Genomic DNA, 144,179 nt, shown 5'->3' with positions numbered 1-144,179 from the left:
GCTGCCATGAGTCTAATTAATGGTCCCCATTCAGGCTGCGCTATCTCTGGAAATCGCTGTTGAAAGTAGGCTTCTGTCATCGTAGTCACCTGGGATCCCGTGTCAATCAGGCAGTGAACAGCTCGACCGTTTTTTTTCGGTCCAGACGAGCCGGTGGAAACTAGGTCCTTAAGATTTCCTCTTTTTCTTTCCCCTTCCTTAGGCTCCGGGCTGTGTCCCCCAATCACGAAGCCCACTAGTTTAACGGCTGCCGCGACAGGGCCGCCCTCGGCTTGCGCTGCCTCTGGTGTAATGTACTGCGCCTCCGCACTTCCAGCAAGTCGTGTCTCTGTCTGTGTAGGGCTGCCTCACTTCTCTACGGAACTCTTCTGCAGGGCGGGGCCTGAATTCAATTCTTTCCCTAACTGGGGCAATCGATCCGGGTATCTCTGGTGTCGGTGCAGGGGTCTTCTTGAGACTGGACCATTCACCCCGCATCTCCTGTATCTCCTTTCTCATCTCTCGAGCCCATTCCGGTTCAGCTGCAGGCGAGGTGGGTACCTCATTACTTCGGACCATCCCTGCCAGGGCCGTCACCTCCAACTCCTGCTCTCTCACACGTTCCTCTGCCCCCACTTCTAGAAAAGTCATATGTGGGTTAGCGCGCAGGCGCTCCCGCAAGGCCTGCTTCAGCTGCACATCCCGGAGGCCTGCCACAAATTGGTCCCTTCAGATCAGATCAGGGGGGCCCATTCCCAAATTCCCCATGTCGTCTTTTCTAGTGATATAGGTATGCACCCTCTGTAATGCATTATCATACTGCGTTACAGTCTCCCCCTCCTGCTGCACTTGGTGAAACAGCCGTATCTTCAGCTCTCCTACATTGGTGGGATCCCCATGCATCTCCTCCAATATCCGCACCACTTTTTCTACAGTATCCCTGTCATGAGGAGGGCGGTACATCACTGAGTGCCGGGCCTTGCCGTCCAGGGCCAGTAGGGCTATTTCGGCTTGCATAGCTGGGGTCATCGGATGCATATGTAACATACTCCTAACTCTCTCAACCAAGTCCCACAGCATAATATTGTCCCCGGTGAACTTTGGGAGATTGCTGAGCATGGCCCCCAGCGGCAAGCTAGATCTAGGGGCTCCCAGGATGGACTGATCTGCAGTGTCTGTCTAAAGACTGCATCCTGCCGACTACGCCAAATGTAACACAGGTACTTTAGATGCAGTGACACAGAAACACAGAGCAGCCAGTACAGGGTTATTAAACAGGGGGGATTTATTGTAACAGGGTCAATCTCCATGCAGGGAGTTACAGGGAAAATATGGGGACAACAAGGGGAGTAGAAGGTAACAGACTATAAACAACAATTCACACTTTGGCTAGATGTAGTAGAGTCGACACGGTTGTAATCGGCAGTTTTACACTTAGCTGACTCTTGTTCCCCACAAGGCAGTTTCCGGCTGATGTCGGTGTTGTTTTCTTCTGGCTTCCCCACCTAAACATTGCTCCATCTTCTGGCATCAGTGGGCGGTCTATGGTTTGACCCACTGAGCCCCTAGTCCATAACACTGCACCTCACTTGCTCGGCTCCACGGACCCTGCGTCTCTTCTCCCTCTAGTGGGGCTTGACCCCAACTGTCAACTCCATGCTTTCCAGTGCAAAACTCTCTTCCTAGACATGCTTCCAGCTCCCTGGTCACCTGACCCCTGAGCTCTGGCTCTAGATACTCCACCAGCTTCCTGGTCACCTGACTCCTGTCTTCGCAGTCTGTCTTCCCCCTGCAACCAGAGGCACAGCCCCGGCAGTTCCGGATCCGTTGTTCTGAAAGTACTTACACCCCGGTCTTCCCCCTTACACCCTCATCCCCCAATCCTGGTATGCATGGCACCTCCGATCCCCCAATCCCGGTATGCATGGCATCCCTCATCTCCCAATCCTGGTATGCATGGCCTCCTTATCCCCCAATCCTGGTATGCATGGCCCCATCATTCCCAATCCTGGTTTGTATGGCTCCATCATCCCCAATCCTGGTATGTATGGAACCCCTCATCCCCCAATCCTGGTATGTATGGCACCCCTCATCCCTCAATCCTGGTATGTATGGCACCCCTCATTAATTAATAAAGTTCGCTACTTATTGTACATTTGGGGTTTTATGCTTCCAGTGTGTTTTGGGGCATACAATCTTAGAAAAAGTCCAGCAATGCAGAGATAATCCCATAAGAATTAATGTTTATTCCATTATGGTTGAAACAAAGAATAAAAAAATACAAAAAATACAAGTGACCATGAACTAGCCTACATGTTTTGGGAGTTTATGCCTTATTCATGGTCACATCAACTTTCTGTCCCTCTCTGCAGTCATCTTATGGTCAGCTATGGGAGATCAGATGGCCCTCCCCTAGCTCACACCTGGCTATCACAAATAATTATGTTAGGAAGTTAGAGAAACAGTTAAAACATATATGCAAGCTAAATATAAAATGTATATATACACATTAGTATACTGTACATTAATGAGCCAAATGAATATAGCGCCCAAAGGGTATAAATGTGATAGTTCATGATAGGAACCTGTCCACACTACAATACTTCTGATGCTGAATTTTATGGTGAGGATGCAGGAGAGGTTTTCTTCTGATGACTCTTCCATGGAGGCCATATTTGTGCAAGTGTCTCTGAACAGTAGAGCAATGTACCACAACTCCAGAGTCTGCTAAATCTTTGTGAATGTATTTTTCAGTCAAGCGGGGGTTCTGATTTGCCTCTCTAGCAATCCTACAAGCAACTCTCACTGTCCTTTTTATTGGTCTTCAAGACCTTATCTTGACCTCCACAGTTCCTGTTAACTGCCATTTCTTAATTACATTTCAAACTGAGGAAAGGGCAACTTGAAAACACTTTGCTTTCTTCTAATAGCCTTCTCCTGTTTTGTGTCCTCCACCATTTTTATTTTCAGAGTGTTAGGCAGCTGCTTAGAAGTACTCATGGATGCTGTTTTATGGCACAAGGTTAGAGGAGGCTGGGTTTTTATAAAGCTGGGAAATTTGCATTACCTGGCCTGTCCTAATGATGATAGTTATCAAGCCATGACCCTGCCAGGCTAATTAAGGTCTGAAACCTTGGTCAAAGTTATCTGAGCACACAAATCTCCAAGGGTGCCCAAACTTTGCATCGACCCATTTTCCTATTTGTAATTTTTAAAATGTAATAAATGACAATTTTGCTTTGGCCTAAAATACAAAGGAAATGTGACATCTTTAATTTTAGGCTTTTTAGGGATTATTTTATCTTCAACTTTCTTAACTGTTTACAATAACAGTGATTCTACTGATCTACTGAACATATAGTGGGGAGAATAAATATTTGATGCACTCCTGATTTTACAAGTTTTCCCACCTTCAAAGAATGGAGAGGTCTGTAATTTTTATCGTAGGTGCACTTCAACTGTGAGAGACAGAATCTTTAAAAAAATCCAGAAAATCATATTGTATGATTTTTACATAATTAATTTGCATTTCATTACATGAAATAAGTATTTGATATAATAGAAAAACAGAGCTTAATATTTGGTAAAGAAACCTTTGTTTGCAATTAAAGAGGTCAGTCAATTCCTGTAGTTCTTGTCCAAGTTTGCACACACTGCAGCATGTATTTTGGCCCACTCCTCCATAAAGATCCTCTTCAGATCTTTCAGATTTCAGGGCTCTCACTGGGCAACATTGAGTTTTAGCTCCCTCCAAAGATTTTCTATTGGGTTCAAATCTGGAGACTGACTAGGCCACTCCAAGACCTTGAAATGCTTCATACGGAGCCACTCCTTAGTTGCCCTGGCTGTGTGTTTTGGGTCATTGTCATGCTTGAAGACCCAGCCACGACCCATCTTCAAAGCTCTTACTGAGAGAAAGAGGTTGTTGGCCAAAATTTTGTGATACATGACCCCATCCATCCTCCCTTCAATAAGGTGCAGTCATCCCGTCCCCTTTGCAGAAAAGCACCCTCAAAGTTTGATGTTTCACCCACCATGCTTCACGGTTGGGACGGTGTTCTTGGAGTTCTTCCTTCAAACACGGCTTTTTGGAGTTGATACCAAAAAGTTCCATTTTGGTCTAATCTGACCACATGACCTTCTCCCATGCCTCTTCTGGATCATCCAGATGGTCATTGGTGAACTTCAAATGGATCTGGACATGTGGTGGCATGAGCAGAGGGACTTTGTATGCCTTGCAGGATTTTAATCCATGACAGCGTAGTGTGTTACTAATGGTAATGTTTGACACTGTGGTCCCAGCTCTCTTCAGGTCATTGACTATGTCCTCCCATGTAGTTCTGGGCTAATTCCTGACCTTTCTCAGAATCATCCTTACCCTGCTTGATCTTTCATAGAACCCCAGATCAAGAAATATTGACAGTCATCTTGTGTTTCTTCCATTTTCTAATAATTGTGCCAACAGTTGTCGATTTCTCACCTAGCTGCTTGCCTATTGTCCTTTAGCCTATTCTAGCCTTGTGCAGGTCTACAATTTTGTCCCTGGTGTCCTTAGATAGATTTTTGGTCTTGGCCATAGTGGAGATATTGGAGTGTGTTTGATTAAGTGTGTGGACAAGTCTCATTTATACAGGTAACAAGTTCACACAGGTTCAATTAATACAGTTAATCAGTGCAGAGTACGAGGGCTTCTTAAAGAAAAACTAACAGGTCTGTGAGAGCCAGAATTCTTGCTGGTTGTTAGGTGATCAAATACTTATTTCATGCAATAAAATGCAATTTAAATACAGTGAAGGAAATAATTATTTTTTTCTCTTGCTTTTTTTGTAAGTTTGCCCACTGACAAAGACATGGACAGTCTATAATTTTAAGGATAGGTTAATTTTAACATTGAGAGATAGAATATCCACAAAAAAAATCAAGAAAATCACATTGTATAAACGAGATAAATTAATTTGTTTTTTGCAGTAAGAAATAAGTATTTGATCCCCTACAAACCATTATGAGTACTGGCTCCTACTGACCAGTTAGCCGTTCCTAATCAACTTGTTATCAGCATTAAATACAGCTCTCTTACATAGTCACCTGTATAAAAGACTCCAGTCCACAGACTCAATTAATCAGTCGGAATCTACCCTCTACAACATGGGCAAGATGAATGAGCTTTCTTAGGATGTCAGGGACAAGATCATAGACCTGCACAAAGCTGGAATGGGCTACAAAACCATAAGTAAAATGCTGGGTGAGAAGGAGACAACTGTTGGTGCAATAATAAGAAAATGGAAGAAATACAAAATGACTGTCAATCGACATTGATCTGGGGTACCATGCAAAATCTCACCTCATGGGGTATCCTTGATCATGAGGAAGGTGTGAGATCAGCCTAAAACTACACGGGGGTAACTTGTTAATTATCTAAAGGCAGTTGGGATCACAGTCACCAAAAACCATTGGTAACACATTACGCCTTGAAGGTTTAAAATCCTGCAGTACCCGCAAGGTCCCCCTGCTCAAGAAGGCACATGTGCAGACCCATCTGAAGTTTGCCAATGAACACCTGGATGATTCTGTGAGTTATTGAGTGAAGGTGCTATGGTCAGATGAGACAAAAATTGAGCTCTTTGGCATTAACTCAACTCGCCGTGTTTGGAGGAAGAGAAATGCTGCCTATGCCCAAAGAACACCGTCCCCACTGTCAAGCATGGAGGTGGAAACATTATGCTTTGGGGGTGTTTCTCTGCTAAGGGCACAGGACTACTTCACCGCATCAATGAGAGAATGGATGGAGCCATGTACCTTAAAATCCTGAGTGACAACCTCCTTCTTTCTTCCAGGACATTAAAAATAGGTCGTGGCTGGGTCTTCCAGCAAGACAATGACCCAAAACATACAGCCAAGGTAACAAAGGAGTGGCTCAAAAAGAAGTACATTAAGGTCATGGAGTGGTCTAGCCAGTCTCCATACCTTAATCCCATAGAAAACTTATGGAGGGAGTTAAAGCTCCGAGTTGCCAAGCGACAGCGTCAAAATCGTAAAGATTTAGAGATGATCTGCAAAGAGTAGTGGACCAAAATTCCTCCTGACATGTGCGCAACCCTCATCATCAACTACAAAAAACGTCTGACTGCTGTGCTTGCCATCAAGGGTTTTGCTACCAAGTATTAAGTGTTGTTTGCCAGAGGAATCAAATACTTATTTCTCACTGCAAAATGCAAATAAATTTATCTAATTTATACAATGTGATTTTCTTGATTTTTTTTGGGATATTCTATCTCTCAATGTTGAAATTAACCTACCCTTAACCCCTTTACAGCCCATGCCGTATTAGTACGCACATTTGCGTACCCCCCGTTCAGTGAGGGCTGCTGCGATCCACCCGCGGCTGTTAACATGTTAAATGCCGCTGTCAATCTCCGACAGCGGCATTTAACGAGCGCTTCCGGGTTGCACGTCATAAGCCCCGCCCATCGGTGACCCCGTCACGTGATCGCGGGTCACCGATGGGTGGGCATGACAACCCACAGTCTGCAGCAGACCCCTGTGGTTGTCATGATCTGGTCGCTATGAGCGCCACCTAGTGGTCGGCGCTCATAGTACAGGACCATTTCTGCTGCATGCAGGGGATCTGCTGGTCCCCTGTATGTAGCAGAGCCGATGAGACAACTGCTGCTTCTAGTCTCCTATGGAGACTATTGAAGCATGCAGTAAGTGAAAAAAAAAAGTTTTTAAAAATATAAAAAAATATATAAAAGTTTAAATCACCCCCCTTTCGCCCATTCAAAATAAAATATATGAAAAAAAAACCCTACATAGACATATTTTGTATCACCGCGTTCAGAATCGCCCCATCTATCAATATAAAAAAGAATTAATCCGATCGGTAAACGGTGTAGCGAGAAAAAAATTCTGAACGCCAGAATTACGTTTTTTGGTCGCCGCAAAATTGCAATAAAATGCAATAACGGGCGATCAAAACATCGGATCTACCCCAAAATGTTATCAATAAAAATGTCAGCCCGGCGCGCAAAAAATAAGCCCTAACCCAGTCCCAGATCACGAAAAATGGAGACGCTACAGGTCTCGGAAAATGGCGCTATTTTTTTTTTTTTTTACCAAATTTTGGAATTTTTTTTCACCACTTAAATATAAAAGAACCTATACATGTTTGGTGTCTGCGAACTCGTAATGACCTGGAGAATAAGAATGGTAGGTCAGTTTTAGCATTCAGTGAACGTGGTAAAAAAAAATAAAAAACAAATGTGGTATTGCACTTTTTTTGCAATTTTACAGCACTTGGAATTTTTTTACCGTTTTCCCGTACACGATATGGTAAAACTAGTAATGTTTTTGAAAAGTACAACTTGTCCCGCAAAAAATAAGCCCTAACACGGCCATATTGTCCAAAAAATAAAAACGCTATGGCTCTGGGAACAAGGGGAGCAAAAAACGAAAAAGCAAAAATGACAAAACCCAAGGTTGCGAAAGGGTTAAAATTATAGACTGTTCATGTCTTTGTCAGTGGGCAAACTTACAAAAACAGCAAGGGATCAAATAATTATTTCCTTTACTGTATTTAAAAATCATACAATGTGTTTTTTTGTTTTTTATTTTTAGATTCTGTCTCTCACAGTTGGAGTGTACATACAATAAAAAATTACAGACCTCTCCATTCTTTGTAGGTGGGAAAACTTGCAAAATCGGCAGTGTATCAAATACTTATTTTCCCCACTGTATGTCAGAATTGACAACCGACGCATGCTCAGTAGAGCAGAGACCAACCCAGGCCCTGAAAAGTCACTGATGATGCTTCTTTTCATGGAGGTCACAACTGCCACCTCTGCCCCCTGATTACATTTCATTTGAGTTTCCCTGCATGCACAGGGATTCTCAAATGAAGCGTCATCCAAGAGTAAGTAGTAAAAAAAATAAAGCTATTGGATAGTGTAGCTAGGAATTGATAGGGAATTTGTAGTTAAAATATGTTAGAAAATAGATCACTATATGTATTAGATAGGCATTTAGAATAAAAATTAATTTGTGTTTCGAACCACCCCTTTAATTTACTACATTACAATTTCCAGGGTGTTATGGTAGATAGGTTAGATAATATGAGACTTTTATGAAACCTGACTTTAGAAATTGTATTAGGCATGCATTATAAAGTAGTTGAGTTAGCTGTTCTTAATGAGGGGTGAAGCTTTCGATCAGTCCATTAGGATTCAATGTTTTTTTTACAGCAAAAATAAAAGGCAGGCATATTTTTCACTCCATTAAATGGTTTATATCTGGGCTGATAAAAATATCTTGTAATAACTGAATTTTATAGAAACCAAAAGAAAAAAAGCCCCTAAAAAATAACTTTTATTCTTATATAAAAACCTGTCAATAATAGACCCATTCTCAAAAACATCAAGATGAAAAGGTGTGTATAATGGTGGGTGTAACCAGGACAAAAAAGGGCTATGAATCTCTAATGAGCTCTACAAACCCGTTTTCCAACCTAACCGTGGAGGTTTGCACCCTAATATAGCGACATGGCGCCCCCGCTCAATGATGAGTGTCCCTGGACTCTGGAATATTATTAAATGCCATACTTAGCTCAGTCTAATGTCTCCATTCTTTATACTTATTCCATTTATTCCATGTTAGAGACATTGAATAAGTATAATCAATGAAGACTTTAGACTTTTTACCCACCATTTGTGCTTGCTAATATCTAGTGTAGTCGTATAATAGGATGTTCAGGGACCCTTATCATTTATATAATAGGATGTTCAGGGACCCTTATCATTTATCGGGGACATTATGTTGGCATATTAGGGTGCCAAGCTCCCTGGTTATTTATGAAAACAGGTTTGTAGCGCTCATTAAAGATTGATAGCCCTTTTTTGGTCCTGGTTACAACTATCATCATACACACCTTTTTATCTTGATGTTTTTGAGAGTGGGTCTATTACTGACAGATTTTTAGATATATAAGAATAAAAGTTATTTTTATGGGTTATTTTTCTTTTGGTTTTTCTTTATGTTTGGACCCACGTGACTAATATACTTTACTTAGTTTTTGGTTTTCTTCAAGAACTGAATTTTCCATGAAGAATGTTAGGGACCTAGTGGAAACCATTTAGTAATATCCACCTGTGGTAATAAAAGTTCAGATATGCAAAATGTTTATATGCAAAGACTGTGATTAAGAACTTTTTTGAATTGTTTTTATTTTAAAAGTCTTATATAAATATGTGAGTTATTGCTATTTAAGTAAACACTTCAAAATACCAAATTGAGCAATTTTACTGTCAAAACATGTTTTTATGTCATCTATTCTGATGCTTGTATAACCAGAATTTCAATCAATATTTCTTTTCGCTTAGTGAAAAAGATATGACAGACAAGTAGTATGACTAGAGATAAACAAATCTTGAAAAATAATTTTCTTCATTGATTCTACAAAATGCAAATCACTCCTATTCGCTAAGATCTGATAAATCTTAGACCTCAAGAATTGATTCAACCCTCTTGAGGTAAGACACTAATACACTAGTGCATAGTAAGCAGCAAAGTCAAGTATGTGGCAAGTGCTGAAACTCTTGTTATTAAGCAGTTTAGAACTTCATAAGATTGATAAGAAAGTTCTACAAAAAAATAAAAAATAAATGGAAGTGATTAACAAATTCTGCCTAGCCAAAAACTACTAAAAGAACAATTTTGCTTTGTGGGCAGGATCTGGTTTTGAGGAGTGTTTTTTCTTTTTTTTTCTTAGAAAGATTTGTAAAATACCCTATGGAAGGTAAATACATTTTATAATTTATATTTCTAAGATTATTTCTGTGCTATATAAAACATCTATGGGCATCCTTTATAAAAATTAACTGTAACTTTTTTGCTAGTGTAGATTGAAGATTTAGTTGTGTTTGTGGTCACTTCTGCTCATTTTGTCTGTGCTGGTGTGCTTTCCTGGAAATTTATTTCTGACCACATTTTTCTTTTTTTTTTTTATAGACTTTATTACTTTAGCCCTTTGGCCTCTACATCTGTGATCCTTGACTTAGGTTGTTCCTGACAATTCTCTGGTCTTGTTCTGATGATTGGTCTATTATCTTCTGTTGCCATAGTAACTACTTGCTCGGATCACTTTTACATTGCTATGGTTCCTATTTTTCAGGGAATTAAGCCCATGGGAAAACAGCTCACATTGGTCTTGAGGCAGTCAGAGTACCAGGACCTACATCAAAGTGATGGAAGAGGAGAGTCTTTAAGTGAATTGCTTTAAGCTTCTCTAGGTATATCTGTAACTGAGTGGATTAAATGCAGTAAAAATTAGATATTATAAGAATAAGGTGTTTGAACAAGACAATGTGTTAGCTCCTTGCTGTAAAAACAGCAATATTGTCTAACCAATATTTTGTCTTCTAACTTTATAGCAAACCATCCACTGGTGTGTCATTGGTATATCACAATGCACAAGTTATTACAAGTTAAGGGAATAATTAAAGAAGCACTCCCATCTAAGTATTTATACTCTTAATTAGTGTTGAGCCACCCCCGTAGTGTTCGAGTTCGGTTCGGTTCGTCGAACACCCGTGTGTTCGCCGAACTGTTCGTCGAACAGTTCGTCGAACACCTTCGAACACCGTTAAAACCAATGGCAGGCAAACAAAAACACATAGAAACACATAGAAAACACCTTCAAAGGTGTCCAAAAGCTGACAAACTGCTCAGAAGACATAACTAACACATGGAAAAGTGACAAGTACATATAGTCATGCGAAAATAAAAGAGGTGGAGGAGTAAAAGGAGGGGGAGACACAGATATAGGCATGTCATGCCCTTCTAAAATCCAAAAAGTGAGAAGCCGACACGGCCAGTCCGCTCCTGCCCGTGCCACCTCCGTGTCGCCGGGTTTGTGCCAGAGCCGCGGTGAACCCTGACGGCCAGCCCCCCTCTCCCAATACTGGTGCCTGTCCGCTGGTGGGTCGAGCGAGCCCCCTTGTGGTGGAGGCAGCTCTAAGCTTTTTAATTTAAATTGTCTCTCTAATTTGAATGAATACACTTTAAATCCATTTACAAGGATCTATTGGAGGGCAAGTCTCATGCCAGCAGCCGCGGTAATTCCAGCTCCAGTAGCGTCCACTAAAGCTGCTGCAGTTAAAAAGCTTTTATAAGGATCGAGCTCGGCTGTCCACCGCAAGGCATCCTACTGCCAGTCCCAGCCCCTATGCCTTGGGGTGCCTCCTGATGCTCTTCACTAAGTATCCCATGGTCCCGAAGCATTTCCTTTGAAAAAATTAAGTGTCTAAACTACAGGTGGTGCAGCTTGCTTAACAGCCGGGATAATCCGCTTACTAGCAGACACTGCTACTAGGCACAAAGTATTTCCTGGGCTAGATGCAGTTAAAAATTTGTAATTAGATACTCTCGTTGGATGCTGAGAAAGCATTCCATAGAGTCTCCTGGCACGCCATATATGATTCTCTTAAAAAGCTTGGGGTACGGGTCTAGGGGACCCTTTTATAGCCAAAATCACGGCCCTGTATCGCAATACGTCACCTAGGCTGAAGATAAATGGAACTGTAGCACCCTGAGGGCTCGGTTGCTAAAGACGTATTGCACCTCACCCAGAGGTGTGATATCTCACTCTCAGGTAAGGATGGAGTGTGGATCAGGACCCGACACCTGCATGCATTACACCACATTGCCGTGGGGCAGGGCGACCAATATGCCCCTGAGATGGGCACGACAGTCCCTGTCCCTGGCTGGAGTGGGGGGAGGGAACACTGAGGAAGGGGAACCCTGTAGTGCAGGAGCAGGGAGGAAGCAGTTCCTGGGTGCATTGAGAAGGGAGTATAAAAGGTGGGCACCATCTTAGTTCAGTGCAGAGAAGTCTGAGCAGAAGTTGCAGGGAGCAGGGGCTCTGCATGAGCTCTGCTCCGGAGGCGGGCCTAGTAACAGAGGCCCAGGCCTGGAAGAGGGAGAAGGAAGGAAGAGGAGCGGAGAAGGCTCCAGGAACGAGGAATGAAGGGATCCCAGGGGTGCGGACGGGCGAGTCGCCACCGCACGCCCGAATCCACCTGCGTGGAGGGGTCAGGCCAAAGGGGGAGACCGATCCCCGAACTAGTGGAGGCAGGAAACGACCCTCAGCTAGAAACCGGAGGCTCTGACATTTTATGTGGCGCAGCCCCTCGCTACACCCGCTAGGAAGGCACCACATAGGGTCAGGGAAACTGGTGCCAAGTTTACCAAGAGGAGGCCCGAGGCAGCCGGACAGAAGTGTTGGTAAGAAAGGCCAGACAAAGGACACACAAAGGGGGTCCTGTGAAGTGCTCCAAAGTTATCTGGGAGTTGTCTGAGCCCCTCACCTGGTGAGCACAGTACGACGTGGGCAGCCGTTACCTGCAGACGTGGTCTGGATAATAAGAACTGTGAGTAAAGGCCCTGAACTGCATCACTGACTCCGTGTCGTTACTGCTGCTGCCCTGCACCATCACCCCCATCCTCCGCATACACTGCCCTGAGGCTATACTCCTCCCGTGGGGAGTTATGCTACGCTCTGCTGCACCCACAACACCAGCCTCAGTGGTCTGCCCTGTAGCGGCGGTTCACTCTGACCGCAATCCACGGGTGGCGTAGTCGGACATTTAAACATCAAAACCACATAAATAGTTCCGCCACTGGTTTGACCGCCCTGAGCCACGGAACTGGGTCGCCGCCACGAAGACTACAACCACCAGCATCCACCAAAAGGGTCCGGCTCCGGGTGTCCCAAGGCCCAGGGGGCGCGTCAGAACATTTTCATCACCTTTCACAATCACCAATGGGACAAGGCAGTGATGTCCTCTGTCCCCTCTCTTATACATCCTAGTGACGGAGCACCTGCTCTCATCAATTCGCCATAACCCCAATATTAGGTGGATTGAGGTGGGAGGCACCGAGTACAAGTGCTCTCTATTTGCTGATGATGTCCTAGTATATATCACTCAATCACATATATCCATCCATGCTGTTATGGCTGAAATAGATCACTTTGTTACATGGTAAAATTTTAAAATCAATGCAGCGAAGTCTGAGGCCCTCGATGTCTCCCTCCCCAAATCCATATAGGATTCCATCCAGTCCAACTTTCCCTTTGCCTGGCCCTCACAGGGTATCAAATACTTAGGAATTCCTATTCATAGAGACCTCTCCCATCTATGTTATCTTAATTTTGGGCCCTTTATTGAACAACTCCATACAGACCACGGTTGGCAAGTTAGAACTGTAAGATTCACTACGTGAACCACTGGTGTTTTGTGGAAAAGCACATGTACACTGCGTTCCAAATTATTATACAAAAAGTGTTTAGGAGTGATAAGGGAAGAATTTGTTTGTCAGTTAAACTCATTGATGGTGATGTGTGTCAGGGCTCTTTATATCACTGTAAGCAATTGCAGACACCTGTGCTAATTAGTTTGGCAGGTGTGTCCAATGAAAGGCAAGACTACTTAAGAAGGCTCTCTCACATTATTAAGCAGCCTACATTTTCTGCCAAAATGGGAAAGAAAAAGGATGTGTCGGCTGCTGAGAAGCAACAAATTGTGGAGTGTTTAGGTCAAGGCATGACTACAATCAACATTGTGCGATGATCAGGATGAAGTGTCTTGGCAATCAAGAAGTATGTAGCTGATTCACAGTACACACGTGTGCGTGCTGATAAGGGCAAATTGAGGACTCTTTCCTACAGGCAATTACGTCAGGTTGAAAGAGCAGCGGCAAAAAAGCCTTGTCATAGCAGCAGACAAGTTTTTGAAGCTGCTTGTGCCTCCAACGTCCCCCGAACAACAAGATGCAGGGTCCTTCAGAGGTTTGCAGCTGTGCATGCGCCATCCTGTCGACCTCCTCTATCCACTTCACACAAGCAGAAACGGCTCCAGTGGGCCAAACATTACATGAAGACTGATTTCAAAACTGTTTTGTTCACGGATGAGTGCCGTGCAGCGCTCGATGGTCCAGATGGATGGAGTGGAGGATGGCTGGTTGATGGACACCCCACGCAAACACGGCTACAGCGCCAACAAGGAGGAGGTGGAGTAATGTTTTGGGCTGGAATCATGGGGAGAGAGATTGTCGGCCCCTTTAGGATCCCTGAAGGCGCTAAAGATGAACTCCATAATGTATGTGGATTTTCTCAAACAGCACTTCCTGCCATGGTTCAAGAAGAAGAACCGTGTATTTCACAGCAAGATCATTTTTCTGCATGATAATGCACCATCTCATGCTGCACATAAAACATCTGCATCTCTGGCTGATATGGGCATAAAAGGGGACAAACTTATGGTGTGACCCCCATGCTCCCCTGACCTCTACCCCATTCAGAACCTTTGGAGCATCATTAAAAGGAGTGTCTATGATGGCGGGAGGCAGTTCACATCTAAGCAACAGCTCTGGGAGGGTATTCTGTCCTCATGCAAAACAATTGAAGCAGAAACCATCCAAAACCTGACAAATTCAATGGACGAGAGAGTTCAGAAGCTCCTTTCGAACAAGGGGTCCTATGTGAAAATGTAACATCACCTAGAATAAAGTTTTGAGTTGAAAACTGTTTGATTTCAGTTTCTAACAACCTGCTAATGCTTATAATTTCAAAAATGACCATTTTTTTGGTCTTTATTAAAATGAAAAGGTTGATCGAAAAGTTTGGGGGATCTAAGAGTGTGGCAACCCAGTAGTCATGATTACTTCGAATTCTGACAATATGAGGGTCATGCTGCAGGTAGTGCAGCAAGAAGGCACTTATGTGCCTTGCGCATCTCGGAGCCCCAAAATTATTTTCCGGGCTAGATGCAGCTAAAAATTATTTTTAATTTTAAATCTGTTGAAGCTTTAGTATAGATGGCCTAATTGGGCTTTGTAGCAGTGTGCAGCACTGATCCTAATTATTTTCCAGTCAAGATACAGATAAACATGATTAGTAATTTGAAAGCTTAAAACGGTTGGTAGGGTGATTTTAACCAATCATCAAGCTTTTACTCTCCCCAGGATGACACAGGGGTAGAAAAGTCGTTTCGGATCCATGATTTGTTCATCTTTATGAACGTGAGTCTGTCTACATTATCAATGGAGAGCCGCGTGCGCTTATCTGTCAGCACACCACCAGCAGCGCTGAACACACGTTCAGACAGAACGCTGGCTGCGGGGCATGACAAGATCTCTAAGGCGTAAGTGGCTAGCTCCGGCCATTTATCCAGATTGGAAGCCCAAAAAGAGCAAGGGTCCAGTGACACAGTCGTGGCTTCAATGTTTACTTGGAGATACTCCTGTACCATCGTCTCTAGGCGTTGACTATGTGTCAGACTTCTTGTCTCCTGTGGCCTTGCAAAGGATGGGCTAAAAAAGTGGTGAAATGATTCCGCAAAATTGATGTTACCAGCAGATACTGTGGTTCTGTCACGGTTTGAGTGCTGAACACTTGACGGTCCCACGGTTGGCAAGTTGGAACTGTGAGATTCACTACGTGCACCACTGGTATTTTGTGGAAAAGCACATGTAAGATTCTGCAACAGTCTCTGCTGATACTCCTGCATGCATGCATCCCTTTCTATGGCAGGAATAATTTCTGCAAATTTACTTTTGTACCGGGGATCTAACAGTGTGGCAACCCAGTAGTCAGGATTATTTCTAATTCTCACAATTCGAGGGTCATGTTGCAGGTAGTGCAGCAAGAAGGCACTCATGTGTGTTGCGCATCCAGGAGCACCAAGTCCCTGTTGTGTTGGTGGCGAGGTAACAATCATGCTTCCTTCCTCTGTCCTCTCCCCCCAACCTCGCACAACAGAAATGTGATCAAGGTCTCCCTCATCTGATGAGTCTTCCATCAGTTCGTCCTCCACTTCTTCCTGGGCTCCTGCACCTTCCTCACTAGTTTGGCTGCTACCATGCGCCCTGGTAAAACCATCTCCCCCACCCTCACATGCCTGCCGCCTTGGTGCTGCCGACCGTCTGGACCTTGCAGATATTAGCCCTTCCGCATACAACTCCTCCTCCTCTACTTCCTCCACCTCCTCTTGTGCCACCACCTGACTCCGAATTCTGTTTAACATGTGCTCCAGCATGTAAATCACCGGAATAGTCATGCTGATAATGGCATCGTCAGCACTAAACATCTTCGTCGCCATTTCAAAACTGTGCAGAAGGGTGCATAGGTCCCTGATCTGAGACCACTCCTCCAGCGTGATTTGCCCCACCTCTGAATCTCGTTGGCCCAGGCTATACGTCAGAACGTATTGCACCAGGGCTTGTCGGTGCTGCCACAGTCGCTGCAACATGTGCAGAGTTGAATTCCACCGGGTAGGCACATCGCATTTTAGCCGGTGAAGTGGCAGGCCCAACGACTTCTGTAGAGATGTAAGTCGCTGAGCTGCGGGATGCGAACGGCGGAAGTGAGCACACAGCGACCGTGCCCTCTGCAGAAGGCCATCTAGTCTGGGATAGTGGGCTAAAAATTGCTGGACAACCAGGTTCAACACGTGAGCCATACAAGGCACGTGTGTGACATTGCCCCGGCGAAGGGCCGCACCCAGGTTTGCAGCATTGTCGCACACGGCCTTCCCTGGTTTCAGGTCCAGTGGAGACAACCATTCATGAAATTGGTTCTCCAGAGCTGACCACAACTCCTCAGCTGTGTGACTCACATTTCCCAGACATTTCAATGTAAAAACCGCCTGATGACGTTGAGCCCTACTGCCAGCATAGTAAGGAGGTGTGCAGGATCCCTTCTGCGCAGTTAGAAAGCTTGTGGCATGACCAGACAGGCTTTGGGTGCAGGTGGAAGACCGAGAGGAGGTTGAGGAGGCAGAAGCAGTGGTGGAAAAATGACATAAAGAGGATTGACGCACAACTCGTGGGGACGGCAAGACTTGAACAGCAGCCCCTTGTCCTGCTGTCACCATAGTTACCCAGTGCCCAGTCAGCGACATGTAACGCCCCTGTCCATGCCTACTCGTCCAAGTGTCTGTGGTGAAATGCACCCTGTCACACACAGAGTTTCTCAAAGAAGCGGTGATGTTGTGTGCGACATGCTGGTGGAGCGCAGGCACACCTTTCTTTGAGAAGTAGTGCCGACTGGGCATCTGGTACTGGGGCACTGCGACGGACATAAGGTCTCGAAAATCCTCTGTGTCCACCAGGCGGAAAGGCAGCATTTCTGTAGCCAAGAGCTTGCAGATGGTGAAATTCAACCTCTTAGCTTTCTCATGGCTAGGAGGAAATGGTCTTTTACTTGTCCACATCTGAGGGACCGAGGGCTGGCTATTGTGCTTAGACGGGGTTGATAAGGGTGTCCCCGGCAAACTGCCGGTCTGTGAGGAAGATGCAGGCGGACATGTTAGGTTGCCTTGATCCAAAGGTGGTGCTATCGATGTCGGACAGCGCTCAAGACCAGCTGGTGTTACCACCTCCAAAGAAAATGATGACCTGCCAATCACGCTGGCTGTTGCGGGTAAAGAGGTGGCAGGTCTGCGCCCCAAAACAGGTGTGACTGCTGTCCCCCCAGTCACAGAGGATGAAGAGGCCGCGGATGCACAAGATATGGCAGATGGTGGTTGGCCCGGCCGGCTAGACCGCATTGTAGCACACTGAGCTTCCCACTGCAACTTATGCTTCATGTCCATGTGCCGGTTCATGCATGAAGTACTCAAACTATGTATTTTTTGGCCTCTACTTAGCTTTTGCTGACAAATGTTACAGATAACAAGAGTTGGGTCATCTTTATCGATCTGAAAAAATGCCCAGGCTATGCAAGGCTTAGCACCCATGCGACCTGAAGAGCCACCACGACTTGTGGTGAGAGGCAGAGTTGTGTTTGAGGATGCAGTTGTTGACGTGCTTCCAGTACTACGTCTCTGTCCAGGAAGGCGCAACCTGACTTCGTCGTCACTAGCATCTTCCTCCACCTCCTCTGCTGACCTCATCTCTTGGCTGACTGTGGGTTGACAGTAAGTGGGATCTCCGACCTCATCATCATCACCCTGTGCGTTATCACACCCGTCGTCCTCAGAGCCAACCTGTTCCTGCCCTGACAAAAAACTAAAGTTGTCGCTCCAATCAGGTATTTGAGTCTTATCATCGTCTTCCTCATTGTCTCCACCAACAGGAGTTACAGTTTGGGAATGAGGGTCTACATTATGGTCAGAACCTTCTGCGTCTGGTCCTGGATCCGACTCATAAAGATTCTGGGCATCAGTGGAGATCATTTCCTCGTCTGGATTCACAGAAGCGCTGGAGTCGACCTCTGATTCCCAGGCTATAGTATGAGTAAACAGCTCTGCAGACTCAACCATCTGTTCTACCTCATACTCAGACGGGCAGCTGGAGATTTGGGAGCTGTGAGGAAGCAAGTGCGATTTGGGTGACACCTTTGAGGACTGGAGTATTTGTGATGTTGAAGTTGATGTGGAGGAGAGCCCACTTAAAGGAGCACTTGATATCCGTTGAAGCACCTGCTGTTTTTGTGCCTCATCTGGAATTTGTAGCGATTGGCGTGGCCGTAAGAAAGGGATCTTATCACATTGTCCGCTAAAAGAAGTAGACATTTTAGTTTGGCTGGAAGATGGTCTTTCTTCTGCACCTACCCCACGGACACAACCTTTTTTCCCCTTCCCAACACGCCTATTCCCCTTTCCACCAGCAGCAGGCCTTTTTCCACTCATTTTGGTGGTTAACTAATTCACAACTCTGGAGTTGTTTGCACGAAAAAAACAATGGATGGTAACCGAGCAGAGCTGAGTGGCCAAACTGTGGTATTAGGCCAAAACTATTGGCTGGGTTAGATGCAGAAAAAAATTATTTTTAATTTGCAACCTGATGGAGGTCAGTATAGATGGACTAATAGACCAAGTCCCACACACCGCTAGAAGCCCAAATATTTTTTCAGAGCTAGATGCAGAAAAAAATTATTTTTAATTTGCAACCTGATGGAGGTCAGTATAGATGGACTAATAGACCAAGTCCCACACACCGCTAGAAGCCCAAATATTTTTTCAGAGCTAGATGCAGAAAAAAATTATATTCAATTTGCAACCTGCTGGAGGTCAGTATAGAAGGACTAATAGAACAAGTCCCACACACTGCTAGAAGCCCAAATATTTTTTCAGAGCTAAATGAAGAAAAAAATTATTTTTAATTTGCAACCTGATGGAGGTCAGTATAGATGGACTAATAGACCAAGTCCCACACACCGCTAGAATCCCAAATATTTTTTCAGAGCTAGATGCAGAAAATTTTTTTATTCAATTTGCAACCTGATGGAGGTCAGTATAGATGGACTAATTGACCAAGTCCCACACACTGCTAGAAGCCCAAATATTTTTTCAGAGCTAGATGCAGAAAAAAATTATTTTTAATTTGCAACCTGATGGAGGTCAGTATAGATGGACTAATAGACCAAGTCCCACACACTGCTAGAAGCCCAAATATTTTTTCAGAGCTAGATGCAGAAAAAAATTATTTTTAATTTGCAACCTGATGGAGGTCAGTATAGATGGACTAATAGAACAAGTCCCACACGTTGCTAGAAGCCCAAATATTTTTTCAGAGATAAATGAAGAAAAAAATTATTTTTAATTTGCAACCTGATGGAGGTCAGTATAGATGGACTAATAGACCAAGTCCCACACACCGCTAGAAGCCCAAATATTTTTTCAGAGCTAGATGCAGAAAAAAATTATTTTTAATTTGCAACCTGATGGAGGTCAGTATAGATGGACTAATAGACCAAGTCCCACACACTGCTAGAAGCCCAAATATTTTTTCAGAGCTAGATGCAGAAAAAAATTATTTTTAATTTGCAACCTGATGGAGGTCAGTATAGATGGACTAATAGACCAAGTCCCACACACCGCTAGAAGCCCAATTATTTTTTCAGAGCTAGATGCAGAAAAAAATTATTTTTAATTTGCAACCTGATGGAGGTCAGTATAGATGGACTAATAGACCAAGTCCCACACACCGCTAGAAGCCCAAATATTTTTTCAGAGCTAGATGCAGAAAAAAATTATTTTTAATTTGCAACCTGATGGAGGTCAGTATAGATGGACTAATAGACCAAGTCCCACACACCGCTAGAAGCCCAAATATTTTTTCAGAGCTAGATGCAGAAAAAAATTATATTCAGTTTGCAACCTGATGGAGGTCAGTATAGATGGACTAATAGAATGATGCTATGCCCAAAAGATTTTACTTCACTAGATGCAGTAAAAAAATTGGTATTCTATACACAGATGTTATATCTTGCAACACAGATAGGCTACTCCACTGACTAACACACTCTGCAATAGGCCAAAAAGGATTAGCTTTGCTAGATTCAGCCAAATGCTGTGAAAAAAACTTGCACAGCACTGGCACAGACTTGCCTGGCAAAAACTGATAGGAACTCATGTAACCTAGTCCTGAAAAGGACTCCAATTACAATTAGTCTTTACTCCCACAACCTATCTATTTAAGAGCACAGACCTCCCTGATAAAAGTCGTAGGAAATGCTGTAACCTAGTCCTTAAAAGGACTGCAATCACAACTATTCCCTACTCCCAAGCTATCTGTAGATTTCAGAGAAAATTGGCTTGAAATTAACAAGGTATAGCACACACAGCAACAGCGGTGCCGTCTAACACGCAGCTGCAGCAGTGAGAAAATGGTGGCGACGGGGAAAATGGCTTGGTCTTATAGGGCAAGGACATGTGACATACACTGCCAATCACACATGCCCTTGCTTGTGTGAAAAAAAGCACTTCGCTCCGTGTGTGCGCTGCTGATAGGCTGACAGATTGCACCTCCCCACTGCAAATGCGGGAAAGAGAAAAAAAAATGGAGATCTTCATTGTTCCTGCAGAGATCCATCCCCTGCCCCTCCCCCCGCCCCGCTGTACACTCAAACTGCGTATTAACATTAATTTTCATCATTACTGAGAAAAAATCCAGTTATGATTTTGGTGCACGAACAGTTATCGAACATAACCTCGAACAGCCGAATTTTTCTCAAATTGTTCGTGTTCGCCGACCGGCTCGAACACCGCCCAAAACAGCTCGAATTTGAGATTGGCGAACAGTTCGAGTAGAACAACGCTCATCTCTACTCTTAATATATAGCAATCATCATATTATATAGAACTGTGTACTTATAATTGCTCACTTTGCTTTTCTACCCAGTAGAAAAAGGAAGTCTCTTTTCCCTGAATGAGTAATCCCTCAACTCCTGACCCAGCTGCTCCTCTCCTCCTCCCTTGCCAGGGTCTTTTGCAGTAATGACTCGTGCAGGAAATGGAGACCTCCTGTTTCTACATAGAGCTTAGGATTCAGCCAGTCTGTTTTTAATCATGTGATGTCATAGACCTAATGGAAAAGAGAAGAATTACCTGGGTAGAAAGGCAAAATAAGCAATTGTAAGTACACAGTGCTATATAACATGACTGCAATATATTAAGAGGATACATTTTTATTGGGGTGCTTCTTTAACACAGTTACTTGAAACATTATACTAAACAATGTGAGCAATGGCCATTTTTCTTTTAGCTGTGGCAGAACCATTGCTTATAGGGCTTCTATGCATCATTTGTATGGTATGTTCAAACCTAAAATAACTGAATGGTTTTCTAGTCACACATTTACCAATTAACCCAATCCATCAACTCTTACAATACACTAAGGAAATAGATTGGTCTATTAAACTTCACAGTTTTCCAAATCATACATCAAATGCCAAATCAATTCAGTGTATCTCAATAGCCCATGAACTGTGAAATGATTGACAAACTTGCAACTGTAATTGATTCTTTCATCTCTACATCTTCTTTCCCTAATAATATTAATAATAATATAGTAATTAAAATGAGGCAAAGTTTTCATTAGCCTATTTTTTCATTGAATTTTAGAAAACTAGTATCAATTGTCATTTTCAAAGCTGAAAGAGCAATTCTGCATTCTTAACCTAGCTTTATTATCATTGTTTTTTTTTACCTGCAATGTAATATCATTAATCACAAATGTGGCAGTTAATGCTTGAGTTGTAGCATAAAAAAGTAATTTATTAATAAATATGTTCCAGGTTGCTTTAGTAGTGCAATAAAATATGAATTACCGTTTTCTGTATTTTGTGAGTTAAAAAAGTGAATGCTACATTGCACACTAGGATTCATAAATAAAGAATTGTTCTGTAGACCATGTAGACCATGAGGATCATTTATCACAGAACGAGGGGTGGCAGAAATACAAAAATGATACAGATTGCAATTGACCCTACTATCATTAAATGACACATATAATCTATGTATCTAAACACTGTAATGCTATAAAAGTATTTTAGAGGATTCAATTAAATGCATGAGTTGTTTAAGGATCAATTTCCTTTTGTCTTAAGATTACAGTATATACTCTCAAATAGGAATCTGAAGAACTAAAATATATTTAGATCATATACCTTTTTACTTATAGGATTACATTTACTTAAAATGATAATTTCTTATGAATTTAAGGTCACTGTGGTTGATACATTACTGAAGAAGAGGCCATCAGAATAAAATGTTGCAGCACTGTTCACTGTCCTTCAGTTTTTAGCTATTTAAGGTAAATTCAGGAAAAAAAAATAATTCTACATTATATCTACCTTCATGAAGAGAAGCTCACTGTATATAAGTTTATCGTTAGTGAGAATCTGACACATCCATACATGCCATTTGCCTGCAAGCATTATAGAATGCTGCAGGTAAAATCATGGCTGGTTGGCTTAGACCACTAAATTAAGTTACATTCTCCCTGCAGCCTCTAGCTTCCAGTCATTGAAGCGGTGCAGGGAGCTGTTCCAGTCACTATATAATCATTATACAATGATTGCACTTTAATTACTTCTTGGCACATTGATTGGCAGCCTGCTCTGCATGTGTGCAGAGTTGGTTGCCAATCATTGTTACGGGGAGTAGAGATGAGCGGATCAATTGGCGGAAGATGGTTTCCATTTGAGTTTGGTCTGCGAGGATCATTGAAAAAAATGTTTTCCATTAAAAACACTGCTGAAAACTCACAGACTTTCTCATAATGACCTGCAGCAATCAGTGAACATGGTCTAGGCCAGCAAATCGGAGAGTGGGGGAAGGAAGGGTTATCACAGCCATGACAATTAATGCCACCATCAAGAAGGGATCAGAAAAGGCCTAATGAGACTATAGTTTACTACTTTAGAGCTGATGTACAAGATTAAAAATGAGGTTGGTAGTCTCAGTTTGTGAGTACTAATCCGAAGATTTAAGTGATATATAGGGAGCTACTGTAGCTGTGAAGTAACTCTGTGTGATTGTGAACTGATTGATCTGTGATATTGTGCAGTAATAGTGCCTTAAGAGCTGCCCTTTTTTTCACACAGTACAAACAAGGAGGGTCAGTATTAAACCTCTCTTTGCAAATTGTGCAAGTAAAACCAAATTTGGAATTCAAAGTGAGACAATTCTCCATAATCCTGACATTAAGGGTATGAGCACGATGCAGAAATGAAGCAGAAAATTTCTGCATCATTTCTGCATCTCCCTGGTAGAAAAAATACATGCGGATTGTACATGCGTTTTTCCTGCGGAATACATGCGGATTCACATGCGTTTCGGCATGCGGATTGACAAGCGCTTTCCAGGCGATTTTAGCATCACTTGGAAAGTGCTTGACAACTAGGTCACACTATATAAATCCATGCAAACAGCATGGATTTATACAGTGTGACCATATAAGAATGTTTAAAAATAAAAAAATAAAGCTATACTTACCCTCTGATGCCCCGGTGTGTGCTGTCGCGTTCGTTCCTGGCTTGTTCCTGTCTGCCGGGATATCGCGAGACACTGCGCTGAAAGGCCTGCGGTCACATGACTGTGACGTCACCGAAGGTCCTTCAGTCTTGCACGCGAGCAGAGGGAAGGAGACCGGGGGCCGTCGGAAGGTGAATATATCTTTATTTTTTATTTTATTCTTGTTTTACAGCTTTTTAAATGGTACCTGGGTGTGGAGGAGAGTCTCATCTTCTCCACACTCGGGTACCATCCGCACATTAGAACGCGCCAATAACGCAAGTACAAATGCAGTCTTGCGGAATTGGCGCGTTGTAATGCAAGTCAATGACGGCGAAAACGCCGCGTTTACGCAAAATTAATTGACATGCTGCGGACTTTTGAGCGCAGCGTTTACGCTGCGGAAAAATCTGCATCATGGGCACAGCACATGTGGATTTCAATTGGGGAACATTGCTTCCCTTCTACCATGCGTTTTTAATGCGTTTCCGCAGCTGCAAAAACGCCGCGGAAACGCATTAAAAACGCATCGTGTGAACTCAGCCTTAAACACAACCTACCAAATTTGTGCTTTGGTTAAAGTATTATTAACATGCTACCAGAGTACCGCAGCTAGTTGTGTTTGCTTTTGGGAAGTGATTATATCTAGATTCTCCGATTCCCTCCTATTTTGTGATGGCATATGGTGAATAGCTATGGTAGTGCGATAGGATAAAAAAAAAAAACAATATCACGGATAGAAAATAGCTGCAGCACCACCAGCACTGATGGCAGCATACATCCTGGCAGTTATAGTACCAAACACAAGTCACATTTGGCTTTCTTTGCCTCTGGCAAGTGTATAGGGCAAAACGGTGGCTCAGTGGTTAGCACTGCAGCCTTGCAGAGCTGGGGTCCTGGGTTCAAATCCACCAAGGACAACATCTGCAAGGAGTTTGTATGTTCTCCCTTTGTTTGCGTGGGTTTCCTCTTGGTTCTTCGGTTTCATCCCACACTCCAAAGACATACTGATAGGGAACTTAGATTGTGAGCCCCGATGGGCACAGTGCCAATAATGTCTGTAAATTGTCTGAATTGTAAAGTGCTGCGGAATATGTTGTCGCTATATAAATAAAAAGATTATTATTATTATTAGCGATGAGGAAGCAAAGGGTTTAATGGATATATGTCGTATTACTCACCTTATTTACAACAAGATGCTATCCTATCACAACAAGATCCTATCACAGTGACACTATCAACTGCAGTCATTGTTATGTTCAATCTACCTCGTCCCCCATCATAACAGGTAATGTTGTACATAGAGGAATTTCCAATCCATCAATGATACCTGTTTCTATTATTCCCATAGTACCCAAATCCACAGCACCTTGGGGACTAAGGAACACACTACATAAGAAAATTTTTCTAGTTTATCCCAGTTGAGAAGAGATGTTCATGAATAGTTTTTTGTTCTCAGTAGATGAAGTGGGAAAGAAAATTGAGAACGCCATTCTAATGCTAAACTCTGTTGAAGGCTCTGTAAGCCATGGTGGTAGGGACACAGTCAGTTGTAATAACACTCTAAGCCATGGCAAATATTGGGGTGGGAATCAGGTGGGGTGCGGGCAAGGAATACTGGTCATTTCCCACCTCGAGGCACCTGTCAGCCGAATCAGGGATGATGATCAAGATGGTGATTCTATGGTGGACGAAACCTAGGAAACAGACAGTGATGATGAAGAGGTAAAGTCATCAGAATAGGCGGTTGCTGGCATCTGTTATACACAGCTCAGTCTATGTGTATCAAAAAAATCCTGTGGGGCCAAATCACCTTTTTCTATGTCAGCTCTGGAGCAGGTCATGTCATATGTGCTGTTGGTGGAGGAGGCTCTACAGCACCTTAATGGTGTGGTCATGATGGTGGTGAGACATGTGTGTGGGCTTCTAATATGTTGGAGTTTTTTGCATATTTTCGCTAGACAACTGTTTGTCTTTGCAAGGGGAAAATAAACCATTGACATTCCTGGTTCATAAAGACTAGGTGTGACGCGAGTCACTACAAAAATAACAGTCTCAGAAGAGGAGAGAAGAGACTAAAATTGATGAAAGAAATATTATGTAAGTGTTACTTACTGGATAAATAGAGGGAGGTCAAAGAATCCAAAGTCAAGTCCAGGAAAATGGCGCAGTACAAAGGGAGCAGACAAAATAGTAGTCAGATAACAGGCAAATGGTCAAAATCCAGGAAAGGGAAAATAGTCAGGCTGGGTCAGGCACAGAGCACAGAGAGATCAGTCCTACACAGGCAACAGCAAGTGTACAATTGACACTGGGTGAAGGAGCTAGCATACTTAAGTAGAAGACTAATCAAGGGAAGTGAACACAGATGATTGCCGAAACGACCCAGCAAAACCAAAACAGACTGACTGCCTCCACACAATAGTAACATAGCAGACAAGGAAAGTGTGGAGACCGTGACACTAGGAACTACTACTCTCCTTCAGCCCATGACATGACCTCACCAGCATATTTAGTCAAGTAGGCTAGAAATCAGAGAAAGACTTAAGTTGTAATATTCCCCCTTTTCGCCACAATCGTCTTTCTGTCAGCCAAGCAACACATTTAAAGAGAATCTGTCATTAGCTACTGGGATTTATGTAAAGGTGATTTACTCACTGGTCACTGAAAAACGAGTGACCTGTCATTCAGACACTGGAGGCAAGCAGTTGGCTTGTAATAGGAAGAGAGGACAGGAGAGCTTACCGTGCTGTGTCCACCCACTGCACTTGCACTCATTAGCATATACTTCTCTAAAACTTGAAAACATATTTCTACAAGCAAGATAAGGATTTACTCAGCATTAACCCCTTCACGATCTTGGGATTTTCTGTTTTGCATTTCCGTCTTTTTCTCCCCTTCTTCCCAGAGCCATAACTTTTATACTTTCTGTCAATATGGCAGTGCGGGAGCTTGTTTTTTCGTGGGACGAGTTGCACTTTTGAACAATACCATTGGTTTTATCATATCATGTACTGGAAAATGGTAAAAAAAAATTCAAAGTGCGCTGAAATTGCAAAATAAGTGCAATTCCACAATTGTTTTCTGTGGTTTTTTTTTTACCATGTTCACTAAATTCTTCAGGTCATTTTGAGTTTGCAGATACCAAACATGTATAGGCTTTTTTAAGTGGTGAAAACAAAATTTGTAAAAATAAATAAATTAAAAAAATGGCGCCAGTGTCTAAGACCGATTTTTCAGGATCTGGGGCTGGGTGAGGGCTTAGTTTTTGCAAGCCAAGCTGATGTTTTTATTGATACCATTTTAGAGTAGATATGATGTTTTGATCGCCTGTAATTGCATTTTATTGCAATGTTGCGGTGACCAAAAATCCCCATAATTTTGGCTTTTTGATTTTTTTTCTCGTTACTCTGTTTATCGATCGGATTAATTATTTTTTTTATATTGATAGATTGGGAGTTTCTGAATGTAGCGATGCAAAATATGTGTATTTTTGATCATCATGTCTGACTGAGGAGTCCAGCTCACATCCAGATTCTGGCGAGCTTTGTGTAAGCCTCTAAATGTTCTGCTAGATTTCTCATCTGCATACCACCCTCAATCCAATGAACAGGTAGAGAAAATCAACCAGATTCTGGCCAGCTTCCTGCAGCACTTCACAAACACACAAGACGATTGGGTCAAGCTCTTATCGTGGGTAGAGTTCTCCTATAACAACCACGTAAGTGATTCTTCAGCAAGTTCTCCATTCCTTATTGTTTTTGGGCAACAGCCAGGAATTCCTTTTCTGGTATTGGCTGCTTCTGGCGCACCAGCAGCCAATACTCTTATTAAAGATTTCTCGAAGATATGGGAGGACACTAAAGCCACTCTAGAGAAGTCGTCTGAGCCTATTAAGAGGTATGTGGAAAAGAGACGCTTAGATCCACCTTGATATTCTCCAGGAGATAAGGTGTGGTTATCTTTAGTGTTGAGCCACCCCCGTAGTGTTCGGGTTCGGTTCGGTTCGTCGAACACCGGGATGTTCGAGGAACTGTTCGTCGAACACCTTAGAACACCGTCGAACACAGTCGAACACCGTTAAAACCAATGGCAGGCAAACAAAAACACATAGAAACACATAGAAAACACCTTCAAAGGTGTCCAAAAGCTGACAAACTGCTCAGAAGACACTCTCTTTAGAAAAGCCGGCCGGCAATTCAGCAGCGGCATACACCGGTACCCGACAATTTAGACAAGAAGAAATAGAGCATCACACATAGATTAGATAGATAGAAACATGTCAGTCACATATATAAGAAGCACAGTGACAGTGTTGGTTACTGTACTTGTATAAGATGTGCAAGCATGCCTGCGCTCTGCAGTGTCTATGAAGGATGGCATGCTGGATGGCAGCGCTCAGCAGCCATCCAGCCTGTCATCTCAATGCCATCCCAGCGTGGGAGAATTCTTCTGCTCAAGCGATGAGCGCTGAGAATTTTCCCACGCTGTCAGTGACGTGCATGAGGTGAGCTGAGTTCATTGGACATGAGCTCACCTCATGCACGTCACTGACAGCGTGGGAAAATTCTCCTGCTCAAGCACTGAGCGCTGAGAATTTTCCCACACTGTCAGTGACGTGCATGAGGTGAGCCGAGTTCATTGGACATGAGCTCACCTCATGCACGTCTCTGACAGCGTGAGAAAATTCTCCTGCACTCACCGCATGCGCAGGAGAATTCTCCCACGCTGTCAGTGTCGTGCATGAGGTGAGCTGAGTTCATTGGACATGAACTCGGCTCATCTGGATGCCGTCACAGCCAGACCCTGCAGAGCGCAAGCATGCCTGCGCTTCTCAGTGTCTGCTGCATGGCAAGCTGGATGGCAGCGTTCTGCTGCGGTCCAGCCTGTCATGTGAATGTAGCAGAGTTGAAGCTGTCGTGGGAACCATGGAAAGGTAAGGATGATGTTGCTTTATTATTTTACTTTTATTGCAGGAGATCGTTGGCTTCAGCTGGAATGGGCATGATGGTAAGTATGGTTTAATTTAGAACAATAAAGAATTGTGTCTTTATTTCAATTAAAGGACTTTATTCTGGGTGTTTGTGTTTTTTTGTAACTTTAACTATGGGGTTAGTAATGGGGGTATCTTATAGACGACTCTCCATTACTAACCTGGGCTTGATGTCAGCTGGCATTATAAGCTGACATCAACCCCAACCCTATTACCCCACTGCCACCGCTACAGGGCAGTGGGAAGAGCGAGGCTAAGTGCCAGAATTGGCGCATCCTATGGATGCGCCATTTCTGGGGCGGCTGACGGCTGGTGTTTCTAACCTGGGAGGGGGCCAATATTCATGGCACCCTTCCTGGGCTATTAATATCAGCCCCCAGCTGTCTGCCTAGCCTTTGCTAGCTATTAAACTAGGGGGGACCCCACGTCATTTTTTTGGGGGTCCCCCATTTTAATAGCTAGTAAAGGCTAGGTATTCAGCTGGGAGCTGATATTAGTAGCCTGGGAAGCTCCGTGGGTATTACCCCCTTCCCAGGCTTCAAACATCTGCCCCAGCCATCTGCCTAACCTCCGCTAGAGACTAAAATTACGGGGAACCCCACGCCAATTTTTTTTTTTAATAAATCCTTTATTTTAACACTAAATGACAAGTACAGTAATCAACACTATCACTGTACTTCTTATATATGTGACTGACATGTTTCTATCTATCTAATCTATGTGTGATGCTCTATTCTTTCTGTTATAAATTGTCGGGTACCGCTGCTGAATTGCCGGCCGGCTTTTTTAAAGAGACGGTGCATGAAAACACTAATATTTTTTTTAATAAATCCTTTACACTAAATGACAACTACAGTAACCAACACTGTCACTGTACTTCTTATATATGTGACTGACATGTTTCTATCTATCTAATCTATGTGTGATACTCTATTTTCCCGATTCTAAATTGTCGGGTACCGGTATATGCCGCTGATGAATTGCCGGCTTTTCATGTTTCACTGTGAGCACTGTTCCCATCGATTTGGGCAACCACTGTAATGCCACAACCACCATAGCTGTGGCATTACAGTGAGTGGCAGACAATCCCTGCATGATTGTTGCTCTAAATAGCGCCAGACATGCAGGACACGCATTTGGTGCACGAACAGTTATCGAACATAACCTCGAACAGCCGAATTTTTTGCAAATCGTTCGCGTTCGTCAAACGACTCGAACACCGCCCAAAACAGCTCGAATTTGAGATTGGTGAACAGTTCTAGTCGAACACCGCTCATCTCTAGTTATCTTCTAAGTACATCCATCTTAAAATAATGTCCTACAAGTTGGGTCCTCGTTTTCTCGGTCCCTTTGAAGTCATCAAGCAAATTAATGCCAAATACTATAAGTTGAAGCTGCCAGCCTCCTTACGAACACACAATTCTCTCCATGTGTCCCTCATGAATCTAGTCTTCTTGGGTCCTTTGTTCAAGGATCCTGGTGTCACGCCTGCTTTCATCAGCTCCGAGGATATCTTTGAAGTAAAATAATATCCTAGCCTTGAAGAGGGTGAAAGGAAAAACTTTTTTCTTAGTCGATTGGAAGAGATTTGGATCTTATGAAAGGTCATAGTAGCCCAAAGAAAATATTCTCTCTCTCTTTCATTATTCTGGCATTTGGCAAATATTAAAAATGATGGTAATCCTAATTGACCTAAAATTGGAAAGGTTTATTCTGATTTCATGTCAGATATTGAGAAAAACATGCAGATGTGTCTTTTATATAGTGTATGTAAACTTCTGGTTTCAACTGTATATATATATATATATATATATATTGCCATCATATCTATCTATCTATCTATCTATCTATATAGATATACATATATATATATATATAGATATATATATGGCGATATATATATCGCCATCAAGGATAATATGCTGGTAAAAATCTATATACAAAAACAGACAAGCCATAAGGTTTTATATAAAGATCCTTAGTATAGCTATAAGTGGAGAAGAAAAAAAGCTAATTTTCATCTTTAACTATTAGGTATTGTAAAGAGACAACCTACTAATTAACTGAACTCAATAGTCTGAAATGGAACATATTGGCTACTATTCTAATATCACCGCTATAGATGGTATATAGTTGAATTTCAGGAAGTACACTGGGGCAGTGTGATAAAAAACAAGATTCTGACAAGTAGAATTCTGAGCTATTAGGCATAACAAGAATCAATGTATATGGGAAGAACATAGCGGATAGAAAATATGGAAGGAGACAAGGAAAGAGACCGTGGTTCTAAAAGGTAAAACGTGTCTTACCAGATTGCTGTGAGAGAACATGTGCACTTAGCTATGCGCCTGATGAATAGTGGATACCCACTGTGTAAACGGCACCCAGGAAATGTCTGGATAGTTTAAATCTCCCATGATCACTACGTCATTTTTTGATAACTTAGCAATCTGATGCATAATGAGTTCATCCATATCTTCAGCTTGCCCAGGTGACCTATAGTAAGCGCTTACAATGGTGTCCTTTCCCTTCTGCCCTCCATGTATTCTTACCCAAACAGTTTCCACAGAACTCCCAGTCTCTGAAGCTTCAATCTCTGTGCAGATATACGCTCTTCTAACATACAATGTGACACCTCCTCCCCATTTATTAAGTCTGTTTCTTTCAAATAAGTTGTATCCTTCTAGCCTTGTATTTCAATTATGTGTATTGTCCCATCAAGTTTCAGTGATTCCAATGACATCATATTTCTTTTCCTGCATTAGTAGCTCCAATTCTCCTTGTTTGTTGCCCCTGCTCTGTGCATTTGTATAGAAACATATTAGTTTGTGATTGGTTTCTCTTTCTCCAATAGTATTACTCTGACTTTTTTTGTCTTTATAATTCCTTTCCACTTCTAATAGCAGAGATCTCAATAATATTTGTTCACTGTATGGCTTTCCCTGGCCTTTTGCTTCCCTTCCCACAATGTTCTAGTTTAAAACTCTCCTGATGAGTGGAGCAAGGCGACTTCCAAGTATGTATTTTCCAGTCTTGGTAAGGTGCAGCCCATCTCTAGCAAGTAGTCCATCATATAGGTAATTCACTCCATGATCCAGAAATCCAAATCCTTGCTGACGGCACCATCGACATAGCCAGTTATTTACCTGTAGAATCTTGTTCCACCTCCTTATTCCATGGCCATCCAGTGGGAGGATGGATGAGAAGATCACCAGCGCTCCCAGTTCTTTCACTTTTTTACCTAAGTCTTCAAAGTCACTGCAGATGGTTTCCAGGACCTTTCTTGTGATGGCATTTGTAACCATGTGTATTAACAGGAATGGGTAGTCATCTGTAGGTCTTAAAAGTCCTGATATTCTGTCAGACACATCTTTGATTTTTGTACCTATAAGACAGCACATTTCTCTTGAGGTTATATCCGGTCTGCAGACAGCGGCTCCGTTCCTCTCAACAGGGAATCCTCCATGACTACCACTCTCCATTTCTTCTTCACAACATTTTTCTTTCTCCATCCCAGAGGACTCTGAGTGCTTACAAGGTTGTTCTTTGTGGGAAAAGTCTTATCTTGATGTATTTTGATCAACGTTCTCCTGCGTGAGAGCCTGGTACTGGTTCCTGAGTAGTATGGGTGTTGACTGCCTCCCGATCCGCCTAGTTTTCTGGGTCACATGCTTCCATTCCTCTGTTTCTTTAAGTGCACTACAAATTTCTTCTCTTTCTGTATTCAGAAGAGATATTTCTTATCTGTTTAAGAATTCCTCACCTTCCTTAATAAGTTTCAGTGAAGCTATTCTCTCTTCTAGACTTTGTAACTTTTCCTTCAACAGTGATACAAGCTTGCATTTCTGGCAAGTGAAGTCTGGCTTTTCCAAGAGTAAGTCTGTGAACATGTCACATGCAATGCAGCTCACCAAATGGATACTGGCCTCTTCCATGTTCTTAATGTTTATATGATGTCAAAGTGTTGAAGATCGTGCCAAAATTCACACAGTTTTCCAATGTCCTCCTTTCCAACAGCCAAAATCCAGTGTTCCTTGAGCTTGTGGGGACTCCTCACATCTTGAAAAAAACTATTTCTGTGGATTTGTGTGCCATCAGACTTGAAGAGACTCTTCACTCTTCCCAGAATGCACCAGGAATATGCAAATTATCTCCCTCGAGCTTCAATTACTGGATTGACAATTACCATCAGGCAGCTCGATCCAGCTACGCTGAAAGATCTTCAGACTCATGGAAACTCTTCACTTTTCCCAGAATGTACCAGGAATATGCAAATTATCTCCTCCAAGCCTCAATTCCTGGTTTGACAATTCCCTTCAAGCAGCTTGATTCAGCTACACCCAAAGATCTTCAGACTCGCAGAGACTCTTTACCCTTCACAGAATGCAACAGGAAAATGCTAATTATCTCCCTCAAGCTTCAATTCCTCGTTTGACGATTCACTTCAAGCAGCTCAATCCCGCTACACCCAAAGATCTTCAGACTCATAGAGACTCTTCACTCTTCCCACAATGCACCAGGAATATGCTTCAATTCCTGGTTTGTGAGACCTTTCTGTTCCTGCAATGTTATCAATGTAATCATATACAAAAAGTGATAAACGATATCATCCTCAGACAGGGAAGGGCTACCTCATTAATGATTACTTTACCTGTAATTCATTAATTGTGGTGTACACAATTAAATGACCTTGCAGTCTCATGTATGTTGGGGAAATCACCCAACATATACAAGACTGAATCTCTAAACATAAGCCTAAAATTAAGTGTAAGAATTTGCTCCTTTCATTACCATATACAGTGGCATTTACAAGTTTGGGCACCCCTGTTCAATATTACTGTTATTGTGAAAAGTTAAGCAAGTTGAAGATGAAATGATCTCTAAAAGGCCTAAAGTTAAAGATGACATGTTTCTTTTGTATTTTAGGCAAAAAAAAATAATTAATCTTTTACATTTTAAAAATTACAAAAAGGAAAATGGGCCGAAGCAAAAGTTTGATCACCCTTCATAGTGCCCAAACTTTTACATGACTCTCTAATTTCTATAACAAAGAATACAATGTGTCACAGCTTACCTCTTAGATTTCAAACTAAAATCACTTTTATTGATTTTTCAGTTCTTTATTTATACTTTGATATTTATATTTGAATCTTATCTCCAAATATCAATTATCTAGTTAGTAATAGATGACACACAAGATGATCTACAGGGATTGGCTGCTTGCTGGTTAGAAACAGATGACACAAAAGGTGAACTAGAGGAATTGGCTGTCTACTGGTTAGTAACAAATGACGCATAAAATGCTCTACAAAGATTGGATGCCACAAGGTGCTCTACAGGAATTGGCCTGGGATAATTATCATGCCCAAGGTGGGTGTGGCCTCCGCATCCTTTTTTATAATGCCCACAATTTAGGTCGCCAATCTGTGGCTTTGGCTCAAAATTTTGAATAGTGAAGTCTTGTCGTTTTAATGACCAAATACATCTCTCCTTTCCCCTCAGTATAAAGGGACATATAGTGATGCCTAATATGAATGGTCGGAGCTAACTCATGGGCTGTGGCGACCATTGACTATTCACCTAAATATTTTCATACATATTTAGATATTATTTGATAATTAACCAGTCAGTGACACTGGATGGATATATATTTGCATTTTAATCCATGTTTTTAATTATATTAATATTTTTATTATTCCATGACAATGGAGATTGGACTTATAGGAGTATCTATGGGTTATAAGAAAACTAAATAAAGTCCGCTCACCATTGGGGTGTGGTGCAGTCTCAGCCTCGCTCGGATCCAGCCAGAGCAGCCAGGTTCATGAATCCGAAAATAGGAGGAATGATCCAGCGCATCAGGCTATAAACTTGAATAAAACATAGCTTTTATTGAGGCATTAAAAAATGCTGCTATCACCATAATAAGTGTTAGTGCACACAACGATCACAGCTGTCTCGACCTACGCATTTCAACGTGGAGTCTTAGTCTTAACTATGATTAATAATAGACAACCCCTCTAATTCTCTTAGGTCTTACTGTTTATCTCATGATGTTTGTGGCATTGGTAGTGTTTCTGAAAACACCGCATTGGAAGTTCTGGACTTTTGATTCTCTCTTTTGCTATCCATAAAATCATTTTAAGGACTTTCCATCTCTATCTGACTTTGGTATGGATTTTTATCAGGATTACTAGGTTGTTTCTGCCCCACCCAGCAATTTTTTGATCCAATCTACAATGTGTCCCTTCTAAGCATCCAGGAAACAACACACTGTTTGGCTGCCTCAGCAACTGATGACCTTGTCTGTCCACCTAATTATTGAATCTTCTATCACGAATAGATAGATGGATACATAGATTATCAATCCATATAAGTGTTTGTCTGTTCCATTATATGCTAGCCCATTTTCGAAGGATTTTCAGTCCAGTCATCAGTGAAAGATTCTCAGAGGTGATATAAACTTTAAATTACAGGCACACTTTTGAAACCAATGGATTTGAGAATGTGCAGAGGCGACCCCCATTTTTGCCTACTGCAAATGAATTGCTTTACAATCCATGAACCCAATCTTTATTGTAAAAATAATAATATATGGTACAGTCACAATATGTCCATATTATTATTATTATTATTATTATTATTATTATTATTATGATGTGGATTTTTGTATTGCTATTAAATTGCTTTTAAATACAACTTTTGTTTTCAGGTAATACAACAGCTTTAATTATCTCATAACAATTCCCCTATAATTTATAATAATGAAGAGAACCATTGTTTCTAAATTCATATTTCCAGCTGTATACAAAAACATTGAGTTGGGGACAATCAATGACTTTTCTGTTTTCTTATTACATTTGTATTTTGATTTTCTGGTATTGGGCTAGAGTGTTTTGAGCTGCATAAATTCATAGTAGAGATGATTGGATTTGCTGAGACTCGAATTTGCCAAATTTTGTGGATTCTGTTGGGAAATTTGATTGACAACATATTTATACTCCTCTAATTGAATGTCCCTTATGATGCACTGGATTCTGGAGAGACTTCAGGGCATAATAGATGTAGGAAAAAAGAACTAATACCTGAGCGCTCACATCTGCTGCTCACTGTCCCCTGTACAGTGCTTGGTGCATCTTCTTTCCGCCACTTCATGCTGCATCTTCATGCTATGCAGAAAGTACTTTGGCACTCAACATACAGTAGAAAGAAATGATTTTTATTCAGTCAATCCACATGAAAACAGATAAATTAAGACATCCAACGTTTTGGCCATACCACGCCTTTTTCAAGGAATATCTGTACAGAATAAATTAAACATACAGTGGTTAAAATGTGATATACAACAAATATCATCTTCAGATGATATTTGTTGTATATGACATTTGTAACTACTGTACCCTGTACATATTTGTTTTGGAATTATTATTATTATTCGTGTTTATCGTTTTCTTTTGGCCTGGTATGGCTGAAACATTGGATGTCTTAATTTATTTGTCATCATGTGGAATGACCGAATAAAAATAATTTCTTTATACTTCAGATTGAGTGCCGAAGTACTTTCTGTACATATGAAGACAATGTCTTACTGAGCACCACCAAGATGTTTTTGACAGTAGAGCAAACCTTTTTGCCCTGATTGGCATCTCCATACTAGTCAATGTTGCAAATCATGGCCTAGAGTGCGCGACTAGACCTGGGACTTCTCTGCACATGCATTTTAGAAGGTTATGGCGAAGGAATAATGTGCCATGACCATACAATGCTCACCGTAGACCAGGACTTTTGACTGCGAATAGTTCAGGACAATCCTGAGCATAGACAGGATTGGCCCATCCTAATTGTGGCCAGAAGTCCCAGCTTAGTGTGAAGGTGCAGCACACAGCAGCGATAAGAAGATACGCTGAGGATCGTATGGGTGATAGCAAACAGTTAAGATGGCCAAAAATTTGATCGGTGAAGCCATTTTGCTGAATTCGTGCTACAAAAAAATCTGTACTTTGCTATAAAGAGATAAATGGAAGAATAAGGCAGAATATTGGACTAGAGTGTTTTGAGGGAATTTGCTGGTAAATTCTATTGGCATCAAATGTATTTTCCAAAAAATGAATGTTCCTTATAATGCTCTTGACTAGAGATGAGCGGTGTTCGACTAGAACTGTTCGCCAATCTCAAATTCGAGCTGTTTTGGGCGGTGTTCGAGTTGTTCGACGAACCCGAACGATTTGCAAAAAATTCGGCTGTTCGAGGTTATGTTCGATAACTGTTCGTGCACCAAAAGCGTGTCCTGCATGTCTGGCGCTATTTAGAGCACCAATCATGCAGGGATTGTCTGCCACTCACTGTAATGCCACAGCCATGGTGGTTGTGGCATTACAGTGATTGCCCAAATCGATGGGAACAGTGCCAACAGTGAAACATGAAAAGCCGGCAATTCAGCAGCGGCATACACCTGTACCCGACAATTTAGAACCGAAAGAATAGAGCTTCACACATAGATTAGATAGATATAAACATGTCAGCCACATATATACGAAGTACAGTGAAAGTGCTGCTTACTGTACTTGTCATTTAGCGTAAAGGATTTATCAAAAAAAATAATAGTGTTTTCGTGCACCGTCTCTTTAAAAAAGCCGACCGGCAATTCAGCAGCGGTACCCGACAATTTAGAATAGAAAGAATAGAGAATCACACATAGATTAGATAGATAGAAACATGTCAGTCACATATATATGAAGTACAGTGACAGTGCTGCTTACTGTACTTGTCATTTAGCGTAAAGGATTTATCAAAAAAAATAATAGTGTTTTCATGCACCGTCTCTTTAAAAAAGCCGGCCGGCAATTCAGCAGCGGTACCCGACAATTTATAACAGACAGAATAGAGCTTCACACATAGATTAGATAGATAGAAACATGTCAGTCACATATATATGAAGTACAGTGATAGTGTTGGTTACTGTACTTGTCATTTAGTATTAAAATAAAGGATTTATTATTAAAAAAATTGGCGTGGGGTTCCCCTTAATTTTAGGCTCTAGCGGAGGTTAAGCAGACGGCTGGGGCAGATGTTTGAAGCCTGGGAAGGGGGTAATACCCACGGAGCTTCCCAGGCTACTAATATCAGCCCCCAGCTGAATACATAGCCTTTACTAGCTATTAAAATGGGGGACCCCCCAAAAAAAATGACGTGGGGTCCCCCCTAATTTAATAGCTAGCAAAGGCTAGGCAGACAGCTGGGGGCTGATATTAATAGCCCAGGAAGGGAGCCATGAATATTGGCCCCCTCCCAGGCTAGAAACACCAGCCGTCAGCCGCCCCAGAAATGGCGCATTCATAGGATGCGCCAATTCTGGCACTTAGCCTCGCTCTTCCACGCTGCCCTGGTGCGGTGGCAGGGGGTAATAGGGTTGGGGTTGATGTCAGCTTATAATGCCAGCTGACATCAAGCCCAGGTTAGTAATGGAGAGGCGTCTATAAGACACCCCCATTACTAACCCCATAGTCAAAGTTAAAAAAAACACAAACACCCAGAATAAAGTCCTTTAATTGAAATAAAGACACAATCCTTTATTGTTCTAAATTAAACCATACTTACCGTCACGCCCATTCCAGCTGAAGCCAACGATCTCCTGCAATAAAAGAAAAATAATAAAGCAACCTCATCCTTACCTTTCCATGGTTCCCACGACAGCTTCAGCTCTGCTACATCGAGATGACAGGCTGGACCGCAGCAGAACGCTGCCATCCAGCCTCTCATCCCGCAGACACTGAGAAGCGCAGGCTTGCTTGCGCTGCTCAGCGTCTCTCTGTGACGACATCCAGATGAGCCGAGTTCATGTCCAATGAACTCGGCTCACCTCATGCACGTCACTGACAGCGTGGGAAAATTCTCACGCTGAAGCGGTGAGTGCAGGAGAATTCTCCCACGCTGTCAGTGACGTGCATAAGGTGAGCTCATGTCCAATGAACTCAGCTCACCTCCTACACGTTACTGACAGCGTGGGAGAATTCTCCGGCACTCAGCGCTTCAGTGTGAGAATTCTCCCACGCTGAAGCGCTGAGTGCAGGAGAATTTTCCCACGCTGTCAGTGACGTGCATGAGGTGAGCCGAGTTCATTGGACAATAACTCGGCTCATCTGGATGCCCTCACAGAGAGACACTGTGGAGCGCAAGCAAGCCTGCGCTTCTCAGTGTCTGCGGGATGACAGGCTGGATGGCAGCGTTCTGCTGCGGTCCAGCCTGTCATCTCGATGTAGCAGAGCTGAAGCTGTCATGGGAACCATGGAAAGGTAAGGATGATGTTGCTTTATTATTTTTCTTTTATTTCAGGAGATCGTTGGCTTCAGCTGGAATGGGCGTGATGGTAAGTATGGTTTAATTTAGAACAATAAAGAATTGTGTGTTTATTTCAATTAAAGGACTTTTTTCTGGGTGTTGTGTTTTTTTTAAATACTTTACTAGAAATTCATGGTGGTCATGTCTAATATTGGCGTGACCCATGAATTTCGGGCTTAGGGCCAGCTGATAATGCCAAGCTGGCCCTAACCCCTTTATTACCCAGTGAGCCACCGCATCAGGGCCCTGGATGAGTTGGGTACAGCGCCAGAAGATGGCGCTTCTATGAACGCGCCATTTTCCGGGGTGGCTGCGGACTGCAATTTGCAGCGGGGGTGGCCCAGAAAGCTTGGGCCTCCCTGCGCTGCGGATTCCAGCCCCCAGCTGCCTAGTTGTACCTGGCTGGACACAAAAACAGGGCGAAGCCCCACGTCAATTTTCTTTAAATTATTTCATGAAATAATTAAGAAAAAAGGGCTTCCCTATATTGTTGTGTCCGGCCAGGTACAAATAGGCAGCTGGTGGTTGGGGGCAGCCCGTTCCTGCCTGCTGTACCTGGCTGGACACAAATATAGTGCGAAGCCCCACGTCAATTTTTTTTAAATTATTTCATGAATTTCCTGAAATAATTTAAAAAAATTGAAGTGGGGCTTCGCACTATATTAGTGTCCAGCCAGGTACAGCAGGCAGGAACGGGCTGCCCCCATCCACCAGCTGCCTATTTGTACCTGGCCGGACACAACAATATAGGGAAGCCCTTTTTTTCTTAATTATTTCATGAATTTCATGAAATAATTTAAAAAAATTAAAGTGGGGCTTCGCACTATATTTGTGTCCAGCCAGGTACAGCAGGCAGGAACGGGCTGCCCCCAACCACCACCTGCCTATTTGTACCTGGCCGGACACAACAATATAGGGAAGGCCTTTTTTTCTTAATTATTTCATGAATTTCATGAAATAATTAAAAAAAAAGTACGTGGGGCTTCGCCCTATTTTTGTGTCCAGCCAGGTACAACTAGGCAGCTGGGGGCTGGAATCTGCAGCGCAGGGAGGCCCAAGCTTTCTGGGCCCCCCCCCCCGCTACAAATTGCAGTCCGCAGCCACCCCGGAAAATGGCGCGTTCATAGAAGCGCCATCTTCTGGCGCTGTACCCAACTCATCCAGGGCCCTGGTGCGGTGGCTCACTGGGTAATAAAGGGGTTAGGGCCAGCTTGGTATTATCAGCTGGCCCCAAGCCCAAAATTCATGGGGTCACGCCAGTATTAGACATGACCGCCATGAATTTCTAGTAAAGTATTTAAAAAAAACACAACACCCAGAATAAAGTCCTTTAATTGAAATAAAGACACAATTCTTTATTGTTCTAAATTAAACCATACTTACCATCACACCCATTCCAGCTGAAGCCAACGATCTCCTGCAATAAAAGAAAAATAATAAACCAACCTCATCCTTACCTTTCCATGGTTCCCACGACAGCTTCAGCTCTGCTACATCGAGATGACTGGCTGGACCGCAGCAGAACGCTGCCATCCAGTCTGTCATCCCGCAGACACTGAGAAGCGCAGGCATGCTTGCGCTCCTCACTGTCTCGCTGTGACGGCATCCAGATGAGCCGAGGTCATGTCCAATGAACTCGGCTCACCTCATGCACGTCACTGACAGCGTGGGAAAATTCTCACGCTGAAGTGCTGAGTGCAGGAGAATTCTCCCACGCTGTCAGTGATGTGCATGAGGTGAGCTCATGTCCAATGAACTCAGCTCACCTCCTGCACGTCACTGACAGCGTGGGAAAATTCTCCTGCACTCAGCGCTTCAGCGTGGGAGAATTCTCACGCTGAAGCGCTAAGTGCAGGAGAATTCTCCCACGCTGTCAGTGACGTCCAGGAGGTGAGCTGAGTTCATTGGACATGAGCTCACCTTATGCACGTCACTGACAGCGTGGGAGAATTCTCCTGCACTCACCGCTTCAGCGTGAGAATTTTCCCACGCTGTCAGTGACGTGCATGAGGTGAGCCGAGTTCATTGGACATGAACTCGGCTCATCTGGATGTCGTCACAGAGAGACGCTGAGCAGCGCAAGCAAGCCTGCGCTTCTCAGTGTCTGCGGGATGAGAGGCTGGATGGCAGCGTTCTGCTGCGGTCCAGCCTGTCATCTCGATGTAGCAGAGCTGAAGCTGTCGTGGGAACCATGGAAAGGTAAGGATGAGGTTGCTTTATTATTTTTCTTTTATTGCAGGAGATCGTTGGCTTCAGCTGGAATGGGCGTGATGGTAAGTATGGTTTAATTTAGAACAATAAAGGATTGTGTCTTTATTTCAATTAAAGGACTTTATTCTGGGTGTTTGTGTTTTTTTTTAACTTTGACTATGGGGTTAGTAATGGGGGTGTCTTATAGACGCCTCTCCATTACTAACCTGGGCTTGATGTCAGCTGGCATTATAAGCTGACATCAACCCCAACCCTATTACCCCCTGCCACCGCACCAGGGCAGCGTGGAAGAGCGAGGCTAAGTGCCAGAATTGGCGCATCCTATGAATGCGCCATTTCTGGGGCGGCTGACGGCTGGTGTTTCTAGCCTGGGAGGGGGCCAATATTCATGGCTCCCTTCCTGGGCTATTAATATCAGCCCCCAGCTGTCTGCCTAGCCTTTGCTAGCTATTAAATTAGGGGGGACCCCACGTCATTTTTTTGGGGGGGTCCCCCATTTTAATAGCTAGTAAAGGCTATGTATTCAGCTGGGGGCTGATATTAGTAGCCTGGGAAGCTCCGTGGGTATTACCCCCTTCCCAGGCTTCAAACATCTGCCCCAGCCGTCTGCTTAACCTCCGCTAGAGCCTAAAATTAAGGGGAACCCCACGCCAATTTTTTTAATAATAAATCCTTTATTTTAATACTAAATGACAAGTACAGTAACCAACACTATCACTGTACTTCATATATATGTGACTGACCTGTTTCTATCTATCTAATCTATGTGTGATGCTCTATCTTTCTGTTCTAAATTGTCGGGTACCGCTGCTGAATTGCCGGCCGGCTTTTTTAAAGAGACAGTGCATGAAAACACTATTATTTTTTTAAATAAATCCTTTACACTAAATGACAAGTACAGTAAGCAACACTATCACTGTACTTCATATATATGTGACTGACATGTTTCTATCTATCTAATCTATGTGTGAAGCTCTATTCTTTCTGTTCTAAATTGTCGGGTACAGATGCTGAATTGCCGGCCGGCTTTTTTAAAGAGACGGTGCATGAAAACACTAATATTTTTTTTAATAAATCCTTTACACTAAATGACAAGTGCAGTAACCAACACTGTCACTGTGCTTCTTATATGTGTGACTGACATGTTTCTATCTATCTAATCTATGTGTGATGCTCTATTCCTTCTTGTCTAAATTGTCGGGTACCGGTGTATGCCGCTGCTGAATTTGCCGGCCGGCTTTTTTAAAGAGAGTGTCTTCTGAGCAGTTTGTCAGCTTTTGGACACCTTTGCAGGTGTTTTCTATGTGTTTCTATGTGTTTTTGTTTGCCTGCCATTGGTTTTAACGGTGTTCGACGGTGTTCTAAGGTGTTCGACGAACAGTTCGACGAACAGTTCCTCGAACATCCCGGTGTTCGACGAACCGAACCGAACCCGAACACTACGGGGGTGGCTCAACACTACTCTTGACTCTGAAGAGAATCCAGGGCATAATAAAGGTAAGATGTAGAAAAAAAAGAACCAATAATAACCTCACTATTCACCTCTGCCACTCCCTGTCTTCCATACAGTCCTCAGCGCATCTTCTTACTTACTGCATGCTTCATCTTCATCCCGAATGGTATGGCCTTGCCATGGTGGGATGGCTTTTATGCTATTTTTGATCAAAAACAATGTTACTAAGAACCCTATGTTATTTAATCCCTTAAGGACAGAGCGAATTATGTCCTTAATGACTGGGCCAAATTTTACAATTTTGACCAGTGTCACTTTATGTGGTAATAACTCTAGAACACTTCAACGGATCCCCCTGATTCTGAAAATTTTTTTCGTGACATATTGTACTTCATGATAGTGGTAAAATTTCTTTGATAAGACTTGCGTTTGCTTGTGAAAAAAATGGAAATTTGTCAAAAATTTTGAAAATTTTGCTATTTTCAAACTTTGAATTTTCATGCCTTTAAATAGAAGAGATATGTCACACAAAATAGTTAATAAATTACATTTCCCAATGTCTACTTTACATCAGAACAATTTTGGAACCAAAATTGTTTTTTGTTAGGAAGTTATAAAGGTTAATAGTTGACCAGCGATATCTCATTTTTAAAAAAAAAATTGACAAAAACATTTTTTTAGGGACCACATCACATTTGAAGTGACTTTGAGGGATCTATATGACTGAAAATAACCTAAAGTGACACCATTCTAAAAACTGCACCCCTCAAGGTGCTCAAAACCACATTTAAGAAGTTTATTAACCCTTCTTGTGCTTCACAGGAACTGAAGCCACGTGGAAGGAAAAAATGAACATTTAACTTTTTTCACAAAATGTTTACTTCAGTCCCATTTTTTTTATTTTCACAAGGGTAACGAGAGAAAATGGCCCACAAAATTTGTTGTGCAATTTCTCCTGAGCATGCCAATATCCCATATGTGGGGGAAAACCACTGTTTGGGCGCACGGCAGAGTTCAGAAGGGAAGGACCACCATTTGACTTTTTGAATGTAAAATTTGCTTGAATAATTAGCTGACGCCATGTTGGGTATGGGGAGCCCCTGATGTGCGTGAACAGTAGAAACCTCCCACAAGTGACACCATTTTGGAAACTAGACCCCTTAGGGAACTTATCTAGATGTGTGGTGAGCACCATGAACTGTCAGGTGCTTCACAGAAGTTTATAGCGTAGAGCCCTGAAATTAAGAAATCAAATTTTTTTCCACAAAAATGTACTTTTAGCCTCAATTTTTTAATTTTCACAAGAGTAGCAGGAAAAAAAAATAGACCCCAAAATTTGTTGTGCAATTGCTCTTAAGTATGAACATACCCTATATGTAGTGAAAAACCATTGTTTGGGCGCATGGCAGGGATTGGAAAGGAAGGAGTGACTTTTGGAGCGCAGACTTTGATGGAACGGTCTGCTGGTGTCATGTCGCGTTTGGATAGCCCCTGATGTGCCTAAACATTGGAAAATCCCCCAAGTGACCCCATTTTGGAAACTACACCCCTCAAGGATTTTATCCAGGGGTATGGTGAGCATTTTGAACCCACAGGTACTACACAGAATTTGATAACATTAGGTTGTCATATTGAAAATTTTCATTTTTTTCCCGAAAATGTAATTTTAGCCCCAAATTTATAATTTTTGCAATGGATAATAGAAGAAAATGGACTCCATAATTTGTTATGCTATTTCTCCTGAACACGATGATGCCCCATATGTCATCAGAAATTACTGAAGCACGATTTGGCTTTTGGAGCATAGATTTTGGTAGAATAGTTGGTGGGCGATATTTGGGGAGCCCCTAAGGTGCCAGAACAGCAGCAAACCTCCAAAAGTGACCCCATTGTAGAAATTACACATCTCAATGAATTCATCTACTGCTCCAGTGATTATTATGTAACATCCAAGCCAGGCTTTATTCTGGAGAATAGTGTTGGGCGAATCCGAACAGTAAAGTTCGGAGTCCGTACCGAACATCTTCTGTTCGGTCCCGGACCCAGAACACGGACTTCCTCTGGAAGTCTGTGTTATTGTTGGGGCTCGGGTTCGGGTTTGGGTGTTTCCCATGCTGTCACTTGCGTGACAGCGCAGAAAACACAGTCTCTGATTGGTGGTAATTGCATTACCCCAATCAAAGCACTGTGGCATCATGCTGACAGGTATCAGCATGATGCCACAACTGTGACAGTGACCCACCGTGAAAAGCTTATGTGGCGCGGGGTCCCCTGTAATTTTATTAACCAGTAGAGGGAAAGCAGACAGCTGGGGAGGATGTTTTTAGCCTGGGAAGAGGGTAATATCCATGGAACTTCCCAGGCTGCTAATATCCACCCCAGGTGTATACATAGCCTTTCCTGGCTATTAAAATGAGGGACCACCCCAAAAAAATGACGTGGGTTCCTCCTATTTTAACAGCTAGCAAAGGCTATGCAGACAGCTGGGTGATGATATTAATAGCCTAGGAAGGGGCCATGAATATTGGCCCCCCCTGAGGCTAGAAACAAGAGCCCTCAGCCGCCCCAGAAATGGAGCATCCACAGGATGCGCCAATTCTGCCACTTAGCCTTGCTCTACCCATTGCCCTGTTGCGGTGGCAGTGGGATTATAGGGTTGGGGTTGATGTCAGCTTATAATGCCGGCTGACATCAAGCCCAGGTTAGTAATGGAGAGGCATCTATAAGATGCCCACATTTCTAACCCCATAGTGTAAGTAAAATGTAAAATAAAAACATCCACACCGTGTATAAAATATTTTATTTGAAATAAAGACAGTATTCCTTTAATATTCTAAATTAAATCATACTTACCATCACGCTCATTCCAGCTGAAGCCAACATCCCCTGTAATAAAATAATAAACTAACCTCATCTTTACCTTTCCGCTGTCCAATTAACGAGTGTCCCACGAAGATCTCATGAACAGGGCAGCCACATTGTATGTGACGCCTCTGTTCATTTGCCGGCAATACACTGACTCAGTATATTGCCAGCAAAACAGGTCACCGCATGCGCAGTGAGTATTTTGACAAACATACAAATGAACAGAGCGGTCACATACAGTATGGCCGCTCTGTTTATGGAATCTTCGTGGGACACTCGTTATTTGGACTGTGTCGGAAAGGTAAGGATGAGGTTGGTTTATTATTTTACTTTTATTACAGGTCATTGGGTGCTTTGGGGATTAGGTGTAAGGTGAGTAAATGGTGTTTTTTTATTTTTTATTTTTTGCAGGGTCGGCGAACATCGGGAACAAGATGCAGGTGAGTATAATGTGTTTTATTTTTATTTTAACATTTTTTTATTAATTTAAACTCTTTTTTTTAACATTCAGCACATCACAGGTGCTGGCGAATGGGAGACTACCGCTCCCATTCAGAGGTGCCTGTGCTCGCTGTTTCCAATGGCAGGAGGTGCCGGCTGATGGTGGCAGTAGTACCAGCAGCGGGCGCCTATGACCCGCGGTAAGCTTTTTACCGCAGGTCACTGTCACGGCTGTGGTATCATAATGCTACAGCTCTCTGATTGCGGTAATACAATTACCGCTGATCAGAGGCTGCATTTCCTGTGCTTTTACGCAAGTGACAGTGTGGGAAACCAGGTGAATTCGGGTCCACCATTCAAATTAATGGGTCCTTGTTCGAGTTCGGGGTTCGGGTACTGTTCTGGTACCTGAACCCGTACTTTTAAAAAATTGTTCGGTTACATTAGCCGAACTCGAATAGTGATGGGTTCGCCCATCACTAGTAGAGAATTCCAAATATGTCAGTTTAATGCCCATACACTGTGCGCCCATGAAGTGTAGTGCCCCCATACATTTCTCTTGGTGACACACACCCCGTAAATTAAGTGCTCTCCCCACTACAATAATGCCAAACATGTTGCCTCTTACTGTGGTTTAGGCACAGTGCTGCTCAGAAGAAGGGGGCATTTGGATTCTGGAGCATAGAATTCACTGGATTTTATTTGAGGGGGCGGGAGCTGTTGCTTTTCCAGAGTCTTTGTTCTACCAGCAATGTGGGACACCCTTTAGTCCCAGTGACAGATGACAGACCTGAGACGTGGCTGGTTTTGTGTAGGATAAATTAGGGGTTTTATTGGTTACATTTTGGGTTATATAATTTTTGATTGCTTCCGGAATAAGACTGGATCACCAGTCTACGCTGAGCACTTACGATGCGGTTTTGGTGTAAATCCCACAAAAATGCGATTCAGATGAAACCCCCAATAGAACCACCCACCACAAAGAGGCAGATGGAGACACTTTGGAGCCTGTTTTATGTCTGCTCCGGTGGTCTCCATCTTTTTAGGCGCACACAGATCTTTGGTCGTCCCCACTTGTGTGATAAAAAAAGCCTAAAATGATATTATGCTGCTGGAACAGAAACCTGTCCAAAGGGACTCCATCAGCCTCATAAGTGAGTGGCCCCATCTAAGTTTTTGTCTGAATTGCGGTTTTGGTGAATTTACACGGAAACCCCAATGTAAGCGCTCAGCGGAGAGAGCAGGATGAACGTGAGCCGAGCCTTATTCTGATTTTTTTGGAGGCAGAATGAAGAAATAGACAACAGTACCAGAATAGTTCTTATTTTTAATTTTGCGTAGTTCACTGTGCGGTATAAGTGATAAGGCGGATTTATTCTTCGAGTCGGTGCGATTACAGCGATACCAGATTTATATGTTTTTTTTTTAAGGTTTTTTGCTAGCACACAGTAAAAATGCTTTTTTTTATAAAAAGTTGTTATTTTTGTTGCCATATTCTGAGAGCTGAAACTTTTTTATTTTTTGGTGAACATCGGTGTATGATGACTTATTTTTTGTGGGACGAGATTTTTTCTGTGCCATTCTGGGGCACATAGTAATTTTTGATTGCTTTTTATTGAGATTTTTCAGACACAGAATGAGCAAAAAACAGCAATTCAGTTATTGTTTTTATTTTTGCGCCATTTGCTGTGCGGTAAAAGTAATAAGACTGATTTGTCTGCTGGGTCGGTAGGAATACAGCGATACCAGATTTATGCATTAGTTTATGCTTTTACAGACTAAAAAAAGTATTTTACAAAAAAGAATTTGATTTTGCATTGTCGCATTCTGAGAGCTGTAATTTTTTTATTTTTTTGCCGAATGAGCCATATTATGGCTTGTTTTTTGCGGGACGGTTTGGCATTTTTATTGATATAATTTTTTTTTACATACAACTTTTTGATTGCTTTTTATTCATTTTTTGTGAGTCAGTATGATGAAAAAGCGTCATTTTTGTCTTGTTTTTTTTTTTTTTTTTTTTTTATGCCATTCGCCAAATGGACAAAATAACGTGACAGTTTTATAGAGCGGGTCGTTCCGGGAGTGAAGATACCATTTATGTGTACGTTTTTTCTTCTCTGTACTGTAGTGTATGAGACCTGTCAGTGAGTAATGTCTGACTCACTGACTCTGCCTGTGAGATCCAGCTTATTGCTAGATCTCACAGGCCACAGTATGCTGGGATCATCACATGATCTCAGGGTACCATGGTAACCTTTGAGACCCGCGATTCTCATTGGGGGGTCCATTGGTTAGTAAGGGGGTCGCAAGACACCCTGGTAATCACTTAAATCCCACTGTCACGATTAACAGGGATATTTAAGGGGTTAATCGGCCCAATCGGCATCGAGACCTGCCGTGGCTGATACTGCAGGGTGTCAGCTGTCACACACAGCTGACACCTGCATGAATCGCTGCCACCGGGCGGAACTATACCTTTATTCCACAATAACGCATTTTAATGGCGCTGTGGAATAAGTACCCTTAATGACCACCGCAAAAATGCCTTACTGCAGTCATTAAGGGGTTAAATGCACTTTTGCTTTTTATTTATTTATTTACATCAGGGCTTGTATTCATTTTGCTTCTTGTAGGTTTTTTCTTATTTATGGCCATTGTAAGCATGCATTTATGTGCTGCGTGTATACCAACTTAAGCCAAGCTCAATTTTTGTGTTTTTTTTTTGTATCTTTGCATTCTGTGCAAGCCAGGGTGTGGCCACCCTTCCTTGAGCTTGAAATCACATTTAAAAAACTTCCCAAGGCTGGTGTCCACAGTTCAGGACCCGGTCCTTTGTCTGCCCATTTTCACACTGAGGTCAAGTTTGACACATGGTAAGGTTTTTAATATTAGACAGAGTAGGACCATCCCAAATGGGCTTGCCTTGCCATGGTGGGATGACTTTTATGCTATTTTTGATCAAAAACAGTGTTACTAAGAACCCTGTTATTTACAGTGGGTACGGAAAGTATTCAGACCCCTTTAAATTTTTCACTCTGTGTTTCATTGCATCCATTTGGTAAATTCTAAAAAATTCATTTTTTTCTCATTAAAGTACATTCTGCACCCCATCTTGACTGAAAAAAGACAGAAATGTAGAAATTTTTGCAAATTTATTAAAAAAGAAAAACTGAAGTATCACATGGTCATAGGTATTCAGACCCTTTGCTCAGTATTGAGTAGAAGCACCCTTTTGAGCTAGTACAGCCATGAGTCTTCTTGGGAATGATACAAGTTTTTCACACCTAGATTTGAAGATCCTCTGCCATTCTTCCTTGCAGATCCTCTCCAGTTCCATCAGGTTGGATGGTGAACGATGGTGGACAGTCATTTTCAGGTCTCTCCAGAGATGCTCAATTGGGTTTAGGTCAGGTCTCTTGCTGGGCCAGTCAAGAATGGTCACAGAGTTGTTCTGAAGCTACTCCTTTGTTATTTTAGCTTCTTGCTTAGGGTCATTGTCTTGTTGGAAGGTGAACCTTCGGCCACGTCTGAGGTCCAGAGCACTCTGAAAGAGGTTTTCATCCAGGATATCTCTGTACTTGGCCACATTCATGTTTCCTTCAGTTGCAACCAATCGTCCTGTCCCTTCAGCTGAAAAACACCCCCATAGCATGATGCTGCCACCACCAATTCTCACTGTTGGGATTGTATTGGGCAGGTGATGAGCAGTGCCTGGTTTTCTCCACACATACCGCTTAGAATTATCACCAAAAAGTTCTTTCTTTGTCTCATAAGACCAGAGAATCTTATTTCTCATAGTCTGGGAGTCTTTCATGTGTTTTTGAGCAAACTCTATGCAAGCTTTCATATGTCTTGCACTGAGGAGAGGCTTCCGTCGAGCCACTCTGCCATATAGGCCCGACTGGTGGAGGGCTGCAGTGATAGTTGACTTTGTGGAACTTTCTTCCATCTCCTTACTGAATCTTTGGAGCACAGTGATCGTAGGGTTCTTCTTTACCTCTCTCACCAAGGCTCTTCTCCCACGATTGCTTAGTTTGGCTGGACGACCAGGTCTAGGAAGACTTCTGGTGGTCCCAAACTTCTTCCATTTATGGATTATGGAGGCCACTGTGCTCTTAGGAACCTTGAGTAATGTAGAAATTCTATTATAACCTTGGCCAGATCTGTGCCTTGCCACAATTCTGTCTTTGAGCTCCTTGGGCAGTTCCTTTGAGGTCATGATTCTCATTTGGTCAGACATGCACTGTGAGCTGTGAGGTCTTATATAGACAGGTGTGTGCCTTTACAAATCAAGTCCTATCAGTTTAATTAAACACAGCTGGACTCAAGTGAGGGAGTAGAACCATCTCAAGGAGGATCACAAGGAAATGGACAGCATGTGACTTAAATATAAGTGTCTGAGCAAAGGGTCTGAATACTTAAGACCATGTGATATTTCAGTTTTTCTTTTTTAATAAATTTGCCAAAATTTCTACATTTATGTTTTTTTTCAGTCAAGATGGGGTGCAAAGTGTACTTTAATGAGAAAAAAATGAACTTTTTAGAATTTACCAAATTGCTGCAATGAAACATAGAGTGAAAAATTTAAAGGGGTCTGAATACTTTCCATACCCACTGTAAATGCACTTTGACTTTTTACTTATTTATTTACAGCAGGGTTTATGTTCGTTTTGTTACTTATGGGTTTTACATCTTCCCACTAGTAGCGGCCGGAAGTCCTGTCCTAGAGTGCGCGACCTCAGTAGTCTTTGCGCATGGTGCACATTTAAGGTGCACCGTGACCTAGTGATGACCACTCTAGACCTGAATGTACAGGATTGTCCAGGACTTAGTCACTGCCAGAAGTCCTGGCCTAGTGTGAAGATGCAGCATGCAGCAGAGATAAGACGTTGCACAGAGGACTGTATGGAGGAGAGTGAGTATCAGAGTTGGCCAGAGCGTGAAATAATTTTGATGAATTTGCGTAGAGTAAATTCGCATTCTGGAGAATACGGATTTTTGTAAAAATCATTGGACATTAAACATGCAGGGTCCGACTCATTGAGACCAGCATTATTGACGCTGATCATGAAGAGGGGCGTACTGGAGTAACACTTCTGATTCATGAGATTTCTGGCATTGGAAACCCCACAGGATGACCTGTGGTGTCCCATGACCCCTTCCCTCTCCAGCTCTGCCCATTTCAGTGGCGCTGGGAGAAACTGGCATGATGACGCCAAAAGTTGCAAAATTTACCTGCAACTCAAAGTTCCGCCTACATTTTTCGACTTTCAAAGCATTCACATCCGAATTCTTGTGTGAAAACTTTCCAAAATCAGGCATATAATGTTAAAATGCAATTATGAGTACCAAATGAAAATGTTAATATTTGTTAATATAGTGAAGCAGTTATTGTCACTTGTTTATATGTTGCAGGTCAAACATCTTGCACAAGAAAGTAAAGTTGTAGATTGGTTTTATAAAACTGCTTTACCAGCCTCAGAAACATTAAGATCCTAGCAATATACCATTTATGAGATATGTTCAAATAAATTTGACACCCTTCCAATTATATCCAGCTTGTGTCTTTTTATGCTCAAAACGATTCTCAAATGCATTTTTACCAAGTCCGATGAGGATCACTGAGTCTCAAACTTTGCACATTTGTTTCTCTGATGCTCGAGCTCTAAATAAAATCTTCACTTTATTGCACAGTATGGATAGACTGCTGTTCAGACTTTTATCTTGGTAAAAAAAATGGAAAAGAAAGAAATTTATAAAATTTAAGAGGGCTATTTATTGGAATAGGTCTTTTATAAAACAGCTATAAAATACTATGCATAGCTCTATCCCCTCTTTAAATACATCCAGCAAACAAATAATTTTATATTACACATTATAATCTTGTTTTAAAATTGTAATGGTTGGACTGTAGTGTGAGATATAATTTTGGTTTATTTTTCAGAATTCAAAGTATTGGCATAACACAAAATAATTTCCTGAAACCTTTCAAAAAATTCTGTCTGTGCTCAGTGGCTTTACCAAAACACTATAAAAGAGCCTTGAGGAAGATGCCCCCTATATGCCCTGGCTACGTTTTCTTCTTTCCTTTTCTTAGCCTTTTTTTTACAATATGACATACCATCTGGCTTTCATTTCTTCTTTAGAGACACAGGCTATTCAGAGAATGCATGTACCCCTCTAAAATGACCTATTGCTTCGAACAGACAATAATAGTTGTCAGCTCTTCACCAATTTGTCTACCCATCAGAAATATCTCCATTTCCAGGAAAAAAAATATTATTCTGTGTAATATCCATATAATTATTGTTGACTTGGGGTAAAAATAAAATAGCAATATATATTATTTATTTATAAAATAATATATATAACATACAGATATGAAATTACAACATATACAGTGGTGTGAAAAAGTGTTTGCCCCTTTCTTGATTTCTTATTCTTTTGCATATTTGTCACACTTAAATGTTTCAGATCATAAAATAAATTTAACTATTAGACAAAGATAACAGAAGTAAACACAAAATGCAGGTTTTAAATGAAGGTCTTTATTATTAAGGGAAAAAGAAATCCAAACCTAGAGGGCCCAGTGTGAAAATGTGATTGCCCCCCTTAAAACATAAATTAACTGTGGTTTATCTCATCTTTGGGAAGCTGAGTTCAATTTCTCTAACTACACACAGGCCTGTTTACTGCCACACCTGTTCTCAATCAAGAAATCCCTTAAATAGGAACTGCCTGAAAAAGTAAAGTAGACCAAAAGACCCTCAAAAGCTAGACATCATTAAATGAAATTCAGGAACAAATGAGAAACAAAGTAATTGAGGTCTATCAGTGTCACGGGTGCGTCAGAAGTGACAGACAGTCCACCTGCAGTTGGTTGTAGGAAATCTCTACATTTGGCATTACAGACATCTTTTTAGAGGCTGTCTCTAGGACCCAGCAGCTACCTTCCTCTGGCTAATTAACCCCCTGGCCTGGGTGTATAAATACCTGATGTGTTCTAGAGGGAGGTGTAACATCCCTGGCGGCGTGCTTGCATAGTGCACCACCTCCCACTATGCAAGATCGCAATCTTACCTGTCAGTCCAGCCTGCAAACCGTGCTCCAGTTCATGCTGTGTGCATGTTTCTTGACTGACTGCTTAGGGCGGCGGCCTGGTTACTTCCTGATTCTTATAGCTGCTGTGGTCACACCCCTAATGCGTCTCCAGTCTATTGCTGTGAGTCACTGGATATTTAAACCCCCTCCACCCAGAAGGAGGGGCCTGAGCAACACCTTCACTCAGTTAGTCTTTGCTGCTGAATTGCCAGGTCCTGTCCTGTTTCAAGTCTGTTTCCGCCACTCTGGGGGCTGCATACCCAGACCTGTTACCTGTGACTTCTAGTTTGTTTCCGCCACTCTGGGGGCTGTATACCCAGGCCTGTTACCTGTGACTTCTAGTCTGTTTCCGCCACTCTGGGGGCTGTATACCCAGGCTCGTTCTTGTATCTCATTGCAGTAGCAGTTCCTGTCTGAACTGTATCCTAGCCTGTTACCTGTTTGTCTCTATGTCCATACCTTCCCTTTTCCTGCAGTATCTGAACCTGCACCTAACTCCAACTTGTTGTCTCTGTACTTCTGTTTGTGAGTTTTGTGTCCACTCGCTACTTCATAGGAAGTACCTTGCGTGTATCTGGTTCTGCTTGTCCCTTTTCCCTTCCTCCGTATCTTCCTCCTGTGTTCTAGCCATCCTCCTGTATTTTACAGTCTGTTCGATGTGAACAGAGCCCTGTCCTCACTGCCTGCACCTTCAGCCCTGTTCGGCTCTGCTTGCCCACCGCTCCGGCGGTTTCTCTCTGCTCTGCCTTACCCACCGCTCCGGCAGTTTCTCTCTACTCTGCCTGGCTCACCGCACTAGCGGTTTCTCTCTGCTCTGACTTACCCCCCACTCCGGCGGCTTCTCTCTGCTCTGCCTTGCCCACCGCTCCAACTGTTCCACTCTGCTCTGCCTTGTCCACTGCACCTGCGGTTTCTCTCTGCTCTGCCTTGCCCACCGCTCCGGCGGCTTCTCTCTGCTCTGCCTTGCCCACCGCTCCGGCGGTTCCGCTCTGCTCTGCCTTGTCCACCGCACATGCGGTTTCTCTCTGCTCTGCCTTGTCCACCGCTCCGGCGGTTCCGCTCTGCTCTGCCTTGCCGACCGCACCTGCGGTTTTTGCTCCGCTCTGCTTGCTCACCGCACCAGCAGCTCCTCTCTACTCTGCCTTGTCCTCTGCTCCGGCGGTTTTGCTTTACTCTGCTTGTCTACCGCATCTGCGTCTCTGTTCCTGTCTCCCAGTCTGTACTGGACCCTATCCAGCCTGCACTCCAACCTGCTAGTACCTCCCTGTCTGCACTCCAGCCGTGCTTGCCAGTATCTCCCTGTCTGCATGCCAGCCGTGCTTGGCAGTGCCCACCTGTCTGCATGCCAGCCGTGCTTGCCAGTGCCCACCTGTCTGTATACCAGCCGTGCTTGCCAGTACCCATCTGTCTGCATACCAGCCATGCTTGCCAATACCCACCAGCCTGTATGCCCGTCTAACCTGCCTGTTCCTGCATTCCCCGGTGTGGGTCAACAACTGTGACTGGGGTCTGACCTGGAGTCGCACCTGGTTCCTCTGCTCGGTTTCTCCTTGGTCCACGGAGTTGACTAAGCCACCGTGCGACCTTGGTCGGATCGGGTTGATACTTAGTTATGCCCCGCCAGGCACTCCTCGGTTCATGATACAGTGGGATCACTAATCACGCTCACGCCAGTCAGTCCGGGCGCGAGCGTAACAGGAGGTGTCGGCAATATTCTTTACTACTGGAGAGGGTTTTAGCTAGAGCAGTACTTTGTCGTCTCTGGAGCTTGAGGATGTGAGCGCATTTGTCTGGAGTCGCCTAAACAATTTCCCCATTTGTCCTTCCTTGCTGTCTATAGTGTTTAGTGGAGATCAACTAGTGATCATCTCCTCCCTTCCCTAGCATGAGCCAAATGCCAGGGAAAGACAAGGTAGGGACGCATGGGGCAATTGATGAAGAGCTAATACAGAGACGTTAGGAGAGACATGGTGTCACTAGATCAACCTAGGAGGTCTCCACTTCCCCCCCTTTTCCTAGAGTCTGGGCTCCCTTTCCCTCTTCCTTTGTGCTGCACTAAGTCTTTCCCATACCTTGCGTGACAATCAGTCTGTCATTTCTAAAGCTTTGGGACTCCAGAAAAGTCCAGTGAACCACAGTGAGAGCCATTATCCACAAATGACAAATGATGAAAACATGGAACTATGGTGAACCTTCCTAGGAGTGGCCGGCCAACCAAAATTAGCCCAAGAGTGTAGCAATGACTCATCGAAGAGGTCTCAAAAGACTCCACAACAACATCCAAAGAACTGCAGGCCTCACTTGCCTCAGTTAAAGTCATAATTCATGACTCCACTATAAAAAAGAGACTGTGGCAGGAATGGCATGCAAGGCAGAGTTTCAAGACAAAAACCACTGCTGAACAAAAAGAACATAAAGGCTTGTTTCAGTTTTGTCAGAAAATATTTTGATCATCACCAAGACTTTTTGGAGAATACTCTGTGGACTGACGAGACAAAATTTGAACTTTTTGGAAGGTGTATGTACCATTACATCTGGCGTAGAAGTATTGTAGCATTTCAGAAAAGGAACATCTTACCATCAGTAAAATATGGTGGGGGTAGCATGATGGTTTGGGGCTCTTTTGTTGCTTAAGGACCTGGAAGACTTGCTTTGGTGAATGGAACCATGAATTCTGCTGCCTACCAAAAAATCCTGAAGGAGAATGTCTGTTTGTGACCTCAAGCTGAAGGGCACTTTGGTTATGCAGCAGGACAATGATCCAAAACACACCAGCAAGTCCACCTCTGAATGGCTTAAGAAGAACAAAATTAAGACTTTGGAGTAGCCTAGTCAAAATCCTGACCTTAATCCAACAGAGATGCTGTGGCATGACCTTAAAAAGGTGGCTCATGCTTGGAAACCTTCTAATGTGGCTGAATTACAACAATTTTGTAAAGATGAGTGGGCCAAAATTCCTACAGAACGTTGCAAAAGACTCATTGCCAGTTATCGTAAATGCTCGATTCCAGTTGTTGCTTCCAAGGGTGGCCCAACCAGTTGTTGCTTCCAAGGGTGACCCAATCAGTTATTAAGTTTAAGGGGCAATCACTTTTTCACACATGGCCCTGTAGGTTTGGATTTATTTTTTCCTTAATAATAAAGACTTTCATTTAAAAACTTCATTTTGTGTTTACTTGTGTTATCTTTGTCATGTATTTAAATTTGTTTTGTGATCTGAAACATTTTTGTGTGACAAACATGTAAAAGAATAAGAAATCAGGAAGGGGGCAAATGCTTTTTCACACCACTGTACCATGCAGATATATGACATACTTATTGCAACATATAGAATAAAAGTAACAAATTATCACTAGAGATGAACAGATCTTTTCAAATTGGAATTCGCCAGCTTTTCCAAATTTTTCCTGAAAATTTGCTAATTAAAAAGCCTCTATTTGCCTGTCTGGAAAATATTTGTATATCGCTTTGAATTCCTCTTGGAGTCAATTAAACCCATTAGGAGCAAACACAGCCTTTTTAATTTCGAAGTGTCCTCAACTTATCTAGCTACAGTAAAACGAATGGTAATTGGTGGTTACCAGCAGCCTGTTTAATCACATACAGCAATTTCAGAATTTTTAGGCTACGCATATTGCATACACAGTCCAAATATTATCTGTTTCTGGGTGCAAATGAATGTCTTTCTATTGTTTATACACAGGTTTAGTGCAAACAGTATCCCTTTCTTGGGAGTATCAAGAACTTTGCACTTTTTAAACCAAGAAGCAATAGCTTTTTTGTACAAGCCGTTCAAAAATGATCCCATTACTTAGAGAAACAATACAGTTTTGAATGTGAAGCCATTATTTTTTCTTAATTATGATTGAAAAATTAACCTTTTTTTGGGTGTATTGTATTATTGGTTTGCTAATCAAAAATGATTAGGCAATTGCAAAGGATTTTTTTCAAGACATCCTAAAATTATCCTTTTTTGTGTCTGGAGACAAAAATGGTATACTCTTTGGAATACTAAGAAATGATTGTTTCTGAAATATGAGTGAAGAACTATCCCTTTTTGCCGTTCTCCAATCACAAAATGATTATGTTTGTGTACCCTCAAGAGAATACATTTACCAGTATCTTTAGTACTGTCTAGTACTAGGAAACACAGTGGGCAGCCAGATCAGACAATGTAAGTCTAGCGTGGCTATACAGTGCCTGCAGTCGTACTACAGAATAGACATGATGAACATAGAGTAGATGCTTGGCTGAGTGTGGTCCATTGGCACTAGAGGCAGCAGAACAGTGAAGAACATATTCGAAGGATAGTCAGGCAGGCACACAGATGGTGTGGCTGGTTTAATCACTGGCATCATCCATCGGTGGATAAAAGTCTGCTCTGATTCAAACCTGTTTCATTTTGACAAATGTTATATTTTGGATTATAACAGATAACCTTGTCCACCTGGATGTGACAAATCCAACGGCTGCACTGAATATCTTCTCTTACATGAAACTGGAGGATGGACATGACAATATGCCCAGAGCCCATTGAGCTAGTTCTTACCACTGGTCCAATTTAGTGACCCAGTGTATCTGTCTGAGAAAGGGCACAGTCTATGTACATCTGAAACTTTCTGTTCAATAGGCGCATCATTGTTTTTGAAGTGCACCTTAAACATGACCTGCAAAGCCTATACACAGTCAGATTATAGTAAAGAAATATTAAGTTACTGAACAAAATAATATAGTGGCCGTATATATAGTAGAGCAGATAATGATTTATAAAGTGCTAGGAGTGCTAAATAAGTAACATTAGTCTATTGTTTGTGAGACAATGTAATGTTTGCACAGACCTTATACTAGTTGGGACTTATATTAAACACCTATTTAGTGTGTAGAGTATATAGCACAATCACAGAACGGTAATATACAACTCATAAACTTAGTATAGAGGAATTATAATGGCAGAGTACTGCATATCTGTTAAGGGGTCAGATCCAGCAGGGAGTGTGGCTCTCATCCCGACGCACGTTTCAGAGCGTAACTTCGTCAGGGGGTGGTGACATACTCTGGAAAGGGCGTTTAAAAGGAAAGAGCAGCCAATGAGAGAGAGTCAGCTTGATGATGCATGGGGCTGCAGCATGTCCTGGAAGTTCGTCAGTGCACCACGTCATGTGGAAGAGAAACGTCCAATCACATGAGGGGTCACACTGACTGGCATTTCAGGCAACCATGGTCACGTGGCAAATGTATTATATCAAAAATATAAATCTAAAGATGTGTGATGTGGTGTGTTTTATAACAAAGGGTTCTGGTAGTAGATTATATCTATCACTATTTACACAGTGTATATACAGAAAATGTATACCGATAGCAGACAATAAATAATCACTGACATCAGTGTATAAATGTAAAAAAAAATCCAACTGATGATACAAAGAAAATGTGTCACAGTGAATAAAGTGACAATGGAAAGATCAGAATAGAAAACAGCGGCTGACAGCACCAGCTTGTGGAGGACGCCCATTTAGTGTTCCAAGAAACCCACTTGGAAAATACGAAAAGTAAAGGAGAAAAAGAACAGCGTCCAGTTCAGGGTGTTGAATCCAATTCTTTGGAAGTGCATTGAGGTGAAGGGTACATTGCTGGAAAAGGAAAAAAAAACAAAAAACTCTTTAAATCTCTTAGTTTGCGAGTGTGAACGAGCTGCGTGTGTCCGGAGCGTAAGTGCGAACGAAAGCAAGTGTGTGACTTGTTTTTCAGTGAAGAGGTATTGGGAATCCTGCAGAAAATACCTGTGTGAATTGCGGTGAGTGCTGCATTGTGACCTGCTGAGTGCTTTTCTACCTGTTTAGATTTATTGGGCTTTTTAAAACCTATTTTCTCACTACAGTTTTAGTTTCTTAGTTTACTACCTGTGTATTTAAGGGTTAACTACATTGCACTAAAATCCTGAGGTGTAGATTTACTCACAAGGGGTTAATTAAGGGGAAGGGGTCATAATTAAGGGTTTATAAGGGGCAGCTGGTTGAGCATCAAGTCCTTTGGAAGTGCATTGAGGTGAAGGGTACATTGCTGGAAAAGGAAAAAAAAAAAAACTCTTTAAATCTCTTAGTTTGCGAGTGTGAACGAGCTGCGTGTGTCCGGAGCGTAAGTGCGAACAAAAGTAAGTGTGTGACTTGTTTTTCAGTGACTTTGGATTCAGGGAGTTTGGAAGGGAGGACTTAGGACTGAATTGCTGACTGTATTTCATTCTTTCTTTACTTTACTTTTTACTTAATTAATCCACCTGACCTACTTATCTGATTCCCCCGTCCATACTTGATACTTAATTGATCCCCCGTCCATACTTAACTGATCCCCCGCCGATATCTAATTGATACACTTGCACATCCCTAATTGATCTCCGTCCATACACCTATATATAAATAATTGTGTTGTGTACTTGTATATATATACTGACTGTATCCCCATATTTAGAATGACGTCCATGTTGGCCGGAGCCGTGCAGTGTACATCTTGCGCAATGTATGCATTCCGTGAGCAACCGCTCGAGGATCCATACTGCTGCGAGAGATGTGAGCATATCGTGCACTTGGAAGCCCAAATTCTGGATCTAAGTGCTCAGATAGCGATACTGAGGAGCATCGACAACATGGAATGGAGTTTGCTGCTCATCGAGCAGACACTCAATGGGTCAATACTGGGGGTGGAGCATAGAGGGGAAGTGCAGGCTGAACAGGCAGGGAGCTGGATAACAGTTAGGAGGCATAGAGGGAAGAAGTATAGGAAGGCTGGTTCAGAACCGGCATTATTGGAGCACGACAGATCCTCTGACCGCCGGGGGAGTGTATGCTCCAGTAATGATGGGGAGGGGGGAATTGTAGGGCAGGCAAGACAGGTTCTGGTAGTGGGTGACTCTATTATTAAGGGGACAGACAGGGCAATCTGTCACAAAGACCGGGATCGCCGAACGGTGTGCTGCCTCCCTGGCGCTCGAGTCCGGCACATCGCGGATCGGGTTGACAGGTTACTGGGTGGGGCTGGCGAAGACCCAGCGGTCATGGTCCAAATCGGCACCAATGACAAAGTGAGTGGTAGATGGAGGGTCCTTAAAAATGATTTCAGGGACCTAGGTAGGAAGCTTAGGGCAAGGACCTCCAAGGTAGTTTTCTCAGAAATACTACCAATCCCGCGAGCCACACAGGAGCGCCAACGGGAAGTTAGGGAGGTGAATAAGTGGCTAAAGAGTTGGTGCAAGGCAGAAGGGTTTGGGTTCATGGAGAACTGGGTCGACTTCGCGGTCGGCTACAGGCTCTACCGTAGGGACGGGCTGCACCTCAATGGGGAGGGTGCAGCGGTGCTGGGGAAGAAGATGGCTAATAGGTTGGAGGAGTTTTCAAACTAGAGATGGGGGGGGGGAACCAAGGACATAGGTGGGATGTGAGGCAAGCAAGGGGGAAGGGGAGAAGTGAATATAATGAGGGTGGAGAGGGGGGTGGGGATAGTACAGTTAGATCGTTAGAGAAGAATAGGATGCTAAATAACCCCAAAGTTTTATCGTGCATGCTGACCAACGCAAGAAGCCTGACCAATAAGGCGGATGAGCTGCGGGCGCTTATATCGGAGGAGAGGTATGACATTGTAGGTATAACAGAGACTTGGCTAGACGATAGCTACGACTGGGCGGTAAATTTATTAGATTATAATTTATTTAGAAGGGACCGGAAACAGGGGAAAGGCGGAGGAGTCTGCTTATATGTAAAGTCATGTCAAAAACCCAGACTAAGGGAAGATATAGGAGAGGGAGAAGAAGGGGTCGAGTCCATGTGGGTAGAGATAGAGGGGGCAAAAAATAATAATAAAATATTACTGGGGGTCTGCTATAAGCCACCAAATATAACAGAGGAGAATGAGAATCTGCTATTAGGACAAATAGACAAAGTAGCAAAACATAATGAAGTGATTGTAATGGGGGATTTCAACTACCCGGATATTGACTGGGAAACAGAAACCTGTAGATCTCAGAAAGGAAAAAGGTTCTTGACAAATATTAAGGATAATTATCGCTCCCAACTAGTGCAGGAACCAACGAGAGGGAAGGCTGTGTTGGACTTAATATTGACTAATAGGCCTGATAGAATAACTGAGGTACAGATAGGGGGGCACCTAGGTAATAGCGATCATAATATTATCGACTTCAAAATGCCCTTCAGTAGGGTTATCAATAAGGGAACAACAAAAACATTAAACTTTAGGAGGGCGGAGTTTGATCAGCTGATAGAAAACCTTCAACTTATTGACTGGGACAAAGTACTTAATCAATGGAATACGAATAGTAAATGGGAAACCTTCAAAAGAATTCTGAATACTCAGTGCGAGAGGTATATACCGTATGGGAATAAAAGGGCCAGAAATAAGAGGAAACCAATATGGTTGAACAAGAACGTAAAAGGGGCGTTAAATAGCAAAAAAGAGGCATTCAAGAGATTAAAACAGGAAAACAGTAAGGAGGCACTAATGTGTTACAAGGAAAAAACGAGAACCTGTAAAAAACAAATAAAAATAGCGAAGGAGGAAACAGAGAAACGTATTGCTAGGGAAAGTAGATCAAATCCCAAACTGTTCTTTACGTATATAAATAGTAAAAGGATTAAATCGGATAATATTGGACCGATAAAAAGTGAGGAAGGCAAAATCATAGAGAAAGATGAGGATAAAGCTAATCTATTAAATAATTTTTTTCGACAACTTTCACAAAGGAAATAGAACTAACAGGAGAAATGAGAAGTGACAAGCTTAATCCTCAACTAAGTATGACTAATCTAACCCAAGTTGAGGTACAGAAACGCCTCAGTAACATTAAAATAAACAAATCACCAGGACCTGATGGCATAAACCCACGGGTACTAAGGGAACTAAGTAATGTGATAGACAGACCGTTATATCTTATATTTAAGGACTCTGTTGAGACTGGGTCTGTACCACTTGATTGGCGACAGGCGAATGTAGTGCCAATATTCAAAAAGGGAGCGAAAAGTGACGCCGGAAACTATCGGCCGGTGAGTCTGACGTCCGTTGTGGGCAAAATTTTTGAAAGCTTCATTAAAGAGGCAATTACGGAGCATCTTGATGCTAATAATCTTTTAATCCCAAACCAACATGGATTCATGAGGAATCGCTCCTGCCAAACAAACCTGATTGACTTCTACGAGGAGGTTAGCTCTCGATTAGATCAGGGGGAACCAGTGGATGTCGTGTATCTCGACTTCTCAAAAGCGTTTGATAGCGTGCCACATAATAGGTTGGTATACAAAATGAGAATGATGGGGCTGGGGGAAAATGTGTGCAAGTGGGTAGCTAACTGGCTAAAGGATAGAAGGCAGAGGGTGGTTATAAATGGAATATTCTCAGATTGGGTAAGCGTCACTAGTGGGGTACCACAGGGGTCTGTACTAGGCCCAATGTTATTTAATATCTTTATTAACGACATAGTCAATGGGATAAATAGTAAAATATCAATATTTGCAGATGACACAAAGTTATGTAAAACAATTAATACAAAAGAGGACAGTGCAGACCTACAGAGGGATTTGGATAAGCTGGGTAGGTGGAGCATTAAATGGCAAATGAGGTTTAACGAGGAGAAATGTAAGGTCATACATATGGGAAGGAAAAATGGAAGTCACCAGTACTCACTGAATGGGAAATCATTGGGGAATTCAGAGATGGAGAAGGACTTGGGCATCTTGATTGATAGCAAACTAAATTGGAGTGCCCAAAGTCAGGCCGCTGCTGTAAGGGCAAACAGGGTAATGGGATGTATCAGAAGAGGTATAGCTGCAAAGGATGAGAACATTGTTCTTCCACTGTACAAAGCACTGGTCAGACCACACTTGGAATACTGTGCTCAGTTATGGGCCCCAATATATAGAAAGGATATAAATGAGCTTGAAAAGGTACAAAGGAGGGCAACAAAATTAATAAAGGGAATGGAGGGACTGCAATACCCAGAGAGGTTGGCAAAACTAGGACTATTCAGCCCGGAAAAGAGAAGGTTGAGGGGGGACATAATAAATGTGTACAAATATGTTAGGGGACAGTATAGAGATCTTGCCCGGGATTTGTTCAAAAGGAGGGATATTACGGTAACAAGAGGGCATTCACTAAGACTGGAAGAGAAAAGGTTTCAGCACCAGCATAGGAAGGGGTTCTTTACGGTAAGAGCAGTGAGAATATGGAATTCACTGAGTGAGGAGACGGTAATGTCAGATTCACTACACCAGTTCAAGCGGGGACTGGATGCATTTCTAGATACCAGGCAGATTTCAGCATATACTTAAAAATAAAATAGTAGGTTGATACAGGGATTTATTCTGACTGCTGGTTTCAGACTCGGGAGGGAATTTTTCCTCAGGTGAAGATTGGCTAAATCATTTGAGGTTTTTGCCCTCCTCTGGATCAACTTTAGCAATTACAGAACTAACAGGTCGAACTTGATGGACGCAAGTCTTTATTCGGCTTTACAAACTATGTTACTATGTTACTATTTATTCCACCATCAAATACATACAACGTTTCAACCACATATTGGTCTTTATCAAGTATACCTATATATACAGTGGGGGAAATAGGTATTTGATCCATCTGGCAAACAACACTTAATACTTGGTGGCAAAACCCTTGTTGGCAAGCATAGCAGTCAGACGTTTTTGGTAGTTGATGATGAGGTTTGCGCACATGTCAGGAGGACTTTTGGTCCACTCCTCTTTGTAGATCATCTCTAAATCATTAAGATTTTGAGGCTGTCGCCTGGCAACTTCCTCCATAAGTTTTCTATGAGATTAAGGTCTGGAGACTGGCTAGGCTACTCCATGACCTTACTGTGCTTCTTTTTGAGACACTCTTTTGCTGCCTTGGCTGTATGTTTTGGGTCATTGTCTTGCTGGAAGACCCAGCCACGACCCATCTTCAATGCTCTTACTGAGGGAAGGAGGTTGTTGGCAAAAAATTTGCGATACATGACCCCATCCATCTTCCCTTCAGTATGGTGCAGTCGTAATGTCCCCTTTTCAGAAATGCATCCCCAGAGTATAATGTTTCCCCCACCATGTTTCACGGTTGGGAAGATGCTCTTAGGGTTGTGCTCATCCTTCTTTTTCCTCCAAACATGCCAAAGAGCTTAATTTCTGTCTCATCTGACCACCACCTTCTCCCAATAACTCACAGAATCATCCAGGTGTTCATTGGCAGACTTCACACGGGCCTGCACATGTGCCTTTTTGAGCAGGGGGACCTTGCGGGCACTGAAGGATTTTAAACCTTTAAGGCATAATGTGTCATCAATGTTTTTCTTGGTGACTGTGGTCCCAACTGCCTTGAGATCATTAACAAGTTCCCCCCGTGTAGTTTTAGGCTGATCTTTCACCTTCCTCATGATCAAGGATACCCCACGAGGTGAGCTTTTGCATGGTGCCCCAGATCAATGTCGATTGACAGTCATTTTGTATTTCTTCCATTTTCTTACTATTGCACCAACGGTTGTCTCCTTTCTCACCCAGTGTCTTACTTATGGTTTTGTAGCCCATTCCAGCTTTGTGCAGGTCTATGATCTTGTCCCTGACATCCTTAGAAAGCTCTTTGGTCTTGCCCATGTTCTAGAGGTTAGAGTCTGACTGATTAATTGAGTCTCTGGACAGGAGTCTTTTATACAGGTGACTATGTAAGACAGCTGTCTTTAATGCAGGTAATGAGTTGATTAGGAGCATATAACTGGTCTGTAGGAGCCAGAACTCATAAAGGTTTGTAGGGGATCAAATACTTATTTCTCACTGCAAAATGCAAAAAAAATCATCTAATTTATACAATGTGATTTTCTTGATTTTTTTTTGTGGATATTCTATCTCTCAATGTTAAACTTAACCTAGCCTTAAAATTATAGACTGTTCATGTGTTTGTCAGTGGGCAAACTTACAAAAATAGCAAGGGATCAAATACTTATTTCCCCCACTGTATACCTGCCCGGATAATATAGTGTGTCCTGGGCTCATGCACCAATCCACACCTACAACCCACCCATATGCAAACAAACTTAATCCATACATCATTCTCATTAAATATTCACGTAGGATTAATAACATTGATCCAAATACATAGACAAAGTATACCACAGTATACCACTGTGTAATAATCATCACATACAGTAAATATATTACAATTGTAATGTATTTACTGTATGTGATGATTATTACACAGTGGTATACTTTGTTAATAATATGTCTGTCTTCCCAAAAGCATTTCAGCATACAGCTTGCCATGCTCATCAGCTTGACTGAATGTCCCTTTGTTTTATTACATCACAGAAGGTGTCATTGTCAACATCGTCGTCATAATAATTTTCATTATGTTTGCTTCGTCAACTGCCTGCAACAAGCCTATGCCCCCCTCCACATCCACTGTTTGATGATTTTCCTCATCCTCCTCCTCCTTCTGGAAATCCTGCAGCATGTGGATTGTATCTTGAAGATCCCAAGAAGACACAGGATGGGAGTGAACAGGTTCAAATTGGTGTTCTTCTTGCATCCCCTCTTGCACGTTGGTGTTTTTTCCAGGATAAATATTATAAGGATTATATTGCTGATTCCACACATTTCTTCTGACAAATTTTGTCACGTCTTCAAAAGTCTTCAAAGAGCTTTAGTAGACGACATGCATCCCGCATCAGCTTCCAATATCCGATCAGAAAGTGTCAGAAAGTTACCCACGCTTGACTGTTGCATGATGTACTCCTTCACCACTTTATACTGTTCATACAAATGCTGCAACCTATACAGCATCAAATTCCAGCCGATTGCAATGGTGCTTTGGTAGAACATTTTTGATTTTTACAAAGCCAGGAAGGCGTGCTTTGCCACATGAGATCCACTGAAATGAGCTGATGCTTTTCTGGCTATAGCCACTGCTTTCCTAAAGCGTGTATATTTGTGAAATTAATTTTACACTATTAAATTTAGGATGACAGCCATGCATGGAGCATGAGTTACAGCAGCAACTCTTCCACACAGCAGCATCTTATACACCATATTTCTTTTCTCTCACAGGCTTTCTAATCTGTCAGACAGCTTGGCCATACTCTGCCTTGAATGTGCCAAAAGAAAACAGTTGGTGTGTGGAATTAACAATGTGCCCTGCTGTTGTTGAGAATGGGGTCATGTCATTTGAACAGGATCTAGAGGAGGTGTAGGAGACAGTTGAGAGAGGGTGAGGCCTAAGGATATTAACATCCTTTATCAAGGTGTGCACAATTATTGGGAAGATGGTTTTTCTCATGCAAAATGGACCAAAAAAAAAATTACTCACTCAAAAAGTGAAAAATTGTTACACAGTGTACAGATGGATGCAACACTTTTGAAATTGCTAAGATATTGGGGGTTCATAGAACCATCAAAAGTTTTGTTGCAAATAGTCAACTGGGTTGCTAAAAATGTATTGAGAAAAAAGGATGTTCATTAACTGCTAAAGATTTAAGAAGAATCAAATGTGAATTGATCATGAATCCATTATCATCCAGTGTAGTCATATTTCAAAACTGCAAGCTCCCTGGAGTGACTAGAAATACAAGGTGATTAATGAAGGACAATGCTCCATCGCATGCATCAAAGTACCTCCCTTCTAGTGATGAGCGAATTTGTTCGAAATCCGATCTTGTAACTTAAATTTGACACAAATATGGCACATTCGGATCTGTGATCGAAAAGGCGAGCAAATTTTCTTAAATTCGGGAAAAATCTGCAACATTCAGTGAATAAATGCGGGAATGTGATTGCGGGGCAACTACAGCGTTTTGAATAGATTGGCATGCATAGTGCCTGTTTATAATGAGCGGAGGGGCGTGTTAGATCAGTGGAGGGGCTGGGGAAAGCTCCAAACAGGTCAGATCAGCGGCGTGCTTGTAATCTTTTTTTTTTCCTTTAGGCTGTAACTTTAAGTCAGGAAAGCGTGGCTAGTCAATCAGAGTGCAGGGAGCATCCACAGTGTTCAGACACAAGAGGAGGAAAGCATCTGCTCCGATACCCAAATTTTTTTCACTTGGATTTGGGGCAGGACGAAGTAGGATCCGAGCAGGTTCCTGGCCATCGTCACAAGACATTAACCACTGGGAGGTGATCCTGATGAGACTTAGATACCAGAGTATCATGCGGACTGTACTGTGCTGTCAGGGTAAGAAGAGGAGAAGGGTGACTCTGAGGGTGAGGAATGGGATAACACATTGGATGATGACGAGGTTGAAGATCCTACTTGGTGTGAACCCAGAGTCATGCAGCTGAGTAGTTCATCTGAGGAAGTGGACGAGGAGGTTATGTTTCGCCCTACGGCGCAGACATGGATTGATGCAAGCATGAGGAGCACTGCATCCTAAAGCCACAACTGTGGCTGTGGACAGCAGCGGTCACAAGCAGCGGCAAGGGTTACCTAGCCTGGGCCTTTTTTGTCACCGCAAAGGGTGAGCCAACTCACGTTATCTGCAAACTTTACGATAAAAATCTTAGTAGAGGCAAAAACTGCAATAATTTGACTACTACATGCATGAAAGTTCACATGTGCAATCAACGTGCGCTACACTGGGAAACTCACTGCGCTGAAATGTGGACCAGTGGACCTCAATAACCATGAGCTGCCCCATTAACTGCATCTGCTGCTTCTTCCTCCTCCTCTGTTACCGTGCCAAGTATTGTCACGGAGGTCTCCCACTGCAGAATTTCCAGATCTCTACCTGCTCCATTCTGGCTGAGTGAGAGCCTATCAGCTGTAACAGAAGCGGACATGCCTGCTGTGTTTGTTTCACTGAGACCACCACATATTTCTCAATCCAACAAAACATCTGCGCCTGGACCTCACTCACAGTCTAGCAGTTTGTCCATTTCACCGTACTCCTTCCTCTCTCAGCACTGCAGCTAGCCCTCGGTCCCGCAGTTGTGGTCACGTAAAAGATTGTTTCATCCTACACATGACAAAGCTAAGAGGGCGAACTCCACATTCTCCAATCTGTTGGCCACTGAAATTGTGGTGTCAGGCCCTTATTTTTTGAACTGTGAACTCTCCTGTATGGCTGCTTTTTTACTGAGGAGGAAACCGGAAAAGCTGGGGGAAATCTCCGCAAACACGGGGAGAACATACAAACTACTTGCAGATATTGTCCTCTATCATCATAAAGGAGTTAGCTTGTTGTCTAGGAGACCGACAACAGCTGCTGTCTACATTGTAAACATTGTGTTGAAGGTTGCAAGGTATCATGGGTTTACCATGACAGAGAGGAGCCAGAAGACCACAGCATCTGATTCCTCCCACTCCTGCACTCATTAGAAACCTTTTGCCTTCATATTGTTAGAACTCTCCTGTTAGGTTTTTTCTATCTTGCTGGTCACATGACCTTTTTTGCCTATTTAATCCTGCTCCGCTCTCCTGGCCTTGCTGGACTTCATTGTAATTTCTACTCTTAAGCTAGCCTGGTGTTTAGTTACCTTTCTCAGTCAGTTTAGCTAGGTATTCGGACCTTTATGTTCTATGTTGTGTGTTTGTCTTTTACTGCTACAATTTCTGCTAGGAGGTGTCCAACTTTATCCCAGTCCCTAGTTCTTGTAGGGATCCCTCCCTTGCATCTGTAGGTCTTCGTACATACTAGCCGAGGACTTTAGCGGGTCTGATCGCAGGATCAGGTTCCCCGTTACATCGTAGGGATCTAGCTTAGTTATATTGTAGGGACAGATCTCCTTTCTTTCCTTAGTGCTTGTAGCAGATCATAACACATATTAATCAGTGCAGGAGTTAATCTGCTCAGTTGTGAGCTCCTAGAAGCTTTCCATGATTTGTCCTGTGCATCTCCCCTACTGTGATCACGCTGTACCTCAACACATCAGACTGTCACCTACCATGGAAGCCTTGCAAAGGAAGCTGAAGATCCACTTCTTCTGACAAGCATACAATCTGCGGTAACCCTTGCTCTACCATACCACTGCACAACTAGCTGTACCCTGACCTAATGTATCCTCACCAATCCCTTGTAGATTGTTTATGCACCCACACAGGCAGGGACCTCTCTCCTCTTGTACCAGTCGGTGACCCCTTTTCACATGTAAAGCGGCACAGAATAAATGTTGCTGTAATAGTAATAATAATTATAGTACTTGTACTCTGGGTCAATTGATGGCACTTTCTTGGTGTCTACCTCTAATTAGATGTGTTTTGGCAGCTTTTGAGCCCATTTGAAGGTGTTGCATATGCATTTTTTTGTTCCCCCATTGAATCCTATGGCGTTTGGAAAATGTTCGACGAACATTCGACGAATAAATTAGGCAAATGTCTAAATATTCAGTGAACATTTCCAAATTGAACATTGAAATGTTTGCTCATCTCTACTCTTAGCCAGTAAATGCCTTAAAGTTGAAAGAAAAATTACATGTCCCCATTCCTCACCTAACCTAAACCCTATTGAAAACATGTGAGCCCCTCTTTCAAGGGAGATTTACGGTGAAGGAAAACAGTACACCTCTCTGAACAGTGGCTGGCTGTGGTTGGTGCGGCCCAAAAAATTGATCGTCAACTGATTAAGAAACTGACAGACTCCATGGATGGAAGGCTTATGACTGTTATTGAAAAGAAGGGTGGCTATATTGGTCACTGATATATATTTTTCAAAATGTTTGAAATTTATTTTTGTACACAGGGCTGCCACCAGGAATTTCAGGGCCCCATACTGGCAACTTTTTTGGGCCCACTTGAGACTCCGCCCAGGCTCCACCCCAACTCTGGCTCCACCCCTCAAACCTTCCATAGTCCCACCGCCCACTCTTGAAAAGCTCCACTTCTGCACTACGTCCTCACCAGTCATAGATTAACAGTTCTCATCAAACACCACACCACATACATAGCCACAACGACAAGGTAGACTTTTCTGGCTTGGCCCTACTATACTCTAGCCTAATAAACATTTCTAGAAATACCCAATACTCTTTTTAGGTATACTTTTATATATTTTTCTTTAAGGGAATGAGTCATATACATGTTTTTAAAATGACCAATAAAACCACAACAAGGGATAAATACAGTCACACTATGGCCGGACATATCACCACGTAGTAACCAAATAATACTACATAAAAGGGACAAATATCGTCACACCATGACCAGACCACATATATCTCTATCACATTGTGACCGACTGATACCACATACAAGGAACAAATACCACCACACCATGAGCAGACCACATATTACCACCATATAGTGACCAAATAATACCACATACAAGGGACAAATACCCCCACCCCATGACCAGACCACACAATAACACCACATAGTGACTGAATATACTACTATACTGATCATTAATAAAAAAGCACAATACTAATGTTACCATAAGTGCCATTTTACACAGAAGCTCTGTACATTGTATTCAATGTATGTATAGTGCCAGTTTACAGGTAATAATGACTCACCAGTGACATTATGCACAGGTGCTCTGTATATAGCGTCAGTGTACCGGTAATACAATGATCACTGGCGAAAATATACAAAGGAGCTCAGAATATAGTGTATAGTGTACAGGTAATACAGGGATCACCAGTATACAGTAATACAGTATACAGTAAGTAAAAAAAGAAGGAAGGATTCCAGCTTCTAAAGTGCAGCAGACAGATCTTTAGTCCATTAAAACAGATTCCGCAGTCACAGTATTAACTAATCTTGTGACTGCGAAATCTGTTTTTATGGAATAAAAATCTGTCTGCTGCACTTTAGAATCTGGAATCCTTCCTTCTTTTTTTCTTGCAATTTGCCAGCGAGTCGTTCCTTGTCTATTCTGTGTTTCAGGACACCTGAGTCAGGGTGAGCTAGTGTTTGCTTTTTTCTTTTTGTATAGTATCCAGTGCATAATGTCAGTGTACAGGTAACAAACTGACTTACCAGTGACGTTTCTAGTTGAAGAAATTCATCTTCGCTTAGCTTCTTCATCCAGTGCAGACCGCCATAATTTCTTCCAGCCAGGTCTCGTCTCTGCAGAAAATAACACAGTTATCTAATATCTAGAGCACTGAGTCCAGAGCACATTCCCCAATTTTTCCCCACCTTCTACACTACGCCAGATAAAGAAAAAAAGCCACAGTAACAGGACCCCTCCCACACTGAAAACAGTTTTCTCAAAAATAAAATACATCACAGCAGTAATAATATCCCTTAATTAGCCTTTACAGTAATAATGTCCTACATCCTGAAACCTTCCTGTAATAATGTCTACCATCCTGGCACCCATGTGTCTCCATCCTGCCCCAAGTGTCTCATTCCTGGCCCCCATGTGTCTCCATCCTGCTCCCATATGTCCTTCCATCCTGGCCCATATGTCTTTATCCTGCCCCTGTATGTCCTCCCATTCTGGCCCCATATGTCTCCACCCTGCTCCCCCTATATATCTCGATCCTTCCCCCCATATATCTCCTTTCTGCCCCCCATATGTCTTCATCCTGCCCCCCATATGTCTCCATCCTAACCCCCATGTGTCCTCCTGTCCAGCCCCCATATGTCCTCCCATCATGCCACCCATATGTCTCCCATCCTGCCCCCATATGTGTCCATCCTGCCCCCATATACAGTTATATGAAAAAGTTTGGGCACCCCTATTAATTTTAAGCTTATTGTTTTATAAAAATTTGTGTTTTTGCAACAGCTACTTCAGTTTGATATATGTAATAACTGTTGGACACAGTAATGTTTCTGCCTTGAAATGAGGTTTATTGTACTAACAGAAAATGTGCAATCTGCATTCAAACAAAATTTGACAGGTGCATAAGTATGGGCACCTCACCAGAAAAGTGACATTAATATTTAGTAGATCCTCCTTTTGCAAAAATAACAGCCTCTAGTCACTTCCTATAGCTTTTAATGAGTTCCTGGATCCTGGATAAAGGTATTTTTGACCATTTCTCTTTACAAAACAATTCCACTTCAGTTAAGTTTGATGGTCGCCGAGCATGGACAGCCCTCTTCAAATGATCCCACATATGTTCAATGATATTCAGGTCTGGGGACTGGGATGGCCTTTCCAGAACATTGTAATTGTTCCTCTGCATGAATGCCTGAGTAGATTTGGAGCAGTGTTTTGGATCATTGTCTTGCTGAAAGATCCATCCCCTGCATAACTTCAACTTTATCACTGATTCTTGAACATTATTGTCAAGAATCTGCTGATACTGAGTGGAATCCATGCGTCCCTCAACTTTAACAAGATTCCCGGTGCCGGCATTGGCCACACAGCCCCAAAGCATAATGGAACCTCCACCAAATTTTACTGTGGGTAGCAAGTGTTTTTCTTGGAATGCTGTGTTTTTTTGACGCCATGCATAGCGCCTTTTTGTATGACCAAACAACTCAATCTTGGTTTCATCAGTCCACAGGACCTTCTTCCAAAAAGAAATTGGCTTCTCCAAATGTGCTTTTGCATACCTCAGCCGACTCTGTTTTTGGCGTGCTTGCAGAAACGGATTCTTTCGCATCACTCTCCCATACAGCTTCTCCCTGTGCAAAGTGCGTTGTATAGTTGACCGATGCACAGTGACACCATCTGCAGCAAGTTGATGCTGCAGCTCTCTGGAGGTGGTCTGAGGATTGTCCTTCACTGATCTCACCATTCTTCTTCTCTGCCTTTCTGATGTTTTTCTTGGCCTGCCACTTCTGGCCTTAACAAGAACTGTCCCTGTCTTCCATTTCCTTACTATGTTCCTCACAGTGGAAACTGACAGGTTAAATCTCTGAGACAGCTTTTTGTATCCTTCCCCTGAACAACTATGTTGAATAATCTTTGTTTTCAGAACATTTTACAGTTGTTTTGAGGAGCCCATGATGCCACTCTTCAGAGGAGATTCAAACAGGAGAACAACTTGCAAGTGGCCACTTTAAGTAGCTTTTCTCATGATTGCATACACCTGGCTGTGAATTTCAAAGCTCAATGAGGTTACAAAACCAAAAAAAAGTGCTTTAGTAAGTCAGTAAAAAGTAGGTAGGAGTATTTAAAACAAGAAAATGATAAGGGTGCCCATACTTATGCACCTGTCAAATTTTGTTTGAATGCAGATTGCACATGTTCTGTTAGTACAATAAACCTCATTTCAAGGCAGAAACATTACTGTGTCCAACAGTTATTACATATATCAAACTGAAATAGCTGTTGCAAAAACACCAATTTTTATAAAACATTTAGCTTAAGATTAATAGGGGTGCCCAAACTTTTTCATATAACTGTACAGGTGCTTCTCACAAAATTACAATATCATCAAAAAGTTAATTTATTTCAGTTCTTCAATGTAAAAAGTGAAACTCATATATTATATAGAGTCATTACAAACAGAGTGATCTATTTCAAGTGTTTATTCCTGTTAATGTTGAAGACTATGGCTTGCAGCCAATGAAAACACAAAAGTCATCATCTCAGTAAATTAGAAAACTTTATAACACCGGCTTGAAAAATGATTAAAAAATCTGATATGTTGGCCTACTGAAATGTATGTTCAGTAAACATCGGGGCTCCTTTTGCATCAATTACTGCATCAATGCGGCGTGGCATAAAGGCGATCAGCCTTTGGCACTGCTGAGGTGTTATGGAAATCCAGGTTGCTTTGATAGCAGCCTTCAGCTTGTCTGCATTGTTGGGTCAGGTGTCTCTCATCTTCCTCTTGACATCTTCCTCTGTGCTTAAGCACAGTGATATTGTTGTTTTTAAACCAAGTATTGGTACTTTTGGCAGTGTGGACAGGTGCCAAGTCCTACTGGAGAATAAAATTTCCATCTCCAAAAAGCGTGTCAGCAGAGGGAAGCATGAAGTGCTCTAAAATTTCCTGGTGGATGGATGCACTGACTTTGGTCTAGATAAAACACAGTGGACCTACACCAGCGGATGACATGGCTCCCCAAACCATCACTAATTGTGGAAACTTCACACTAGACCTCAAGCAGCTTGGATTATGTGCCTCTCCACTCTTCCTCCAGACTCTGGGACCTTGATTTCCAAATGAAATGCAAAATTTACTTTTATCTGAAAACAACACCTTGGACCACTGAGCAACAGTCCAGGTCTTTTTCTACTTGGCCCAGGTAAGACGCGTCTGGCTTTGTCTATTGTCATGAGTGGCTTGACACAAGGAATGCGACACTTGTAGCCCATGTCCAAAATACGTCTGTGTGTTGTGGCTCTTGAAGTAATGACTCCATCAGCAGTCCACTCCTTGTGAATCTCCCCCAAATTTTTGAATGACCTTTTCTTAACAATCCTTTCAAGCCTTCGGTTATCCCGGTTGCTTGTGCACCTTTTTCTACCACACTTTTTCCTTCCACTCAACTTTCCATTAATATGCTTGGATATAGCACTCTGTGAACAGCCAGCTTCTTTAGCAATGACCTTTTGTGGCTTACCCTCCTCGTGGAATGTGTCAATGATTGCCTTCTGGACATTTGTCAAGTCAGCAGTCTTCCCTATGACTATGGAGCCTACTGAAAGGAAGCTTTTGCAGGTGCTTTTTGTTAATTATTCTGATTTACTGAGATAATGACTTGTGTTTTGATTGGCTGTAAGCCATAATCATCAACAATAACAGAAATAAACACTTGAAATAGACCACTCAGTAATGACTCTATATAATATGAGTTTCTCTTTTTGTATTGAAGAACTGAAATAAATTAACTTTTCGATGATATTCTCGTTTTGTGAAAAGACCCTGTATCTCCATCCTGCCGCCATATGTCTCCATCCAGCCCCCCCATATGTTTCCATATTGAGGATTTCAGAACAAAAAAAGTTTCTCTTTACCTGGCCGAGGTCCAGCAGTGTCCTCTTCCTCAACCGTTTGATATGCGGACACAACGGCGCATGACAGTGACGTCATACACTGGCTACACGCACGCCGATGACAGCTACCAGCCACTGATTGGCTGGCAGATTCTATTACAGTGCAAGAAGCGAGTCCTGAACAGCAATAGATTTACTGAACTGGCAGAATCCTGCCCCTGGGGCCTGGTGAGCAGGCCCCCTTCCTTGCTTCTGTTCACTGGGACCCATATGCCACTAAGGTTAGTAATGCCCTGATGGCGGCCTTGTTTGTACACTTTGAGTTGCTTAGGTATTATTCTCACTTTATCAGATGAAAATAAGCAATTGAGATGGGAAAATTTACACATTCATGTAGTTGCATATTAATTCTACTCACTAACAGTTACCTTATAATTCTGCACACTAATAATTGCCCAATAATTCTGCACACATAAAATATTCTCCTATGGAAGACAAAACCTAATTTTCACTTACTTAAATATTCAGGTTTTATGGTTTATTAATCTTTTGGATTGAACGACAGAAATGAAGTCGTTCAATATTAAAATTAATCAACAAAAATATAAATTATTTAAAAATTGTGCACATAATGTACAGTTTGAACACAAAGATAATGTTTAATTTGCACTTCACAGTATTATATAATATAGATGTGCTCCAAATTAATTAGCAAAATCTTCACAGTCAGTTCCAATTGGAGTAATACATTTAAAAAGTTACTTTTATTCGATATGTCTTAAAATTTTTTTACAAAGCACATAACATATTCTAAAATCATTGTCCATATATTGGGACTATTAAATAGAATTTTTTCAGGTGTCTCTTTTGTTTGTATTAAAGTCTAAGATTACTTTAAAAACGTTTTTTCCACAGAGTCTCTTTTTATATATGTGACTCCGTCACTTTTCAGGGAGTATCATATCAAGCATATATTTATATAAAAGTAAAATCCCCCATTTAGTGTGAAATATATTGCTGGTTTCTACATTGATATGTCTCTCCAGACTGTTTCGTTAGAAATCTATAATCTGACTATTGTATTCACACTTCGTTTGCTATGTCTAATTCCTTTAGCACTGCCCTCTTCCACAGGTGCAGTGCCAATAGCTATGTTCTTAGACCTTTACGTTGAGATAGCCTGATAGATCAATTCTAATAGATCAATTGTAACGGTCCTATACGCTATCTGTGCTCTTGCTCAGCCCATAGTACGTGATGCAATTACGTACTGTCCGCCTGGCTTCGTGGACTCTGTGGACCTAGCCAATGGGGAAGTGGAGCTCAGTGAATGGCGTGCAAATGATCCTGCAATTGCAGGCCTTCAACCAGTGGGACATGGCAGAAACACCCATGATGCGAAGACCTGCCGCAACAACTACTGCCAGTATTTTAACGGTCCTGGTGCTGTTCCTTGGCAGCATCAGAACCTATAGTGGGCAACTACTCATGTTTCTACACTACTGACATTTCTGTACTGATGTGTCTAATAAACTGTGTGTTCTACTATGCAAAAGCTTTGTTTCTCATTCTTTCAGTAGTAGCAGTAGTCACCGCAGTAAGCAGTCCATATATATATATACATATGTATACACATGCGTATACAGATACATACATACATACATACACACATACATACACGCATATACATTCGTGTACTCGTATGTAAACAGATTCATCCATGTACTCATACATATTTTTAAGTACATAAATATATACACACACACTCATATACACATACGTATACAGATAACTATATATACACATACAAACATCTCAAACATACAGATATGCATACACATAAATGGCCATTTACATCTCTATATATATATTCATATAAATATATGGACATCCATACATCTGTACAGGAACAATGCACACACCAGTGTTCCCGTCTGACCGGAGACGCAGTAGCGATCACATCTGACCGGAGATGCAGTAGCGATGTTAAACCAAGGCCGCCCAATCAGAACGTAGAAGTGTCCACCAATCGGAGATGAGGGGGCGCGGAAAAGTGATTTTATGCACGCCTTATTGACACAGTACAGTCCCTATCAAGGTGTGGATCGTTGAAATAGCTGCTGTGTGAAAGCGTCCCAACAACCGCCGAGATCGATAGTTAGAACGCTGGGGCGGCCAAAATCGTTGGGAAGTTCTGCATGTTTGACAGCTCCCCAGCAATCACGAAACGACTCTCCAGCGATCCCAAAACCGTGACGCACTAACGATCTCGCTAGCGATCTCGTTATGTGTGACGGGGCCTTTAGACATAGCAAACGAAGTGTGAATACAATAGTCAGATTATAGATTTCTAACGAAACAGTTTGGAGAGACATATCAATGTAGAAACCAGCAATATATTTCGCACTAAATGGGGGATTTTCCTTTTATATAAATATATGCTTGATATGATACTCCCTGAAAAGTGACGGAGTCACATATATAAAAAGAGACTCTGTGGAAAACCGTATTTAAAGTAATCTTAGACTTTAATACAAACAAAAGAGACACCTGAAAAAATTCTGTTTAATAGTTCCAATATATGGACAATGATTTTAGAATATGTTATGTGCTTTGTAAAAAAAATTTTTTAAGACATATCGAATAAAAGTAACTTTTTAAATGTATTACTCCAATTGGAACTGACTGTGAAGGTAATGTTAAATTTGCTTCTAAACTTTGTAGTCAAACTGAGCCAACCTCAGCCAATGCTGGGCACTAGCAGATTTCATTTGATGAATAAAAAGGATAATTCAACATCCGCCTGTTCGTTATCAATGTGGTGCTTATGCGTCTCCAATATAACAGTTTTAAGCAGGTGTAGTAAAATAGACATGCAAAGTCTCAATTTACTGTAATTATTTATTTAGAAATTATGGGTGAAAACACATGAATTATCCCTGGCCAAAAAGGAACATGTAAAAATTTAATTACACTACCTAACACTGCTGCAGCTGACTATAATCATGATCTCCTATGAATGCCAGGCTAGCTTTAACAGGAGGATCATAATGACTAGCTGTTATGACAACCCATCGATGTCCTGCGATGACGTAACGGTATGTGGAGGAAATCTATTGTTTTTGTGCACGGCAGGGCTCCTAAGAGAAGGACTTTGACTTTTGGAATGCAAAATTTGCTGGATTTAATAGCAGATGCCATGTTTCGTTTGCAGAGCCCCTGTTGTGGAAACCCCCCACAAGTGACCCCATTTTAGGAACTTCAACTCTTGAGGAATTCATCTAGGGGCATGGTGAGCATTTTTAAAACTCATGCCATTCACAGAATTGTATAACACTGGGCTGAGTAAATAGAAAATTATGAAAGAAAAAGGGATTTCACAGGCATGTCCAACCGTAAATATAAATTTTGATCCTTTATTAGTAATTATTAAAATCCATATTTTACAAACATAGAAACCTGACGCGTTTCAGGTGCATGTCAGCACCCTTACTCATAGGAGCCTGTGAGCAAGGGTGTTGACATGCAGCAAAAACGCGTCAGGTTTCTAAGTTTTTAAAATATGGATTTTAATAGTTACTAATAAAGGAATGAATTTAATATTTCCGGTTGGACGTGCCTGTGAAATCCCTTTTTCTTGCATACCATGGCTGTAATCACCGGCGGATATGGCACCCACCGGAGCAATTGCACATAGTAAATTATCTTGGTTCAAATGACGTGGTGAGCTCCCAACCTCCATCTCCTCCTTTCCTTCCAGGCGTTTAAATGGAAAATTACTATTTTTTCCACTAAAATGTTGCATTTGCCAAAAGTTTTCAATATTCAGAAAGGGTAATAGGAGAAAACGGACGATACACAATTTTTTTATACAATTTCTTCTGAGTATGCCAATACCCCATATGTGGTGGAAAACTACTTTTGAGGCACAGTGCAAATGCTGTGTCACATTGGCAGAGCCCATGAGATGCCAGAACAGCAGTAACCTCACTTTAAAAACTTTACCCCTCAATGATTTCATCTAGGGATGCAGTTAGCATAATGATACCACATGTGCCTCACAGAATTTTATACCATTGAGTGATGAAGAAAGAATAATTAAATTTTTACCAATAGGAAAAAATGAACCTCACAGTTTGTTCTGCAATTTCTCCTGAGTGCGCCAATACCCTACATGTAATCGGGAAATACTTTTCAGGCACAATGGAAAGCTCAATAAACAGAATCCCAAATAAAATAGTGCTAGTGAACACCCGCGCCCGAAAGGACGTGTATGTGCCACTGCAACTAGACCACTCCAAATTATATAAGAAACAACAAGAGAACAAAGTAGTTTAAGGTTTAAAGATAAAAACATATACATTTTTATTAAATACATATAGAGTAATAAATACATACAAATTAGAAGTATCAGATATGTGCAAAGATGTAAAGGTACAGAGGCAAGTGGGGCATATTAATAACCGGACCCTCAATGGCAAGTGCCATCCGAGGAATAAGGGCCAAACACTGGAGTTAGAAGTGGCGAATCCACAATATAAACCTAGTGGTACACCTCATTAAGTATGAGCCCAGTCAGGGGAGCCACCCATGACAGACCCCAATGTTAGCAGAAAATATTGCTTACCCGGAATGATGTGAGTACCCCAAGAGTTGGTAATAGTGTGCGTACCTCACTTCCCAGTGGAAAGCCAAGAAGGGAAGGAGCGCCATATTGAAGTGCAGATTTTGTTGCTATGGTTTGCGGGTGCCATGTCACATTGGCAGAGCCCCTGAGGTGCCAGAACAGCAGAACCCCCCCATAAGTGACCCCATTTTTTAAATTATACCTCTCAATGAATTCATCTAGGGGTGCAGCAATCCTATTGACACCACATATGTGTCACAAAATTTTATAGCATAGGGCATTGAAGAATAAATAATACAATTTTTAACACAAAAATTTTGTTTTAGCCCTAGATTTTAAATTCTCACAAGGGAAAATGAGTAAAAATGGCACCAAAATGTGTCACACGATTTCAGCTGAACATGGAAATACCTCATACCACATATGTGGCTGTACAGTACTGCTTAGCCACACAGCGAGACTTGGGAGAGAAGGAGCACTATTTAGCCCTCAGAGAACAAATTTTTGAAGAATAGTTTTCAGACTCCATATACAGAGCCCCTAAATGGCAGTATAGCAGAATTCCCCCTCAAGTAACCACATTTGGAAATTACACCCCTACAGGTGTAGTGACAATTTAGACTCCATGGGTATTTTCCAGAAACAAATAGCAATGGATGTTGCTAAGTGAAAATTGCTAATCTGCCATTGTAGTGCCCAGTACAGTGGTGGCCAAAAGTATTGGCACCCCTGCAATTCTGTCAGATAATACTCAGTTTCTTCCTGAAAATGATTGCAATCACAAATTCTTTGGTATTATTATCTTCATTTAATTTGTCTTCAATGAAAAAACACAAAAAGAATTGTCATAAAGCCAAAATGGATACAATTCCACACCAAACCTAAAAAATGGGGTGGACAAAAGTATTGGCACTGTTTGAAAAATCATGTGATGCTTCTCTAATTCTTGTAATTAACAGCACCTGTAACTTACCTGTGGCACCTAATAGGTGTTGGCAATTACTAAATCACACTTGCAGCCAGTTAACATGGATTAAAGTTGACTCAACCTCTGTCCTGTGTCCTTGTGTGTACCACATTGAGCATGGAGAAAAGAAAGAAGACCAAAGAACTGTCTGAGGACTTGAGAAACCAAATTGTGAGGAAGCATGAGCAATCTCAAGGCTACAAGTCCATCTCCAAAGACCTGAATGTTCCTGTGTCTTCCGTGTGCAGTGTCATCCAGAAGTTTAAAGCCCATGGCACTGTGGCTATTCTCCCTAGAGGTGGACGGAAAAGAAAAATTGACGAGAGATTTCAACGCAAAATTGTGCGGATGGTGGATAAAGAACCTCGACTAACATCCAAACAAGTTCAAGCTGCCCTGCAGTCCAAGGGTACAACAATGTCAACCCGTACTACCGTTGGCGTCTGAATAAAAAGGGACTGTATGGTAGGATACCCAGGAAGACCCCACTTCTTACTCCGAGACATAAAAAAGGAAGGCTGGAGTTTGCCAAAACTTACCTGAGAAAGCCTAAAACGTTTTGGAAGAATGTTCTCTGGTCAGATGAGACAAAAGTAGAGCTTTTTGGGAAAAAGCATCAACATAGAGTGTACAGGAAAAAAAAAGAGGCATTCAAAGAAAAGAACACGGTCCCTACAGTCAAACATGGTGGAGGTTCCCTGATGTTTTGGGGTTGCTTTGCTGCCTCTGGCACTGGACTGCTTGATCGTGTGCATGGCATTATGAAGTCTGAAGACAACCAACTAATTTTGCAGCATAATGTAGGGCCCAGTGTGAGAAAGCTGGGTCTCCCTCAGAGGTCATGGGTCTTCCAGCAGGACAATGACCCAAAACACACTTCCAAAAGCACTATAAAATGGTTTGAGAGAAAGCACTGGAGACTTCTAAGGTGGCCAGCAATGAGTCCAGACCTGAATCCCATAGAACACCTGTGGAGAGATCTCAAAATGGCAGTTTGGAGAAGGCACCCTTCAAATATCAGGGACCTGGACCAGTTTGCCAAAGAAGAATGGTCTACAATTCCAGCAGAGCATTGTAAGAAACTCATTGATGGTTACCAGAAGCGGTTGTTCGCAGTTATTTTGGCTAAAGGTTGTGCAACCAAGTATTAGGCTGAGGTGCCAATACTTTTGTCTGGCCCATTTTTGGAGTTTTGTGTGAAATGAACAATGATTTGATTTTTGCTTCATTCTCTTTTGTGTTTTTTTTCCTTGCAAGCAAATTAAATGAAGATAATAAGACCAAAGAATTTGTGATTGCAATCATTTTCAGGAAGAAACTGAGTATTATCTGACAGAATTGCAGGGGTGCCAATACTTTTGGCCACCACTGTATATGTCAGTGCCCATACATTGTAGTGTCCGTACGTTGTAGTGCCCATAAGTTGTGCACAGCTCATGCTTTTGGAAATATGGACTCCATAAATTACGCGGAATCTCATCGCTACATAAATGCCAAAAATGTGAATGCTAAGTGCAGTCTAGACACACTGTGGGGCTCGGAATAGAGGGCTGCATTAGGATTTGCGAGCACAGAATTCGCTGTATTTCTTTGGGGTGTGAGGAGCCATTTTGTTTTTCCAGAGCCATTCTGCTTCCAATAATGTGGAAGCCCCCTGTATTTCCATGGACAGATGATGTACTTGAGTTTTTTTTTTTTTTTTGTGTGGACTGAGTTGCAGCTTTATTGTGAACATTTTACATAAGATTTTGGATCACATTTATACTGTGCTGTACACTGACGGGGTTTCCATCTAAATCTTTGAATGATGGAATTCAAATGAAACCCCAAATAGATCCATTCACTATAATGAGACAGCAGAGTTATTCTGGACTCAGGCTTTAAGCAGTGTCCTTCTTTTCAGAGGGGCACAAAACCACGATTTAGTGCACGCTTAAAAAGTTGGACAGAGCCCACAGTGTCTCCATCTGTCTCATTGTATGAGGTAAGTAATCTTCTGTCGTGGGTTCCATCTGAATCACGTATTTCGGAGACTTACGTGTAAACTCTTGTGCAAGCACTCAGCACTGAGCACAGGGTAAATGTGAGCCAAACCATACTTCAATCTTTGGGAAGAAGAATGAACAAATTAACAGCAGGTCAAGAATAGGTTTTAGTTATTTTTTACACCCCTCCCTCCCCCAGCCACATAATTGTTGCGATCCATATTGATTGCAACATTTAACGGGTTAAAAGGCCCGGGATGATGCGGGCACCGCTCCTGGCCATGACAGAAGCAGTTCAGCTATATCTTACAGCGGTGATCACTCGGGCACTGTGCCCGCACGATCACAATGACATGGATAGGAGTTCATGACCTATGACGTAAACCTAACCATAACATAAACTTACGTCAAAGGTTGTGAAAGGGTGAAAGGTGAAAAAAACTCTGCCATGTTCATTTACAAGATGGGATGGGAGCAAAAAATCAAGTTAAAATCAAGTCCCAAAAGCAAGCACCTGCTGCTAACTGCTGTATTCAGATGGCATGCGTACTTATATTATGTTAGACAATTACAGCAATGAAGCAGGATATAAATATTATTTGAACCAACCCACACAGTTTGGTAGGTAAATAAAAAAAATAATAATAACTTCGCCTTACAAAATACAGGAATCACACTTTTTGCGACACACTAGCTTTGCATTCATAATTTGGGCTTAGCTGCACAATTAGCAATTAGGGGTTAATACCGAACTTCATTGATTGCACTGTGTGAAAAATAATAAAAGGCTGTTATTAAGGTACTGGTACTGCAGTATATTAATGATCAATTAATTCACAGTCACAGTCAGTTACTATACATCTACAGTAGTTCTCTATATGTCACTCGAATCTTTGGATTAGTATTCACAGACTGACTGCGACCCCCATATTCAGTCTGGTACATGGGCACGAGGTAGTGGACCACACAATCAGACTGGGCATTTTTCTCTCCCTATGCTGTGTGTTCTTAGCTTCTTTTCCTACACAGTACTTGCATAAAGTGACCTTTCCTGGCCGACTCCTATCTTTTATACTGATTATGATAGCCCCTGCCCAATAGGCTGGGGTGGATAATGTAAACTGATTGCTGCAGAGCAATATGGGGAAGCATACGCCTGATGAGTCTACAGTAGTATTGTGAAATATCATAGTCATAAATTCTAAACACAAATTGCAGTAGATTGAACTCAAACTCTATTTTCCTTGGAATGATCCGCTCATCTCTATTTATCATGATAATTTATGATGATCATAAACAAAATAAAAAAGTTCTGAAATTACTTTTTTATCATTTTTTTTCCAAGATATAAATTAAAGCAAATTAAATGTTAAGTATGTGTACGATACTTATAGTATATTAGCTATAAAACATAAGAAAATATAAAATAGCTCTTGATACAGGTATATCAACATTATGATAACTGGAGAGAAAAGGAGTAAAAATAGCACATTTTATTTTTGTACTTCAGGCAAAACTAGATTCATTCATAGAATTGTAAATGTCACAGGTTGGAAACTTAAAAGGAATAATATTGCATTAAAGAATATAATTTTCAAATTATTCCAATATGTGCAGCGAAGGAACTAGTCACATATATTTTGTGATTATCCTTGCCAATATCGTCACAACCATTGTTCGTTTCATTAAAAAAGCATATTAGTAAATGACAGTTTAAAGGTTTTAAACTACACAATTAATTGACTGCATCATCATGCATGCATAGCAAAAATGCCTAATAAATGGACCCTTTCACTTTGTAGAATACATAGTGTCAGACAAAGCTTTCTCTTTAAACAGATGGTTGGCTATTAAACATGCAAATTAAAAGCACCGAATTCTAAATTCTATGGTCTTCAGAGAAATGACTAAAACTCGGTAATGGCTGACTTTTTGTAATGCATTTTTCAATGTTGCAAAGATTAACCACTTAACACAATTCTGCTGACATTGGGCTTACATAGATCCAAACATTGCCAATACGGTGATTTACATTGCTCATATACACAGTGCATAGTAGTACACATTTACTGTATTTTTAGTTATTCTTAGCTTCAAGTATTTGTTAGTATTTATGAATGTTTCCCAATTTGAAGTACTAAATGTATTAGTCAGTAACATCAACATTAAATTTTTCTATTACTTCAGTTTATTTTTGCAGAGAGGCATAGCTAGATTCAGCTCAGGAAGGGCGAAAATTCTGAGTTGGCCCTAACCAGTTAACCATGTTTACAACCAGGGTGTTGAAGACTATTCATGAGTATAGCAGAACTTGAGCAGATGACCATGCTGTTACCTAAATTAAATCTCTATAAAAAGACCAACACAGATATTACCACCATATGGTAATTGTATAGTGGCAGATACTATTCCTGTAAAACACTTAAGAGATTACAATACAGGTCTTGATAGTAACTTACAGCTGATGATTTTTCTGTTGCAGTCAATCACTTTTCCTGTGTTTTCCATCTGGTCCAGACCACCTTGACAACTTCTTCCAGCCACAATTCGCTTGTAGAGTTTACAACATAGACACGCTTGATTTCACATTTCCAGCACTTTTCTCATCTATTCCCAAACAGCTCATCCTACTGTCACCCAAATGCTGAGCCTGCTGCTTCCATATGTGTCCCTATTACTGCACTTGCTGTGCGGCACAAAAACAGTAGTTTTAGTGCCCCACATAATAATGCCCACCACTGTGCCCTTCACAAACTAAAATTCTGCTTTAGTGTCCTCTAGATGGTAAAAGTGCTAGTAGAAAATATTAATGCCCTGTGCAAGTGCCATACAAATACTCTGATTACCTCTATAACAATAATACTTCTTAAGTGCCCATTTAACATTAATTTAATAGTGTTCCCTGAGTCTCCCCATTTAGAGTAATGCCCCCTAGTCCCCAATGTACACCTCCCCAATATACAGTTTGATGCCTCTACATCTTCCTTATAGAAAATATAATGGGCCCACAACTCTCCTATACAAAGCATCATGTCCTCCACAGATCCCTATATACAGTATAGTGGACCCACAGCACCCCTATGCACAGTATAATGAGTCCGCTGTTTATGCACAGTATGATGGGCCCACAGCTCACCTATACAAAGGTTGATGGATCAACAGCTACTCTATACACAGTGTAATGGGCCAGCAGTTCCTCCATACACAGATGGATCCAAGATTTTCCTATACACAGTATGATGTCCCCAGAGCTCCCTATACACAGTTTGTCGGGCCCAAAGTTACCCTATAAAGAGAATGATGTACCCATAGTTCACCTATATGCAGTATGATAGGCCCACAGCTCCCCTATACACAGTGTGATGTCCCCACAGCTCACCTATATGCAGTATTATGGGCCCATAGCTCCCTTATATACAGTAGGGTGCCCCCATAGCTCCCATATACATAATATAATGCTGTCACAGATTCCTATACCGAGTATAATGTCCCCCATACATTATGATGCTCATCCGCTGTATGATGGCACCCAAACTTTATTATGCCTCCCACATTAGCCCCCACACTTTGTGATGGCCCACTTGCTGTATAATGGCCACCACAAGTATCATTAAAATAAAAATATCATATACTTGCCTAATGTTGGATCCTGGCAAGTCCGCCAGCAGACAGTAGCAAGACACGGGTGGACCAATGTGTCAATGTCATTGCACCGGGGCACACACAATATGTCAGAGACCTGGTGCAATGATGTCACCACGTTGCTTCACCCAGAACTCGTGCAGTGTGTCACCCTTTCATTTTTCAGGCTGAAGGCCTACAGGGACTTAAAGCTTACAGAATTGGGAGTGGTAGTGCAGAAAGACCATGTCTCCCTACTCTACTGCAGTGCTTAACTGTATAGGAATGTGCAGCTCAGTTAAGAGTGATGGTCACTCTGGGTGGGCACCTCCAAGTCAGAACCCAAAGATGACCATGTCCCGCTCTTTTCCCTGGTAGTTATGCTACTTTGTTCACACTAGAACATACATTAGTATATTGGAGCTAGATTTAATATTACAAATGTGACTTTTTTAAGACACATACATCACATTATGCATTTAATTGAACTGCATAGTATAAGTGAGTAGTAGAAACCTATGATTTTAACATTATTAGTATTTACTTAGTACTCAACATTAGCATTCCATAAAACCCATTAGGCCTTGTTCATACCTGTTGTTAAGCAACGATTAGGAGGATACGTCACAGGTCCTCCATTCTTATTAGAAGATAAAGTATAGCATACTGTATCATTTTTTTCCACATTAAATCACAAACACCTTAATGGAAACCTGAGAGATCCCTTTTGTGTCGTGTGACTGATCAATTTCCTGCATGAATTCCATATTTGTGTTCCTATAGTGGTGTGAAACAAGCCATACATAGTCTTATATAATTATGTGGTTCCCACAGATTAGTAATCAAATATTGATTAACTAAGACCAAATGGTAAGCAATGCAGCACCATTTATATAGTTTCACATTGACTTCTTTGTCCAAAATGCCCCTGTAGTGATAGATTTTCCAACCAATTTGGTATTTGTGGTGGTCTTGTGGCCAAAGTAATAACTGATAGCCAAGTTGCCTTAACAGTTTCTTACAAGCATAGTGCCATTGCAATATTTAGCATTTTATATCGCTCTCTAATATTATGGATGCTCTTCTTTTCCTGGTGTTTGCAATGTGCCATGTTTTCTATTAATTTCTCAGCACCTTGGGTCTTTATTAGAAGGATGTAAATTGACTTTGTGTCAATTTTCAAGAAAGTTGCAGGACCAGGTGAATTTGAACAATTTGTGATTCAATTTGCATGAATAGCCAAAAAAAGCAGTGTTTCACTTTACTTTACATGGCCTCGGAGGCTTCCCAATGAGGCCTTGTTGCTTTCATTTCACAGGTATAGTGCAGCCAGTCAAGAAGGACTATCAGAGCCACTATAAATTCTGAGGCATGGAATGCAGCATCCATTTTAGGGTGTTACAGGTTACAGAAAAGACCTGAGAGTACTTAGCTCAGCATTAGAGATAGTGTGGGAAAGGACTAAAACATTGGCAACTACTCCATCACCTGTGCAAAACTAAGATAATCCTGAAAACCTGATCTGTTGGTGGGTCTTGAGGACTGGAGTTGAGAACCACTGCCTTAAATGCACCTGCAGAGGGTAACCACTACCCAATATTATCTCTGATGGTTAATACCACATAATGACCAAGTTATGGTCACATGAAAAAATATGTTTCAGAATAAGTGAGCCATTATTACACAGTCATAAACATTACTAATATACTAGTCCCTTATAAGGTAAGAGATACCCCTGATGAAGCCACTGCCGGTGGCGATACGTGTTGGAATAATCCACATTACTCCTTGTCTTGCAGCACCTGGTGCAGGGTTTCATCCATGCAGGTTATGGGTATATTCACTCTTCTGTAAAGGAATTTTCTGCAAGCTTTATAGATCTCATGACTTTATAGGCAGTTTGCCTTATGCTCTGATATGTGTTGCCTGTCTCTATTTTGTGCCTGAACAGTCTATATTCCGTCTTTGAACACATGGGAGCTATACTTATTGATTTATTGATTTACACTTGCTTTGATATAAGTGTTGCCTGACTCTATTATATGCCGAAACAGTCTATATTCCCTATGTGAACATATGGAAGCTATGCGTATTGACTTGCTCATCTATGCTGATATGCTAGTATGCCACCCTGGCCTGGATGCAACAAATATAATAAAGCTGTGTCTGAGAGCAAGGGGGAGGTTCTCTGGTCAGGGGAACATTAGCATGCAATACCTCCTGTCTCAGGCCAGTAGGGGGAGCAGGCTGCCCCTATAAAAGCTGGAACTGGGGGCAGGGTTAGGAAGAACTGGACGACCAGTCTCTGGATTGAGAGGTGTCCCAGAGCAGTGAGGGACAGTTGTATTGCACCCTAAGAGGACGTGTGGCAGTAGGAGAGCCACAAGCCAGGGACAAGAGGTGAAGTGCGCCTGTCCTGGCAGACAAAGAACCCAATTTACCAGACTTTGGCGTCTGAGGCTGTGAGGATTCCACATCCTACAGCAGATAAACAGTCCACAGGGCACTGTATGTTCCTTGGCCTAAGAAGCCCGGAGGTTCCGCCACACCAGAAGGGACCAGCAAAGCCGTACCAGGCCGGGAATAGAAAGGGACCCAAGTTGCAGGCCATACGGGCGAGAAGACACGGTGAGCTCGGGAACGTGGGCTGTTACCCTATAAGGAGGAAATAGCCAGAAGGAGCGCAGAGAGCACGGTAGGCCTACACCCTCACCTTGACCAGGGCCAATTTCCTGTTTTCTCTCAGACGTCCAGGCCCCCTCCTCCTAGCCCAGCCTGTTTGTGGGTCAGTTCACCTGTTCTAGTAAAGACCCTGGACTGCAACCTGTTGTCTGTGTGCTCCTTGCTCCTCCAGCACTAACGGCGCTGGGACGCCCTACACCATCACCCCCATCTTCTACTATCCTGCCCTGGGGCCGCACTCTTCCCGTGGGGAGTCACACTACCCCAGCTGCATACACCATCAGCCCCAGCGGTCTGCCTTGCAGCGGCGGTTCGCACTGACCGCAATCCACGGGTGGCGTAGTCGGACTTTACCAACAGCGCATGGCAGACTACCAATGGTCAGACCACCCTGAGCCACGGAACCGGGTTACCACAACTACCCCCATCGTTTCCCGATTGCCGGCTGCGAGTGCCCCAAGGCCCAGGGGGTGAGTCAGCTTTGGCGTAGTCGGCAGGACAGTAACTAACCCGCCACAAACAGGTATTGCATGCCTGAAAAAGACTGTACACGTACCCGAAGAAGAGGTTTCCCGCCATCCGGAGCCGTTTCCCGCCATTTTCAGCCGTCTCCCGCCATCTTCTGTTGGTTCCAGCCATCTTCAGCCGTTTTCACGCCATCGGACGCCATCTTCAGGACGCCACGTGGGAAGAAGAGGGGCGTGGACGTTCAAACCGCGCGAGACCCGAAGCTCCGCCCCACGCACCGACGCTGCGCAAGGTCCTGGAAGGGAGAGAGAGCGACGCTGACGTCACCAGGACGCGACGCAAGGTCCTCGTCCAGACCAGCACCAGCGGAGCCACGGCCTACAGAAGAGGATCGTCGGAAGGTAGGCCACGCTTAACTAGGGGGGAGGAAGATGTCGGACACGGAGGCGCCCACTACCACCAGCGCAGCTGCAGCAGCGGTGATGTCATTTTCCCTGCCTTACATCCCTGGAGCGGCCTGGCTGCCTAAGTATTCAGGGGAGCCCCATGCCCTAACTGACTTTAAGGAAAAGCTGTACAGTTTATTCCAAGTTTACCCCCTGACATAGGAACAGAAGGTTAGCATACTGACAGGGCAGTTAACTGGCGCAGCCCAGCGGGAGGTAAAGTCATGGCCCGCTGAGGAGAAAAGAACTGTGAAGGGTATTCTGGCCGGCTGCGGGGTACCTTTGACACACGTACCTCCGCTGAAATTAAAATGAGGTTCTATGGATGTAAGCAGTGGACACAGGACAGCATCAGAGACTATGCCCTAAATTTGCAGGAAGCCTTGAGAGCCATCCAACAAGCTGACCCTGGCAGCGTGCAGGATACGGATAAGCTACTAACAGAGCAGTTCATAGAAGGTCTGCTGTCTAGCGCTCACAGGACCCAGCTGCGCCTCATGTTCTTTCAGAACCCCGACCTGACCTTTGCCCAATTCAAGGACAGGGCCATAAGCGTGCTCCGTGAACCCGCAACAAGTGGCGCTATAAACCCCCGGCGCCCTGCTTCCACCTACCACCAGGAGGCGGCGCCCTCCTCTATGGACTCTGTGTGGGCCGATGCACAGGCCCTGAACCAAGCCCCGTCAAAAGATCTGCATCACCAAGTCCAGGAGCTGACCAGGAGCGTCGCGGCGTTGACCAGGACCGTCCAGGCGTTACAAGTGGACCCGTCAAGACCCATCGAGTTGGCTTCAAGTCCGGAGGATGTCCCATGGCGTCGACAGAGGAGGATCCCGTCGTTCCGAGGGAGGCCCACAGACCGCTACGCAGAGGATGGAAAGCCCATTTGCCGTCGATGCAACCAGCCCGGACACATTTCCAGGTACTGTAATTTAAACGGGTCCAACCTGGGGCAGAGGGCCAACCCCGAGGCATAAGATCACCAGGCCCTTACAATTGGCGCAATAAGTACGTTGGGGGGTGCCCGGTTTTACCCGTGGTGCTGGACGGTATCCCCATGAGCGCCTTGCTGGATACCGGGTCGCAAGTAACTACTATCCCTTATGTACTTTTTAAGCAGTATTGGACTGATGCTGATATAACACGGTATCCAGACAGTGACTTGAGCATCATCGCCAGTAATGACTTGCCCGTGCCGCAGATGGGGTTCAAAGAGATGACCATTAAGATTGGTAAAGTTGAACTACCGGCACAGGGAGTGATTATTGTGGACATTGACCGTCGTGAAAGTCATCCTAAAATAACTGTGGGTACTAACGTGATTGAAAATTGTCTTTCAGAGGTAATTGTAATTCTACAACAGGTGGCGGTGAATGCTAGTTCCAGCCAACAAAGAGTCCTCAACAAAGAGATAAAAGCCCTGATGAGACGGCAGTAGGTAGAACTGTCTGGTGGTGAGATCGGTAGTGTAAAAATGAGTGACCCATTCCCCATTTCCATGCCTCCCAAAAGTGAAATGATGATCTGGTGTCGGACTGCAATCGGGTTGAGAGGTAGAGACTACCAAGCCATGGTAGAACCCATGTACTCAGACAGCAGGCCCACCATTTTGACAGCCCGGGGGGTGGTTGATGTCCATCATGGGAGGGTGCCCGTTCGCATTCTCAACATTGGGGAGAGAGAGGTACACTTACCCAGGTACGCTACACTTGCCAAACTGTTTGTTGTCGAACACAAAGCTATCAGGGCCGTGGAGCCCTGGTAATGGCTCCCAGAAACAAAAGGAGGATTGGTGCCAGAAACTCCATGTGGGTGCTGACTCCACTCCCCTGCACCAAAAACAAGGAGTCTACCGGGTGGTACAGGAGTACGAGAGAGTCTTTAGTAAGCACCCGCTGGACTTCGCCAGAGTAAAAGGGATAGAACACCACATCCCCACAGGGAGCCACCCACCAATAAAAGAGTGACACAGGCCTGTACCCCCTGCACATTATCAGAACACCAAGGGTATGCTGCGGGAAATGAAAGAAGTTGGGGTCATTAGAGATAGCTGTAGCCCCTGGGCAGCCCCCCTGGTTCTGGTAAAAAAGAAAGACGGCACCATGAGAATGTGCGTGGACTATAGACAAATCAACCGTATCACCCACAAAGACGCATATCCGCTGCCTAGAATAGAAGAGTCTTTAGCCGCACTAAAATCAGCTAACTTCTTTTCTACTTTGGACCTTACTAGCAGGTACTGGCAGGTTCCTGTGGCAGAGGCTGACAAGGAGAAGACCGCCTTCACCACCCCGATGGGACTGAGCGAGTTCAACTGTATGCCCTTCGGGCTCTGCAACGCACCAGGGACCTTCCAGAGGCTGATGGAATGCTGTCTAGGGCACTGAAACTTCGAGATGGTCCTCCTTTACCTGGACGACGTGATCGTCTATTCGAAGACTTACGAGGACCATCTAAAGCACCTGGCCGAGGTGTTCGAAGCCCTGGCAGGCTATGGCCTGAAGGTGAAACCATCAAAGTGTCACCTGTTGAAACCGAAAGTCCAGTACCTAGGGCACGTGGTAAGTGCGGAAGGAGTAGCCCCCGACCCTGAGAAGGTCACAGCAATCAAGAGCTGGCCAAGCCCCTCGAACATCAAAGAAGTGAGGCAGTTCCTCGGGTTGGTAGGCTACTACCGAAGGTGCATCCCCGGGTTCCCTAAGATGGCAGCTCCTATGCAGGAACTCCTGATAGGACAGTCTAGGTCCAGAAGCCAAAAGCCACCCTTCAAGTGGGATAAACCGGAAGAGGAGTCCTTCCGCCAGTTGAAGATGGCCCTCACAGGGGATGAGATCCTGGCCTACCCTGATTATGGCCAGCCTTTTATTCTCCTCACAGACGCCAGTAATGTGGGACTGGGAGCCGTACTGTCACAAAACCAACAGGGCAGAGAAAGGGTGATCGCGTACGCCAGCCGGAAGCTGAGGTCCACCGAGAGGAACCCGGAGAATTACAGCTCCTTCAAGATAGAATTCTTGGCGGTGGTGTGGGCCGTAACGGAATGCTTCAAGCATTACCTGGCCTCCGCAAAGTTCACTGTGTACACGGACAATAACCCGTTAACACACCTAGACAGTGCAAGACTTGATGCCCTGGAACAGCGGTGGATGGCCTGTCTCTCCAATTATGACTTCGTGATCAAGTATCGGGCAGGCAAAACCAATGCCAACGCTGACGCCCTATCGAGAATGCCTCACTTACCTGAAGGTGAATAAGATCCAGAAGAGCTGGAGGTGGTAGAACTCCCCGCGTTTCACCGGTATGGGGCCGCTCAATACTCCCACCGCGTGAAGGAGAAAGATTTAACAACCGTTATGATCAATCCCCTACCTCACCACAGTTGGGACGAGACCCAAGATAGTGACCCTGCAATCCGCCTGGTGAAAGATCTGCTGATCCAGGAAGATGCCCGCTTAGATCCGGATGCTCCAGAGGAAGCCAAGCAGCTATGGAATGAGAAGAGCAAGCTGTTCCTCTATGAAGGCAAGCTGTGCAGAAGACTTGTCAACCACCGGACACACGAGCTGACCTGGCAAGTCGTGGTCCCAAGGCGGGATGCAGCTATGGTCCTGGGGGCTTACCATGACAGAGCGCGGCACTTCGGTTGGAAGAAACTGGAGTTCCTGCTAAGAGGATGGTTCTTTTGGGTCGGCATGAGAGGGGCAGTAGAGAAGTGGTGCAGGGACTGTGGCCCTTGTAACTTAAGGAGAAAAGACTGCACCAGCCAGAAGACACCCTTGAAGCCCATCGTCACCCAGCAGCCTCTTGAGCTGGTAGCTCTGGACCACGTCAAATTGGCTCCAAGCCGGTCAGGATACATCTACGCCCTGACAATTGTGGACCACTATTCCCTTTTTCTAGTGGTGGTCCCGGTGAAAGACTTGACAGCCCAAACGGCGGCCAGAGCCTTCCAGCCATACTTCTGCCGTCCACACGGGTATCCAGAACAAGTTTTGACGGACCAGGGTCCAGCGTTCGAGGTCGAAATCTTCCAAGAGTTCTGCAACCTCTATGGCTGTAAGAAGATTCGGACAACGCCTTACCACCCACAAACCAACGAGATGTGTGAGAAAATGAATAATATAGTCATTGATCTCCTGAAGACGTTGCCCCTGAAGGAACGCAGCCTGTGGCCAGAAAAACTGCCGGATCTAATAGACTTATACAACCATATCCCGGTGAATGCTACAAACTGCACCCCGGCTTACCTGATGCGAGCTAGACCAGGTAAGCTGCCCGTAGACCTGGAGATGGGAGTCCTAACACCTGAGGACACCTCCCCTGATGCGGACTGGGATACGGAGAGGTGACTGCAGTACAAGAAGATACAGGAGAGTGTGGAGAAGAGCCTGGCCCAGGTGAGAGAAAGGCTTGAAAGACTCTTCAACCAACACGCCCCTGCTGGTCCCCTAGAACCTGGTGAGCAGGTCCTGAAGCGAAAGAGAAGGCTACATAAGTTGGACGACCAGTGGGAAAAGGAACCCTACACCGTACTGCAGTCTGATCACGACAACTCGAAGGTGTGCGTGATCACCAAGGATGGAGGAGAAACCACTAGTACCGTCTCCAGAGACCTCCTAAAAAGGCACCCCGAACAACTCCGTAGTGCAGAAGAGGATCAAAGTGACCTTGAACCCACAGAGGACAAGGAAGAAATGATCAGCACCGTTCTCGGAGAGTTCCCTCAGTCCTGGACTCGAATAAACGATGCCATAGTGGTACCCGTCCTGCATTTCCTGCAACCGGCTCAGCAACAACCTACACCAGAGCCAGAAGGCGAAGAAGAGCAAGCAGTTCCAGAGGCGGAAGAGCCAGTACCAGCAGCCCAGGAGAGTCAACCCTCTGCTGACAGTGAGCCTGAAATGCCTGCGGTAAGCCAAAGGACCCGCAGACAGCTGCCTGCCCAGCCTGTAAGTCCAGCTGGTAGCTATACCCCTAACGCTAGTGGGGAAAGCCAGGTCGGTCCACCACCAGACAGTGGGTTACGCAGTTCAACCAGGAGCACAAAGGGGCAGATACCCGCTCGCTGGAGAATACAGGGTGCACTAAAACTGTAAATAACCCTGTTGCCAAGTGTTGAAATGTTTGCAAAGTTACATGCATGATTGGTAATTCTGTGTTTCAGTTTCTTACAGTTACCATACGGACTCAAAGGTTATGTACTTTTAATAACCGGGACTTTGTATGGACTGCGTTCGGAGCCAGACCAAGGAATGAACTAAGACTGTAAAGGACTTGGGGCTAGGACAGACCCCCACCTGGTTAAGGCTCCCCGTTGTGTTGGTGAGATGGACACCCGGTCACAGACCACACTGTGACCTTAAGAACTCAACCTGTGCGTCGTTTGTCTACTAATGTTTTATAGTCATGTATATTATCTTTGTTTACTGTTTAGTCCCGGAGTACTAAATTTTACTAGGGGGGAATGTGTCACCCTGGCCTGGATGCCACAAATATAATAAAGCTGTGTCAGAGAGCAAGGGGGAGGTTCTCTGGTCAGGGGAACATTAGCATGCAATACCTCCTGTCTCAGGCCAGTAGGGGGAGCAGGCTGCCCCTATAAAAGCTGGAACTGGGGGCAGGGTTAGGAAGAACTGGACGACCAGTCTCTGGATTGAGAGGTGTCCCAGAGCAGTGAGGGACAGTTTTATTGCACCCTAAGAGGACGTGTGGCAGTAGGAGAGCCACAAGCCAGGGACAAGAGGTGAAGTGCGCCTGTCCTGGCAGCCAAAGAACCCAATTTACCAGACTTTGGCGTCTGAGGCTGTGAGGATTCCACATCCTACAGCAGATAACCAGTCCGCAGGGCACTGTATGTTCCTTGGCCTAAGAAGCCCGGAGGTTCAGCCACACCAGAAGGGACCAGCAAAGCCGTACCAGGCTGGGAATAGAAAGGGACCCAAGTTGCAGGCCATACGGGTGAGAAGACATGGTGAGCTCGGGAACGTGGGCTGTTACCCTACAAGGAGGAAATAGCCAGAAGGAGCGCAGAGAGCACGGTAGGCCTACACCCTCACCTTGACCAGGGCCAATTTCCCGTTTGCTCTCAGGAGTCCAGGCCCCCCCCTCCTAGCCGGGCCTGTTTGTGGGTGAGTTCACCTGTTCTAGTAAAGACCCTGGACTGCAACCTGTTGTCTGTGTGCTCCTACACCATCACCCCCATCTTCTAAAAGGCAAATACAATTCTGGGATGTATTAACAGAAGCATACAGTCTTTTTATCTGCATCTACAGTACCTCTGAAAAAATATTTGGGCTTCTAGCTGTGTGCGGGACTTGTTGTATTAGTCCATCTATACTGACCTCCATCAGGTTGCAAACTGAATATATTTTTTTCTGCATCTACCTCTGAAAAAATATTTGGCCTTCTAGTAGTGTGTCGGACTTTCTCTATTAGTCCATCTATACTGACCTCCATCAGGTTGCAAATTCAAAATAATTTTTTTCTGCATCTAACCCAGCCAATAGTTTTGGCCTAATACCACAGTTTGGCCACTCAGCTCTGCTCGGTTACCATCCATTGTTTTTTTGTGCAAACAACTCCAGAGTTGTGAATTAGTTAACCACCAAAATGAGTGGAAAAAGGCCTGCTGCTGGTGGAAAGGGGAATAGGCGTGTTGGGAAGGGGAAAAAAGGTTGTGTCCGTGGGGTAGGTGTTAAAGCAACAGTAACATCTGCAGAAGAAAGACCATCTTCCAGCCAAACTAAAATGTCTACTTCTTTTAGCGGACAATGTGATAAGATCCCTTTCTTACGGCCACGCCAATCGCTACAAATTCCAGATGAGGCACAAAACAGCAGGTGCTTCAACGGATATCAAGTGCTCCTTTAAGTGGGCTCTCCTCCACATCAACTTCAACATCACAAATACTCCAGTCCTCAAAGGTGTCACCCAAATCGCACTTGCTTCCTCACAGCTCCCAAATCTCCAGCTGCCCGTCTGAGTATGAGGTAGAACAGATGGTTGAGTCTGCAGAGCTGTTTACTCATACTATAGCCTGGGAATCAGAGGTCGACTCCAGCGCTTCTGTGAATCCAGACGAGGAAATGATCTGCACTGATGCCCAGAATCTTTATGAGTCGGATCCAGGACCAGACGCAGAAGGTTCTGACCATAATGTAGACCCTCATTCCCAAACTGTAACTCCTGTTGGTGGAGACAATGAGGAAGACGATGATAAGACTCAAATACCTGATTGGAGCGACAACTTTAGTTTTTTGTCAGGGCAGGAACAGGTTGGTTCTGAGGACGACGGGTGTGATAACGCACAGGGTGATGATGATGAGGTCGGAGATCCCACTTACTGTCAACCCACAGTCAGCCAAGAGATGAGGTCAGCAGAGGAGGTGGAGGAAGATGCTAGTGACGACGAGGTCAGGTTGCGCCTTCCTGGACAGAGACGTAGTACTGGAAGCACGTCAACAACTGCATCCTCAAACACAACTCTGCCTCTCACCACAAGTCGTGGTGGCTCTTCAGGTCGCATGGGTGCTAAGCCTTGCATAGCCTGGGCATTTTTTCAGATCGATAAAGATGACCCAACTCGTGTTATCTGTAACATTTGTCAGCAAAAGCTAAGTAGAGGCCAAAAAATACATAGTTTGAGTACTTCATGCATGAACCGGCACATGGACATGAAGCATAAGTTGCAGTGGGAAGCTCAGTGTGCTACAATGCGGCCTAGCCGGCCGGGCCAACCGCCGTCTGCCATATCTTGTGCATCCGCGGCCTCTTCATCCTCTGTGACTGGGGGGACAGCAGTCACACCTGTTTTGGGGCGCAGACCTGCCACCTCTTTACCCGCAACAGCCAGCGTGATTGGCAGGTCATCATTTTCTTTGGAGGTGGTAACACCAGTTGGTGTTGAGCGCTGTCCGACATCGATAGCACCACCTTTGGATGAAGGCAACCTAACATGTCCGCCTGCATCTTCCTCACAGACCGGCAGTATGCCGGGGACACCCTTATCAACCCCGTCTAAGCACAATAGCCAGCCCTCGGTCCCTCAGATGTGGACAAGTAAAAGACCATTTACTCCTAGCCATGAGAAAGCTAAGAGGTTGAATTTCACCATCTGCAAGCTCTTGGCTACAGAAATGCTGCCTTTCCGCCTGGTGGACACAGAGGATTTTCGAGACCTTATGTCCGTCGCAGTGCCCCAGTACCAGATGCCCAGTCGGCACTACTTCTCAAAGAAAGGTGTGCCTGCGCTCCACCAGCATGTCGCACACAACATCACCGCTTCTTTGAGAAACTCTGTGTGTGACAGGGTGCATTTCACCACAGACACTTGGACGAGTAGGCATGGACAGGGGCGTTACATGTCGCTGACTGGGCACTGGGTAACTATGGTGACAGCAGGACAAGGGGCTGCTGTCCAAGTATTGCCGTCCCCACGAGTTGTGCGTCAATCCTCTTTATGTCAAAGTTCCTCCACTGCTTCTGCCTCCTCAACCTCCTCTCGGTCTTCCACCTGCACCCAAAGCCTGTCTGGTCATGCCACAAGCTTTCTAACTGCGCAGAAGGGATCCTGCACACCTCCTTACTATGCTGGCAGTAGGGCTCAACGTCATCAGGCGGTTTTTACATTGAAATGTCTGGGAAATGTGAGTCACACAGCTGAGGAGTTGTGGTCAGCTCTGGAGAACCAATTTCATGAATGGTTGTCTCCACTGGACCTGAAACCAGGGAAGGCCGTGTGCGACAATGCTGCAAACCTGGGTGCGGCCCTTCGCCGGGGCAATGTCACACACGTGCCTTGTATGGCTCACGTGTTGAACCTGGTTGTCCAGCAATTTTTAGCCCACTAAAGATGGCCTTCTGCAGAGGGCACGGTCGCTGTGTGCTCACTTCCGCCGTTCGCATCCCGCAGCTCAGCGACTTACATCTCTACAGAAGTCGTTGGCCCTGCCACTTCACCGGCTAAAATGCGATGTGCCTACCCGGTGGAATTCAACTCTGCACATGTTGCAGCGACTGTTGCAGCACCGACAAGCCCTGGTGCAATACGTTCTGACGTATAGCCTGGGCCAACGAGATTCAGAGGAGGGGCAAATCACGCTGGAGGAGTGGTCTCAGATCAGGGACCTATGCACCCTTCTGCACAGTTTTGAAATGGCGACGAAGATGTTTAGTGCTGACGATGCCATTATCAGCATGACTATTCCGGTGATTTACATGCTGGAGCACATGTTAAACAGAATTCGGAGTCAGGTGGTGGCACAAGAGGAGGTGGAGGAAGTAGAGGAGGAGGAGTTGTATGCGGAAGGGCTAACATCTGCAAGGTCCAGAAGGTCGGCAGCACCAAGGCGGCAGGCATGTGAGGGTGGGGGAGATGGTTTTACCAGGGCGCATGGTAGCAGCCAAACTAGTGAGGAAGGTGCAGGAGCCCAGGAAGAAGTGGAGGACGAACTGATGGAAGACTCATCAGATGAGGGAGACCTTGATCACATTTCTGTTGTGCGAGGTTGGGGGGAGAGGACAGAGGAAGGAAGCATGATTGTTACCTCGCCACCAACACAACAGGGACTTGGTGCTCCTGGATGCGCAACACACATGAGTGCCTTCTTGCTGCACTACCTGCAACATGACCCTCGAATTGTGAGAATTAGAAATAATCCTGACTACTGGGTTGCCACACTGTTAGATCCCCGGTACAAAAGTAAATTTGCAGAAATTATTCCTGCCATATAAAGGGATGCACGCATGCAGGAGTATCAGCAGAGACTGTTGCAGAATCTTACATGTGCTTTTCCACAAAATACCAGTGGTGCACGTAGTGAATCTCACAGTTCCAACTTGCCAACCGTGGGACCGTCAAGTGTTCAGCACTCAAACCGTAACAGAACCACAGTATCTGCTGGTAACATCAATTTTGCGGAATCATTTCACCACTTTTTTAGCCAATCCTTTGCAAGGCCACAGGAGACAAGAAGTCTGACACATAGTCAACGCCTAGAGACGATGGTACAGGAGTATCTCCAAGTAAACATTGAAGCCACGACTGTGTCACTGGACCCTTGCTCTTTTTGGGCTTCCAATCTGGATAAATGGCCGGAGCTAGCCACTTACGCCTTGCAGATCTTGTCATGCCCCGCAGCCAGCGTTCTGTCTGAACGTGTGTTCAGCGCTGCTGGTGGTGTGCTGACAGATAAGCGCACGCGGCTCTCCACTGATAATGTAGACAGACTCACGTTCATAAAGATGAACAAATCATGGATCCGAAACGACTTTTCTACCCCTGTGTCATCCTGGGGAGAGTAAAAGCTTGATGATTGGTTAAAATCACCCTACCAAACGTTTTAAGCTTTCAAATTACTAATCATGTTTATCTGTATCTTGACTGGAAAATAATTTGGGCTTTGTAGCAGTGTGCAGCACTGATCCTATTAGGCCATCTATAATAAGCTCCACCAGATTTAAAATTAAAAATAATTTTTAGCTGCATCTAGCCCGGAAAATACTTTTGGGGCTCCGAGATGCGCAAGACACATAAGTGCCTTCTTGCTGCACTACCTGCAGCATGACCCTCATATTGTCAGAATTCGAAGTAATCATGACTACTGGGTTGCCACACTCTTAGATCCCCCAAACTTTTCGATCAACCTTTTCATTTTAATAAAGACCAAAAAAATGGTCATTTTTGAAATTATAAGCATTAGCAGGTTGTTAGAAACTGAAATCAAACAGTTTTCAACTCAAAACTTTATTCTAGGTGATGTTACATTTTCACATAGGACCCCTTGTTCGAAAGGAGCTTCTGAACTCTCTCGTCCATTGAATTTGTCAGGTTTTGGATGGTTTCTGCTTCAATTGTTTTGCATGAGGACAGAATACCCTCCCAGAGCTGTTGCTTAGATGTGAACTGCCTCCCGCCATCATAGACACTCCTTTTAATGATGCCCCAAAGGTTCTGAATGGGGTAGAGGTCAGGGGAGCATGGGGGTCACACCATAAGTTTGTCCCCTTTTATGCCCATATCAGCCAGAGATGCAGATGTTTTATGTGCAGCATGAGATGGTGCATTATCATGCAGAAAAATGATCTTGCTGTGAAATACACGGTTCTTCTTCTTGAACCATGGCAGGAAGTGCTGTTTGAGAAAATCCACATACATTATGGAGTTCATCTTTAGCGCCTTCAGGGATCCTAAAGGGGCCGACAATCTCTCTCCCCATGATTCCAGCCCAAAACATTACTCCACCTCCTCCTTGTTGGCGCTGTAGCCGTGTTTGCGTGGGGTGTCCATCAACCAGCCATCCTCCACTCCATCCATCTGGACCATCGAGCGCTGCACGGCACTCATCCGTGAACAAAACAGTTTTGAAATCAGTCTTCATGTAATGTTTGGCCCACTGGAGCCGTTTCTGCTTGTGTGAAGTGGATAGAGGAGGTCGACAGGATGGCGTATGCACAGCTGCAAACCTCTGAAGGACCCTGCATCTTGTTGTTCGGGGGACGTTGGAGGCACAAGCAGCTTCAAAAACTTGTCTGCTGCTATGACAAGGCTTTTTTGCCGCTGCTCTTTCAACCTGACGTAATTGCCTGTAGGAAAGAGTCCTCAATTTGCCCTTATCAGCACGCACACGTGTGTACTGTGAATCAGCTACATACTTCTTGATTGCCAAGACACTTCATCCTGATCATCGCACAATGTTGATTGTAGTCATGCCTTGACCTAAACACTCCACAATTTGTTGCTTCTCAGCAGCCGACACATCCTTTTTCTTTCCCATTTTGGCAGAAAATGTAGGCTGCTTAATAATGTGAGAGAACCTTCTTAAGTAGTCTTGCCTTTCATTGGACACACCTGCCAAACTAATTATCACAGGTGTCTGCAATTTCTTACAGTGATATAAAGAGCCCTGACACACATCACCATCAATGAGTTTAACTGACAAACAAACAAATTCTTCCCTTATCACTCCTAAACACTTTTTGCATAATAATTTGGAACGCGGTGTACATGTGCTTTTCCACAAAACACCAGCGGTTCACGTAGTGAATCTTACAGTTCTAACTTGCCAACCGTGGTCTGTATGGAATTGTTCAATAAAGGGCCCAAAATTAAGATAACATAGATGGGAGAGGTCTCTATGAATAGGAATTCCTAAGTATTTGATACCCTGTGAGGGCCAGGCAAAGGGAAAGTTGGACTGGATGGAATCCTATATGGATTTGGGGAGGGAGACATCGAGGGCCTCAGACTTCGCTGCATTGATTTTAAAATTTTACCATGTAACAAAGTGATCTATTTCAGCCATAACAGCATGGATGGATATATGTGATTGAGTGATATATACTAGGACATCATCAGCAAATAGAGAGCACTTGTACTCGGTGCCTCCCACCTCAATCCACCTAATATTGGGGTTATGGCGAATTGATGAGAGCAGGTGCTCCGTCACTAGGATGTATAAGAGAGGGGACAGAGGACATCCCTGCCTTGTCCCATTGGTGATTGTGAAAGGTGATGAAAATGTTCTGACGCACCCCCTGGGCCTTGGGACACCCGGAGCCGGACCCTTTTTGGTGGATGCTGGTGGTAGTAGTCTTCGTGGCGGCGACCCGGTTCCGTGGCTCAGGGCGGTCAAACCAGTGGCGGAACTATTTATGTGGTTTTGATGTTTAAATGTCCGACTACGCCACCCGTGGATTGCGGTCAGAGTGAACCGCCGCTACAGGGCAGACCGCTGAGGCTGGTGTTGTGGGTGCAGCAGAGCGTAGCATAACTCCCCACGGGAGGAGTATAGCCTCAGGGCAGTGTATGCGGAGGATGGGGGTGATGGTGCAGGGCAGCAGCAGTAACGACACGGAGTCAGTGATGCAGTCCAGGGCCTTTACTCACAGTTCTTATTATCCAGACCACGTCTGCAGGTAACGGCTGCCACGTCGTACTGTGCTCACCAGGTGAGGGGCTCAGACAACTCCCAGATAACTTTGGAGCACTTCACAGGACCCCCTTTCTGTGTCCTTTGTCTGGCCTTTCTTACCAACACTTCTGTCCGGCTGCCTCGGGCCTCCTCTTGGTAAACTTGGCGCCAGTTTCCCTGACCCTATGTGGTGCCTTCCTAGCGGGTGTAGCGAGGGGCTGCGCCACATAAAATGTCAGAGCCTCCGGTTTCTAGCTGAGGGTCGTTTCCTGCCTCCACTAGTTCGGGGACCGGTCTCCCCCTTTGGCCTGACCCCTCCACGCAGGTGGATTCGGGCGTGCGGTGGCGACTCACCCGTCCGCACCCCTGGGATCCCTTCATTCCTCATTCCTGGAGCCTTCTCTGCTCCTCTTCCTTCCTTCTCCCTCTTCCAGGCCTGGGCCTCTGTTACTAGGCCCGCCTCCGGAGCAGAGCTCATGCAGAGCCCATGCTCCCTGCCACTTCTGCTCAGACTTCTCTGCACTGAACTAAGATGGTGCCCACCTTTTATACTCCCTTCTCAATGCACCCAGGAACTGCTTCCTCCCTGCTCCTGCACTACAGGGTTCCCCTTCCTCAGTGTTCCCTCCCCCCACTCCAGCCAGGGACAGGGACTGTCGTGCCCATCTCAGGGGCATATTGGTCGCCCTGCCCCACGGCAATGTGGTGTAATGCATGCAGGTGTCGGGTCCTGATCCACACTCCATCCTTACCTGAGCGTGAGATATCACACCTCTGGGTGAGGTGCAATACCTCTGTAGCAACCGAGCCCTCAGGGTGCTACAGTTCCATTTATCTTCAGCCAAGGTGACGTATTGCGATACAGGGCCGTGATTTTGGCTATAAAAGGGTCCCCTAGACCCCTACCCCAAGCTTTTTAAGAGAATCATATATGGCGTGCCAGGAGACTCTATGGAATGCTTTCTCAGCATCCAACGAGAGTATCTATTTACAAATTTTTAACTGCATCTAGCCTAGGAATTACTTTGTGCCTAGTAGCAGTGTCTGCTAGTCAGCGGATTATCCCGGCTGTTAAGCAAGCTACACCACCTGTAGTTTAGACACTTAATTTTTTCAAAGGAAATGCTTCGGGACCATGGGATACTCAGTGAAGAGCATCAGGAGGCACCCCAAGGCATAGGGCCTGGGACTGGCAGTAGGATGCCTTGCGGTGGACAGCCGAGCTCGATCCTTATAAAAGCTTTTTAACTGCAGCAGCTTTAGTGGACGCTACTGGAGCTGGAATTACGCGGCTGCTGGCATGAGACTTGCCCTCCAATAGATCCTTGTAAATGGATTTAAAGTGTATTCATTCAAATTAGAGAGACAATTTAAATTAAAAAGCTTAGAGCTGCCTCCACCACAGGGGGGCTCACTCGACCCACCAGCGGACAGGCACCAGTATTGGGAGAGGGGGGCTGGCCATCAGGGTTCACCGCGGCTCTGGCACAAACCCGGCGACACGGAGGTGGCACGGGCAGGAGCGGACTGGCCGTGTCGGCTTCTCACTTTTTGGATTTTAGAAGGGCATGACATGCCTATATCTGTGTCTCCCCCTCCTTTTACTCCTCCACCTCTTTTATTTTCGCATGACTATATGTACTTGTCACTTTTCCATGTGTTAGTTGTGTCTTCTGAGCAGTTTGTCAGCTTTTGGACACCTTTGAAGGTGTTTTCTATGTGTTTCTATGTGTTTTTGTTTGCCTGCCATTGGTTTTAACGGTGTTCGAAGGTGTTCGACGAACAGTTCGACGAACAGTTCGGCGAACACACGGGTGTTCGACGAACCGAACCGAACTCGAACACTACGGGGGTGGCTCAACACTAATCCTGACTACTGGGTTGCCACACTATTAGATCCCCCACACTCTTCAATCAAGCTTTTCATTTTAATAAAGACCAAAACAATGGTCATTTTTGAAATTATAAGCATTAGCAGGTTATTAGAAACTGAAATCAAACAGTTTTCAACTCAAAACTTTATTCTAGGTGATGTTACATTTGCACATAGGACCCCTTGTTCGAAAGGAGCTTCAGAACTCTCTCGTCCATTGAATTTGTCAGGTTTTGGATGATTTCTGCTTCAATTTTTTTGCATGAGGAAAGAATACCCTCCCAGAGCTGTTGCTTAGATGTGAACTGCCTCCCGCCATCATAGACACTCCTTTTGATGATGCTCCAGAGGTTCTGAATGGAGTAGAGGTCAGGGGAGCATGGGGGTCACACCATAAGTTTGCCCCCTTTTATGCCCATATCAGCCAGAGATGCACATGAGTTATGTGCAGCATGAGATGGTGCATTATCATGCATGAAAATGATCTTGCTGTGGAATACACGGTTCCTCTTCTTGAACCATGGCAGGAAGTGCTGTTTGAGAAACTCCACATACATTATGGAGTTCATCTTTACCCCTTCAGGGATCCTAAAGGGGCTGACAATCTCTCTCCCCATGATTCCAGCCCAAAACATTACTCCACCTCCTCCTTGTTGGCGCTGTAGCCGTGTTAGCGTGGGGTGTCCATCAACCAGCCATTCTCCACTCCATCCATCTGGACCATCGAGCGTTGCACGGCACTCATCCGTGAACAAAACAGTTTTGAAATCAGTCTTCATGTAATGTTTGGCCCACTGGAGCCATTTCTGCTTGTGTGCAGTGGATAGAGGAGGTCGACAGGATGGCGTACGCACAGCTGCAAACCTCTGAAGGACCCTGCATCTTGTTGTTCGGGGGACGTTGGAGGCACCAGCAGCTTCAAAAATTTGTCTGCTGCTATAACAAGGCTTTTTTTGCCGCTGCTCTTTTAACCTGACGTAATTGCCTGTAGGAAAGAGTCCTCAATTTGCCCTTATCAGCACGCACACGTGTGTACTGTGAATCAGCTACATACTTCTTGATTGCCAAGACACTTCATCCTGATCATCGCAAAATGTTGTTTGTAGTCATGCCTTGACCTAAACACTCCACAATTTGTTGCTTCTCAGCAGCCGACACATCCTTTTTCTTTCCCATTTTGGCAGAAAATGTAGGCTGCTTAATAATGTGGGACAGCCTTCTTAAGTAGTCTTGCCGTTCATTGGACACACCTGCCAAACTAATTAGCACAGGTGTCTGCAATTGCTTACAGTGATATAAAGAGCCCAGACATACATCACCATCAATGAGTTTAACTGACAAACAAACAAATTCTTCCCTTATCACTCCGAAACACTTTTTGAATAATAATTTGGAACACAGTGTACATGTGATTTTCCACAAAACACCAGTGGTTCACGTAGTGAATCTTACAGTTTTAACTTGCCAACCGTGGTCTGTATGGAGTTGTTCAAGAAAGGGCCCAAAATTAAGATAACATAGACGGGAGAGGTCTCTATGAATAGGAATTTCTAAGAATTTGGTACCCTGTGAGGCCCAGGCAAAGGGAAAGTTGGACTGGATGGAATCCTATATGGATTTGGGGAGGGAGACATCGAGGGCATCAGACTTCTCTGTATTGATTTTAAAATTTCACCATGTAACAAAGTGATCTATTTCAGCCATAACAGCCTGCTGATGGATATATGAGATTGACATCATCAGCAAATGCAGAGCACTTGTACTCTGTGCCTCCCACCTCAATCCACCTAATATTGGGGTTATGACGAATTCATGAGAGCAGGTGCTTCGTCACTAGGATGTATAAGAGAGGGGACAGAGGACATCCCTGCCTTGTCCCATTGGTGATTATGAAAGGTGATGAAAATGTTCTGACGCGCCCCCTGGGCCTTGGAACATCCGGAGCCGGACCCTTTTTGGTGGATGCTGGTGGTAGTAGTCTCCGTGGCGGCGACCCGGTTCCGTGGCTCAGGGCGGTCAAAGCAGTGGCGGAACTATTCATGTGGTTTTGATGTTTAAATGTCCGACTACGCCACCCGTGGATTGCGGTCAGAGTGAACCGCCGCTGCAGGGCAGACCGCTGAGGCTGGTGTTTTGGGTGCAGCAGAGCGTAGCATAACTCCCCACGGGAGGAGTATAGCCTCAGGGCAGTGTATGCGGAGGATGGGGGTGATGGTGCAGGGCAGCAGCAGTAATGACACGGAGTCAGTGATGCAGTCCAGGGCCTTTACTCACAGTTCTTATTATCCAGACGACTTCTGCAGGTAACGGCTGCCCACATCGTACTGTGCTCACCAGGTGAGGGGCTCAGACAACTCCCAGATAACTTTGGAGCGCTTCACAGGACCCCCTTTGTGTGTCCTTTGTCTGGCCTTTCTTACCAACCCTTCTGTCCGGCTGCCTCGGGCCTCCTCTTGGTAAACTTGGCGCCAGTTTCCCTGACCCTATGTGCTGCCCTCCTAGCGGGTGTAGCGAGGGGCTGCGCCACATAAAATGTCACAGCCTCCGGATTCTAGCTGAGGGTCGTTTCCCGCCTCCACTAGTTTCGGGGACCGGTCTCCCCCTTTGGCCTGACCCCTCCACGCAGGTGGATTCGGGCGTGCGGTGGCGACTCGCCCGTCCACCCCCCTGGGATCCCTTCGTTCCTCATTCCTGGAGCCTTCTCCGCTCCTCTTCCTTCCTTCTCCCTCTTCCAGGCCTGGGCCTCTGTTACTAGGCCCGCCTCTGGAGCAGAGCTCATGCAGAGCCCCTGCTCCCTGTCACTTCTGCTCAGACTTCTCTGCACTGAACTAAGATGGTGCCCACCTTTTATCCTCCCTTCTCAATGCACCCAGGAACTGCTTCCTCCCTGCTCCTGCACTACAGGGTTCCCCTTCCTCTGTGTTCCCTCCCCCCACTCCAGCCCGGGACAGGGACTGTTGTGCCCATCTCAGGGGCATATTGGTCGCCCTTCCCCACGGCAATGTGGTGTAATGCATGCAGGTGTCGGGGTACTGATCCACACTCCATCCTTACCTGAGAGTGAGATATCACACCTCTGGGTGAGGTGCAATACCTCTGCAGCAACCGAGCCCTCGGGGTGCTGCAGTTCCATTTATCTTCAGCCTAGGTGACGCATTGCGATACAGGGCCGTGATTTTGGCTATAAAAGGGTCCCCTAGATCCCTACCCCAAGCTTTTTAAGAGAATAATATATGGCGTGCCAGGAGACTCTATGGAATGCTTTCTCAGCATCCAACGAGAGTATCTAATTACAAATTTTTAACTGCATCTAGCCCAGGAAATACTTTGTGCCTAGTAGCAGTGTCTGCTAGTCAGCGGATAATCCCGGCTGTTAAGCAAGCTACACCACCTGTAGTTTGGACACTTAATTTTTTCAAAGGAAATGCTTTGGGACCACGGGATACTCAGCGAAGAGCATCAGGAGGCACCCCAAGGCATAGGGGCTCGGACTGGCGGTAGGACGCCTTGCGGTGGACAGCCGAGCTCGATCCTTATAAAAGCTTTTCAACTGCAGCAGCTTTAGTGGACGCTACTGGAGCTGGAATTACGCGGCTGCTGGCATGAGACTTGCCCTTCAATAGATCCTTATAAAAGAATTTAAAGTGTATTCATTCAAATTAGAGAGACTATTTAAATTACAAAGCTTAGAGCTGCCTCCACCACAGGGGGGCTCTCTCGACCTACCAGCGGACTGGCACCAGTATTGGGAGAGGGGGGCTGGCCGTCAGGGTCCACCACGGCTCTGGCACAAACGGAGGTGGCACGGGCAGGAACGGACTGGCCGTGTCGGCTTCTCACTTTTTGGATTTTAGAAGGGCATGACATGCCTATATCTGTGTCTCCCCCTCCTTTTACTCCTCCACCTCTTTTCTTTTCGCATGACTATATGTACTTGTCACTTTTCCATGTGTTAGTTATGTCTTCTGAGCAGTTTGTCAGCTTTTGGTCTCCTTTGAAGGTGTTTTCTATGTGTTTCTATGTGTTTTTGTTTGCCTTCCATTGGTTTTAACGGTGTTCGAAGGTGTTCGACGAACAGTTCGACGAACAGTTCGGCGAACACACGGGTGTTCGACGAACCGAACTCGAACACTACGGGGGGTGGCTCAATAATACTCTTCACACCTAACAGACAGGACATTCAACGTCTCCCACTTACACACCACCTCCTCATCTAGCCCCCTATCTGTTGGTGTCCCCCAAGGTTCAGTCCTAGGACCCCTGCTCTTCTTTATCTACACCCTTGGCCTGGGACAGCTCAAAGAGTCTCACAGATTTCAGTATCACCTCTATGCTGATGACACACAAATTTACCTCTCTGGACCTGATATCTCCTTACTAACCAGAATCCCACAATGTCTGTACGCTATTTCATCCTTCTTCTCCACCAGATTTCTAAAGCTTAACATGGACAAAACTGAATTCATCATCTTTCCCCCACCTCACTCAACCCCCCCAACTGACCTATCCATTAAAGTTAATGACTGCCCACTCTCCCCAGTAACACAAGCTCGCTGCCTCGGTGTAACCCTGGACTCTGATCTCTCCTTCAAACCACATATCCAAGCCGACTCCAGCTCAGAAATATCTCCCGGATCCGCACATTCCTTAGCAAAGACTCTGCAAAAACACTAGTGCATGCCCTCATCATCTCCCGCCTCGACTACGGCAACCTCCTGCTCTGTGGCCTCTCTTCTAACACTCTCGCACCCCTCCAATCTATCCTAAACTCTGCTGCCCAACTAATCCACCTGTCCCCCACTATTCCCCGGCCTCTCCTCTCTGTCAATCCCTTAACTGGCTCCCCATTGCCCAGAGACTCAAGTTCAAGACCCTAACCTTGACATACAAAGCTATCCACAACCTGTCTCCTCTATACATCTGTGACCTAGTCTCCCGGTACTTACCTGCACGCAACCTTCGATCACAAGATCTCCTTCTACTCCCCTCTTATCTCCTCTTCCCACAATCACATACAAGACTTCTCCCGAGCATCCCCCCTACTCTGGAACTGTCTACCCCAACATATCAGACTCTCGCCTACTGTGGAAACCCTCAAAAGGAACCTGAAGACCCACCTCTTCTGACAAGCGTACAACCTGCAGTATCCACCGCTCCACCATACCGATGCACGACCAGCTCTACCCACACCTACTGTATCCTCACCCATCCCTTGTAGATTGTGAGCCCTCGCGGGCCAGGTCCTCTCTCCTCCTGTACCAGTCGCTGACTCCTTTTGTTCAAGATTACTGTAAGTGTCTTTGCTATGTATACCCCTTTTCACATGTTAAGCGCCATGGAATAAATGGCGCTATAATAATAAATAATAATAATAATACAACATCAACACTCCAATATTGCCAATGTTCTAGCTTCTTCACTAACTCCATGTGAAAGGCAAGGCCCCAAAACTTTATAATTTCTACTGCATCTACAGGGGTTCGGTTAGTAAATGATGACATGGGGTTTTGAGCCAAAAACTGTTGGACGTTTATAAAATCCTCAGAGAAAAAGACTGAAAAGGTCGATTTCTGTGAGGTCAGTAGTGTCATATATGATTCCTGATTGAGCCACAAAATCAGGAATCAGTGGCTCATAATCTTCGGGTGTTGAGGTCCATAGCGGGTCACTAACGTTGGGTGCTGGTTCATTTTCTGTCCTGCAGCGTCTGCTTGGTGGTTCGGTATGACTTGAGGAAGAGGAATACAAATAAAGAGAGGTGGCATCCTCTCCTTTATTATGAGTGTCAGAGGCAAGGAAGGTGTATGCCTTCTCTGCTGAATACCGTGACTAGAACGAGTGGAACATTTTTCCACGTATGTGGTGTGTGTGTGTGTACTAAATTTTATTCAAATGTGTGTGTTGTGAGTGCTTGGTGTAAACGTTTTTATTTAGAAGAAAGAAAAAAAAAAGAATAGAAGAAAAGAATCTAGAGAGAAAAAGCTAAACATAAAATAGAAAGAATATAAAAATTAGGTAAAATAAAAAACAAATTTACCAAACGGATGTCAGTAAAAAGAGACGGTTATGTCCTTAGTCATTGCATACTTATTTTTTTCTCTTCATTGTTCCCTGCTATACTACAAGACCGTCCATGCAGAGGAGATCCTCGGTCCATGGGTGAGCTGAATACAAGGTTTCCTATGACTTTTATCTGACACTAACCCTGACTATATTCAGTAAAAAATACTGTGATAGACGCTAAATACTACAACATATTTTTACTGTCCCTAATCTAGCCCCATCAACTAATCTACATTTTTTTTGTTATTCTTTTACGCTTTACTACCTGACACAAACTATGATTATACACAGTAAAAAATACTGTAGTAGAAGCTGATTGCTATGGTACATTTTTACTGTCCCTAATCTAGTCCTATCAACTAATCGAAATGATTATTTTTGATTCTTTTTTTTTACGTTTTTCTACCTGACACTAACCCTGACTATATTCAGTAAAAAATACTGTAGTAGACGCTGATTACTACAATATATTTTTACTGTCCTTATTCTAGCCCTGTTAACTAATCTAAATTATTTTTATTGATTCTTTTTCACATAAAAAAAACAACATCCGGATGCCGATCAGTAATGTGCGTCACTGATCAGTGCTCGACAGCTGTAGGACACATGCATGGAGGTAGTGCAAATGAGTGGGAGCGAAAAAATGGACAGAGAAAAAAGTCCTGGCCAAAAGCCAGTACGGATGCCGAGCAGTGAAGTGCATCACTGATTACTGCTCATCGGCTGCAGAACATGCGCATAGAGGTTATGCAAAGGGGTGGGAAAAAAATGGACAGGGAAAAAAAGTCCTGGCCAAAAGTGAGCACAGATGCCAATCAGTGATGTGTGTTAATGATCAGTGCTCGGCGCTTGCAGGATGCATGAAAAAACTGCCAAAAAATGAGTGATCAAGTACTGATCAGTGATAAAGTACTGATCAGTGCTTTGTGGCAAAAGAAGGGGTGTGGAAGGGGTTGGGGAAAGGGGGAAAAAGAGGGAAAGGAATGATAGGGGAATTGGGGTGGATTAGGAAAAAGCAAGGACAGGAACAGGTCAGGAATGGATCAGGAATTTCTTCTTTCTTCTTACAGGCACAGCAACAGCAGTGATGGCACAGGCTAAAATAGTCTGTGGCACCACAAGTCTGAGAAGATCCAGCAGCAGAACAGCACTGCAATGTCTCCAAGCTGGAATAAGGAACAACAGGGTGATCACTGTGGGGTCAAACTGCGTCTCTGCATCTCTGCTTATTGATTGGTGCTATCAGATATCATTTTCTGATCACTCCCACCATCGTGAGGGCCCGTTCGTTGCCATGCAACCCAAGGTTGTAATGATGACCTCCGGCAATCCTGTTAGACCATGCTGGGAGCATGGTCTAAGAGGCTTCTGTCAGTGCATCACTAACAGGTATAATGCATTGCACTGCTGTTGCATTGCAATGCATTAAAAGAGCAGAAAGACTAATGAAAACTAAAGTTCCATAAAGGGACTAAGTAAAAAAGTAAAAAAACTAAACAAATGATTGTAAAAACATTTAGAAAAATCATAAAATAAACCCAAAAAATAAAAAAAATATTAAACCAATAAATAAGTATATTTATGTAAAAAAATTAACAAAAAAATACACACATTTGGTATAGCTGCATCCAAAATGACCCAACCTATAAAACTGATACACTTTTTAACCCCTTCAGTGAACTCTGTAAAAAAATGAATAAAAAACATGAAAAAAAACCTATGCTAATTCATCACAACGCCAAGCAAAAAATGGAATAAAACTTGATCAAAAAGTCAATGTATGTTAATAAAAATGGTGTAGTTGAAAACAACATCTTCTGCAAAAAACAAGCTGCCACGTGGCTCCATCAGTGGAGAAATAAAAAAGTTATACTGTATCTCTCAAAATATAGCGATGCAAAAACAATTCTTTTTTCTATAAAATTGTTTTTATTGTGTAAAAAGTGGCTAAATATAAAAAAATGATATAAAGCTGGTATCACGGCAAACAAACTGACCCAAAGAACTAAGCTGTCCTATCACTTTTACCATATGGTGAATGGCATAAAAAAACCTGTTTTTGGATTATTCTGCCTCACAAAAATCAGAATAGAAAGCAGTCAAAAAATGTTATGTACCCGAAAATGGTAGCAATAAATATGTCAACTCATCCTGTAAGAAACAAGCCCTCACATGACTCTGTTGGCAGAAATGTAGAAAAATTATAGATCTCAAATATGGCATTGCAAAACCTTTATTTTGCAAAAAAAAGTGTCTTTTAGTGTGTGATAGCAGCGAAGTATAAAAAAATATATAATAATCTAATCTAATGTGATGTGCCAATTCTGGGGTGGCTGCGGGCTGGTATTTTTAGGGAAAGGCAAAATAATCATGGACCTTCCCAGCCTCAAATATCAGTCCCCAGCTGTCTGCTTTAACTTGGCTAGTTATCAAAAATAGGGGGGACCCACGTCATTTTTTAAAAAAATTTTTGTTTATATAATTCTCAGCAGTGACCTGGGAGTCAGAGATGCATCCAGTCATCATCCACATGCTGTTCGCATTCCATTTTAGCAGTGTTTCCATCCATTTCAGTGATTTTCCTGCCACCCCCAGCCCTCCTGTTATGGTCTTCTGTAAAAATACTCAAGTTTCCTATTGACTCCCGTTATACTTGTTACTCGAATCTAGCCCATCCGAGCGTTCGACCTGCTCAATAAATACTCGATCTTCACTACTAATGAGTTATACTGCATGAAAAATATATAGAACAAATTGTTGACCTGCTAATGATTTGTTTCTTCTGTCTCCAAAAGATCGCAGCAAGGCTCGGCTCACATTTATCCTGCCCTCTACGCTGAGCGCTAACACTGGGGTTTTCGAGTAAATCTCTGAAATACATGTTTCAGGCAGAACTCCATGCAGAAGATTCCCTGTAATAAGGCAAATGGAGAAATTTTGGACTCTGGCTTAGGATCCAGTGGTTTCCCTCTTTTTAAGGGTCCATAAAGGCGTGGGCTAGCCACAGTTTTGTGGACCTCTGAAACAAAGGCCAGATGGAGTACAGAGTAATGCTGCTGCCTCATTATAATAAATGGACCAATCAGGGGTTTCATCTTAATCATGTCATTTGGAGGTTTAGATGGAAACCCAGATGTAAATACTCAGTGTACAACGCAGGATAAATGTGATCCAATATGTTATATAAAATGTTCCCAATAAAACCTTCAACTCAATCAACAAAAAAGCAAGTCCTCACTCAGGTCCATAATTTGTCAATGGAAATATAGGAGGCTTCCTTGTTACTGGTAGTAGATAAGCTATGGAAAAGAGCCATGGCTCCTCACCCCCCAAAAAATATCAAGCAAATTCGGCACTCACAAATTTAGATGCTCCCCTCCCTCCTGAGCCTTACAGTGTGCCTATACAACATTTAGCTTCTACATGTTTGGTATTTCTATAGAAATGAAAGGAACACCACCTAAAATTCTAGCAACAGACCCCAGTGTAGTTGTGAGATGTATAGTGTAAAAACTGGAATATTAAAAAATAAATAATTTGTATAACTTTTTAAAAAATGTTGGGGGGTGATAGATATTCATTGTCTTTTTTATCTATTTATTATTTATTTAGCTTTGATTATGTAGCACCATCATATTCCACCACTCTTTATATACATTATTATCGACGTCCCCAATTGGGCTCCTCACAATCTAAATTCCCTATCAGTATGTCTTTGGAGTGTGGGAGGAAACCGGAGATCCTGGAGGAAACCCACGCAAACATACGGAGAACATACAAACTCCTTGCAGATGTTATTCTTGGTAGTATTTGAACCCAGGACTCCAGCGCTGCAAGGCTGCAGTGTTAACCACTTAGCCACCATGCTGTAATTTCAAACTCCTCCCTTCAACAAACATGCAATATAAGTAACGTATCTCAAGTATGCTGTGATATGACCTTTCTTTAAAGATTAAAATAAATAGCCTTTACAAAACTGGATGGAGGAAAAATAGCTGGGTAAATTTCGATTTTTGTCCCAAAGCAATTATCTGAAATAGACTTCTGCATTCACGTGATGTGTGTATGGCTCTAATATTACACTCTTACAATGTCGAAGGAGTGTATAAAAATATTTTACTCTTACGACTCACACACTTTGTAAGGAAGATGGTTGTGTTAAAATGCTTCTGTATTAGCATCTATTGGAGCATGATCACACGCTATCCTAATGGCTTTAATCAGTTTCTTTATGATTTTGAGTAAATGTGTTGAGTTTGAACTTTGGTAGATTCACTGATCTCTACTGCTACTACTTCCTAAGCAGAATACACAGCACTCGTTCGGAGCTCTGTATACGGCAATCATCGGAGTATGATCACACACTATCCAATGGCTTTAATCAGTTTCTTTAAGAAATATCACAATCCATCTATATCAAAACTCATTACCGTTTAACAATCATTAAATTAATGACTGCGAAAGAAGTGGCAACTTTCCTTTTTTATCATTTCACTTGAAAGAACATTTTAGAGTTTAATCATGTAAATGTAGTCTTTTCGGCCCATGAATATTAAAATGTTGCCGAGGTTAAGGTCATTTATTGAAATGTTCCAGTAAAGGTAGAATTTTATGTCATTAAGTTAAAATATACTTTCTTGTTAGTAATTAGTAGTATGAGTAGAATGATTAGAATACAAGATCACAGATGTTCCTAAAATTACCTAACGAACCCAATTAATTCTTGAATTAGCTAATGCAAGGGATTTAAGGGCATTATAAAGTTGGTGTTTCCTTGTCTGATGTCTATTAGGAAACATATTTCGCACTGCTAAAAAATTAAACATTTTTATTTTTTATTTCAGCATTTAGTCAATTTCATAGTTTGCGTTATAGAAAGTGTCCTTCTGAAGTGTAAACTAAGTTTAGTAATATATAAGCGATTTCAGAATCCTTGTCAGAGATAGCTGGCCTAAATTTCCAGACCAGACAATGCTTTTGAAAAAAAAGCCCCAAAGTAGCCCTGTACATCAGACACACTTTAAATTTAAAGGGGTTGTCCAACACTTGAATAAATTTTTTTTTAGGTATGAATGGTTTTAAAGTATAAACGGAAGCATGCTTACATTTCAACAGCCCCGCGTATCCAGCGCAGGTGACTTTGGTGGTCTGCACTTTCTCTAAAAGCAATGTCTATTCCATTCAGAAGTTACCAGGACCACTGCAGCCAGTGATTGACTGCATCGGTCAGTTGACTACAAGAATATTTCTTCAGAGAAACATTCAATGATGCGCTGTTCCAATCAAACAGCAGACCAGGTAACTTTGGAACATAGTTGAGATCACTTCTGGAAACAGCGCAGAACTCTGGAGCTGCCTGCACTGGATCTGCAGGGTGAATATTGCTCTGTTTATTATTTTACAGTGTCTATGCACAATAGCTGTAATTAACAATTGTATTGCACTATAGGTTTATATTGATATGAAATATTTACAACAGATGGTTTCTGGCAGTTCATACCGTCATCCCATTGTAGGGTTAACGCTTTGTTTTTCAGGTGTTATTAATATGTGATGTCATCCAATTAGTGGACTTTATGTGTTTTTACACCAATAGTTTTGTCCTTTTTGAACTATGTCTACGATTAAGAGTTAGCCAGACTTGAAACGCTTCATATATTTTTCTATACCCATGCTACTATATTGACTAAGTCACAATAAATAATTTTTTGCTTTTAATTCGCTGTGCTGGATTGAAAGACTCTTTTCATGAGTTCAAACAATAATTTAACCCTCCTATCAAAAAAATACAGATGTATGAGATGAGTTGATCGGTCTACAGAGTATTGAGTCAAATTTCCTAAAATTTGCAGTTTCACATGAATTCAGATATTGTGAGATTCAATTAGTGGTTTTCAAAAATAAACTTGCCTAGCATCATTTGCCATAATACTGAAGGATCAGAGAGTGTGCTATTGTTATTTTGCATTGCCACGACAGCCTCCCCATGATACCCTGCAGCTATGACATTTCACAGATGACCTTGTATAGGGGGGTCAGTACCTGGGCCATCAGAGTTTATCATTTCCCAACAGTGCACAGTACAACAGACTCATTTTCCATCTCCAGATTCATTGGGTAAGTCTCTTTCTCCTGTAGAGTGTAAGCTTTTATAGTCAGCAATGTCCTCTGTCTTTCTTCCGCCTCTAGAGTGTAAGCTTTTATGGTCAGAAAGGTCCTCTCTCTATCTCTTGTAGCATGTAAATTCTATGATCAGCAGGTTCCTCCCTCTCTTCATTAGGGTGTAGAGTGTATGCTTTTATGGTCAGTACAGCAAGGACTTCTTTCTCTCCTGTAGATTGTAAACTTTTATGATCAACAGGTTCCTCTCTCTCCTGTAGAGTGTAAGCTCTTATAATCAGCCATGACCTTTCTCTCTCCTGTAGAGTGTAAGCTCTTATGGTGTGCGGAGTCCTCTTTCTCCTGTAATGTGTAAGATCTCATAGTGAACAAAGCCCAGTCTCTCTTCTGAAGTATGTAAGTTCTTATGGTCAACCGGGTCCTTTCGCTCTTTCCTGTAGAGTGTAAGTTCTTATGATCAGCATGCTCCTCTATCTCCTGTAAAGTGTAATCTCTTGTGGTCAGCTGGGTCCTTTCTCTCTCTGCTGTAGAGAGTAAGCTCTTTGGTGAGCAGGGTCCTCTTCATCCTGTAATATATAAGCTCCTACAGTGAGTTCTTATAATCAACCAGGTGCTCTCTTTCTCTCCTGAAGAGAATGACCTCTTATTGTCAGTGAATTCCATTTTCCTTTCTGTAGTGTGTATGCTGAAATGGTCAGCGGGCTTCTCAATAACTCTCCTACCACCCACTCAGCTTTCCAGTATTGAGATTTGCACAAATATGTTCGTCGCTAATTACATTTTTGGAGAAAATTTGTCAAAGCTGTCAAATTCAAATTTCAAAACATCAGCTCATCTTTACTGGTAATCATTAACCTGTCAGATGATATACCACTTTATTATCATGAAAATGAAGCATGTCGTCTTTTCTGTACATGATCAGAACCAACATTAGTACATGAATACAGTACCTTAATTATCATCAGTACATGAATTCAACAAAATAACCATCAGAACATGAATATACCACTAAGAACATTAAAAGTACACAAATGTAGAACTAAACTATCATCAGTAGGTAAATACAGCACCAAAACTAACACAAATAGATGAATAGAGCAATGGAAACATCATCAGTACATAAATACAAGACCAAAACAAACAAACATCAGTACATGAATATTGCATCAGAAGTCAGCCAAGCATTCCCATGTTTTCTATGAAATAGTTGTTGCTGGAAGAAACTTGCAGTGGCTTATCTCTCTGCCAAACAAATGGATACCTACTGTATACTCTCTAAAAATCTGTCGTGTGAGAATTGGGAGGCTCCCATACACATTGGATAATCTACTGATCCCACCAAAATCAGCACGTTTAGATGACTTTATCTAATGCGTCTGGGGGCCATAACTTGAATGTGGCAACAGTACTTCTCAGCAGACACATCAATTTACAGTTTGCCTGTCTAATTTTCAATTTGCTTCTTCCCTTCTTGTCTCAACTGCCCAGATTTGACACAGTGGAAGGCCTCAAGGTGTTACCATTCAATAGCCAAAATACATGGCACTTCTTGGTTTCTTGGGTGTTTGGGTAGGAATATACTCCTTTTACTAATTTGTTTACAAAAACTATGCACTTCAATGGTACTGCTCGTTATTTCATTTTATTACAAATGATACAATACAACCAATGTGATATTTCAGTCCTGTGTTTGATATTATGCAGACTCATAGATTTTGAAGGGAATAATAGCAGGCTAGCATCTTGGAATGCTACTAGATGGTAACCTCTGTTGCAAAGGAATGGATTTACTCTTCTGAAAGACTAAAACAGTGAATTAAATACCTTTGGTTAAGCTGTGTTTACACTGCGGCAATGCAGTGCATCTGGGTGTTCCAATTGAATCCCTCCAAAAAGGAATTCAGATTCAACCCTTGACAAAGCCATACATTACAATGACACAAATAGAGTTCAAATTCAGTTATTTGGTTTACTTATTTTAACAATTTTGGTTTAGTATTAAAATTTAGTTTATTTCTAAAATTGAATTATAAGCATTGCAAAGCTCCAAGGGTATGTTCACATGATTGCTTTGGATGTGTTTTTTTTTAGCAGGTCCTCTCCGAAATCCTCTTCAAAAACTACTTTCAAGAAAATGTGAACAGTGTTTTCTGAATCAGTTTCTGCTTGAAAACCTTATTGTTTTTGGAGCCTGAAAAAACTCTGTGTGCACAAAGTCTTAGATAATAAATGTGGCTGATACTCAATCTCCCTGCAACCAGAACTGCCATTCTGTCGCTGTGCTGGTCCTTGCTGATTGAATGCAGCAGTGACATCATGTCTACAGTGCTCATAAACGCTACAGTCAATCACTGGGCTCAGCTATCTGCATCGGCAGAGTCACTAAGCCCAATGATTAACCAGTGGTCGTCACTTTCCTGAATTCACACGGAAACAGTTTGAAACAAATTGCATTTTGTCAAATGAGGATTTTTTAAATATTCAAGAAGAATTTAATTCCATATACATTCACTCTCCTCTAGGCACACGACTTTCTGAGAATTGCTGTCATGGTATAGCCTCAGCCTATGCATTATCTTTTACAATATTAGAACTGGATCTCTTAAGATATAGAGCATTTTCCTTTTAAGATGAAATCGGGCTGTCCCAATGCATTGTCCTTTCTTATCTCAAAGTGATGTAATGTAGAAAGTAATCTTAATGTGTTACAGCAGATGACGATCTCAGCTGTGCCATATCTGTATCTCTTTATAATTTAATTAACTAGCAGAAAAAGTACACATACTGGATATTGTACAGACCCAGATATATGTCATGGCAAGCATGCTATTAGCAGTTTATTGGATAAAGTAGCCATCATTTAAAACTCTTTATTGGGTAAAGCAGTCTTATTAGTGTAGTATTTTACTATCATGCAGTCTCCTTTAGCCGAACCTAGCAATACCTAATGGATATAATCACCAACATTAATCTTTTTCCAATTAGTTTCAGACTACTGATCAACAGAATAATTGATTTTAGTAGATTTATTTCATTAAAATTATGTGCACAGTGGTAATTTAGAAGAAATCTAAATGTACGTTTAACTCATGGTGCATTAAAGAAATGCACAGTAGATTAGCAATACCTTATTTTATACATGTAATATACATACACAAACATGTTCATTGAAAGTAAGTTTTGGTATTATGGTAATTTGATTTTCCTTCTTCAACATTTAATATACATTATACCAAAAAGAAAACATTGCAATACTAATGTAATTGCAATATTAAAATATAACTTGTATTAAATGTAGATTAAGAAGCCGACAAGGAAACCCCCATGCAGTGAAATGGCACTAGTTACAAAAATGAGCAAGAGTACAAAGAAGTATATAAAATGTGTACACCCAAAAATAGTAATAAATAAATATGTACAAGGTCAGGTATTCATAGCACGTTGTTTAGATTGGAATACCAAGATGATAATAATACCCTGGAAATAAAGGTTAAAGGGTAGTCCGGGGGTCAAATAAATTTTCATTGAAATCCCTACAATTTAGTGCTGTAATCTAAACTAATTTTTAATATGCTTGCATTAAAAATTCCCTACTGTTCCCTAAATACACTATCTAACTGCTATTGTATTTTTTTCCCTACTTCCTGTGTGATGATGCTTCATTTGAGAATCCCACTGCATGCTGGGATACTCAAATGAAAAGTCATCAGGGGGCAGAGGCTGCGATCACTGAAAGGAAGCGTATCAATAACACTCATTTCAGGGGCTGGGCTAGTCCCTGCTCTGTCCCTGCATGCTGTCATTGTGCCATGTGAAAAATCACTGCTCACAATCTGTGTTGCCGGCTCAGATCAGTAGTAATGAGTCAGCAACACAGGGAAGAGCACCCAAACAGAGCGTGGTATCAAGGTACCTGGAGTGCATAGACCAGCATTGCCCCTGCAAGCCATAACACTTGTGAATGCGCTGTTCTCTGCACGACGCCAGGGTATTCTGACACCACTCTCTGACAGTGTCCTCTCGTCTGTGTTGCTGGATCATTACTACTGATAAGAGCTGGCAATACAGACTGTGAGCTGAGATTGTGCACACTGCACACGTCCCAGTGTGCAGGGACACAGCAGGGACTAGCCCAGCCCTTGAAACGAGAGTCAATGATGGCGCTATATTTTAGGGAGGGGGCAAAGGCTGCGGCAGTGACCAGGGAATAATTATCATCTTAGCACTTCAATCTAAACAACATACTTTGTATACTTGACCTTTTGTATCCATTTTTTTCACCGACTCAACACATGCCCATTATAATCTATGATGCTATTCACATGCCCATGTTTTTTCACGGACTGTGTGTCCATGCAAAACTGATGGAAACATGTCCATTTTTTTTTAGTATGACGAATGAAAAATACCAATTCAAGTCTATGTGTCGGTAAAAAACTACTACAGCATATTTAACCTCTTAATGCCATTTTCCGTTTTTGCTTTTTCATTTTTTGCTCCCCTTCTTTCCAGAGCCATAACTTTTTTATTTTTCTGTCAATATGGCCATGTGAGGGCTTATTTTTTAGCAGGACAAGTTGTACTTTAGAACGACACCATTGGTTTTGCCATATCGTGTACTGGAAAATTGGAAAAAAATTCCAAGTGTGATGAAATTGCAATAAAAGTGCAATTCCACAGTTGTTGGTTTTTTTTTTTTTTACCATGTTCACTAAATGATAAAACTGACCTGTCATTATGATTCTACAGGTCATTTCGAGTTCGAATATACCAAACATGTATATGTTCTTTTTTAAGTGGTGAAAAAAAATCCAAAGTTTCTTTAAAGAAAAAAAAACATAGTCTCCATTTTTTGGGATCTGGGGCCAAGTGAAGGCTTATTTTTTGCACGCTGAGTTTGCATTTTTATTGATACCATTTTGGGGTATATCCGATGTTTTGATCACCTGTTATTGCATTTTGTTGCAATGAAGTGGTGACCAAAAAACGTAATTCTGGAGTTTTGTATTTTTTTTCATTATGCCGTTTACCCATCAGATTAATTATTTTTTAATATTGATAGATAGGGCAATTCTGAATGCTCATGATCAGTATTATACTATTCGGCCAATATGTGATGGCAATACGTGGTCTGGTCATGGTGTGATGGTATTTCTTCCTTGTATCTGGTATTATTCAGTCACTGTGGTGGTAATATGTGGTCTGGTCATGGTGTGGTGGAATTCCTTGAAGGTAGAATTATTCGGTCACTATGTGGTGGTAATATGTGGTCTGGTTATGGTGTGATGGTATTTGTCCTTTGCATGTGATATTATTGGTCATTTTAAAACATTTATGTGACACATTCCCCCAAAGAAAAATAAATAAAAATATACCTAGAAAGAGTACTGGATATTTTATGAAATGTTTAATAGGTTAGAGTAGAGTAAGGCCCTGACAGAAAAGTCTACCTTGTTATGGTGGCGGCTTAAAAAATCTTTTGGCCAAAACAAAAGCTACTGGCTATGTGATCTGGTGTTCGATGGGAACTGCTGATGTGTGATTGGTGATGATGTGGTACAGAAGTTTTTCAAGAGTGGGCGGTGTGACTGTGAAAGGTTCGAGGGATGGAGGGATGGGGTGGAGTCTCAAAGGGGCCCAAAAATTTTGCCAGTATGGGGCCCTGAAATTCCTGGTGGTAGCCCTGAATGTGTGGTCAGGACAAAGTACTGACACATGACTTATTCCTTCCAAAGACCATAACAAGGACCAGGGTGTACTCATTATGGGTGGAAGAAAGGGTTCTTTACAGTTAGAGCAATCAGACTGTGGAATGCCCTACCACAAGAGGTGGTAATGGAAGACACTATAACAGCTTTTAAAAAAGGGCTGGATGACTTCCTCAATACACATAACATTGTGGGTTACAGTTAAATTAGTGACAAAATGTATAATTGGTGGAGGAAGGTTGAACTTGATGAATCTAGGTTTTTTTTCAACTTATGTAACTATGAAATACGATACTATTTAAACCTGGCCTTTAATTTATAAGGGACAATGGTCAGGGATCCAAATACATAAAATAAAAACACCTTACACATAAGCAATCCAAAAGGGTATTTAGTGAGTAACAGCTTTATTAAGTACACAATTATATAACCCAGCATTGACTCACTATACATCTTCAATTGGGTGTATTTGTACTATACTACATTCTTTTCCACTATTTTAATAACGAATATAATTAATAAAAGTTATATTTTATTCACTTATCCTTTTCTTCTACTTTCCTTTCCCTAATTATCTACAGCTTCTCTGTGGAATACACTTATGTGAATAAAGTCTAATTAGATTTGACAATACTATTACTGTGTGTATGAAACGCATCAGAGTTAGTGATGAGCGAGCATGCTCGCTACTGCTCGGTGCTCGCCCCAGCATCTCACTGCTCGAGATGCTTTGCGCTCGCCGAGTATTTCCGGGGTTGCTCAGCGGGAGTTCGAGTCTCCTCCCTGCATGTTTGGCGCTCTTTACAGAGCCAATGAACATGCAGGGATTGCCTGCCACTCACTGTAGTGCCGCAGCCATGTTGGTTGTGGCATTACAGTGATTGGCTGGCCGCACAGCATCATCATGTCTATATCAGACATGGCGCCGCCATGCTCATCACAGTCACTCCAAAATCAGACAGTGTAGGGAGAGGTAGGGAGAGAGCTAGGGAGAGATTTGCTTGTTTCTAAAGTAGGTATACCAAAGTATATTAGAGACACATATCCATCTCAACAAACAGTCCTTCTGAGGACTAATCCATCTGCAGAGATATCAGGCAGGCAGTATATATAGGCACGCAGAAAGGGTATATAGCAGACTGCAGTGCATATAGCACAAGAGGCTACATTTCAATTCTGCCTTCTGCTGCTGGTAGATATTTCTATACAAAGGCCCAGGTCTCAGGGGCCAGGAATAATTTTTTGGGGATATTAATCCTCATTATTTGCTTAAAAAGCAATCCAGAGAACACCGTTTTTCTGTGCCATTTGATTGTTGGCACTGCAGAATACAGCCAGGTCCTTTCCGCATTACAGCGCTAAAAATCCAGCTATTTAAAAATGTGGTTTGTCTGTCACACGGATCACATACAATTGCGCTGAAAATACTGCCATTTCTGGCCTCCATTAAAAATTTGTTTCAGTGTGTCAGTGAAGCAATTGACACCAGTTTGCTGTTCAAAATAGTTACCTACCGGCCACCTATTTAAAACTGTGTTTTCTCCATCACACGGATCACACAAAAGTTTTCAGAAAATACAGCCATTTCTGGCCTCCATTCAATTTTATTTTCAGTGTGTCAGTGAAGCAATCGACACCAGTTTGCTGTTCAAAATAGTTACCTACAGGCCAGCTATTTAAAACTGTGTTTTCTCCGTCACATGGATCACATATACGTTTTCAGAAAATACTGCCATTTCTGGCCTCCATTAAATGTTTTTTTCAGTGTGTCAATGAAGCAATTGACACGTTTGCTGTTCAAAATAGTTACCTGCAGGCCAGGTATTTAAAACTGTGGTTTGTCCATCACACTGATTACATATACGTTTTCAGAAAATACTGCCATTTCTGACCTCCATTAAAAATTAGTTTCAGTGTGTCAGTGAAGCTATTGACACCAGTTTGCTGTTCAAAATAGGTACCTACAGGCCAGGTATTTAAAACTGTGGTTTGTCCGTCACACTGATTACATATACGTTTTCAGAAAATACTGCCATTTCTGACCTCCATTAAAAATTAGTTTCAGTGTGTCAGTGAAGCTATTGACACCAGTTTGCTGTTCAAAATAGTTACCTACAGGCCAGGTATTTAAAACTGTGGTTTGTCCGTCACACTGATTACATATACGTTTTCAGAAAATACTGCCATTTCTGACCTCCATTAAAAATTAGTTTCAGTGTGTCAGTGAAGCTATTGACACCAGTTTGCTGTTCAAAATAGGTACCTACAGGCCAGGTATTTAAAACTGTGGTTTGTCCGTCACACTGATTACATATACGTTTTCAGAAAATACTGCCATTTCTGGCCTCCATTAAATGTTTTTTTCAGTGTGTCAGTGAAGCAATTGACACCAGTTTGCTGTTCAAAATAGTTACCTACAGGCCAGGTATTTAAAACTGTGGTTTGTCCGTCACACTGATTACATAAACGTTTTCAGAAAATACTGCCATTTCTGACCTCCATTAAAAATTAGTTTCAGTGTGTCAGTGAAGCTATTAACACCAGTTTGCTGTTCAAAATAGGTACCTACAGGCCAGCTAATTAAAACTGTGGTTTGTCCATCACACGGATCACATATAATTTCGCTCCAAATTCTGTCATTTGTAGTAAGCGTGAATGATATTGCCCTCCATTTAAAATGGGCAAGGTACGTGGCAAGGGACGGGGAACTGAACGTGATGGTAATGGTGCATGCAGAGGCCGAGGCTGTGGGCAAGCTGAAATTGTGCCACAACAAACACCCACATCTTCTCGCTCGACCTTCCTGTCCCAATTAATAGGGGACCGCAGAATACCACTATTGAACACAGAGCAGTGTGGAAAGGTTATTGGTTGGATAGCAGATAATGCATCCAGTTACTAAGCCACCACCTTGTCTTTCACACGGTCAAGTCTCAGTAGCTGTGAGTCTGGACCGCATATTCCACACCCTGAACCTCCTTCCTCCCACCATGCCGAGTGCCCGGAGACAACTGATCCCACACTTGGACACTCCGAAGAGCTGTTCACTTTTCCATTTATAGATTTGGGCTTCTCGCCCTGTACACTTGAAGCAGGGCAAAAGGAGATTGCATGTAGCAGCCACGGTCACATGAAGTCGACGGTGGGAAAGTGTCACAAGAGGTGGACGATGATGAGACACAATTGCCAGAAAGTCAGGAGGAGAACCAGAGTGCGGAAGTGGAAGACGAGGTGGTGGATGATATAGTAACTGATCCAACCTGGCAGGAGGACATGCAGAGCTAGGAGAGCAGAACACAGGGGGAGAGAGGAAGAGCACCACAACAGGCAGGAAGAAGCAGTGTGGTGGTCGCAGAAAGAAGGCAGGCAATCGGTCCCCGTAACACCAACACAAAGGAAGTTTCCAGTACAACTGTTAGGTCTTCCTGAGTCTGGTTGTTTTGTAAAGACTCTGCCGATAACCCCAAAAAGGCCATTTGCCACCTGCCAGGCCAGCATCAGTAGGGGTGGCAAAACGACCAGTCTCACCACCACCAGCATGACCAGGCACATGGCAGCAAAGCTTTGTGGCTGAACCCCAGGGTCCAGGAACAGTGTATGCAGGTGACACCAATGCTTCTTCCACTGTTGTGCATGCAAGCCAATCCCCTGTCCGTGGTGCATGCGAAGATGCCTCCTGCCCAGCACCTGTCATTGCACACTCTCAAGTAGCAGCATCAGGAAGCACGTCCACATCCTTTTCCCAGCGCAGCGTTCAGTTGTCCATATCCTAGTCCTTGGAATGAAAGTGCAAATACGCAGCCAACGGCCCCCAGGCCACACTACTAAATTCCCACATTTCGCGAATGCTTGCGCTAGAAATATTGCCTTTTAGGCTCATGGAGCCGGAAGCATTCCGCAACCTGTTGGTGGAGGCCTTTCCTCAGTACTCAGTCCACAGCCGCCACTATTTCTCCTGGTGTGCCGTCCCCGCAGTGCACAAGCACGTGTCCCAAAACATTAGCCGTGCTCTCAACAACGCAGTTACCGGGAAAGTCCACCTAACCACGGACACGTGGACAAGTGCTTGTGGGCAGAGAGAGTACATCTCACTGACGGCACACTGGGTGAACATAGTGGAAGCTGGGACCCAGTCAGACCTTGGGACGGTACACGTCCTCCCGAGGCCAAGGATCGCAGGCCCTAAGTCAATCAGTTTTGCCCCCACAATCTACAGCTCCTGCGCCTCATCCTCCTCAGCCTCCTCCTCCTCTTCAGCCTCCATCTCCGAAATGACCACATCAGTCACAAGCTGGAAGCAATGCAGCACAGCCTGGGCCAAGTGGCAACAGGCTGTGTTGAAGCTAATATGCTTAGGTGACAAACCGCACAATGCTGAATATTTGTGGACAGCTCTGAAAGAGCAGGCAGATCTGTGGCTCACACCGCTGAACCTACAGCCAGGCATGGTCGTGTGTGACAATGGACAAAACCTGATGGCGGCTCTGAGGCGAGGTGAGCTCACACATGTACCATGCCTGGCCCATGTGCTTAACCTCGTGGTTCAGTGATTTCTCAAATCCTACCCAGAGCTGCCAGATCTGCTTGTCAAAGTACGCCGCCTTTGTGCCCATTTTAGAACGTCAGCTACAGCTTCCGCCACCCTTGCTGTGCTTCAGCAGCGTTTGCAGGTTCTGGCTCACAGACTGGTGTCTGATGTCCCCATGCTTTGGGACTCTACACTGCAGATGTTGGGAAGGATTTGTGAGCAGAAGAGTGCAGTTCTTGTGTACCAGCATCAACAAGGCCGTCGGTATTCAGTTCAGACTCCACACATAAGACCTCAGGAGTGGACATGGATGTCAGACATATGCACCAGCCTCCAAAACATTGAGGACTCCACGAAGATGGTGAGCGGTGATGACTAGAGATGAGCGTTGTTCTACTCGAACTGTTCGCCAATCTCAAATTCGAGCTGTTTTGGGCGGTGTTCGAGCCGTTCGGCGAACACGAACAATTTGAGAAAAATTCGGCTGTTCGAGGTTATGTTCGATAACTGTTCGTGCACCAAAATCATAACTGGATTTTTTCTCAGTAATGATGAAAATTAATGTTAATACGCAGTTTGAGTGTACAGCGGGGTGGGGGGAGGGGCAGGGGATGGATCTCTGCAGGAACAATGAAGATCTCCATTTTTTTTTCTCTTTCCCGCATTTGCAGTGGGGAGGTGCAATCTGTCAGCCTATCAGCAGCGCACACACGGAGCGAAGTGCTTTTTTTCACACAAGCAAGGGCATGTGTCATTGGCAGTGTATGTCACATGTCTTTGCCCTATAAGACCAAGCCATTTTCCCCGTCGCCACCATTTTCTCACTGCTGCAGCTGCGTGTTAGACGGCACCGCTGTTGCTGTGTGCGCTATACCTTGTTAATTTCAAGCCAATTTTCGCACAAATCTACAGATAGCTTGGGAGTAGGGAATAGTTGTGATTGCAGTCCTTTTAAGGACTAGGTTACAGCATTTCCTACGACTTTTATCAGGCAGGTCTGTGCTCTTAAATAGATAGATTGTGGGAGTAAAGACTAATTGTAATTGGAGTCCTTTTCAGGACTAGGTTACATCAGTTCCTATCAGTTTTTGCCAGGCAGGTCTGTGCCAGTGCTGTGCAAGTTTTTTTCACAGCATTTGGCTGAATCTAGCAAAGCTAATCCTTTTTGGCCTATTGCAGAGTGTGTTAGTCAGTGGAGTAGCCTATCTGTGTTGCAAGATATACCACCTGTGTATAGAATACCAATTTTTTTACTGCACCTAGTGAAGTAAAATCTTTTGGGCATAGCATCATTCTATTAGTCCATCTATACTGACCTCCATCAGGTTGCAAATTGAATATAATTTTTTTCTGCATCTAGCTCTGAAAAAATATTGGGCTTCTAGCTGTGTGTGGGACTTGTTCTATTAGTCCATCTATACTGACCTCCATAAGGTTGCAAACTGAATATAATTTTTTTCTGCATCTACCTCTGAAAAAATATTTGGCCTTCTAGCTGTGTGTAGGACTTGTTCTATTAGTCCATCTATACTGACCTCCATCAGGTTGCAAATTGAATATAATATTTTTCGGCATCTAGCTCTGAAAAAATGTTTGGCCTTCTAGCAGTGTGTGGGACTTGTTCTATTAGTCCATCTATACTGACCTCTATCAGGTTGCAAACTAAATATATTTTTTTCTGCATCTACCTCTGAAAAAATATTGGGCTTCTAGCTGTGTGTGGGACTTGTTCTATTAATCCATCTATACAGACCTCCATCAGGTTGCAAACTGAATATATTTTTTTCTGCATCTACCTCTGAAAAAATATTGGGCTTCTAGCTGTGTGTGGGACTTGTTCTATTAATCCATCTATACAGACCTCCATCAGGTTGCAAACTGAATATAATTTTTTTCTGCATCTACCTCTGAAAAAATATTTGGGCTTCTAGCTGTGTGTGAGACTTGTTCTATTAGTCCATCTATACTGACCTCCATAAGGTTGCAAACTGAATATAATTTTTTTCTGCATCTAGCACTGAAAAAATATTTGGCCTTCTAGCAGTGTGTGGGACTTGTTCTATTAGTCCATCTATACTGACCTCCATCAGGTTGCAAACTGAATATAATTTTTTTCTGCATCTAACTCTGAAAAAATATTTGGCCTTCTAGCAGTGTGTGGGTCTCATTGTATTAGGCCATCTATACCAAGCTCCACCAGCTTTTCAATTAATAATAATTTTTCGCTGCATCTAGCCCTGAAAATAATTTTTCTTCCCAATAGTGGTAGCAATAGAAATATGGGGCGCGCTCCTGGCTTACAAAAATATACGCTTCATAACAAAAAACACCAGCTTAGCGCACTGCATTAATAAGATGGCATCATCGTCTCTCCCAGTGCTAGGCCTACTACCCAGGCTAGCATTCCTGTGCCTAAAACACAATGTATGGGTCCGCGCTAGCCACTATGCTGAGGGGTCTAAAGCTGCTGCTAACGCTTTATAGCAATTCAATTGGCAGATTTTCACAGAGCTCTTCCACAATGCCCACCCATCGGGACAACAGTTGCCCACCTTCCCTATGGGATCTAGTGGCGAATAGTTGATGCCATTAATCAGAGCGTCAGTTGCCCCGTCGACGTGGCAAGCATACGGTAAGGCATGGGAAGAGTGGACACGACTAGTAGCAGGCAGACGGGTTGACCAATGTGAACAAGCCAGATCACAAGTCACCATAGAATTTCTCCACCAGCTAATGATGAGGGGCATATCAGGGGCGTCAGCGCAGCGGTGTCTGACCGGAGTAGCATTTCACTTCCAACTACTTAATTGGGGAGATGTGACAAAGATTCATCATCAGACAATCCATAAAAGGGTGGAAAAGGGGTCAGCCAAGTCAGGAGTGTAGACGTCCCGTCCCGTGTCACTAAAACTGATTTCTCACATCATATCCCTAACACCATTAACATGACACTCACAATTTGAAGCAACACTACTGTCTACTGCATTTGTGATCGCCTTCTTCGGGGCGCTATGCATAAGCGAATTAGTCCCTCAATCCAAAATTAGCACCAGTGGAGGCTTATTACACCAGGACGTAGTCATAGGCAATAATGCAATACGTCTACGCATACACAAATCGAAAATGGTTCCAGCGGGCAGGGGCACTTGGGTACTTCTACAACCCACAAACGGTACACTGAGTCGGGTAACAATAGTAAAACCATATCTAACCATCAGATCACAAAGTAATTTGTTCCTATCACACATTGATGGGACGCCATTATCAAGATACCAGTTCCAAGCTATATTTAATAAATGCATAACATCGGCAGGGAACCACCCCAAAGATTACGGGACACACTCATTTCGCATAGGCGCGGCCACAGAAGCAGCAAGAGCAGGACTGTCAGAAACGGAAGTTCAGAGGATAGAGAGATGGTGATCCACGTGTTTGGCAAGATACATAAGACCGGACTTGTTATCCTAACGTGGTTTGTTTCTTTTACAGGTGACGCTAAGCCAACAGTGTGGGTGATAGGCCACTCGTATATATATTGGGCAGATTAAAGGGCGAAAGTCCGCCCAGGCGGGAGGAAATTAGAGTTTCATAACACATATTTCAACTGGAGAGGTATTAGAGGCCTGCTATGGCCACAGGTACTAATGGAGGTAATCAAGGTAGGGAGAGAGGCAAGATGTCTGGTCATCTTAGTTATACAGGCCGGGGGAAACAACCTAGGTCATCACAAGAGCGCATAACTAATGGCAATAATGAAACTAGACACTGAGCGCTTCAGAGAATTTTTCACAAAACTAGCTATAGTATGGTCAGAGATTGTGCCGATATCGGTATGGCAAGGTGCGCGAGACATCATGGCCATCGAACGGACAAGGCGGGTAATAAATATTCGGATGGCAAAATTTTGAAGAGACAGAGGCGGTGTAGTGGTACGACACCGACAACTGGAAGGAGATAAAGCAGGCCTCATACGGCCCGACGGTGTTCACTTAATGGATATTGGACTGGACATATTCCTGTCAGGACTCCAGGACGGAGTGGAACAAGCGTTAAGAGTGATGGGTGGGGGTCAGAGTCCTGCATACGAGTACGCAGGATCCTCCGTGGCCTGGAAATAGAAAGGACATGTTGGAGAGTTACACTTGTTGGCCAAGTTGCCGGAGTGGAGACCCAGGGCATGCTGCAACAAGCTGAATTGTTTTAGAAATAAAATGTCTTTCTAATGGAATGAGTATAAAGAGTTAATAAAGCTGTGACCGATCCTCACCCATCCAGTTGTAAGAGTTACATTATTGTATTGTCAAGGAAAGGGAGGCGGTAGGGGGGCTGAGCGTCTGGGTTTGGTTGGGGGTCCCCACAGTCTGCCTAGGCTAGATGCATTTAAAAATTCTTATTAGATACACAGGCGGTGCAGCTTGCTTCGCAGCTGGGCTACTACGCCCAAAGTATTGCCTAGGCTAGATGCAGTTAAAAATTCTACGCTGACTAGCAGACACTGAAGATTTGGAGCAGACCTCTGAGTAAACAGCTCTTCAGACTCAATCATCTGTGTTACCCCAAGCCATAGTGTATGTAGTTTCTTACAGTTAAAAGGGGGGGGGGGAGCGACCCAACCCACCTGGAATTGACGATGCCAACGTCACGTAAGACACAGCAAGGGGACTCCAAAAAGAGTTTCCATTTTTTCCCAAAATTGTGGCACAGACACCACTTAACCCTAGAACGCATACCTGGGGCCTCGCAGTCCCGCCCTGTTAATTGTTTTCTATTTTCTGCAAGATTACTTTAGTTAGAATTTTGAAACTCTAGGTATTCTTCATGTATATAGTTGTTTGTCATTTGAGTTTGAGTTATTCAATGTTATTTGCACACGGGCCTAAAAGGCCCCAGGTATATGAAAGTGTAGATTTTTATGGTCATGCGTTCTAGGGTTAAGTGGCATCAATTGCCCCACAGTTGCTTAAAACGGTTGGTGAGGTGATATTACCAAATCCTCAAGCTTTTAGCCTCCCAAGGATAACACAGGATTAGAAAAGTCCTTGCGAATCCATGATTTGTTCATCTTTATGAACGTGACTCTGTCTACATTCTCAGTGGACAGCCGCGTGCGCTTATCTGTCAGCACACCATCAGCAGCGCTGAACACACGTTCAGAGAGAACACTGGCTGCAGGGCATGACAAGATCTCCAAGGCGTGAGTGGCGAGCTCCGGCCATTTTTCCAGATTGGAATACCAAAATGAGCAAGGGTCCAGTGACACAGTCATGGCTTCGATGTTCACTTGGAGATACTCCTGCACCATCCTCTCTAGGCATTGACTATGTGTCAGACTTCTTGTCTCCTGTGGCCTTGCAAAGGATGGTCTAAAAAAGTGGTGAAACGATTTCACAAAATTGCTGTTACCAGCAGATACTGTGTTACTGTTACTGTTTGAGTGATGAAGACTCGACAGTCCCGCGGTTGGCAAGTTAGAACTGTGAGATTCACTTCGTGCACCACTGGTGTTTTGTGGAAAAGCACATGTAAGATTCTGCAACAGCGTCTGCAGATACTCCTGCATGCGTCAATCCCTTTTTATGGCAGGAATTATTTCGGCAAATTTACTTTTGTACCGGGGATCTAAGAGTGTGGCAACCCAGTAGTCGAGATTACTTCGAATTCTGCAATCTGAGGGTCATGTTGCAGGTAGTGCAGCAAGAAGGCACTCATGTGTCTTGCGCATCCAGGAGGACCAAGTCCTTGTTGTGTTGGTAGCGAGGTAAGAATCATGCTTCTTTCCTCTGCCCTCTCCCCCCAACCTCGCACAACAGAAATGTGATCAAGGTCTCCCTCATCTGATGAGTCTTCCATGCCCATCGCCAGTTCATCCTCCACTTCTTCCTCGGCTCCTGCACCATCCTCAACAGTTTGGCTGCTACCATGCACCCTGTTTAATCCCTCTCCCCCACCCTCCCATGCCTGCCTCCTTGGTGCTGCCAACCGTCTGGACCTTGGAGATGTTATCCCTTCCGCATATGACTCCTCCTCTACTTCCTCCACCTCCTCTTGTCCGACCACCTGACTCTGAATTCTGTTTAATGTGTGCTCCAGCATGTAAATCACCGGAATAGTTATGCTGATAATGGCATCGTCGTCAGCACTAAACATCTTCGTCGCCATTTCAAAACTGTGCAGAAAGGTGTGTGGCGCCCCTGAGGGTGCAGTCACTACAGAGTTACTGCATCTCACCCAGAGGTGTGGTATCTCACCCTCAGGTAAGGAAGGCGTATGGCTCGGGACCCTAACACCTGCATCCAACACATACCCGCAGTGGGGTTAGGGCGAGATTGCTCCTAAGGGAGAGCACAGTCCCAGGTCCCTAGCTGGTGGGAGGATCCTATGTAGTGGGTGCTTAGGGGAGCAGCTTAGGGGAGCACATGACAGGGAGAGTATAAATAGGAAGCCATCTTTGAAAGAGCAAGCCAGTCAGAGGAGGAAAAGTGACAGGAGCAGAGGCTCGGCATGAGCTCTGCTCCGGAGGCGGGCCTAGCCTGGGAGGCCCAGGACTGAAGGAGAGAAGAGAGGAGTGGGAGCAGGAAGGCTCCAGGAACCGAAGGGACCCTAGGGCTACGGGCCGTGCAGAAGGCCACCTGTACTCCCGCTGCTACCAGGAGGTAGATGGGTCAGGCCAGATAAGGGGAACCGGTCCCTCAACTAGAGGAGAAACAGCAAGGCTCAACTAGAAACCGGAGGCTGCAGCATTTCATGTACTGCAGGCAAAAGTCCACACCAGTCTCACTAAGAAGGTAGCCACATAGGACCCAGGGGACGGAACACAAGTCGCCCGCCAAGGCCCGAGGATACCGGATAGAAGTGTCACTGGGTGTGAGGTGCAGGGAGAAGGCCAGAGAAAGGACACACAGAAGGGGGTCCTGCTAAGTACTCCGGAGCTATCTGGGGGTGGACTGAGCCCCTCACTGAGTACGCACAGCACGACGGGTGAGATAGCTCTGGTACCTGTAATCTGGACTGCAACAACTGTGAGTAAAGATCTTGGGACTGCATCACACGGACTCTGTGTTCATTACTGACTCCCTGCACTACAACCACCATCATCCACCCACACTGCCCTGAAGCTACACTCTTCCTGTGGTGAGTAATAATACCATTGCAGCAAAACCACCAGCTTCAGAGGACTGTTCCGCAGCGGCTGCCCCTTTGGCCGCACTCCACAGGTGGCGTAGTCGGACATTATAAAATCCATATATACAAATTACCGTTGGATTGACCGCCCTGGGTCACGGACCGGGTCACCGCCACAGTGACTACAACCCCCAGCGTCTACCGGCCCGGCTCCGGGTACCCCACGGCCCAGGGGGCGCGTCAACTTCATAGGTCCCTGATCTGAGACCACTCCTGCTGTGTGATTTGTCCCACCTCTGGATCTCGTTGGCCCAGGCTATACGTCAGAAACTATTGCACCAGGGCTTGTCGGTGCTGCCACAGTCGCTGCAACATGTGCAGAGTTGAATTCCACCGTGTCGGCACATCGCATTTCAGCCGGTGAACTGGCAGGCCCAACGACTTCTGTAGAGATGTAAGTCGTTGAGCTGCGGGATGCGAACGGCGGAAGTGAGCACACAGCGACCGTGCCCTCTGCAGAAGGCCATCTAGTCCGGGATAGTGGGCTAAAAATTTATGGACAACCAGGTTCAACACGTGAGCCATACAAGGCACGTGTGTAACATTGCCCCGGCGAAGGGCCGCACCCAGGTTTGCAGCATTGTCGCACACGGCCTTCCCTGGTTGCAGGTCCAGTGGAGACAACCATTCATGAAACTGGGTCTCCAGAGCTGACCACAAGTCCTCAGCTGTGTGACTCACATTTCCCAGACATTTCAAAGTAAACACTGATGCCGTTGAGCCCTGCTGCCAGCATAGTAAGGAGGTGCGCAGTTAGAAAGCAGGTGGCATTAACAGACAGGCTTTGGGTGCAGGTGGAGGACCGAGAGGAGGTTGAGGAGGCAGAAGCAGTGGAGGAACTTCTAGATAAAGAGGATTGACGTACAACTCGCGGGGACGGCAAGACTTGGACAGCAGCCCCTTGTCCTGCTGTCACCATAGTTACCCAGTGCCCTGTCAGCGACATGTAACGCCCCTGTCCATGCCTACTCGTCCAAGTGTCTGTGGTGAAATGCACCCTGTCACACACAGAGTTTCTCAAAGAAGCGGTGATGTTGTGTGCGACATGCTGGTGGAGCGCAGGCACACCTTTCTTTGAGAAGTAGTGCCGACAGGGCATCTGGTACTGGGGCACTGCGACGGACATAAGGTCTCAAAAATCCACTGTGTCCTCCAGGGGGAAAGGCAGCATTTCTGTAGCCAACAGCTTGCAGATGGTGAAATTCAACCTCTTAGCTTTCTCATGGCTAGGAGGAAATGGTCTTTTACTTGTCCACATCTGAGGGACCGAGGGCTGGCTGTTGTGCTTTGACGGGGTTGAGTAGGGTGTCCCTGGCAAACTGCCGGTCTGTGAGGAAGATGCAGGCAGACATGTTAGGTTGCCTTGATCCAAAGGTGGTGCTCTCAATGTCAGAGAGCTCTCAACACCAGCTGGTGTTTCCACTTCCCAATGAACTGACGACCTGCCAATCACACTGGCTGTTGCAGGTAAAGAGGTGGCAGGTCTGCGTCCAAAAACATGTGTGACTGCTGTCCCCCCAGTCACAGAGGATGAAGAGGCCGCGGATGCACAAGATGGGGCAGACGGTGGTTGGCCCAGCCTGCTAGGCCGCATTGTAGCACAGTGAGCTTCCCACTGCAACTTATGCTTCATATCCATGTGACGGTACATGCATGAAGTACTCAAACTATGGATTTTTTGGCCTCTACTTAGCTTTTGGTGACAAATATTACAGATAACACGAGTTGGGTCATCCTTATCGATCTGAATAAATGCCCAGGCTATGCAAGGCTTAGAGCCCATGCGACCTGAAGAGCCACTACGACTTGTGGTCAGAGGCGGAGTTGTGGTTGAGGATGCAGTTGTTGACGTGCTTCCAGTACTCCGTCTCTGTCCAGGAAGGCGCAACCTAACCTCGTCGTCAATAGCATCTGTGACGCCCCGCTGCGCTTGGTATCACAGATCCTAGAAGAGTGTATTGATGGAATCCTCCACAAGAGGCCCCCATAAACATTCACACATCTCCACCTTCCACCTCAGACCAGCAGAGGGAGCCCGTTAGGGATATAAATAGGGAAGGTGGAGCTAGGCAGTTCAGTTCCTCTGAAGAGTTCCTGCAGTAGAGAAGCCTAAGAGAGGTCAGTCTGCAGTGGAGCTCAGTCTAGTCTAGAGAACTCAGTTAATAGTTCAGCAGTGGAGCACGAGGCTCCTGCTAGCTAGATTCAGGGAGCCCAGATAGAGCTTAAGGTGTGCCGGCGTCATAAGATCGGTGAAGCGCGGCAAGCTGCCGTTAGTGTGTATAGCCTATTGAGGGCCCGAGTAGGCCTAAGGCAAGTGGCGAGTTAGTACATAAGGGGCAGAGGAGCTTAACCAGCTCACCCCGAAGCATTTACCGGACACCGGATCCGAGCTTACCGGGATCTCTATGACCCAGTAAGGCATAACCGAAATCCCTGGAGAACTACAAGTCCCAGGATCGCTAAGGTGCTGATACATAACAGAGCCAGGAGACGCTTAGGCCCCGCATACTGGGAGCGTGAACTTCAAGAGAAGGCCCTACCACAAGGTCAGCCAGCGCAGGACAGAGACAAAGTTAGGCCTAGCTCCAGGCAGGTCAGAAACTTACTGCGCAGAGGCAAGAAACAGGAGGCCCTACACCCGCTCATTGGGGAGGATCCTGATATGCACCCTTCACCCTACAGTGCTCCAGGAAGTGCCTGAATTTCCTCCAGTAAAAGGTACTGAAGTGACTACCGTGTCCGTTTCCGTTCTTGCTCTGACCCAGCTGGGTCTCACCTGTCCTGCATTCCCCCTGCATACGCTGCCCTGAGACCTAGCTTCACCTGTGGGGAGCTATACCATCGAGCTGCCTTATCACGGGCCTCAGTGGACTGCTGCAGCGCTGGTGCTTCTCACCAGATACCACAGTTGGTGTCACAAACTCTTATAAAATTAACAATTATCCACCCTTTTAAAGAGTGACCCCAGGGTACGGGCCAGGGAGCCGACCACCGCGACATCCCAAAGGCCAGGCAAAGGCCCGGGTGACCTCATCGACTGTCTGACTGTGGGTTGACAGTAAGTGGGATCTCCAACCTTGTCATCATCACCCTGTGTGTTATCACACCCGTCGTCCTCAAAGCCAACCTCTTCCTGCCCTGACCGAAAAGTCAAGTTGTCGCTCCAATCAGGTATTTGAGTCTCATCATCGTCTTCATCATTGTATCCCCAACAGGAGTTACAGTTTGGGAACGAGGGTCTACATTATGCTCAGAACCTTCATCATCTGGTCCTGGATCCGACTCATAAAGATTCTGGGCATCAGTGCAGATCATTTCCTCGTCTGGATTAACAGAAGCTCTGGAGCAGACCTCCGTTTCCCAGGCTATAGTATGAGTAAACAGCTGTGCAGACTCAACCATCTGTGTTACCCCATACTCAGACGGGCAGCTGGAGACTTGGGAGCTGTGAGGAAGCAAGTGCGATTGGGGTGACACCTCTGAGGACTGGAGTATTTGTGATGTTGAAGTTGAGGTGGAGGAGAGCCCACTTGAAGGAGCACTTGATATCCGCTGAAGCACCTGCTGTTTTTGTGCCTCATCTGGAATTTGTAGCGATGGGCGTGTCCGTAACAAAGGGATCGTATCACATTGTCCACGAAAAGAAGTCGACATGTTAGTTTGGCTGGAAGATGGTCTTTCTTCTGCAGATGTTACTCCCCTCCCACCGCGGGGGGCTCGACCCACCAGCGGACAGGCACGAGTATTAGGAGAGGGGGGCTGGCCGTCAGGGTCCACCGCGGCTCTGGCACAAACCCGGCGACACGGAGGTGGCACGGGCAGGAACGGACTGGCCGTGTCGGCTTCTCACTTTTTGGATTTTAGAAGGGCATGACATGCCTATATCTGTGTCTCCCCCTCCTTTTACTCCTCCACCTCTTTTATTTTCGCATGACTATATGTACTTGTCACTTTTCCATGTGTTAGTTATGTCTTCTGAGCAGTTTGTCAGCTTTTGGACACCTTTGAAGGTGTTTTCTATGTGTTTCTATGTGTTTTTGTTTGCCTGCCATTGGTTTTAACGGTGTTCGAAGGTGTTCGACGAACAGTTCGACGAACAGTTCGGCGAACACACGGGTGTTCGACGAACCGAACCGAACTCGAACACTACGGGGGTGGCTCAACACTAGTGATGACGCCATAATTAGCATCACCATCCCGCTTCTCTGTCTTCTGAAACACTCTCTGCTCACAATCAAAGAGGATGCATTGCAGGCAGTGCATGATGAGATGGAGCAATGAACCATAAAGGGTGATTACACACAGCCCAGCCTCATATCATCCCAACATGGATTGGATGACAGTGAGGAAGAGGAGGAGGAGGAAGAACAGTAGCTAGTTTCATGCGCTATAGACGGTACTACCTGCACAATTGTCATACCGTCTGTTCAGTGTGGATGGCCTGAGGACAGAGAGGAGGAGGAGAGCACGGTCACTCGTCCTCTTCGTGAGGACACGGAAGTCTTGCCTATTAGCAGTCTGGCACATATGGCTGAGTTTATGTTATGCTGCCTTTCCCTTGACCCTCGTGTTCTCAAAATTTTGGGTGACAGTCATTACTGGTTGGTCACACTTCTAGACCCATGCTACAAGGAGAACTTTATATCTCTTTTTCCTGAGGCTGACGGGTCTACAAAAATGGGGCAGTATCAGAAGGCCCTTGTTGCGGAACTATTAGAAAAATTCCCATCTGAAAACGCTGGCGGCAGAGGTCATATTACGTTGGACAACCAAGGACTACAGACGAGAGAGACACAACTCCAATCCAGCAATTCTGGGAGAATTTTCTCAGATCCTACCATCGCACAAGCCCTGAGGCACAGGGTACTCTCACAAGGAGTGCAAAGTTTGGGAAGATGCTGAGGGCGTACCTTACCAACTGTACCAACATCCTCCGTGATTCCTCTGTGCCTTATAATTATTGGGTATCCAAGGTGGATAGGTGGAATGAACTGGCTCTCTACTCCTTGGAGGTCCTGGCCTGCCCTGCCACCAGTATTTTATCAAAGCGGGTTTTTAGTGTCGCTGGTGGAATTATAACTGATAAGCGCATCCGCCTGTCAACTGAAAATGCAGACAGGCTGACTCTCATAAAAATGAACAAAGGCTGAATTGGGCCAGACTTCTCAACACCACCGAATGATAGCAGCGTAACATAAATTCAAATCTAGTGTCTTTTTTTGGGAGGTGTATTCCCATGCACCTTTTCACACCCACACATGGGTATACGCTTCCTGATTTTGGCTATTTGCTCTTATCCTCCTCCTTTTCCTCATCCTCCACCACCATATCACCAAAGTGACCGTGGTCCGTGATGCAACACCCACATAATTTTTTTAAAGGGTGTTTATGATGCCCGTAAAAATATTTTTTTATACAGTAGGTCCATGTATACCCCCCAGGAGTAAATGTTTGTCGGCACATACACTTAGTGCATGGGCATTACAAGTATAGGAGAACCACTCCTTTCTAATGGAAACATTTTTTATGAGGCCCTCTAAGTCTCTTTTAAGGGGCATTGGGGTGCCTCCCAATTTTTGGCAGCCCTTGTATTCACTGCATAGGCCAAAACTATGGGAGACCCACTTCCTAATAATGGGAACATTTTTTCATGAGGCCCTGTACGTCTCTTCCATGGGGCATTGGAGTGCCTCCCAATTTTGGCAGCCCTTGCATTCATTGCATAGGCCAGCACTATGGGAGACCCTCTCCTTCCTAATGGGAATTTTTCGTTACTGTGGCCTGCATACCCTATAAGTGTATAGCAAACTCTCCTTTCTAATGGGAACATGTCATACTCATTACTGTGGCCCTGCTCTATGTGTCTTTAAATTCTTAGTGGGGTTTTTCCTAAATTTGGTCAGCCGTTAGACTTACTGCATACCCTATAACTGTATAGCAGACTCTCTCCTTTCTAATGGGAACATGTCGTACTCGTTACTGTGGCCCTGCTCTTTGTGTCTTTAAATTCTTAGTGGGGTTTTTCCCAAATTTTGGCAGCCCTTGCAGTCACAGAATGGGTATTACCACTATAGGAGACCCGCTCCTTTATAATGGGAACATTTTTTTTACTGAGACCCTCCTCTATTTCTCTTCAAAGGGGTATTGGGTTGCCTCCAAATTTTTGGCAGACCTTGCAGTCACTGCATGCGCAATAACAGTATAGGAGACTCACTCGTTAATAATGGGAATAACAAAGCATAGCCAGCTGATCGCTCTCTAACAATAGCGAGGGCCGACCGCTGGCCTTTTAAGAATAGTACGGGCCGCCTGATGGCCCTATAAAAATAGGCTTTGTGACTTTCAGAGTCCCTCCATCATAAATGAAACAGGATGTGTCTGATGATGTGTCACACACCACATTGCCAGATAAGGTTGTAAAATGTTAAAATGGCATTTTCCGGTGAATGCATTTGTCTTAAAAAATAACGTAAAAAAAAATCAAAACAGTAGGATCCTTCATTAGTATAAAAAATGGAGTCGCCAATGTAGCCTTAATGTAATCACATTGTTCAGCTCCTGCACCTCCTCTTCCATCTCCGAAATGACCACATCAGTCACAAGCTGAAAGCACTGCAGCACTGCCTTGGCAAAGCGACAACAGGCTGTGCTTAAGATAACAAGCTTAATGCTTAGGTGACAAACCGCCCAGTGCTGCAGAGTTGTTGAAAGCTGTAACACAGCAGCCTGATCTGTGGCTCTCACCGCTGAACATACAGCCAGGCATGGTCGTGTGTGACAATGAGTGGAACCTGGTGACAGAGAAATGACAGCCGGAGTGGATACCGTTTCCATCTATTTCCCTCCTTTCACCGAGCTAAAGAATATGGCTGTGGTGAAATACAACTCCCACTGAGAAGCTGTTTCAGATTGAAAAACATTTGGCCCACCAGAGGATTTGATTCTGAGGGCTCACCTTTCTCCCCCGCTCAAGAGCCCCATAGCAGCTGCAAAGTTAGCGCTATCATCAACTTTCCTGCCAGGGCACACGAGAGGATTCTCTGCTGGGGCCGTCCACCCGTGCCGAGAAGCAGTCCTGACTAAGAAAAGTTTGTGGGAAGGTTCCCGGACACTCTATGGCTGCTTTTTTACTAAAGTGGAAACCCAAGCAAACATGGAGAGAACATACAAAATACTTGCAGATGTTGTCCTTGCTGGGATTTGAACCCAGGATCCCAGCGCTGCAAGGCTTCAGTGCTAACCACTGATCCAATGTGCTGCCGTTCACCCTCTGATATCTAACAGACTGAACAGACTGGAGAAACTTGCACCTACTGCCACTCTATCTTCAGCTCTATCTTCAGCTCCTTTGTGAGAAACTAATGTATTTGTGCAGCCTATCAGTCTACCAAATAAAATTCCTGAGAAGGAAATTGGGGGTGGCTTCGCTTCTGGTACTGGGGGCAGTGCTAATACCATGGCGTCGTACCATAGTTTACTGGAAATATTCCAGTCTGATAGGAGGCAAGCAGATTCCCACAGAAAAGTACCAGCAGTAATGTTCAGGGACCCACGCTTGTTGAAGGTGGAGACAACACCTGGAGAAATAGTGGCGGCTGGTGACCGAGTATGGACACGAGGCATGAGGCATGAGGTTGTGAAAAGCTTCCGCCTCCATGAGCCTAAAAGGCCAAATTTCAAGTGAAAACAGCTTTAGAGGACTTCCTTGGTGAAATCCCAAGTCCTTTCACCAAGCTAAAGAATATGGCTGTAGTGAAATACAGCTCAGCAAAAAAAGCTGTGGACTGGCTCCGTACCGTCTCTGGCCACATTCACTTCACCACGTGTTTGTAGGTAGGCGGTCCTTCCCAGTAAGTTCACTGGAGAGGGCATGGGTAATGTTGTGGGACCCGTGCTTGTGGAAGGCGGAGACGATACCGGGAGAAATAGTGGAGGCTGGGGACCGAGTATGGACACCCGGCCGCCGCCGGCATGAGATTGTGAAAAGATTCAGCCTCCACGAGTATAAAAGGTCACATTTCAAGTGCAAGCAGCTGCCCAGAAATCTGGCCGTTTAGTATTGCAACCTGTGGGTGGGTGGGTGATTGGCTGACTGCATACTTGCACTTGCATTCCAAGTAACAGAAAACTAAGCAGATGGTGGCCTCTTTCATCATCATGGCCTCACCTCGGCACTATGAACTCTCCTGAAGGAGAAGCCAGGACCCACCGGAGGAGTCTCCGGTTTTCTTGTGGGCCCGTCCAACCCTGCCGAGAAGCAGCCCTGGCTAAGAAAAGTGTGTGGGAAGGTTCCCGGACACTCTATGACTGCTTTTTTAATGTGGATAGGATGTGCTTTTGCATGTTATTTCTCAAACCGCCTTGCAGGCCATTGCCCAACTCTGTAGTCATGAAATTAAATGCGCAAAGAAAGATGTTTGTGTGTCAATGCCCCACTGACAAGTGCGAGCTGATGTTGTACGGGCTGCCATTGCTTCTGCAACAAGCTGCATTAGAGGACTTCCTGGGAGAAATGACACCCAGAGTCGATACTGTTTCCCTCTATGCCAGTCCTTTCACCAAGCTAAACAATATGGCTGTGGTGAAATACAACTCTCAGCAAAAAAAGCTGTGGACTGGCTCCGTACCGTCTGTGGCCACATTCACCTGTCCACGTGTTTGTGGTTAGGCGTTCCTTCCCAGTAAGTGCACTGGGGAGGGCACGGGTAATGTTCTGAGACCCGTGCTTGTGGAAGGCGGACACGATACCAGGAGAAATAGTGGAGGCTGGAGACCGAGTATGGACACTCGTCCGCCGCCGGCATGAGGTTATGTTAACCTTCCGTCACCACGAGCCTAAAAGGCCACATTTCAAGTGAAAGCAGATTTAGAGGACTTCCTGGGAGAATTGAAAGCTGGAGTAGATATGGTTTTCCAAGTCCTTTCACCAAGCTAAAGAATATGGCTGTGGTGACATAAAACTCAGCAAAACAAGCTGTGGACTGGCTCCGTACAGTCCCTGCCACATTCACTTGACCACGTGTTTGTGTGTCATCGGTGCTTTCCAGTAAGTTCACTGGGGAGGGCACGGGTAATGTTGTGGGACCCATGCTTGTGGAAGGCGGAAACGACACCGGGACAAATAGTGGCGGCTGGGGACCGAGTATGGATACTCAGTCGCTGCCGCCATAAGATTGTGCACAGCTTCCGCCTCCACGAGCCTAAAAGGCCACATTTAAAGTGCAAGCAGCTGTCAAAAATTTGGCAGTATATTATTGCAGCCTGTGGGTGGGTGGGTGGGTGATTGGCTGCATACTTGCGCTTGCATTCCAAGGAATGGGGTAGGGACAACTGAACTCTGCACTGGGACAAGGACATGGACGGTGATTGTTGCACGTCTGCAATGACAGGTGCATGGCGGGAGGCATCTTCGCATGCACCAAGGATCACTTATGATGGTCACACTTTTAGGCAGTGACCTGGGAGTAAGAGATGCTTCCAGGGGTCTTCCCCATGCTGTTCCCATGTCGTTTCAGCACTGTATGCATGTGTCTGATGATGTGTCACACACCACATGGCCAGATAAGGTTGTAAAATGTTAAAATGACATTTCCCAGTGAATGCATTTGTCTTGGTTGAAAGCAATGCAAAAGTGCAAAAACACATCAAAAACGCTACGTGTGAACATAGCCCAAGGTGTGGAGGAGTATTTTTGGTTTTGGTTATTTATTTTGCCTTATATACAAGTCATTACCCTTGGAAAGGATGTTCCTTGACATATTTCCCAGGAAAATCCATTTTGGATTCGTTTTTGTATGCTTTATTGTGAGCGTAATACCTCTGACAATGTTGCTGACAGCTGTTACCTGGGAGCCAGAACGGCTTACAGGGGTCTTCCCCATGCTGTTCCCATGTAATTTGAGCACTGTTCCCATCAATTTGGGCAATTTTTAGGCCCTCTGTAGACCGCCGTGGTGAGCTGTCTGTAAAATGCTTGAGTTTCCCATAGACTTACATTGGGCTAGTTTCTCGGGT

This window comes from Phyllobates terribilis, unplaced genomic scaffold (assembly GCF_046119375.1).
Source record: "Phyllobates terribilis strain yellow unplaced genomic scaffold, ASM4611937v1 Scaffold_11__3_contigs__length_659146591, whole genome shotgun sequence".
NCBI classification, from domain to species: domain Eukaryota; kingdom Metazoa; phylum Chordata; class Amphibia; order Anura; family Dendrobatidae; genus Phyllobates; species Phyllobates terribilis.
This window is presented reverse-complemented; position numbering follows the sequence as displayed.